The sequence below is a fragment of the Anolis carolinensis genome, chromosome 6, assembly GCF_035594765.1.
Source record: "Anolis carolinensis isolate JA03-04 chromosome 6, rAnoCar3.1.pri, whole genome shotgun sequence".
In the NCBI taxonomy this organism is placed as follows: Eukaryota; Metazoa; Chordata; class Lepidosauria; order Squamata; family Dactyloidae; genus Anolis; species Anolis carolinensis.
The window spans coordinates 85,334,293-85,471,012 of NC_085846.1; the positions used below are offsets into that span (position 1 = coordinate 85,334,293).

The 136,720-nt window shown below is 40.3% G+C and overlaps 1 protein-coding gene across 4 annotated transcripts; it reads right to left on the reverse strand.

Moving 5' to 3' along the window:
• Positions 1-23,178: 23,178 nt before the first annotated feature.
• itgb8 (integrin subunit beta 8) lies at positions 23,179-79,783 on the reverse strand. Of its 4 annotated transcripts, none has more exons than XM_008112632.3 (14): positions 79,306-79,781; positions 54,374-54,456; positions 49,955-50,126; positions 42,564-42,810; positions 40,806-40,971; positions 39,661-39,819; positions 37,529-37,624; positions 37,357-37,446; positions 34,568-34,702; positions 30,736-31,126; positions 29,463-29,688; positions 28,127-28,224; positions 26,668-26,834; positions 23,179-26,568 (listed from the first exon to the last, which is right to left on the reverse strand). In XM_008112632.3, the coding sequence occupies exons 1-14, from the start codon at positions 79,367-79,369 to the stop codon at positions 26,446-26,448; spliced, it is 2,217 nt and encodes a 738-aa protein (XP_008110839.1). In that variant the 5' UTR covers positions 79,370-79,781; the 3' UTR covers positions 23,179-26,445. The 4 variants fall into 4 exon arrangements, with proteins under 4 accessions (XP_008110839.1, XP_003222192.1, XP_062840011.1 ...); XM_003222144.4 differs by having other exon boundaries at positions 54,374-54,459; positions 79,306-79,780; XM_008112633.3 differs by lacking the exons at positions 23,179-26,568; positions 26,668-26,834 and adding an exon at positions 26,944-27,255 and having other exon boundaries at positions 54,374-54,459; positions 79,306-79,783.
• Between the last annotated feature and the right edge of the window lie 56,937 nt (positions 79,784-136,720).

Consider the following 136,720-nt stretch of genomic DNA (forward strand, 5'->3'; position numbering starts at 1 on the left):
TTTTATCAGTGAAAAACTTCTGGAATGCCTCTGCTGTAAGAGCCGTGGTTGCTGGGTTTTGGATTAAGGGAGCCGGACTAGTCAAAGCACAAATGATTTTGAATACTTGAGCTGGGCGCGATCTAGCAGAGGCTATTAAGGAGGAATTGTAAGATTTTTTAGCATCCTTGACGGCTGATTCGTAGGACCTGCGAAAAGCCTTGAATGCGGACAGTGACACCTCGTTGGGCTTCTGTCGCCACCGATGTTCCAGCCGCTTTCGTGCTTGCTTCATCGTCCGTAGCTCATTAGTGTACCAGGGGGAGCGATTCCGGTGAGGGCGAAGGAGGCGTCTGGGGGCAATCTCATCCAAGGCAGCCAACAAACTGACATTCCAGGTGTTGACTAGCTCATTGAGAGTGACGCACGCAGTTCCCAGGCCCTTAAGGGCATTCAAGAACCTAGCAGGTTCCATGAGTCTCCTGGGCCGAGCAAAGATTGGTGTGGCAAGATGGGGAGGAGGAGATGGAATCTCAATCCGGGCCTTCAGGACAGCGTGATCAGACCAGGGAACATCAATTACCGCAGATAGAGATGTTTGTACTCCGATATTAAAAATCAGGTCCAAGGTGTGGCCGGCCCGATGAGTAGGGCGAGTCTTGAGTAGTGAGAGCCCCAGAGCTTCAAAGGTTGGTACTAGGTCCTTAGTCACAGATGAAGATGGCAGTGCCTCGACATGTACATTAAAGTCACCCAGAACAATAAGTCTGGGGAACTTCAGGACCCAGTGTGATGACCCATGGGCCTTGTAGTCCTGCTCAGGACATTGTAATTCCTGATGAAGATGAAAACTTGGGTTTTTTACCTTCCCAGTCTGAACTGGATTCCTCTCAGCCAGATCTTTCCCAGGCAGATCTGGGAACCTTGCACCTGCAAGAAAGTTGTCTCCCAGAAGTATGTCAAACAAGCCCAGAGCCTACTTCTCCCGTGTTCTTGCGCCGGGAGTTTTGTAAACAACAGAGAAGTTTGGAATCAGCTTCGCGCAGGAGTGCGAGGATTGCAGCTAAGAATGTAACCAATTAAGACTGCTTCTCGTGAGAATCTTTAAGGAGTTTAACATCTGGTCTCAGAGTTTAGCTTTCGTTTCTGATTCCCAGAGAACTGCTTCGGTGGGAAAGTTAGACTCTATATAGGTGTTTTACCCGCGTAGTAACTTCGCGGAGTCAATTCGTCAGCCTACGGAGCGAGTTGTGTCTGGACAGCGCGCTCCGATTCAAGCCTCGCTCCTGCTCAAGCCTTGCCTTGCTATCCAGCCTTCGCCTTGCTTCCCAGCCTTTGTTTATCTACGGACTTTGCCTTGTTTCCCAGGACCAATCCTTGCCTTGTTCCACGGATTTTACCAAGTTATTCCACGGACCTTGTTCTTGTTCCTAGTTACCTTGTTCCACGTTTTAAGCCTTGTTTCAAGTATCAAGTTATTTCCTAGCCTTGCTCAAGTTTATGGACTAAAGGACCTTGTCATCTCCCCTCACTTTGCCTGGCAAAGTGAGTGTTTCGGTTATTGGATTACAACTTTGGACCATAATATTTCTTATTGGACATTGCTTTTTTGGACTAATTTTGACCTTTCCTGAAAGGTCCGCTTCTGAACTAACTTTTACATTTGTTTTTATTAACCTTATATATTTCCTTAATAAAGATATTAGTTAGAATCTGGCCTCTGCGTATGGTTATTGGTGCTCTGTAGCTGGGGTCGTGACAGTTTGACTCCGCCACCCTAAGCACCAATTAACCTCGGCCAGAATGTCTACCGGAACCGTGCCCGGTGGGCAGCCACTGAGCTACACCATCAGCAAGGACGAAGTGGATCGCATCCGCGACAGACTCAACGCCCAGGATGGAGAAATAAAGGGCTTGCGGGAGCGCGGAATCCGCCTCCCGGCCATGGCGTTGCCTACCAAGTTTACTGGAGAAGCTTCTAAGGTTCATGTTTTCCGTCGCCAATGTCAAGCTTATCTAGAGGCCCGTGATGCCGAGTTTCCCCAAGAAGACATCAAAGTGGCGTGGGTTTACAGTCTTCTAGACGGGCCAGCGGCCAATTGGGCGACGGCACTGTTCGACCAAGCCTCTCCACACCTAAGATCAGCGCAACACTTCTTGGACCACCTCAAGGAGACTTGGGGAATCGAGGACAATTTGGAGGCAGCCGGTCACAAACTCCGTCGCCTTTTCCAAGGAGACAGACCTATGTCTCAGTATATAGCCGAGTTCCGAGTGCTGGCCCACAACACCGGCTGGAACGATGTAGCCCTCAGAGGACAATTCCGGGAGGGTCTCAACATTGAAATGCTGGAAGAAATCTCCAAGGTGGATCCTCCCCAGACCCTCGAGGCACTCATTGATCAATGTTTACGGGCTGAAGTCATGATTGCCAACAGGAAACAGTGGGTTCGAGGCCAGGGCAGTAGAGCCGGGGCAAAACCCCCCGCTCCCGCCAGCGTTCAGCCACGTCCAGTGTGGAGACCCCCACCGCCAACCCCATACCCCAGAGGAGGCGAGGAGGTGCCGATGCAGTTGGGCAATGTGCGTCCCAGACTAGATGCCGCCGAGAAGGCCCGTCGTCAACGCTTAAACCTCTGTTGGTACTGCGGGAACGGGGGCCACTTCGCCAGAGAGTGCCCAGCCAAAGGGAAGCCTGCCGCCCGTCTTGCGGCGGCGTCCTCCACGGAGACGAAGGCGTCTGAGCCGACTGGCACACAGCCGGCGGGGGAAGCCAACGACCGGGTGTAGAGAGGCTCGCCAACCCGGTCAAAAAATCCATTCAAGAGCCGCCAACCGGGGTCCTGTTCCTTCTCGTGGTCACATTATGGTCAGCAAAAAGGGGACCCGTCATGATCCACGCCATGATAGACTCTGGAGCTACCAACAATTTCATTGATAGAGAGTATGCCGACTCTCTGGGATTACAATATCATGATTTCAAGAATGCCCGTGTGGTGCAAGCCATAGACGGCCGCCCCCTCAAGACGGGCCCCGTAAGTCAGTGGTCGGAACCCACCAGGATGTGGATAAGGGAACATATGGAAGAGATTTCCTTCTTTGTTACCGAGGTTCCCCATTTCCCTGTGATTTTGGGAATTCCATGGCTGACTCTCCACGACCCTAACATCTCCTGGTCCAACAGAGAACTGCAGTTTGCTTCACCGTACTGCCAAAACCATTGCCTCGTAGCCAAGGTCTGCCATGCCACAGACACCGAGCCCATCATCACCTTGCCAAAGAAGTACTCCGAGTATTGGGATGTATTCAATGAGAAAGAAGCCGAAAAATTACCCCCACATAGACCTTATGACTGTGCCATTGACTTGGTGGAGGGGGCCCCGATCCCGCGAGGGCATCTCTACTCCCTGACTGAACCAGAGCAAGAAGCTCTCAGGGAATTCATAGAGACAAACCTTCGCAAGGGATTCATCAGACCCTCTCAATCCCCAGCCGCCTCCCCAGTGATGTTTGTGAAGAAGAAGTCAGGGGAACTACGCTTGGTGGTGGACTACAGAGCATTGAACAATATCACCAAGCGGAACAGCTATCCCCTGCCCTTAATCTCGGATCTACTGGATCGGCTTCGAGGAGCCAAGGTTTACACCAAGCTGGATCTTCGGGGGGCTTACAACTTAGTTCGCATCAGGGAAGGGGACGAGTGGAAGACCGCCTTCCAGACCAAATTCGGATTATTCGAGTCCCGAGTTATGAATTTCGGTTTATGCGGAGCTCCCGCAACGTTCCAGCATTTTGTCAATGACATTTTTCAGGACTATCTAGACAGGTTCTTGATAATCTACCTGGACGATTTTTTGGTGTTTTCTAGATCACAATCAGAACATGAGAACCACGTCAAAATGGTGTTACAACGATTGCGGGATCATGGACTTTATGCCAAGCTGGAAAAATGCGCCTTTGATCTACAAGAGGTAGATTTCCTTGGTTACCGCATCTCGCCTCTAGGGCTTTCCATGGATCCAGCCAAGGTTTCAGCAGTATTGGAATGGCGGGCGCCAACTAACAAGAAAGAGGTGCAGCGTTTCTTGGGGTTCGCGAACTATTACCGCAAGTTCATTCCAGATTTTGCCCGCTGGTCCGACCCCATCACTAGCTGCATCCGTGGAAAGCAGCCTTTCCGCTGGACTGATCAAGCAGAGAAAGGGTTCCAGCAACTAAAGAAACTATTCACCTCCCAGCCAATTCTACAGCACCCAAATCCTGGAACCCCTTTTGTTGTGCAAGCGGACGCCTCTGATGTGGCAATTGGGGCTGTACTCTTACAACCGGTGGGAGATCACCTCCATCCCTGTGCCTTTTACTCTCGTCAACTAACCACACCAGAGAGGAATTACACCATTTGGGAAAAAGAACTACTGGCCATAAAGGCAGCCTTTGAAACTTGGAGACATTGGCTAGAAGGGGCCAAATTTCCCATTGAAGTCCACACTGATCATCGTAATCTAGAACATCTAAGAACTGCCCGCAAACTAAATCAGAGGCAGCAACGTTGGGCTTTATTCTTCGAACGTTTCGACTTCCAGATTCATTATGTGACCCCAGCCCAGACCAAGCAAGCAGACGCCCTGTCACGTAAACCGGAATACGCTGCAGGACGCAAGGAGACCTTTGAATCCCAACTATTACAACCCGGGAACTTTGCCACGCTCACAGTGGGGAACACCAAATCCATTCCCATTGGTTCAACTTCCTCTACTCCAGGACCCCTCTGTGCTCAAGAAATCAGGGCTAGTCAGCAAGCAGATGCCTGGGCGCAGGACCAACTTCGCCAAGGTCTGCATTTTCCCTTTTCGCTTAAGGATGGGCTGCTTTGCTATAGAAATCATGTTTATATTCCACCCGGACCGGGCAGGGAAAAAGCGCTTCGTCTGTGTCATGATTGCAAACCAGCAGGACACTTCGGACTATTTAAAACCATGCATCTGATCCTAAGGGATTTTTGGTGGCCCAAGATCCGCAAGGATGTGGAAAAATATGTCAACACCTGCCCAGTATGCCAGCGCTCCAAGATAAGAAGGGAGAAGCCCTCAGGGCTTTTACACCCCCTTCCTACCCCATCTCGCCCATGGGAAATAATTTCTGCGGATTTCATCACTGACCTACCACCTTCCTGTGGATTCACCACGATCTTAGTGGTGGTGGACCTTTTCACCAAGTTAGCCCATTTCATTCCCTGCGAAGGCCTCCCCACGGCCAAAGAGACTGCGGATCTATTCCTTCAACATGTTTTCAGACTACATGGATTGCCCAAGAGTTTAGTCACAGACCGTTGATCTCAATTCACCTCTCGTTTTTGGAAGGCGCTACAAAAACTATTGGGCATAGACTCTCGCTTATCTTCAGCTCATCATCCCCAAACAGATGGGCAAACGGAGCGCACCAATGCCACTTTGGAGCAGTATCTTCGCTGTTATGTAAACTACCAACAGGACAATTGGGCTTCTCTGTTACCACTGTCTGAGTTTGCCTACAACAATGGAGTTCAAGCTTCTACAAAAGAAACGCCGTTCTTTGCAAACTACGGCTTCCATCCACGTTTCTTTCCCCCTGTCATTGAAACTTCAGAAGTTCCCGCAGCAGAGGATTGGCTGCAGGAACTCACAGCGGTGCAACAACTTTTGCTCCAGCAACTGGACCAAGCCAAGGAGGACTATAAACACCACGCTGACAAACACCGCCAGCCGGGCCCCGAAATCAAGGTAGGAGATCGGGTTTTTCTGTCCACTCGCTTTCTGCCCTCCCACCGCCCTTGCCGGAAGTTAGATGCCCGTTTCATTGGCCCCTATCCAGTGGTGGCGCAATTAAACCCCGTGACTTTCAAACTCCAACTTCCGCGTTCAATGCGCATTCACCCAGTGTTTCACCGTTCCCTGCTCCTTCCGGCGGATGGTGTGCGTCCTGATACAGACCAACCGGCCCCCCCTCCTGTTTTGATGAATGGGGAGGAGGAGTTCGAGGTTGAGGACATTTTGGATTCTCGCTTTCACCGCCGCCGCCTACAATATCTCATTGACTGGGTGGGTTTTGGCCCTGAGGAACGCTCTTGGGAAGACGCCTCCACAGTCCATGCTCCTGAGCTAACCCGTCGCTTTCATCAGACCTATCCCGCCAAGCCGCGACCTCGCGCCTCGGGGAGAGGGCCCCAGTTTGGGAGGGGCCTTGAGGAGGGGGATAGTGTGATGACCCATGGGCCTTGTAGTCCTGCTCAGGACATTGTAATTCCTGATGAAGATGAAAACTTGGGTTTTTTACCTTCCCAGTCTGAACTGGATTCCTCTCAGCCAGATCTTTCCCAGGCAGATCTGGGAACCTTGCACCTGCAAGAAAGTTGTCTCCCAGAAGTATGTCAAACAAGCCCAGAGCCTACTTCTCCCGTGTTCTTGCGCCGGGAGTTTTGTAAACAACAGAGAAGTTTGGAATCAGCTTCGCGCAGGAGTGCGAGGATTGCAGCTAAGAATGTAACCAATTAAGACTGCTTCTCGTGAGAATCTTTAAGGAGTTTAACATCTGGTCTCAGAGTTTAGCTTTCGTTTCTGATTCCCAGAGAACTGCTTCGGTGGGAAAGTTAGACTCTATATAGGTGTTTTACCCGCGTAGTAACTTTGCGGAGTCAATTCGTCAGCCTACGGAGCGAGTTGTGTCTGGACAGCGCGCTCCGATTCAAGCCTCGCTCCTGCTCAAGCCTTGCCTTGCTATCCAGCCTTCGCCTTGCTTCCCAGCCTTTGTTTATCTACGGACTTTGCCTTGTTTCCCAGGACCAATCCTTGCCTTGTTCCACGGATTTTACCAAGTTATTCCACGGACCTTGTTCTTGTTCCTAGTTACCTTGTTCCACGTTTTAAGCCTTGTTTCAAGTATCAAGTTATTTCCTAGCCTTGCTCAAGTTTATGGACTAAAGGACCTTGTCATCTCCCCTCACTTTGCCTGGCAAAGTGAGTGTTTCGGTTATTGGATTACAACTTTGGACCATAATATTTCTTATTGGACATTGCTTTTTTGGACTAATTTTGACCTTTCCTGAAAGGTCCGCTTCTGAACTAACTTTTACATTTGTTTTTATTAACCTTATATATTTCCTTAATAAAGATATTAGTTAGAATCTGGCCTCTGCGTATGGTTATTGGTGCTCTGTAGCCGGGGTCGTGACACCCAGTCTGCCACAAGATCTAATAAATTTAGCAGACTCTCTCCTGGAGACCCAGGCGTGCGGTAAACTACAAGAATGGCTAGGGATTCCCTGCTAGCCAGGACCACACCAACACACTCAATACCAGCTATCTTTGGAGTTGGAATAGCTTTGATGGTAAAATAATCACGGGAGAGTATTGCTACCCCTCCACCCCGACCCCCACTCCGTGGCTGTTGAAATATCTGGAAGCCTGGAGGTGTCAGTTCATGTGAGGGAATGTTATCACCCTCACGGATCCAGGTCTCTGTAATACAAACCAGGTCCGCTGCTTGATCGAGAATAAAGTCTGAGAGGGTAGCAGTTTTGTTGACAATAGACCTAGCATTGAATAATAGCAGGGACAGGAGGGGCGTTGGTAGCACCTTCTCGGCCGTATGCCTAGGGATGGAATGCAAGTTGGAAAGAGAACGAGTTTCCAATCGACTCGATCTCACTCTGGCACTTGACCTAGGACCACTGTTATCATACTTGGGAATATCACGTAGGACAGATGAAGGCCGAATCTGTCGCTGACTTTGTCTCTTTTTAGAGACCAGCATGCTATCATTCTCATATATCCCTCTCCCGATGATTACTGGGATCGTCCTCCCAGTTCTGGGTTCGTCTGTAGTGTCAGTTAGGTACCCGATGTTCGAACCACCTCCAGAAAAGGGAATGACGCAAGGCCCGAGGGTGTATGATTTTGAGCACCAACCTGTGGGCACAGAGGAGTTGGAGTAAATGCGAAGTCTCCTAAACATCGTTTAGGACGTGCAGGTGTTCTGTTGCACCGAGGGAATGAGCCCCCAGCCGCTGGGTTTTTGGAATGACCCTCTTCTGTGGCTCTATCTTCCCCGTTTGTATTAATAGTGGCCCTAACTGGAGAGGTATTCATCCTTTGTGTTGAAAGTGCCTTCGGCATTCTTGTCCTGGCCCTAAAACCAGCCCGCCAAAAAGTTCTAGTTTTGTAGCCTTTCTGCTGGGTTCTGCATTTTGATGAACTAGGGCTTGTGGCTCTGACCGACACGTGTTCAGAACGTTGACTTCCGGGCAATTCTCTGTTCTGTATGTCGGCGGAAATGTTCTCTGCCCTCGCAAAAGCCCCTCTGGATGCGATCTTATTCACTGGGGCATCCTGAGTTAGAGCTTCTTCAGTATTTTTTTCAGCATCGGCCCCCTTAGAGTTTCTTCGGCCGGAGACATCTCCTCCGGAGGAGCTCCCACCAGAAACCGCTTCATGTGGATTCCCCTCAAGAGCAGTTACTTTGGGAATGTCCTCACCGGAAGTAGGGCCTTTCCCTAGATGGTGCTTCCATCTCTTTCTCGTACGGCGTTTGCACATGTGTTGTTTCTCTTTGGGACTTGGCCATAGGGAGGTCAATTCCCTTTTAACAATCCCCACACCGGGCGCCATTTCCAAGGCCTTGATCTGAGCTTGTCTTTCAGACAAGGGAAGACAACGACGTCTGCAGTGATCTTCCGGCTTTTGGGCCTCGGTGATCGTCCTTGGATTCTTTTGCAGGATTGCAGAAATGTCCAATGGCTCTGCTTCCATCCACTGAGGCGGATCTGCCCCCATGGCCCCCATGGCCTTCCTAGATTTTTGGTTTGACCAGGGACAGGTGTCATCAGGATTTGCCCCAAAAGGGCAATTTCCCCCAAATGAGCATTCCAGGACTGTCGCCTCCTGGAAAACTCCCCCCGAGGGTATCAGGGGCCATGATGGTGGACTCGGAGGCTGCGATAGTCTTGGCGAGGAACTTACCCCCCCAAAGAACACCTCAGCTGGACTATCGTTTAGTAAGTACTTATTTGCCTGCAATATGTCCATGGAGGCTCTTTCTGGTGATTTTGTGTCACTTAATTGATTTAGTAACACTCCAAGGCGGCTTAAACTTTCAGTAAGGCACTCGTACTCTAAGAACAAAAGGTCCAACAAGTCCTGGTTTAGTTTGTTGGATCCCATCTCAAAAATAAAATCAGAAGTTTTGAAAGTCTTCCTCCCTCCTTATGTCCACTCACCAACGCTGGGAGAAAGGGAGGGGGCAGAAGGCCTACAGCAGAAGACAAATGGAATCCTCAGGCCTCTTGTGGAAAAGCTGCAGCAGACTGAAGCCTTCCCAGGCCTGGTGCAACTCAGCCTTTATAGCTTCTCCCTGCTTGGAGGTTGCTGAGTCACACCCAGTTGGAATGGGCCTAGGGCTTCTGCCTACTCACAAGTAGTCCAGAGGCAGCAGAGCTGGATGGAATCCTCAGGCCTCTTGTAGAAAAGCTGCAGCAGACTGAAGCCTGAAGGAATGGAACATTATGGGACTAAGGCTCTTCCAGACAGGCCCAAAATGCAGGGCCTGTCTTGCTTTTACCAGAGGCGTCCAAATTACTCCTCAGGTAAAAGTGAATAAATCCAGAGAAAACTGGGGTTTCCCAAGTTTGCTCTGGATTAATTAATCACCTGGAAAGATCTGGGCCTTAAGCTAAGGTCAGGATCTTTCCAGCTGCTAGGCCTGTAGGAATTGACTTCCAGGACTGCTTCTGGAGTCCCAGGGGTCTGTCCCCACAGCCATCCTGGTTCTTCGGGATCCTGGGTCCAAGAGAGTGGAAGGATGTCCACCCCCCTCCAACCCTCAATTCCTCCCAAAAAACTAACTGAAGGGGGCCTGCTGGCAGCACAGACCCCTCTGCAGAGTACTCCTGATGCATAAAAACGGCACATCAGGAAGTAGGGGAGAGGAGAAATTTCCCCCTCCACCTACTGACATTATTTTCATGTGTTAGGAATACTGTGCTGAGGAGTTTGCACTTCCAACACACTCCTCTGGTAAGTTTTTTGGGGAAATGAGGGGGTGGGTGCCATCTAGCCATCCTTCAAGGGAAAGCCTGGGGAAGTCTTTTTGGAGGATGGGGGGGGGAGGGGGGCTGGAGGGGTTGGCCTGGGATGACACCCTCTCAAGGGAAAGCCTGGGGCTTGAGTTGGGGGTGGGGACAGAAACCCAAGAGGAAGCGGGTTATTTTATGATCATATGAGTCTACACTGCCATATAATCTAGTTCAAAGAAGAAAATTTAAAGTCAAATTTAGAATTATTATTTTAAAAAAGAGAAGAGTTAGTATACTAATCGGAAGTAACATTTCACTGTTTATTTAACTCAGTGTTATAAGTTTAGTGTTTCAATCTCTTTAATGTTTTGTCTTCTGTTAGTTGAACAAACATGTATACCTGTTTCTCTGTTTCTGTACAGTCTGATTGTTGCTTGATGTTGTCTAAAATGTATATGTTAAATAATGATAAAATAATAAAATGAAAAAAAATCTGGATTTTATATGACAATGTAGAAGGGGCCCTAGTTGCTTAGAATTACTAACTCCAGCATGCTGGTATATGGTATTCCTTCTGTTTAGTTGGAACAACTGCTATGATCAGAAACCTTTTTGTAGACCAAAACCATTGAGCTCTGATGCCACTTCTGGAGATGGGTTCCTTTTCCCAGTTACTCTTCGGAATTATCCAGAAACAGTTATTTTCAAACAAGTAGGATTTTTTGTCTCATATTTACCATACCAATACAGTAGAATCTCGCTTATCCAAGCTAAACGGGCCAGCAGAAGCTTGGATAAGCGAATATGTTGGATAATAAGGAGGGATTAAGGAAAAGCCTATTAAACATCAAATTAGGTTATGATTTTACAAATTAAGCACCAAAACATCATGTTATATAACAAATTTGACAGAAAAAGTAGTTCAATATGCAGTAATGTTATGTTGTAATTACTGTATTTACGAATTTAGCACCAAAATATCATGATACATTGAAAACATTGACTACAAAAATGTCTTGGATAATCCAGAGGCTTGGATAAGCGAGGCTTGGATAAGTGAGATTCTACTGTACTTAGAATATAAAAATAACATCTCTCCTCACCACACTCAAACAATATATTTATCTGGGATCCATTAAGTTCTGTCAGTGTCCTTTTTCAGGGTTGCAATTTTATTTTATTTTATTTTATTTACTTTGTTTTATATCTTGCCCTCTCTCCCTCATTGAGGGACTCAAGAGTGGCTAATATATGGCACAATTCGATGCTGTTCAACAATCCACCTCACATTCAAATACATAAAATCAATACATATAAAATCTATAATATTATGTAATAACAGCAATACATGGTAAAACATTATTAAAACCAACTATAATTAAAATTCAAAATAGCTTCTCATTCCCATTTTCCACATACATCACACATAGCTTGGTTAACTGTTGTCATTCCCAAACCCTTCCCTCCACAGAACAGTTTTTATCTTCTAAGGAGCCCCCAGGGGGGAAGTCATAGGGAGGAGGGAGCAAGCTTATTTTCTGCTGCCCTGCAGACTAGGACACGGAACAATGGCTTCAAACTACAGGAAAGGAGATTCCACCTGAACATCAGGAAGAACTTCCTCACTGTGAGGGCTGTTCGGCAGTGGAACTCTCTCCCCCGGGCCGTGGTGGAGGCTCCTTCTTTGGAGGCTTTTAAGCAGAGGCTGGATGGCCATCTGTCGGGGGTGCTTTGAATGCGATTTCCTGCTTCTTAGCGGGGGGTTGGACTAGATGGCCCTTGAGGTCTCTTCCAACTCTACTATTCTATGATTCTATGATTCTATGATTCTATGATGTTAAAACATCAAACATTCAGGCGTTTCCTGGGCAACGTTCTAGCAGACAGCCAATTTTCTCACATCAGAAGCGACTTGCAGTTCCTCAAGTCACTCCTGACACGAAAAAACCCTGCTTTCTAAAGGATAACAGAGAGGGAGCCATTCTGATACAGTGTTGAGGGGAAGGTAGAGAAAAGGTAGTTCAAAATAGTTATCATGTCACATCTCATTTAGCAAATCATTCATTGTAAGAATTAGTTTTGATTACTTTTATCACCTTGCTTGACTTTTTTCAATCAAGTTCTAACTTGTCAACATCTCTCTTGACTTGTATAGCCTGGAACTGAACAAAGTATTCTAGATCTAGGTCTGCTCAAAGAAATACTACCATGTAATCCCTTGAACTTGACACTGTATTCCTGTTGATGTAGACTAGAATTCCATTGACTTTTTTGACTTCTGTATCACTTCTGTATTGTTTTAGTTTGCGGTCTACTAAGATCCCCTAAATTCTTTTTGTATGTACTGTTTTCAAACCAGAAGTCACTAATCATATACTGGTACATTTCATTTTTTCCTATGTTGGCTTACTTTCTCTTTTCTGCTGTTTAACATGGACCTATGACTTCATCAGAGTGGCCACTGGAATAGCCATGCATCGTGGTGACTCTGGCAGTATTTGACGGGGCAGGGGAACCCATCGCCCCATGCCCTACATTGCCTGGCTTCCCCCCTACCTCCTCCCATGGGGGGGGGGGGGGAAGCATCGGCCAACTTCCTCTTATTGAGGTCTATGGGAAGTTTCACGTGCTGCTGCCACGACAGTATACATTGGTTCACCTTCCCTTTTGAGATGGAGCCACGCCGGAAGTGACTCTACGTTGTGGATTGGAACCAGCAGTTTCCATTACAACAGGGAGGGTGAACCGGCATTTGCTGCCAAAAAGTACCCCATCTGATGAGGTCGCTAGTTGCTCTCATTTAAGGATCACATTATTTCTATCCCATTGGCCATTTCTATTAGTTAGAATCAAAACTAATGCAGGCCGTCCCTGAGTTACAAACATCTGACTTTCATTTTAATTTTTGGTCAAAAATGCCCTACTTACTGGTAAGCAAATTGGAGAGGGCTTTAGTTCTTAATGCATCTACAGTTTTGTAATTTTACATTCACTGAGAAAGAAAGACAGAGAAAAAGAGAGACTAATTTGCATGTAACACCAATGGAAGCAAATTGTTTAACTGCTTTTTTGAAATGCCATTATGCTAACTTTTCTTTCACAAGTGTAAAAAAATAGTACTCAGAGAATTACGTATGTAGGAGAAGGGTGGATTGCAGCTCACGCTGGATCATTTCCTAACACAAAATGATCATCTGTGGTCCAGGAAAGTTACTCCACACAGAGCAACTAGCAACTAAGGGGGCAATTCTGCAGTATCATTTCTTCCTCCTTCCGCCAATGGCTTTCACAGTCAAATTCTTTAAAATGTAGAAAACTGCAATATGAATTACCAAACATGCCATATACTTTAGCCCATGAGATACCTCAGCTGTATTGCAAATTGTTACCCCATTTAGCTGGAAATGCGAAGAACCTGTTAACCCACTTTAGGGCAGTCACGCACGCACGCTCGCTCGCACACACACACACACACACACACACACACACACACACACACATGCATGCTTTGGAAAGAAGAATAAAGGGCTGACACCCCTGAGGTGTTTGTTCTGCTATCAGCTCAAGAGATTTTACTTTCTGTTCCTGTGATAATTGGATTTTGAAAAATTTGGCTTGATGTGGAACCAAGGATTGATGAGAAAGCTACAGTGGAGACCTCTTTCCCCAGAGGAGTGAATTTCCCTTCCTAGGGATAGATTTCTCTCACTTCCTGTTGTCTCACCCTTGTTCTTAACTATGAGTCATTTGTAAGTCAGATATTTGTAACTCGGGAATTGCCGTCGTTGTTGTTGTTGTTGTTGTTGTTGTTGTTGTTGTTGTTGATGATGATGATGATATAATAATTATATTAGGAAAAAGTGGGCTACAAATATCACAATCTGCATCACGTGATTTGTAGTTTGGTATGATACAACTCTCTTTAGGCTGTGACTACACTAAACTGATTAATCCATGATACTGTACACTATTCTGGAGCTGCCCCAATGCAGCCCAAGAGTGTCCCAGAAACCTTTTGCCTGTCTTCATTGTTGGCTGATTTGAGGCGCATTGGGGACACAGGCCACAAGCACACCCTGCCAGAGGCCACATGGCTGGGTGTCCTAATATGACCTCACCAGAAATGATGTCACGAGCAAGCTTCTGGCAGGGATCTCTTGCAGCACAGCAATTGTTCCATCGGAGGTTTGGGCAGTAGATTGGGTTGAATCCATTCCAATCCAACTGCCCACACCTCCAAAACTTGGGCATCGCCCTGGAGTTTCCCGTGTCCTCTTGAGCCATATTGATAGCTGGAAACAGTACTTCTATAACAAGACCAGCCATGCATTATCTGGAGTTACACAGCATCTGAGAAGTGAGTCCACATCATTTTATGTCAAGTAAACATCGCCATAAAGAGCTCAAGTGCTGGAGTTAGGGAACAGTTCTCTAGAAGGGAATGGGTTTCTATAGTATCATTTTAAAAGGATTGCCATAGAGTTTATACTACATTTAAGGAAAGAAAATGGAAAAATCATATATGTTTCTTTAAAAATAGGTATAAGTGGCCATCAGCTATAGCACCTAGAGTGCTTTCAGGTGAAGCACGGTTTGTGCAAGTAACAACCTCTTCACAGAATTTTACACGACAACCTTCAGATTTCCAGATCTAATCATGTTTGATTTGTAAGCTTTCCATAATAAACCCCATCTTTCCTGCCTTTTTTTTTTTTTTGCTATTGCATAAAAGAGGAAACAATAGAAGTTCTGCATAGCCATGCCTCCCATTTCATCTACAGTGCTATGGAGCCCCTGGTGGCACAGTGGGATAAACCAATGTGTTGGCAGGACTGATGACTTGAAGCTTGTGTTGCTGACCTGAAGGTTGCTGGTTCGAATCCAATCTGGGGAAAGTGTGGATGAGCTCCCTCTATCAGCTCCAGCTCCATGTGGGGACATGAGAGAAGCCTCCCACAAGGATGGTAAAAACATCAAAACATCCCGGCATCCCCTGGGCAACATCCTTGCAGATGGCCAATTCTCTCACACCAGAAGCGACTTGCAGTTTCTCAAGTCGCTCCTGACACACACACACACACACACACACACACACACAAAATCTACAGTGCTCTGCCTCAAGTTTTGAAACTCCATCTTTGTCTATTTAGTCATAGCAGCACACTTTGGAGCATCTTTCTTTGTTTAGTGCTATAACCCCTTCCTCCACTAGATAGCAGTATTGCCACATTTTTATATCAAGTGCATTGTAGGCTAATAATGGCTACTGAATTACTAACATTTTATTCATAGATGTAGGGGCAAATTAATTTCCTATTTCTTTTTCTTGTCTGCAGGCCTTGACTGCCAAAAATGGGGAATCATCCCAGAGAAGTAAACTGTCTGTTCTTTCCTATAATAGTACTAATATGGAGGTAATCAGGACTGGAGAAATTGCCTTCAAGAGCTACCTGTAGCCACAATCTAAGCTTTAGTAAGGCTAAAATAACAGTTGCCAGTTACTATTTTGGAACAGAACTGGTACTGATCTGACAAATTGCTACAGTTACCAAAATAATAAAAAGAGTCAACACAGAGATGAAAGCAATGAGCAAACTCCAAGATGCTGTATCACAAGAACAGCATTAGACCAGATTAGAAGAGGCAACTGCTAGAAATCAGTTTCCAAAAGTTGTAGCCATCAGAACCAATGGCCTGAGATTCTGGGAACTGAAATCCAATCACATCTGGGGACTCAAGGTTGAAAACCACTATATAGACCAGTGGTTCTCAACCTGTAGGTCCCCAGATGCCTTGGCCTTCAGCTCCCAGAAATCCTAACAGCTGGTAAACTGGCTGGGAGTTCTGGGAGTTATAGGCCAAAACACCTAGGAATTGAGAACCACCGATATAGACCAAAGGAAACTTTTCCTCCTGTTTATGAGGTCTACTTAAGTGTTGACTAAGATCTATGCTTCCGAACACATCCATGTTCAGTGGTGGACTGGCCAGAGTGCTTACAAATGGCAAGTGGGCCTTAATCATAATAATAAAAATAGAGTAAAATAAATGTAATAGTAGCAACAATAGAGAAAAATAATAAATGTATCATATATTCTCGAGTATAAGCTGACCCAAATATAAGCCAACCAGGACCCTCACCCGAGTATAAGTCGAGGGGGGCTTTTTTAGTCCTAAAAAAAGGGCTGAAAAACTAGGCTTATACTCGAATATATACAATGAAAATATGATTTTAAGAAGGCCCACTTGCCATTTGTAAGCACTCTGGCCAGTCCACCACTGAACATGGATGTGTTCGGAAGCATAGATCTTAGTCAACACCTAAGTAGACCTCATATTATTAATACATTTATTATTTCACTCTGATATTATTATATTTATTATTTTACTCTATTTATTACTACATGTATTATTTTCCATTATTATTATTATTATTATTATTATTATTATTATTATTATTATTACATGTATTATTTTACTCCATTATTATTAAAAGGATACATAAGCACATTTACAATGAAGAAGATGAGAATAATGATTTAATCAGATTTGGACAATCTTAACTTAAATTAGAGCTTTATATAAATATTCAAAAACATTTAACCTACTGATGCCTCAATTAATGTAATTTTATTGGTATCTGTTTTTATTTCTGAAATTTACCAGTCTTGGCTTATACTGGAGTCAATGTTTTCCCAGTTTTTTTGTGGTAAAATTAGGTGCCTCGGCTTATATTCGGGTCGGCTTACACTCAAGTATATACGGTACATTTAGTATCTATTGTATACAACCAGTAATATGTACAATAAAATGTACATTATACAGTAGAGTCTCACTTATCCAACACTCGCTTATCCAACGTTCTGGATTATCCAACGCATTTTTGTAGTCAATGTTTTCAATACATCGTGATATTTTGGTGCTAAATTCGTAAATACAGTAATTACTACATAGCATTACTGCGTATTGAACTACTTTTTCTGTCAAATTTGTTGTATAACATGATGTTTTGGTGTTTAATTTGTAAAATCATAACCTAATTTGATTTTTAATAGGCTTTTCCTTAGTGCCTCCTTATTATCCAACATATTTGCTTATCCAACATTCTGCCGGCCCGTTTACGTTGGATAAGCGAGACTCTACTGTAATTGTTGAAATCACATTTATTTTGCAATAATCTTAACTGTACCTTTTCCATTTATGTATTCCTTTTTTAAAAAAAAAAATCATGTATTTCTTTATAGTTGTGAGTGGGCCCCCTCTGTACCAAAATTTTAGACCAGTCCATCACTCTCCATGCCGATCAAATAATGCATAGTCAAAAATAGTCCCACCAATTCTGCTGAATCTGCCATATCTGGCAAATTCACCATGGCAATGATACGAGATTAACTCGTGCATTATTCGACTTATCAGCCTTTGGTTAACCTTCAAACATAAGAATGAATGGAAAACATTTTGCAGGGAGCAATGGGGAGGACAAAGCAGCTACGGAAATCTACAGGATCATTGACAATGGGTCTGTGTGGAAACAAGGGCATAGAGCCAACCCAGAATTGCCGGGGCTGCAGAAATAAAGCAGATTTCCAACAGACATAACCCAGCTACAGATGAATAAACAACACTTGAATGAAAAACTGACTAGTTCAAGAGAGGAGGCAGAGGGGGAGATCTCATTATGAGATTCCCCAGAGAGATGACTGTGGAAAAGAACTCTGTGAAGAACTCTGCAAAATAGAAGCAAATACTCCCACATAGAGCTACAGGAAAATCAAATAATTTAACAGCTTGGATCTGAAGAACATCTATATTAATACAAGAGAATGGGTAACCATCTGTCTGAGGCAAATCGACTCAAGACCATGACACCTTGACACATGAAACTTGGCATGCATATTATAAGACCCAAGGGTGTGTGTCTTGGGATTATTTTATTTTTAAAATATATTAATTTTAATCAGTATAAGGGTACTTGCATGTCTGAAGAATGCAGCACCATTTTTGGTCACCAGGTTGAGTGATGTTCCTTAACCTGGAAGGTTGGAATCAATATACAGTAGTTTGAAGACTTCCCAAGGGAGAGACACTAAAGTAGTCCAAGTTCTGCATCTGTGCATTTGGCAAAGGTTATACAGTAGAGTTCCGGTTAACCGACTTCCGGTTAACCGACACTCCGTATTATCCGACATCCCAGGCCCCTTGGTAGGTGCTCATGCACGTTGCTAGGTAGCTTGCTATCTACCTAGCAACGCACACAGGCACCACCCAAGAGGCAGGGCGGCGAGCATTGAAGCGCCCGTGCGCGTTGCTAAGTAGATAGCAAGCTACCTAGCAACACGCACGGGCGCTTCCCAAGGGGTGGAGCGGTGAGCACTCGGCTTAAGAAGCACCACTGAGCGTTGTTAGGTAGCTTGTTATCTACCTAGCAACGTGCACAGGTGCCTCCCAAGAGGCAGGGCTTGCTGGATAATAGGGCCTCCCTATTATCCGTCAGATCCAGTTATTCGACATTCGGCCCGCCCGTTTACGTCGAATAACCGGAACTCTACTGTACTATCACAATAAGGCAGGAATCCAACTTCGACCGAAAGGTGTTGAGCTCTGATAAGTATGTGTTTTTCAAGTTTTTGAGAGTATCAAACAAAGAGGTACAGTACGATCCCCAGATCACATCAGTATGTGTGCAGTGTCTTTTTCCATGGTTTCACAGATTCACTTAAGAGCCTTTTGCACAAGCAACACCTTCTTCTCGATACTTCCATGGTTCATTCCATTAAAAATAACAGGGTTTGCTATTATCCATAGTTTCATGTATCCATGCAGTCTGGGAATGTATTCCCCACGGATAAGGGACTCATACTGTATTACAACAACAACAAAGGATTTGAATAAAAATTGCTGGAATTCAGTATGGGACGTACATCTATGTAACTGGACTTATATTTATGGACAATAGAACTGAACAATAATCAGCAACATTATTTTGCTATAACCGGCAAAGGGTGCAATGATAATACTATGTATGAGAGCCAGTGCATCAGAAGCAACACACATCAAGTACCAATATGTATCAGGCATTGAGATGCCTTGGGTACTTCCAAAAAACATCAGGATAACAACTAGTACTGATGCACATTGGTAGAATCTAGTATGTCTCTGCTGTTGCCGATATGCATTGCTGCATACAGCACCTCTGCTATGTAACAAACTATGTAAGAATTACCCAATTTATATTGCAACACAGAATTGTGTCCACTAGTATTAAGTGAAATTAATCTCCACAAAAAGAAGGCTGATAGTAGCACAGTAGGTGACCAATGATAAATGAAAAAATAAAAATGAGTGGTGCTTAAGACTAACATTTCTAGGGATCAAAGAGGCCAAGAAGGCTGTAGTTATGAAGGGTTGTGGCACGTGTGGCTGCATTTTTTAAAGCTTGTTGTGGAGCAATCTGTAAAACCCATCAGTTCCCAATCCCTCAATGTTCTTGTCACCTACCTTGGTGAAATAGGTCCTTCCACTTCCATACTGGCATTTCAGCACTCAAGTGATGTTATGGAGATGAGATTCTCCTCCTCTCCCCTTTTCTCCTCACTATTTCCAAGTTTTCCTTTTTTTTCCTTTGATAATTATTTTTTGTTTTAAATGCTGGAATTATGCAGTTACAGTGAAAAAATATAGTAGTCTCTAATTTAACTAATACCCATGAGGATTGGTAGCTTCTGGATAAAAGTAGTTTCTGGTTCCTTGAAATTTATTATTAAAAATAGACCTAATACTACACCCTTCACTACTCCATACTATCAATTCTGTATTGACCTGATATTAATATTGAAATACACCAATTAAAAGCAAATAAAGACAATGACAAATTTAACTTAATGTAACACAGTTTTACTGTATTATAAAAACAACTTTAGGAGCCTGCAGTGGTGCAGTGGATTAAACCACTGAGCTGCTGAACTTGGTCAGTGGTTCAAATCTGGGGAGTGGGGTAAGCTCCCGTTGTTGGCCCCAGCTTCTGCTAACCTAGTAGTTCGAAAACATGCAAATGTGAGTAGATCAATAGGTACTGCTCCGGCGAGAAGGTAACGGTGCTCCATGCAGTCATGCTGGCCACATGATCTTGGAGGTGTCTATGGACAGTGCCGGCTCTTTGGCTTAGAAATAGAGATGAGCACCAAGGGGAACACTTTTACCTTTACTGAAAAACAATTTTATGAATACAGTATTATTTATTTGATTTTTTTGGAAGTTGCTCTAGAGTTACAGTTCCTTGAGTACTAATTAACTGAGAGTCTACTATAATAATAATAATGGAAAATGAACATGCAAAGATACTGTGGGACTTCCGAATCAGACTGACAAAGTTCTGGAACACAACACACCAGACATCACAGTTGTGGAAAAGAAAAAGGTTTGGATCATTGATGTTGCCATCCCAGGTGACAGTCGAATTGCTGAAAAACAACAGGAAAAACTCAGCCGCTATCAGGACCTCAAGATTGAACTTCAATGACTCTGGCAGAAACCAGTGCAGGTGGTCCCAGTGGTGATCGGCACATTGGGTGCCGTGACAAAAGATCTCAGCCGGCATTTGGAAACAATAGACATTGACAAAATTATGATCTGCCAACTGCAAAAGGCCACCCTACTGGGATCTGCGCGCATCCAAAAATACATCACACAGTCCTAAACACTTGGGAAGTGTTCGACTTGTGATTTTGTGATATGAAATCCAGCATATCTATCTTGTTTGCTGTGTCATAAGTCGTTGTGTCAATAATAATAATAATAATAATAATAATAATAATAATAATAATAATAATAATAATTAGTAGTAGTAGTAGTAGTAATGCAGGAAAGTGAGATTATGAGGGAGTGCGGAAATAATATCTCAGAATGGTGAACCAATGCAATAGTGTTGCTAAAATGAAGTGCAATATTGAAGGTGCTCAATGAGGTATATCATATATCTATCTACTATCTACATCAGTGGTTCTCAACCTGTGGGTCCCCAGGTGTTTTGGCCTGGTTCTACAAATCAGGTGAAACTTCCTCAGTGTGTATTTGCAACAGCATTTCATTGAGTTTATAAGCAGAAGGGATTGTTCTCTTGCTGTCTCTCAAGGCGCTTCCAGACAGGTCCTTTATCCCAGGATCTGATTCTAGATTTTCTGCTTTAAACTGGATTATATGAGTCTGCACTGCCTGATAATCTGGGATAAACAGAAAACATGGGATCAGATCCAGAGATGAAGGGCTGTCTGGAAGGGCCCTCACACACAAACTCCCAAGACAACTATTTTTGACTGCATCGTCCTAGTTCTCAATCTATATCCAAGCAATTTCAATAAAATGTAAAGTTCTTGGGAGTATGGGGAGATTATGCTGAGCAAACAATTGGAACCACGAAATGAAAAAAGTAAGAACCAATAACAGATAGCAATGAAATTGCAAGCTTTACAAAGATTTAGCTGTTCCTGCTACAATCTCACTGTTCATTTGCAATAAAATCAAAAAGCAACAGAATAAAGACCTAAGGATTTGTTTGCATTCTCCTGAACAATGGAAGCTGAAATTAGCTTTTTGCATTGACGTTTTTAAGAAGGAAACTGCATAAGTGAAATTCTCCTGAAGATCCAAGTCTAAGAAGCAGAAGAGCAATGGGAGTGGCATTCAGGAAAATAAAGATCTGTGTAAATATGGCCATGCTGTCTCAGAAAAGGACCAAGGTTGTGAAGCATACAGCACCATACTTGGACAAGTTTTGCACAAAGTTTACTGACTCCACGTCCAAAATTAGAGTTCTATTTTTTAACCTTTAAATCATTAATGATTTTGCATTTGGATTTCTAAAAAGCTGTACCATCAAATACAGATGAATACAAGTTGAATATGAGTTGAATCGCATGCCTATATTTTTAGCTAGGGCTTTGCTTTGCCTAGCACAGATAGGTGGAAACATGAAAAAGGACAGTGATGCAAACACTGTCCCTGCAGGTGTTTTGGGTATCCAATTCCCAAAACCCCTAGCCAGCTACAGTTGAAAACACCATGAAGGCCAATGTTTCTCTACAGTTTAAAAACCAGTTTTGTTTGAACTGTTCAATTCCAACAACTATAGACAACCAGGACATGATGGAAAGTGACATCCAACCTTTGGAGAACCACAAGTTCTTCATAATTCAAAAACTGGGAAGAAGCTATTACTACATTAACATGGAGCCCCCGATGGCACAGCGGGTTAAACCACTGAGTTGCTGAACTTGCTGACTAAAAGGTCGGTGGTTTGAATTCGAGGGGTGGGGTGAGCTCCTGCTGTTAGCCCCAGCTTCTGCCAACCTAACAGTTTGAAAGCATGCCAATGTGAGTAGATCAATAGGTACTGCTCCAGCAGGAAGGTAATGGCACTCCATGCAGTCATGCCAGCCACATGACATAGGAGGTGTCTACAGACAACGCCGGCTCTTCAGCTTAGAAATGGAGATGAGCACCAACCCCCAGAGTCGGACACGACTAGACTTAATGTCAGGTGAAAAATCTTTACCTACTATATTAATACTTGCATCTATTTCCATATTCAACTCTCACTGCTATACAAGGAGAGGGAAAAGTAAAGCTGGTGAACTACATGCGTTTCTAGGGCCAATGTTGAAAAAGGAGTTACTTCTGCCAATGTTTTGTTGTTTAAAAGAGGTCTTTCTGTGACCTCAAATGGGCCAGGAAGGTCCCAAGACATGGTAAGAATACCTCCCATGTCTTCTCTAAGATGTTTTGAGATATTCAAAGGCATCAGTTGCATTTTTGGGAGTAGAAGATGCACTGTGGGTGGTAAAGTCCTCCAAGGTCTCCTGGGGGGCTAATGGACCTTTCCTGCCTTCCATAGTTGCCCACATCTCCTCTATACCCACATACATTTGAGAAGAGTTCAATCCTTCATTTTCTGGAGTTTGGAAAAGTTTCAGACCAAAGGCAACCACATTTTCACATGGCCACTTCTCCATACAGACCAACATGATTCCTTAATGTAGATACTTCAAGCTATAAAACAGCTGGAAGATAACCATGAGGATCGTAAAGGATATCTTGCCCACTCTTACTCTCTTTGCACACACGTGGATGAACTGATACCAATGAACCACACAAAAGAATTATCATTAGCAGATATGCAGCCATGGGGATGGCACTCTTCATGGTGAAGGCTGTTTTATTGTAAAAAAACCTCTTTTTAAAAGGTAAATCAAAAAAGGAGGAAATTTGTATTACTATAAGAATATCCCAACAATGGATTAGAGATCCATGTTTTTACTGTTTGAGAACAAGTACAATAATTTTGCATTAAAATAATGCTAAGTCATAGTTATTGAAACTCTCATAGAAAAATAAACTATCTCACAATATAGTAAAGTGACAAATTAATAAATAAACTTACATTTAAAAGTTAGTCATGTACACTACAAAACACATTTTAAATAAATGGAGGTTACGGCAGTGATTTTAAAGTGTTTAAGAAACCAAAATTAAATTACATTTCTAGTTTTTAAAACTCAATCTTTAAAAAACAGTTCTCACACATTGTTTACAAAAGAGATTGAACACACAAAACATGACAACGGCAAACTACAAAATACACATTTCAAATTAGTTCTTTTTTTTCTGTTGAACATCCAAATTGGGAAAAGGTGATGGCAAGACAAAGAGAAAGAAAATCTGTTCCATTTGTATAAAGAAGTTATAGCTAACATGGCGTTGCTATTGGCATTTAACTTAAAATTATTTCAACACAAATTTGGTACCTTCAATCAGCAGTGTGTAAAGACAGTCCGGGGAGAGAAAGAAAGAAATTTAATAGAAACACATAATTTGGTTGTTTCAGCAAGTCAGGTTGTGAATTATCCAAAGAACAATATACATTCTAATCCTAAAAGTGCTACGATTGTGCAGTTTGTGCACTGTAGCCTCAGTGGAGCGCATTTTCCATACATAGAAAAATAAATAATTTTTTTATCATAATTCAAAGATCCACAGAATTGCAATGCACGGTTCCAGAGACCCAAGGTGTCCCATTCACCTCAATGCTACAGATGTCTCGATGCCTGCAACAGAGGTGTACACAGAACACGCAACAGCACTGCTGAATGAGCATTTAAGACCTGTGCACTCATCTACTAGGGCAAAGTCTCCAAACAAGAGTGCATTCTTGTATATGTCCACTCGGGTTAATGCCCTACTGAGTTCAATGGAACAATTTTACATTTAGGTTGACAGAGAATACTTCATTTGATGACAGCTCTGTTAATGTCACCTTCCTGATCTCCTCTCTGATCACCATCTTCTCATGTACTTGACACCATAGAGGTTTCCCCACTTATAGGGCTATAGCAGATTTCAAACTCAAGGCCTCTGGCTCACCATGCCATTTTATGTGGCCCTCCCTATGCTGGACTTCAGTTCCTGTATTCCTCATCATTAGACACCATGACTAGAGCTGATGGGAATTGTGATACAGTAACATCTGGAAGTTACAGTTTGTTTTGTTTAATCAGAATAGTGGAGTTTGAGTTAAGATACAAGGCTTGTGAATATGTCTGACTTTAAAATGTCTTTTAATCTTTCCCCAACCTCAGAACCATAAGTGCTGTTGGGTTGCAATTCCCATTATACCCAGTCTGCATGGCAGATAATCAAAAGGGATGGGAGTTATCATTCAATAACATTGGGGGGACTCAAACTGGGTAAAAATGAAAGAGCACTGACTGCTAAGTAAAAAATTATAGTTGGCCCTCTGTATCCACAGATTCTTCATCCATGGATTCAACAGCCCACTGAAGGCAACAATAGGGGCTGATGTGGCCCTTGATGAAAATGAGTGTGATACCATAGGCTATAAGATAGTGGAAATCCAATAAGGAGCTCCAACACAGAAGGGAACCAATCAGGGATCTATCTTTTGTCCACCAAAAAAATCTCCACCCTACTTCTCCAACAATAAAGGGTGCAGAAAGGCATGGGTCAAAGGAGATGTGTAGGTGGAGCAGGAGAGACTTGGGATTTAAGGAATCCAAATAAATCTTAGTCCTTTATCATACTCCACAACATGGGAGCACAGTGATGTTCCTCCTACTGCTCTTTGTTGAGGAAGAGTAGCAAATAACACCCCTGCCTGCTATCTGCCTCATCAATATGGGCCTTGTAGGGCATTGGTTTGTTTTTCTTTTAATCATAGACCTAACCTTTTAATACATTATCTGTATGAAGTAGAAATTCTTTTTAAATAACTATAAACTATTACAGATCTTTAATTAAAATAGTCAGAGTTGAACTTCTATTTATTCCAGTCTTCTACAAAAAGAGAACTATATCAAATATTTGGGAGACTACAAAACAATAAATAGAAAAAGAGATTAATTAGAATGTGCTTTGCATGCCACCATGCTTGCCATTCTGTCTAGTGTTCTCTGAAATACACGACAGCTAATGTGATCACGATTTGTGCTTCTGCACAGAGCAACAGTTTTTTGGGATGCCAGTTTCCGAACCAAGGAGTGAGTACACAGTTGCCTGGAGAAACAGCCTCTCTTGTCCTAGCTTCTGAACATTTGCAATCCAGGTTTCCGTAGAGGCCAATTCCACAGCTAGCAATAAGAATTGCTTCAGGCAAAACATGTATTGGATTGTGACCTTAGTGTTGTTTGTGTAGGCTGCTTCCAAGCCTACTTATTCACAGCCTCTTCCAAAATTAGTGCAATATAGAATATCTAGGTTTGCAACATCAGTGCTGTGGTTGGATGGCAGGTAATAGACTTATAACTTGTTGGCAGACTTTTTGATTCCTAAAGCTGTCTTGCTTTGCACATTCATTTCCGCTGCCAGCATTCAGAACAGGTCTGAGCAGTGACTTGTCACCCATTTGTACCAGCTACATTTTTAAAAACACAATTTGGGAAGCCCTGCCATAGACCAAATCTGTGTTAGCTACCTCTAAAGTGAGATCAGTGCTTTTTTGTCAAACCAGTTTAGATTAACATTCTACGCCACAGCTAAATAAGTTATATTATTTTAAAGTGCTACAATGCAGAGTGGTGTCATGAACCGGAATAAAGCCTGCTTGTGCCAGAATGTAATCAGATTTAAGCCAATTTTATCCTATTGATCTCAAAAGGGACTGAACAGGCTCCCAATCTAAATATCTCAGTATTGGTCTAATTGGTCTAATTATGTTAATCAGTAGTTAATGCACATTTGTTTTTCAAGGCAGAGCAGCTCAACTTGAAACCCAGCCAAGTTGCGTAACCAGGTTTCCAGGTCAGTTTTTCATTACAGTATTCAAAACTATAAACCTTCCAAGTATCAGGCAGGCAAGAACTTTCAAATGAAGTTCTGTAGAAACAAAAGCTCTGGAGAAAGCGGTCTTGCTTTCAGGAGTTGCAACAGAAAGTTTCATTTACTTGTAACTTGCTGAGGTGGATGCTTATTTCTTCAGGGTTGTCGCGTCTGTAGGTTACTGTTTTTGTACAAACAGTAGGTAGGAACATTTTCTCCTTGAAAGAAAAGATAGGGCAGGTGAGAAAGGCTCATGCAGCGAGTATTTTATGTACAAGGAAAACATTGATCCTGGTTCCATTTGGTTCTTCAGTTACCTTTTTTGCTGCAGCCACTCTGTAATCAGCAGAAGACTTAATTTTATTATTGTTCCACTGCAGAAAGATCTGACGAATTATAAGCACATTCAGCAAGCCAATCAGAAAGGTCACAATGAAGATTATGAAAAAGATTCTGAAGTGGCTTGGATCATCAGAGATGCAGCCTGCAAATGAGAAATAATATGCAAAATTTACCCTGTCTCCAAAAGGTTCAATGCAGGAAATCTAACACAAAAACAACGTTCTAATGCAATATAATAACTCAGAAATGGGTACTGTAATAATATTTTAATGGATTTCTTATTTAGATCATACAAAATGATGTTTTTCTTAAAAGTAGTATCTAAAGCAGGAATTGGCAAAGTGTGGTCCTCAGGTTCGATATGTTCCTCCAGACTTCCTGAGTTGCCCTTTGACTGCTCTCCACTGACACCCGATGAATTGAATCTCCTGAAGGATCGGTAGCGCCATACCACATTGTTTAATTTTTTTAAACAATGTCCATTTTGAAGAACCAGAACCACTTCAAGCCATTTCAAGGGTTTTTTTTTAAAGGCGGTGGGTGGGTTAGTGGTATAGCCATGCCTATATAAAAAACCAGACAACATGGAACACATGCAGTACAGGCTGCAAAACACATTTTCCCCAACATATACATCAATTTTCTTAACCAATCTTTAGCTTGTCAACTTGTTGAACATCTTTATAGTTTATTTAAATTGTTAGGAGCCGTGGTGGCTCAGTGGGCTAAACTCTTGTGTCGGCTGAACTGCTGACCTGAAGGTTGGGTTTCTGACCTGAAATTTGCCAGTTTGAATCCGCGAGATGGGGTGAGTTCCCATCTGTCAGCTCTAGCTTGCAGGGACATGAGAGAAGCCACCCAGCTAACACATCCGGGTGTCCACTGAGCAACATCTCTGTAGATGGCCAATTCTCTCACACCAGAAGTGACTTGCAGCATGTTCTTAAGTCACTTCTGACATGATAAAAAAAACTTAAATTGTTTTATTGCCTTAACCTGTTAATACTAATTTTTCAGGTATGCTACTCAGAGATCCCATGATTTCGAGTGGGATGTAATTGCTGCAAAAACATGCCCTGCTAACCCACGTATTATTCACAATATTCCCCCCGACTCCAAGTTACCCTTCTCCACCTTTTTAAATATGTTGTGGTTCAATTGAGCAATACTTTCCAGGCATCCATCATTTTTATTTTCTAAGAATGTCTCTGAGATCACATGGAGCCTAAAGGTTCTTAGAAAAGAAAATACTGTGTCCAGTGTCTCCTTTTTATTTTATTTTTAAGATCAGGAGGAACAGGGAAAGTGATATCAATATATATATTTCATTTATGAGATCCGATGCTAGGAATTACACATCACTTCAATATCGCACATATAAACAATGTATCAGGCCTATCAATAATGGACATGAACTCAATTTTTTTTACATACCTAAAGATTGTTCTGTATGATGCACCCTGTAAGCACATGAGGTTTTGCACTGGTCAAGTGTAATTTGAGATGAGTTGGAATGACATGGCACACAAGTCCTGTAAAGCAAAATTAAACTGAATACAATATCAGCATATACCACAGCTTTCGGGACTATAAAACTTTCTGGATTATAACACTCCACAAAGTCAGCTGTGGATGTTACAAACACATCACTTTGTTTTATATCACATTAGTAACACAGATGGTAAAAAGTACATTTCATTGATCAAGGTTGATTCAGATAAGAGATGACACTGAACCAAAAGTGAGTCATGGATTGTAATCTTATTACTATTACTACTTCTTGCAGAGAATGATGGGAGTAGATCCTTCATCTATTGACATAACTTAAAAACTTCAGTCAACAGTAAGCTGAGGATCCACAGAGAAAGTTTTAACACATCTTTAACCTATCAAAAGAGCTAAACTATACAGTGTGGCTTGTCAACAATAAGCACAATAACCCTCCTACTTAGGCCAAGAAGCCTGGTGGGGGGACAGACATGTCATTTTCTATGATTTTATATCCTAATGCATTTCTGGCATTTAGTGAAGTGTATGAGTGGTTGCCTGAGAATGGCTTTGAAAAAAAAACACAAGAGGAAGGTATGAAGAGCAAAAGGACACAGGGAAGATATCCAAAACTAGCATTTCTGAACCATTTCCCAGCCAGCATAACCAATAGTCAAAGATGAGGATAGCTGTAGGAGAGTTGTAGCCCAAAAGGGCAGGGGAAGAATGTCACAAATGTTTTTAAAAGGCTTCAGTTGGCTGCTGACATGACCCTTACCATTCCAGGCACCACCAACTGTCTTGAAAGTTACAACTGTCGTTGTTAAGACAGCAACAGAGGAGTAAGTGGGAACGAGCAAAAGTTTATGGAATGTGGGGTGTCTGCTGGTGATATTTGTTCATATGCGTATGATGTGTATCCTGCTACATAGATTTCAGAATAGTGGATTTTGGGTGACAATGAAAGCCTTAAATGATTTTGGACTCCAATTCTTGAAAGGGGGGGGGGGTTCTTTCTATGTATGTCTGTCTGAAAATTCAGGTTGTCTGTCCCCTGCAAGAGGGAACAAGGCAGAAGGCCTTCTCTGTTGTAGTGTGTGTTTTTGTAGAATGCTTTCCCCTTGCATGACTACATCAAGTTAAGTGTGGGTTTTTTTTAGTGTTTTGGGAACCTAGTTGATGCGTGCCAAGGTGCACATATTTATGTTATTTGAACCCTTTCAATTCTTTTAATTTGTTTAATTTGTTCTATTTTTTGCTTAAAATGTAACAAAAAACATACCGCCTGTCATTGCAAATTGTTCTGCAAGCAGGGCAGAATTCACATAGATGGCCAAAACTGCTGGGATCAGTGCATTTGCATCTTCCACACACACAAGTTCCTCTTCCGCTGCAGATCTGACCATCTGAATTCATGCAGTTTTTTTTCAATGATAATGAACATTGGCAGCGATCACCTTCCCAGGGACCAATGCATTTGCATTTTCCAGCTTCACATTCACCATTGCCTATAAGAACAGAGAATGAAGGGTTATAATAATTACTGAGGTCTTTTAAGTCCTTCTGCACTCCTTATATTAAAGGCAGCTTCTGAAATATTGCTACACCTTTAGACACAACCTATGCTGGGGATTAATTTTTTTTTAAAGCTATCTCCTCTTTCTCAGTGAAGGATGGAAAACTCTGTCAAGGAAAACATGCATAAAATCTGAAAGCATATTTGATGAAATTTCACTAAGATATCAACTTAAGATGTATGTCTCATATCACATACATCTTACGTTGATATCTCAGTGAAGGTAGGTTGTGGGTCACAATGGAAAGCATTTCAGAAAAAAAAAGACTTTTTAAAAAAACAAGCACTTTAGGGCTCTTCCAGACAGGCCTAAAATGCAGGACCTGTCTCGGGTTTACCTGAGGCATCCAAATGATGCCCCAGCTAAACCTGAATTAATCTGGAGTAAACTGAGGTTTCCTCTGGTTGACCCATTTAGCCACTCCCCCCCAGTCCGGAAAACCTAGGGTTTTGGGTAGGTGTGGGAACTAAATCTCAGGAGGAACTGGGATTAAGTCCCAGTTCCTCCCAGGGTTTAGACATGTCTGGAAGGGCCCTTAGAAGCACCCCCCACTCATTTTTTTCGTGGCAATATGCTATTGTCTGTTGTTACTTCATCTATACGGTAGTTTTGTTCAAGACAATCTCTCTCCTTTCATCATCCTCATGTGAACTCCTATCTGTTTTAACCAGATGTCAACCCTGTTCCTATTTACCAGGGTTTAGCACATATTACAATGCAGAAAAGGAATTGAGATAGATACCCATAGTCATAGGGAGAGCGAGCTCTTGTACTTGCTGTATTTTAACTTTTTCATTTTGTGTGTTTTCAGATAGATAGATACTCATACAGAAAGACATATACAGATAAAAAAGAAAAGGAAAACATGAGCTTTGGGCACCTAGCCAAATAGGAGTTGCCCTTTCTGGACCTCTGTATTTAAGTGGACTATATACATAATTAGAGATGGAATCTATCTGGGAAGATCCCAGCACTTACCAGCACACAGGTTTCCAAGGTAATATGGGCAGGAAAAATCATCCTTTTCACAATATTCACCATATACTGTGCCGAGTTTGGTTTTGTAGCAAATGCATTTCCCACCTACACACTCTCCTTGGCCACTACAGATTAGATGGTCCCCTTTCATTTTGCATTGCTCTGAAGAGAATTCATCACTGGAATCACAGATACCATCCTTGCAGTGGGAAGTTTGGGAATCCGGAGACATTTCATCCACACATATTCTTTTACCCTCACACTGACAAGCACATCTTTTATGTATATTAACCCTGGTAGATTCATTGAAACCAAGGGGTTTTATCATTATGTATTTTCTTCCTTCAGTGGTTCCACATTTCTTCATTGTAATGGTGACATTAAAGGATACCTGTAACAGTCACACACACACATATATATTAAAAACATGAACTTATAATGTAGAAAATCCAGCTATGTTTTACTGAGATTTTTTTGGAAATAATTATTTATTTATTATATTTTATTTATGATAATATTTATATTTATATATGACTCTACTTAAAGATCTCAGGGCAGTGTACAATAAATTTAATCGAACATTACAATGAAAATATTAAAAATAATGTACAAAATTTAAAACATAAAATTTAAATCAACAAACTAAAAAAGGCAAATTAAAATAATTATAACAATTTAAAATTATAGGCATGCATTGGTTAAACCATTGTCTGAAGGCAACAAATCCTAGCCAATTCTGAGTTCTCTTAAAAGCAATTTCCAAGTTGTATTTTTCATTTACTTTTAAATAGCAAAAAATATGTACAAAGTTTGCTTACTGTTGTAAGAATAATTCTGTAATTCTGAAAACATTACAAAGTCCGCACTAACATATATTTTTTTTTTTAAAAAAATTGCAATAAAAGAGGCATGTTAGAATAGCATGCCACAGTTTAGATTGCCAGAAAATGGGAATGTACATGCAGGACTATGTTTAATGAATGCCTTTTAAATAGCAGTTCCCCTGTAGCAATTACTGTTCAGTTTTGAAAGCAGCTTGCCTCTGTGGGGTCCAGATACACTATGGAATTAAAGCCCTATTATTCCACTTTAAGGGGCAGTGTTCCTCCAACGGAATCCTGGGCTTTGCATTGTCTTGTGGCACTAGAGCTCACTGGCTGAGAAGTCTAAATGCTCATGATGAAATCATGGCCATTAAAACGAATCATAATGCTATAATTGTGTAGTGAGACTGGACCCTGAGAATTAAGCTGCAAGTACGTAAATGGCTATTTTTGCTTATGATGATCCCAGCTTTATTTTGGAAATGCTTTCTCATGCTTATTTCTCAACTTCAGACACACAATTAGGATTAGTGAGCACATGAGCTCACTAATTAGCAAGACTTTTCTTGCCTGCTTTTGAAGAGAAGTATCACATGCACAAAGAAACAAAGGATTGTTGAAGCCTATATGTAGGAATTCAACATACAACCTCCATAAATTCCACAACTGTTAAGTGTATGAAAATAAAATACAGTGCTCTATAATAACAATGATGGCTAGGAAAGTAATCATTCACACAATTGAAGTGCTAGTCATGACCTATAAAGTCCTTATGTTGAGGTCCAAGCTGTTTGGCAGATAGTGTGTTCCAGCCTTAACCTGACCCATCCACACAGCCACCTACATTTCAGGCTCCAGGAGCCAACAAAACCTGAGGGTACCCCTCCCCCCAAACCCCAAAATAATCCCCAAAAAGTTTTTGAAAAGTTAAATAGTAATTGGGATGGCAAACAGTCACCCCCCCAAGGGAAAGCCTGTTTTTTTGGGGGGAGAAGTGGGGACTTAAACCTGCATCGAAGCAGGTTGATAAAACCCGCTTCAGCACACGTTTAAGTGATGTGTGGAAGCGCCCTTAGGAAGATTAGAACGGCCCCCTGCTATTTTCCTTGAGCAGCAAGCTGAATCCATTTTATTCAGAAAGGCGTTTAAACCACAAAGTTCTAAAGAATGGAACAAGGGGTGTTGCATTGGGTTAGGGATTTGTTAACAGTTTTTTTGTTTTGATAATTGTTTTAATAATGCTGATATTTAATTCCCTTCTGATATTTGTATGTTGTAGGTTTTAAAATTTTAAGGGATTTTTTTGAGGCTGTGAACCACTTTGGGAGAAAAGCAGCATAGAAACAAATACCATTGTCATCATCAATCGTGGACTGTTTTTCAAATGCCTTACAAAGTGTTCAGCTGGGATTACTTCCTAATGGAATGAGCTGATACCATTTTGCTGCCTGAGATAGAAGGACAAATGATGCCATCACCTTGGGTTGGATTCAAGGCAGGTCTCCTGAGCATTAAACCAGAACAGGATGAGGTACTGTAACACTCACTCAAGCAGAGCAAGGATCTCTATCCTCCCTCATCTTCCAAACCTTGACTTTCACCTAGGCTTATCTTCTCTCAACATGGCTATTGCCTTGCTGGTGGGACCAGGGAATAGGGATAGGGACCAGTTCTCACCTATGTTCTTGTCATTGGCTCCTCCATGTTTCCCACCTCCACAAGTGTTGAGAATAAACAGCTGCAAGTTGAGTTTAGACATTTTTTATAATAATAATAATGATGATGATGATGATGATGATATATATTCTGTTTCTCTCTCTCTAAAAAGTCTAAAAAGTGGCTTGGGAGAGGACAAGTTCCTTCATCACAGTTGTAGATCTTTTTTCAATACAGTAGAGTCTTGCTTATCCAACGTAAACGGGCCGGCAGAACGTTGGATAAGCGAATATTTTGGATAATAAGGAGAGATTAAGGAAAAGCCTATTAAACATCAAATTAGGTTATGATTTTACAAATTAAGCGCCAAAACATCATGTCATACAACAAATTTGACAGAAAAAGTAGTTCAATACGCAGTAATGCTATGTAGTAATTACTGTATTTATGAATTTAGCACCAAAATATCATGATATATTGAAAACATTGACTACAAAAATGTGTTGGATAATTCAGAATGTTGGATAAGTGAGTGTTGGATAAGTGAGACTCTACTGTACTTTGACCTACTCTGAGATCTCTTATGAGTTAAAGTTACAAGAACCTCATCCTGGCAACCAATCTGGAAATGACACCCTCATCTTACGTTAAGGTGCAGATAATTACAGTTACTAATTGACTTCGGCATCTGAGGCTCCTTCCACACAGCCAAATAAAATCCCATATTATCTGCTTTAAACTGGAATATATGGCAGTGTGGATGCAGATAACTCAGTTCAAAGCAGATATTGTGGGATTTTCTGCCTTGATATTCTTGGTTATTTGGCTGTGTGGAATGGCCCTGAGGAAGAAAATCCCTCTAGGACTTTTCCCCAGGTGGTGTTTGCAGCCTGAGACAGTTTTCCTTAGGCAGCAGCTTTTGGTTATCCAGAATCATCTGCCCAAGGCAGCTGTTTTACAACCTAATGAAAAGCCTAGCCCTGCCTTCTGAAAAGAGCTACATGTTTTTTGCAAACCACTCATTTATAAGGCTATAGTTGATGAGGACTGAGATAAGAAAGTTTTTAGCAGGCAGAACATCGTAAAGTATGAGGCATGAGGAAATGCTTAGAAAGCAGCTGCTAGCTTGGCTTGAGCTTATTGATAACAATGAACAAAATGTTTATTCTTGGATTCAATTTAAAATAAAGCTGGGAAGGAATAAAATGAAGAAATGATGCGGAGGGCCTAGGACTGTGACCTACAGAAATCTACTTTCGAATCTGTACAAAGAACCTCTATTCCACTGAAAAGCTATTAGAGAAACAACAACATATTTCATCTCCTTTGTGAATAAAAGGAATTTTTCATACTTCAGTTGTGGATTTCACATTTCTGCATCCTTCTAAGCCTGTTTTTCTACTCCCATCAGGACAGATTGCAGTAACTTTGACATTTATGTCTTGGTCTGTGTTATCCACCTGAATTTTCACTTCAGAAAGCAGATTCTGAAACAAAAATAATACAAAAGGATTCCATTCCATTGCACAGCAATGTGTATGACACATTTGCATACAGTAAGTATTCGCATGCCTGACTCAGTGGATTTAACTGCAACAAAAAAGCTTGTCTGTCTCTGAATAAAAGAATGGCTTTCTAAATGAAGACTTCATTATACATCCTTCTATTGTTTCCAGTGAACTTCTAATCCTGAAGGAGGAGCAAGATAATAATATCTGTGATTCCAAGTAATGTTACAGTTGTGTGATTCACTATTAGCAATAATTGAATATTGTGCTTTTAGAGAATAGGGCACATTCAGACATTCACCTCTTAATTTGGCAGGAATCTCTGAAGTATCCCAGCGCTTTGTGGCAGTCTGGATAGCTGGATCGGGTCCATTTTGGCCGGATCCCCTAGCTGGATAGACACTGCTGCCATCACCTATTCCCTTCATTGATCAGTGCCGAGAAAGGGGATGACTCATCCTGTATTGCTGCCAGTGCCTCCTGTCTACCACAGAGCTCTTTCCAAGTGCCTGGACATTGTGGTCATATCTGCTGATGTCAGCACAACCAGCAAGAAAGATCTACCTCATCCTTTCTGGCCACATAGGTGCCCTTTCTGATATCAACAGAAGCAATGGGCAATGACCGGGTGCTCACCAAAAGCTCTGTGGCCAGTGAGGAATGGTGGCGGCAACATAGAAAACAAAATGATGGTCCAGTGGGGCCGATACGATCCCAATCCATCAGGACATTGGCCCTGAATTCGGCATATACATGATGGTTCTACAGCAGCTCAGGCCCAAACACATACCAAATAATTTGCCTGAGGTAGACCCAGCTTCTTGGACACTGTTTCAAATCATTGTTGCTATCAGCACCTATATTACCTCCTTCCAAGTGTTCTAGGTGCATCTCCCCTTGAAGAATACCTTCTACTTACTGTGTTGATTATCTCATACCACAAAATACCCTGAATGCTCAATGGAAAGGTTAGAATACGAAGGACAATGGAATTTCCTCATTTGTTCATGGTACTGCATCACTGTACATGAATGAAATTTTAACTACCATATATACTCGAGTATAAGCCGACCCGAATATAAGCCGAGGCACCTAATTTTACCACAAAAAAACCTAGGGAAACATTGACTTCAGTATAAGCCGAGGGTGGTAAATTTCAGAAATAAAAATAGATATCAATAAAATTACATTAATTGAGGCATCAGTAGATTAAACGTTTTTGAATATTTACATAAAGCTCAAATTTAAGATAAGACTGTTCAATTCTGATCAAATCATTATTCTCATCTTCTTCAATGTAAATGTGCTTATGTATCCTTTTAATAATAATAGAGTAAAATAATACATGTAATAATAATAATAATAATAATAATAATAAAAAATACAGGAAAATAATACATGTAATAATAAATAGAGTAAAATAATACATGTAATAATAAATAGAGTAAAATAATAAATGCAATAATAATAATAATACGATCAGAGTGAAATAATAAACGTATTATTATTAATAATAATAAAAATAGAGTAAAATAAATGTAATAGTAGCAACAATAATAGAGAAAAAATAAATGTAATAATACCAATAATAATAGAGAAAAATAATAAATCTGCCATATATTCTCGAGTATAAGCTGACCCAAATATAAGCCAACCAGGACCCTCACCCGAGTATAAGCCGAGGGGGGCTTTTTCAGTCTTAAAAAGAGGGCTGAAAAACTAGGCTTATACTCAAGTATATACAGTATATACTTTGTGTGTCTCAACTATGGCATATTCTCTGCAAGCCAGCCCCCCACTCCCCCCAACATTCATGAATTTTTCTCCAGGAAAAAAAGAAACCAGAAAGGAAGGAGATAGAGTAGGGCACTGCCATCAAGGGTTGGAAAGGAATACATTCCTGGATACAGCATAATACTTAAAGAAAAATAATAAAATGAAGTCCCAAGAAACTGAACATGAAAACAAATACATCACATTAAAGATAAAAACTATATAAGATGCAAAAAAACCCAACCCTCTGCATTTTGCGCAAACAGTGCACTGAAAAAATGGGCTGTGATGCATAACTTTGTCAAGAAGATCTATGTCATTGACATGGTATGCAGCCATGTCAGAGAATTGCAACAATGTATGCCAGATAACCCATTGTGCAATCGGGGCTCTCACATAAGATATTTTGGAGGAAAGATCCAATCTAAACGCAAAATTCATTAACGTTTCATATATACCTTAAACATATAGCCTGAGGGTAGTTTAATACAATAATTGTAATACTTTTACGCATGAAGTGTGTGGACACTGAATCACCAGAAAGCATGGTTATCACTATCTCAGCCATACATATGGACAATTTTGTATATTTGAGTATTTTGGATTTAAAAATTCCAGATAAGGAATTCTCAACCTGCATTCTTTATACACCTCCAAAAAGGAAATCTGAGTAGAAACATTATGTCATTAATTTAAAGGGGGTGTTATTTAATAAATATTTGTGGTGGTTTTAGGATTCCCTGATCTGGCTATACAGTGATTGTACGTATTTAGAACGTTTTGATCAGTTGCCTCCCCAAAACCAGTTTGACAGGAAAAAATATACAAGAGCACATAAACTTCAAAAGCATATATTGTACCTTGTAAGCATCTACCACCAGATCTCCCAGATTTGCTGCTTGTGATTCTATCTGTCTTGCAACAGTGCCAGGCAGCAGAGACAAAAGGTCCTATGGAAGAACACCATTACCGTTATAATGACTTTATCAGTGTCATCCTTGAAGAAGACAATATTCTGATGCTTAAAAATACCTTATACCAATGATATTGGCTTCCTTGGACTGCAAAGATTACACTAATATTGTTGTCTATGAGCTTTTCAGCAAGTTGACCGAGTGATGGATGCTCCTACAAATCAAAAAAAGAAAACAAATTATATGACTTTCACAGATTCATATGATAAAAAAGAATGCTCTGAATATGACATTTACCATGACACCTTTGATAAGTGGAGTTGTAATTTTTTACCACAAATCTCTGAATGCTTGAAACAGAACATAATGTGAGGTACTTGTACAGATTATGTTTGAATCACAGCTGTTTTACTGTCTTCATATATTGCGATAATCTAGAACTCAAAGAGAATTCTTCCTAATGTCTAGATTAGAGCTCTCTAGATACTACATCTGTATTGGGGAACATGTCTGAAATAAACTGTTTTTGGATTATTTCACCAACTGTACTTTGTGCTCTTAATTTATTTTATATTTTGTATTTCAGTTGTCTCTAGAATCTAATTTTTATATTTAAAAATATACTCAACATGCTCAAAAGAGTATTGTTTATTGGCAGAAAAGCCTGACATTTTTCAGCTCACTATAAAAAACAAATAATACTTGTTAAAATAGAAGGCAATAGAAAAAGAGGAAAACCACAGATGGCTAGACACAATTAAGGAAGCCATGGAGTCTGCAAGACCTGATCAGGGCTGTCAATGATAGGGTGACTTGGATGTCTCTCATTCATGGGGCCAACATAAGTCAAAGTCAATTTGATGACAATTAACAACAACAAAAACTTCAAGAGTGGCAGGAAAGGACAAAGAAGCACCTGACATACGGCCTGTGCAATTTTCTATTTACTACAAATCATGAGTGGATAGAAACACGGTTTCCTAAAACACGCTGGCTACAACCAACACACAAGTCCTTGCACTCAATTGTATTAAAAGGCTAGCTTATCACTGTGTTTGTTTTAAAACAGACAAGCACAGCATTTTGTAACAATGTGTGGCAGTTAATACTGTGCTGCTATTTCTGCTATTGCTGTGTCAGTTTTTACAGAAATGTCCCTGATTTCTCAATGATGACTAATTTACTACACAAACACAGATTTAGGATATAACGCAAAGCTGCCTTCTCTGTGTTGCCTAGTGCAGGATATACAAAGGCTTTCCACCCCCATATGCATTTGACACAGTCATCCAGAGTTAGTATCTCATTTTCTATAGAATTCTGCTGAACTCTAGAAGAACGTGCTTTTTTTTTTTACTCCCGTTGACCTTATCTAAAAATCTACTGGGTTGGATACAATATTTGATCAGATAAGACAAAAGCTCTCAAATTCAGTGGAATTTAAAGCAAGTCATAACATGCCCTGGGGAACCCACTGGCTTCAGCAGAAACATCAAGTCTAATTCTAGTGTTCAGAACCTTTGTGTGTGCATTTGAATTGTATATGCATATACTTATCACGATACATTATGTTTTGAAAGACAGTTTTAAATCTATACTATTTTAATTAACTATAAACCACCTTCACTCCCATTATTGAGGAAAAAATTGGATATAAATGAATATAAAACCACAATAGCAGGAATAATAATACATGCTACTTGGACATCTCCTGACAGAGCAGAATTTAGGAGAAACCATACTTTCACTGTGCAATATTTCTAACATATGCTCTGTTTCCAAGTTGCAATTCGATTGATTTTTTATATATATTATATTCAGGATGTAAGTATAAGATACAAAGAAACAGAAAAATGGGTGGCTAGTTAACAGTTCTGACTCTCATTCTGTTGCAGTCTAGTACATTTAGCAGGGAAAAATAGAAAAATAGAAAGGGAAAAAATAAGGCCAGGAAAGGTTTACATTTTTTCTTATAGTAGGCTCTATTGAGCAAGACTACACGAAACATTTGAAGAGGATGCTATCTCATCCAAATCCCTTCTCATTCCCAATGAACTGCTAGGTTGAAAACTGACTCAACCCAAAAGATGCTCACATTGCTCTGGCCCAATTAAGGCCTCAGACAACTTCAGTGATGCTTTTAGCAGACATTCATAGCTTCCACTAGGAGCATCTCATTGTGGAGACTCTTCTCATACTTTGGAATACCAATCCAAACTGAGTATGATAGATACATGACAAATACCTTACCATACTGGTTGCTTTGGTGTACACGTTATCTTTTAAATGGCAATTTCCATCATTAGGAATTACTATTCCTCCTAATTTACTGTCAAGAGCCAGATGAGAGGTCTGATCTGTCATCATGAGGAGTAGACGTTTTGCTTCTTTGCGCCAACCAATCTGGCTCTAAAAAAAGTAGAAGAAGGGAGAGCTAAGAGATGTACAATGGGAAATATGCAAGACAATGAACTGGATTCCATCAACTCTCTTTAGAGAGGATACGATTGTTCACTACTTATCTTCTTCTATAGGCAAATAAAAACATTCTTATTTGGTCAGGCTTATTTGGGACTATAAATGGACTTAGTGATGGCTTTTTAATGGTATACTGGGCTAATTTGTCATTTATTATATCACCTTTTAATGAATTTTAATGGTTTTAACTTTACAGATTATTTAATTGCTTTTAATTAACTATTATCTTTATACCTTTAATGCTTATTTTAGGTTGTCCTAAATTGCAAGCTGGCTTGAGTTTCATTATTGGGGAAAAGGTGAGATAAAAAGTGTACCAAAATCGAAGAAATAAATAATAAAATAGAAAGAGGGAGCAGGCTTCTTTTCTGTTGTCCTGGAGATTAGGACTTGGAGCAATGGGTTCAAATTACAGGAAAGGAGACTCCACCTGAACATTAGGAAGAATCTCCTCACTGTAAGAGCTGTTTAGCAGTGGAACTCTCTGCCTCAGAGTGTGGTGGAAGCTCCTTCCTTCGAGGCTTTTAAACAGAGGCTGGATGGCCATCTGTTGGGGGTGCATTGATTGTGCTTTTCCTGCATGGCAGGGGGTTGGACTAGATGGTCCATGTAGTTTCTTCCAGCTCCATTATTGTAGGATTCTAGGCTTAAAGTGTTTGAAACACATTGAGCTCAACCCAAGACAGTTCCATGCTTATGATAGAAATAATACCTCTCCTAAAAATACTTTCAAAACCATCTGACCAATAATAATGAGGGAAATAGGGGAAGCGATGTGAACACTGACTTTAGCAAAACTGACTTTAGCTTTATGAAGAACTATCAACAGCACACATTACAGCATCACAATTTTATATCAACCAGCAAGCAAAGCAATCAAAGACTTTCCTTCCCATGAATTATTAGTTACTTCTTACCTGGCACACAGCAGCCTGAAGCATAGCATCAAATCCTCCTTCAGGTGTGTCAATATTTCCAGAGATCTTTTGCTTATTGATTGCACGCCCAAATTCTGCTATTTGGTCTGTCAGTGATAAGACATGGATATAACCATGTGGAGGCATGCAATCTAGATCATAATCACTTTTGGGAAAAAGAAGAGATCCAGCATTATGAAATAATTTTTTAAAAAAATCTAAGTTTGTTCCGTACACTTTGTAATACAAATGCTATTAATGTACACTAGCTTAGGTACCTCGCAATGTCCAGGTTTGGGATTTTGTAAGGATAAACATTAGAAATAGCCACTATTTGTTTTGAGATTTATGAAAGATCCCATTAGAAAATGTATAAGGATGTGGATAAACTACAACTCCCATCATAATCTGTCACTGCTCCCCAACTGCACCAGTACTTAAAGTTGGTGATGATGGGTCTGTGTGCCAGGTTTGGTTCAGATTAATCATTGGTGGGAGCCAAAGGGCTCTCTAGCTTTCAGTGAACTTTAACTCCCATCATGCTGAGGCAAACACTCCCAAAAAAGGTGAAGGTTTCCCCTTGATAATGTCTAGTCATGTCCAACAATAGATCTGGACCAAACTTGCCACAGATAATGGGACTTGCAGTACCTCCACTGATACTGTGACCCCCACCAATAATGGACTGGGACCAAACTTGGCACAAAGAAGCTCTATGACAACTGAACATACTGCACTGGTTGGTGGTAATGCACCTTGATTTTGGGAGTTGCAGTTCACCTGCATCCAGAGAGCCCTTGCCCCAGTTGATGTCAGATCTGGACCAAACTTGGCACACAGACCCAACATGTCCAACTGCGCATACAGGCCTGGTTTGCGGGTGATTGACCTCGGATCTGGGAGTTGTAGTTCACCCTTGTCCTGAGAGGCCTGGACCCAGCCGACGAGAGATCTGGACTAAACTTGACACACAGACCCAACATGGCCAATTGCAAATACTGGCAGGGTTTGGGGGTGATTGCCCTGCGAATCTGGGAGTTGTAGTTCACCCTTCTCCAGACAGCACTGAATCCAGCCAATGATGGATCTGGATCAAACTTCAGTGATATTACCTAACATCCAAAACAAACAATACCTTCTAATAACCCTGGCACTGCTAGGTCCTCAAGCTAGTTTGTTTAAATAAAATAAAGGATGGAAGAACCTCATCTGCAATTCACAACCTGACTTTTAATCTTTAGGAGGAAGTGCATACATTTACAGTAGAGTCTCACTTATCCAACATTCGCTTATCCAACGTTCTGGATTATCCAACGCATTTTTGCAGTCAATGTTTTCGATACATCGTGATATTTTGGTGCTAAATTCGTAAATACAGTAATTACTACATAGCATTACTGCACATTGAACTACTTTTTCTGTCAAATTTGTTGTATAACAGGATGTTTTGGTGCTGAATTTATAAAATCATAACCTAATTTGAGGCTTAATAGACTTCTCCTTAATCTCTCCTTATTATCCAACATATTCACTTATCCAACGTTCTGCCGGCCCGTCTATGTTGGATAAGTGAGACTCTACTGTATTATATATGAAGATGTTAGAAGACAGTTTAGGCATTGAGGGCAGAATGAAATGTTTGCTTATATTTTCCCCAAAGACTCTGATTAAAACAGGCTTAATCTGGTTTAGAACTAGTTCACATATATCTTGTCCTTCATTTTGGATTTACACAGATATGCAGTTAATATTACTTACCTGCACTGATTGTGGATTCTGCCTGGATGAATACTAATATAAGGTGACACTGTCTTATCCACATAGGATCCAAATCCAAGCCGTAAATCAACAGAAATATTTTTCATCTTTTGAGATAAATCAAATCCAACAGAGTTTAATTTTTCTATGTTTTTGTGCATTGATGCAGACACATCAACTAAATAATAGAGGTCCACGGGGTACTTTTCCAGTGGGTGGACTTTCAACATAAAACTTGCTTCAGATCCTGATAAAAAACAGAATTATAATGAGGGATTTTGGATAATCATATTACTTTAAAATCAGTAAAATGTAAGCTTATCTTCCCTTTAGAACTAGATCCAGAGAACACAGCTTCCTCTCGGGGCCATTAATTAATTAATCAACAACCCGCCTTTCTCCAGGCATGGCAGCCATTCCATCTATAAAAGGAGAAAGGCAGGTTGTTGATCTATTATAAATGTGACATTTCATTGGATATTTTAAATGTTTTAGGCTGCTTAGTCAATCTTTATCTTATATCTCACTGGCCTAAACTTTTTAATGACTTATTTTTTGTTTTAAAATATAAAATGTAAATTAAGTAATTAAATCAATAGCCCAGATAATGTTGGGTTGCTGCAAGTTTTCCAGGCTGTATGACTTATGTTCCAAAAGCATTCTTTCCTGATGTTTTGCCCACATCTATGGCAGGCAGACTTAGAGGTTGTGAGGTATATTGGAAACTAGACAAGGGAGGTTTATATATCTGTGGAAAGTCCAGGGTGGGAGAATGAACTCTTGTCTATTGGAGGCAGATGTGAATGTTGCAATTAATCACTTGGATTAGCTTTGAAAAGCCTTGCAGCTTTAAGGCCTGGCTGATTCCTACCTGGGGGAATCCTCCCTTATCTAGTTTCCAGAATACCTCACAACCTCTGAGAATGCCTGCCATAGATGTGGGTGAAACGTCAGGAGAGAATGCTTCTGGGAAATGGCCATACAGCCCGGAAAACTCAAAGCAACCCAATTATTCTGGCCATGAAAACCTTCGACAACACCAGACAATATTGTTGGTCAATGTTTTTTTATCTTTTAATTTAAAAAGGAAAGGAAAAAGAAAAAACTAAGGATGAAAAGATGATTACAGCAATGCAAACTTCAAACATAGGGAAGCAATACATAAATAAAGAACACTAAAATAGGTGTTATATTATCCTCTGTTGAACTGGCTACATAAAGAAAGCACATCCTCGTTAAAAGACATCAATTTCCTACTTTGCAACTTCACTGTTTTTCACAGAGTAAGAAAAATAATCTTTGTCAATATTCCTTTCAGATTTCTGAGAGTGTCAAGCTAGTCTGATTTTATGAGAAATAATAGAAACTATGCCACAAAATGTAATGGGATTTGCATATGAATGACAGCCTTTGGCTCAGGACTGGCAGCTTCTGAATGGGCCTATTTGTTTTCTTTACAAATGGAACATCCTTGATCAGGAAGTTGCACTACAACATTAGGTTCCGTTCCAGTTTAGGTTCATCTGTATTTCCCAACTTTCCAGTTCTCTGCTTCCAGGACACTCGTTGCTGGATGGGAGCCACATTTCCAGGAGTAGTGACCTGCTTGGACAGCCACATGGCAGGCAAGAAAATTACTATTCCCAGAAAGTTTTTTTTTCTCTCTCTCTCCTTCTTTTCACAATGATGTCCACTCATAGACCCCACTCAGATACAAGGTTAAACAGTTTAGAGCTCAAGAAGGGTGGGCGATTTTGGTAGGAACAAGAGAAATCCTCCTTCACAAAGACCTACTATATGTTTCATACTCTGAAATGGCATTTTGACAGTGAAGTGTTGAAATGAGTAAACAGAGAGGGAGGGAGGGAGAATATAAGCATCACCAGCTACTCCAGGAACCCCTGGTGGTGCAATGCGTTAAACCCTTGTGCCAGCAGGTCTACTGACTGACAGGTTGGTGGTTCGAATCCAGGGAGTGGGGTGAGCTCCCACCTGTCAGCTCTAGCTTTCCATACGGGGACATGGGAGAAGCCTCCCACGGGCCGGTAAAACACGAAACATCCTGGCATCCCCTGGGCAACATCCCTGCAGACGGCCAATTCTTTCACACCAGAAGCAACTTGCAGTTTCTCAAGTCACTCCTGACATGGAAAAAAACCCAGCTACTCCCAGTATGTTTAAAAAGCATGGATCTACCTGTGTATGGTCACCAGAATGAAAATTATTAGAAAAGTGGAAAGTGGTGAAAGGAAAAAAATATATATCTTTGGATGTGCTTGGAAGAAGTCTTGCAGATGTCTCTAGAAGATGCCAAATATTTTGTTTATTAATGTAAGGCAGTGGTTCCCAACCTTTTTTTGACCAGGGCCCACTTGAACAGGGCCCACTTGAACAGGGACTACTTTGACCAGGGACCACTCTCCAACATTAGTACCAAAAAGGTTATGAACCAGTTTTGGTCAACTTTAGATTCTGTTTGGTTATTTGGGGTGCTGATTCAGAAAACTTCATTGGTTAAACCACATCAGCTCTAGTTTCTGATACAGAACATATGCCATCCAGTAGTTGCCATCTGCTTTCCCACACAAAACCATATTAAATATGTGGTCTATTCAATGAAATGGTCAACTTTGCAAAAAGGAGCAGAAATAAAATAACAGGGACCTCTGGCGTGGACTGGTCCATGAGGTCATGAAGAGTCGGAAATGACTGACCGAGTAAAGAAGAAGAATTAAATAAAGAGGAAGGAGGTTTGTGGACTGGACTTTCATACTTGTGGCCCACTGCTGGGCCACGGCCCACACGTTAAGAACTACAGAGCTAAGGCTTATCTGACCTAGCTGTTTAATTTTGCATGTGTATAGTTTTTCCATTTGAATAAAAACTTTGCTGGATCAGTTTTTGTGGTGCAGAAACTGATCAAAGTTTCTGTTAGAGAATGCTCTTCTTTGTTAAATGAGGTATGTCTGTACTTAAATGCAACCACCACCAATTTATACAGCAAATTTGGCAAGGGTTGTTCCAAATAATTCATTTTTTAAAAAAATGATGCACTTTCCCCAAAGTTCTTCCAAGAGACCATAATATAAAGTCTGTCAAAGGCTGGAAAAGTATACCAGCTTTACATTTCATTTTAAGATGGAAAAAGCTGAATGCCAAATCCATGGGTATGGGTAAAGTGCCATGCTGAAGCTGGTTTTGAAATTAACTTCAAAATTGAACTCTGTATGTGTTTTCTTATATCCCAGAGGTAGCATCTCTATACATTCACTGATCCCCCCCCCCCAGAGTACTATACATACTAATAGAGATTATATCCATGTTTCAAACAAAGGAACACGGATGCTGTGAAAATACTATTAGAGAGACATCATATCAAACCAGAAATATTCATGTACACACGACTCCTTTTTAATTTATTATACAACGAACAAGTGACTCTTTGCTTAACTTGGCAAAGAAACACAAAGCTGCATTGTATTTCTCCAGTAACTAAAAAAAGCTACACGTAAGAAGCCATCCTTGTCTTTTTTGTTAAATACACCCTCTTCAAAAGGAGATGACGAAACACAAATAAGATTTCAGAATATCTTTTTCTTTTCCCTAACACTTCTCCTTTGGACTTATTCAGCATGAAATAATTTCTATTAGTAGAATTACTCATTGTCTTTTCTTGCAATACAATTCCATGGAAGAGATAATCATGTTTTTCCATGACAATTGCCAATACAAACAAACGAATTACAGTGATTTATAGAAATACGCAGATCCATGAAGGATTATGTAGCTGTGGGAAAGTCATTATCTTTTGGTCTAATCGTCCTCAAAGGGCCGGTGCGAGGTGGGTGGAATGGGACAGCTCTGGGCAACCTATCCCAAATTCCTTTTTAAAAATCCCTTGGAGGGACACAAATGTGAAATAATGGTTAAATGCCTTTCAATAACTAATTCTCAAAAGGCTTGGCCTATTTGTATGGAATGGCAGATAATCAAGCATAAGTTCATCACCAGACTTGCAGGTGTCTGTTACAACAGGGATAGCTCATGACAATGCAGTATTGCTAGGGAAATCAGTACTAATGGCAAGTTGAAAATACACTCAGAAGGAAAAGGATAATCCAAGGGGGTTGGCAAATAATATGCTTTCCCCATCCCTACTCTACATGTATCAAAATAGCCCCAAAAACTACTTTATTTATCCAGCTAATGTTGACAGAATCTCCCCAATTTTCTTTAACTATGTTTTTACAAATGAAGTTCGCACAAAGGTTCTAAACTTCCAAGCAACACCCACAATGTGAAAAACTTTTTGTCATGAATGAAGTCTTTGTTTTCTCTCATTTAAATCATCAATTTAAAATGCTGAGAGTCTGGAGCACCAACTTTATGAATAAACAATGACTTCTACTCTGCTCTGTAGTAAAATACTGTTTGCTGGGGGATGAAGCCGATACCTGTGTAACTCTTAACATGATTGAGACCAGGACATGCTCAACAATTACACCCGCTCTAATGTTGAGAATTAACAGATGACCCAGTTCCATCTTTGTTAATGTGTAAACTTCCTGTGAACTTTTGCAATACAGGAGGAAGCCCATACAGTATCTCTACATTAATCTTTTGAAAATATTAGATATACTGTATACGTTAAGTAAACAATGTTGAATGCTTGAATACAAGATGCAGAAGCAAGTAGCAGATTTCCAACCTATCATCCCTCTTTCAAGCAAGTTTGATAAAATGTCTGTGTAGATAATTTTTTTATTGGTGATGTGCTGCAATGGTAATTCAAGACTGAGCTACATTTTTTCCAGGATAATGATTTACTTTTGTCCCATGCCAGTATTCTATTTCTTTTATTCTAACACACACACACTCCCTCCCCCATATAAACATCTCTGAAAACAGGATGCATTTTATAATCATGGGTGCTCATATTAATTATGTGTTTGTTTGTGTGTGTGTGTGTGCGCGCACACACACATATACACATTTTTGTTGTTCTTGGTACTGAAATTAGTGTGTGTTTTACAATTGATGGCATCTTAGAATCAAATAAATATAGCATACACAAGGATCTGCCTGAATACATTTGTCAGAAAGAAAGCTTCAATAGTGCTCACCCATCTTTTAGGACAGGATGGTCCACAGACCAAGAAGGCCAAATGTTGCTGAACTGACTTCTGTGGCAACGACAAAGGCTCCTCCCCCTCATCATTGAGGACATATTTTAAAAGTAAAATCAAGAAAAATAACAAACAAATTTGCCTTTTAAAAGGCATTCATTAAAAAAACTCCCCTGGGTGCCTCAATACAGCAATGGCTAGTGACTGCTATAGCAGTGGGGTGTTTTAAGGTGCTGTCCAAATGCTGAAGGTATTTTGGGAATAGAGTTCAGCATCTTCAATGGCTCATTTAAAGTTCAGACTAAAATCAGATATAGACCTACTGCCTATTGACACAGAAACCACCAGCTGCTACTGCCTGGGGAAAAAAATATTATTTATTGATCTAAATTTATCCCGCTTTTCTCCCATTGGTGGTATTCAGAGTGGCATACAATGGTTAAATGACAAAAATACATAACATAAACAATACAACAAAAACATTATATAGGCAAAACTAGACACTACATGTGGCAAATTTGACAAATTAATAAGTTAAAACATTATAACCATTTATTTTCCGAGCCCAATTCAAGGTGCAGGTTATCACCTACAAAGCCCTAAACGGTTTGGGACCCACCTACCTTAGAGACCGCATCTCACCCTATGAACCCGCACGATCTCTTCGCTCATCGGGAGAGGCCCTCCTCTCGCTTCCACCACCTTCGCAGTCGCGGTTGGTGGGGACGAGGGAGAGGGCCTTCTCCGTCGTGGCCACCCGGCTTTGGAACTCATTCCCCAGGGAGATCAGGCAGGCCCCCACCCTCCTCTCTTTTCGGAGGAGCCTGAAAACCTGGCTCTTCCAGAAGGCCTTTGCTGATTGACCCTTGTAAGTCTGACCTATTTGCCCATTGAGCATAGATCCATAGGTATGCCTTCTCAGTATTACACTTAGCACTTTAATGACTACGCCAGCTCCCTAATGACCTCAACATATTTTGCACCTTGGCCCAGATTCGTAAATTCAATTCATGTTTTTTAATATCTATCTTGTATGCTGACTTTTTATGACTGTTTTTATCAATATTGTTGTTTATCGTTGATTGTTTGTTTTATTGCATTGTTCGCTTTTATATTGTTACGTCCGGGCTTGGCCCCATGTAAGCCGCCCTGGGTCCCTCCGGGGAGATGGGGTGGGGTATAAGAATAAAGTTGTTGTTGTTGTTGTTGTTGTTATTATTATTATTATTATTATACCATTAAAACCATTTTAAAAATTCCCTGACCCTCAGGCCATTAAGATTCGCCATTAAAAAGTTGTTCTCACATTTTAAAAGCTCAGTTTCCTTTAGACCATGTTAAAATAAGTGCTGGTCCGAAATAACGATTCCAAAGATATACAATTACTCGTATAAATCTGGCCATTGCCTATTGTTGATCTCCAGGGATGGCCTGGTACTTGAGAGCGAAAGGCCAGCAAAGAGGGGCCAATCGCACCTCTCTGAGAAGGGAGTTCCACCACAGAAAAGGCCCTCTCTCTTGTTCCCACCAAGGATGCTTGTGACAGTGACAGGACTGAGAGAAGAGCCTCTCCTGATGATCTCAGGGCTCGTGTGGGCGCATAGGAGGAGACGCAGTCCCTTAAGTTGGCTGGGTGCGAACTGTTTGGGCCCAAACCATTCAAATATTCAAAAATATTTGAAGGAAGTCAAAGTCCTGCTCAAACCATTGGTGGAAGTCTACAGAGGGACCAGAGGCAGGCTGAGCATGTTAGCAGAATTGTAAAGGTAGCGAGAATCAGAACTTATCCCATAGCAGAAAATTCCATATGGGTAAATATAATGTATCATGTTTCATTTATACTTTTTGGCAGAGGAAAAAGCTAACTAGAGAATAGAGCTATTCACTTTTAATTATCTAATTTTAGTGGAAATTAGACAATGGATAACGACAGGCAGGTTCATTACTGTTTAAATCAATGCCAAGGATATAAAATATGCGGAAGCCAAAACTGGTCCAAGGAAATTTTTTAGGAAGTAAAAAATGCTAATTAAATTGGTGTGTCCAAAGGGTTCCAGTATGAGTTACATTGTTTTCTTTCTATTCTTCTTTAGATCTCACTTCGTAAGAGCTGTCCAAAAGTACATATCTTTCTGTTTCAAAAGAAAAAAGTAGCTGAACAACAAGTGGTGAGTGAATACACCCTCTTTTTCAATCTATAAACTGTGCCCAACTTCACTATATATTTTACATACTAAAACCATATATTTCTTTTGATAAACAAACCTGGATAGAGGTGAATGGACACTTCTCCTGGTGTCACTTGTATATGAACTTCATTGCTGGATACTTTTATATCATCTTTGGGACTTTCTATAAAATCCTCCCTGCAGCCCCTTTTTATTAAATGGAGAACTTTGTCACATCGTTCCTTCCGCCTTGTTCCAGTCATAAACTCCTGTTTTGAAAGAGCCAAAATAAATAAATCAATGAAAATCAGAAATATTATGTCAAAGAAAACTTTGAATAATACCATGATGCATTGCCACACCATCCAAAAGTGAAGTTTTCTAGTACAGACAATTGAAGATGGCTCAGAAGCTGAAGCCAGGAAAGAATACAGTCATCTGGTTGATGCTGGATAATTGTTTATAGAGCATATGGCATCAATTCTACAACAGTTACACAAGTGGCCAATCCATTTCAAAGCCCAATTCAAAGAATTGATACTGAACTTTTATTGTAGTTAATAAATGATGTCTATTTACTTTATGGACTGCCTATAACTATATGAACCTGCACAGGCATAAAGATCATTAACAGACAACTCATTTATGTGTCCATCAAGATATGTAGCTCGATTTTTTTGTGTCAGGAGCGACTTGAGAAACTGCAAGTCATTTTTAGTGTCAGAGAATTGGTGTCTGCCCAGGAGACGCCCGCATGTTTGATGTTTTACCATCCTTGTGAGATGCTTCTCTCATGTCCCTGCATGGGGAGCTAGAGCTGACAGAGGGAGCTCACCACTTGTTGGTCAGCAGACCTGCTGGCACAGGGATTTAACCCATTTCGCCACCGGGGTGATATAGCTAGATTAATAAGCACAAGACATGGGGTTTTTAGGGTTGTGGACTCATATTTGGAGAAGTCCTTTCTTAGTGAGATTCCATGAAGCTCCCTCCTGCTTTTCCTTCAGGCTTTTAATTAAAAGATTATTTGCAGAGTACAGCTGCCCTGAGTGGTGTGAAAACACAAGAAAGGTAAAATAGAAACTTTTAAAAAAGATTAAATAAACAGTTTAACAACATTGTTGTGGTATATTATTTTGGATTCCATGCCAAAATGGCTTGCTTGCTAGTTCTTTTTTAAATCTGGGTTTATTATGGTTGCATGTCTTTTAGCTTATTATTGATCTTTCTTGTATGTCCCTTTTGGAAAATACTCATATTTTGAAATGCAACCTCATTTTCTATTTAAAAAAATCCACGGGGCTTATTTCCACCATTAGGAGTTGAATGGACAGACATTACTTTGGTTGCACAGATTCCAGAGTCTGAAAGATTAGGAAGAAAACATTTATTTCATCTGTCGCTGCTATCAGTACCTCCACATATATGACTGCCACCCACTCAGAAAAGGAGACTTTTTTACATTTTGACTGTGCATGGCAAAAGGTACTCAACTTATTTGTCATTAGGCATGAGTATGGCAAAAGGTACTCAACTTATTTGTCATTAGGCATACTCATGCCTAATGACAAATAATTTGAGTACCTTTTGCCATGCACAATCAAAATGTAAAAAAAGTCTCCTTTTCTGAGTGGGTGGCAGTCATATATGTGGAGGTACTGATAGCAGCAACAGATGAAATAAATGTTTTCTTCCTAATTTTTCAGACTCTGGAATCTGTTAGAGCTCTTTAAAACTTCAGGAGAGACCCATTTCCCTATCTCACTAACTTTTAATACTCATTTGATGTGAAGAACAGAGAGAGGACCTTCTTGGTGCTGCTCCTAGACTTGAGAATTACCTCTCTGGGGAGGCTAAAAGGGCATCTTTTTTGTTCTCCTTCCCCCCAGTAAAAGCTTATTCCACCAAACTTTTAGAAATTGACAGTGATGGACTTTTAGTGGTACTATGTTGTTTTGTTGATTTTTATGTTTTTAAAAAAGAAACCCGAGGGTATTGAGATAATGATCTCAGTGGCTGGTTAGACTCATATAAGAGATTGCTTAAGCATATAGGATTTTATAAGTTTTTAAGACTCCTAAAACAACTCAGGAGGCTGTGAGGTTGTAATAAGAGAGTCACATGTTTCTTAACCCATCCCAATCAAGAATTTGGCCACACGCATCCAAGTCTGGAACCAGCAATCCTTAGGTGGGTGCCAGAATTACCAACATGTGTACTATTATGCATAAAATAAAGAATTGGAGGATAGATCAAAGTTTCTGTGATCTTGACATCTGATATACAGATGGCACATGACTTTCTCTCTGCTGGGATGATCCTTAAATGCTGTAATAATGGAATGTATCTGTAAATAGATGGTAAGACTCTATCAAGAAAAAAAAATCTCACATCAGTTTTGCATACACTAAACAGGAGTTATTTGAAGCACATGGCAGGAATAGTTGTCAGTAAGAGTCTCAATAAGCAACATTTTGGTCTTTGTTTCTATCAACCGCATCACACGACTAATTTTTAGCATCCTAGGATGCTGCCGCCCCAGTTGAGTGAGGGAGCTCCACGGTGTCCATCACATGTTGTAGCCCCGCTTCCAGCAGGGCTCAACTGGGGTGGCAGCATGGTAGGACACTGCTCCACCAACAAGGGGGCCTCCCATGTTTCATTTGGAACAATAGGTCTACTGCTGGGACAATCCATGCAGCGACACTTCCCCATGTGTGATAGAGAAGCATTGGTGCCAGCTGCTCGAGGTCCCAGGATTGCCCCGCTGCCCCATTGATTCGTCATGGAGGCTGGAAAATCGGTAAGAGGGACCTCATCAATGTGATGAGGTCCTTTAGGTTTATAAACAGTAAATTTTAATAGTTCAAACTATAAAATAGGAGGTTTTAAAACTACTCAAGTTCCATTACCAAATGATAGTATCATTACATCTTTCTTCCAAATTCTAAAAGTGGAAATCAGACATACTAAAATATGCTAGGCTTTTTACAAGATGCCTTCTATTTGCCAGCTTTCTAAAATTAAGCTGGAAAGAGCAAAAAGCATTGGCTGCAATGGAAGACTACAATGGGGCCAAAAGCATTCTTCACCGAAGCTATAAAACTGGCCGAAATTGCTTGGAGCAGGAAACACACACAAGTGGGAGGATCCCTGACAGATGCCCTATTACCATGGTAATAAAACTATTATTCCGTGTTCGTAGTGATGTTTTTGCTGCCCCCTTTGCCAACCCTTGGAGCAGTTACAATTTTTAAGAGCTGCATTCATGCATGCCAAGACCTGCAGTCTCTGAGCAAAACATATTCCAGACAGATAGAAGCCATCACCTGTTAGTTGTTCTTGAAAAAAATATTTCAAAACTCTAATGTTAAGTAAGGTATTTTTTAAAATGTGGAATGTTCAGTTTCTGTGACCTGAAGACTATCCATATCAACTCTCTTATATAAGGTACTAGCTGTGCCCGGCCACGTGTTGCTGTGTCATTGTCTGGCGGTGTTGGTGAGAAATTGTTGAGGTAGTGGTGGTATTGAATGTCTGTTGTATGGTTGTCTTTATGTTTAGTATGCATTTGGTTGTTTGTGTACTGTGAAAGTGGTGAGGATAGAGGACACTGTTTATGTTGGATTAGTGAGACTCTACTGTATATTTGCAATCTTATATTATCTGCCTAGAACTGCCCCTTCTAGCTGTATAAAATGCACACTGAAGTGAATTATCTGGCAGTGTGGACTCAAGATAATCCAGTTCAAAGCAGATAATAGAAGATTCTAAATGGATAATATAGCTATGTGGAAGGGCCTTGAGTCTACACTGCCATATAATCCAGTCAAAATCAGATAATCTGTATTTTATAGGCAGTGTGGAAGAGACCTGATTCGTAACCATTCCTGTCTCCTGGACTGAGTAGGTTGCTAGGAGACCAAGTGGGCGGAGCTTAGCCCTCTAATTGGCAGCAATTGGATAAAAACAATTATTCCTTTCCCTCTAATTAGGACTTTATTTTTCTTTTCTTTTTGTTGTATCAACCTAGAGCCGTGGATGATGGGTTGTGTTGTCAAATTTCGAGGTTGGGGGGCCTGTAGTTTTGTTGTTTTGTCTGCTGCCCTGATGCCATCACTCTTTTATATATATAGATAAGCTAAAGAACCAAAACTAATAACGAATAATGCCTAATTACAGCCAAACAACCAAACAACCAACCAATCAAATAAACTCAAATACAGTGGACCAGGGATGTTAAACTCCTCCATATAAACTAGGGATAATGGGAGTTGCAATCCCAAATCATCTGGAAGGTGGATATTCCTCATGCTACTACAAATTGCCATTTCTTCCCCATCTTTCCATGGCTACCTATTCTTATATAGCTGCTTATGTAGCCTAAAAGTTACTAAGCAATTGTTTGAATTTCCTCTTTGATGCTAGAGACCTTTTGCTTCATTGGCACATGTGGGAGAGAAGTAGACAACAGATAAATAAAAACCATGAAGACTAGTACAGAGGAAGAGCTCACCTCTTGACTGCACCATCCACATTCTGGGCCCAGAGCAAGGCATGTGGCACATGTTGTTGCATGTGAAGTGGCACATCTGTTGTCTGCTGTTAAGAGTAATAATTAGACAAGGAGAAAAAAAAGCCATTCAGCAATTTGCATACGTGAATGACATGGACAAAGTACAAATTCTGATACTTAGATAAACAGTGTAATACTAGATTTCTAGTATTAGGACAGCTCTAATAATATTATGAGAACATAAATGTAAAATTTTACTGGTGCTTTGAGCACTTTCAAAATGAACATCTCTATAAGAGTTCAAGAACGAATTCAGTCAGATACAAAGAGAGAAGCAGATTCATAAACTGTGGTACAGTGGAACCAGAGTTCACGGTATTTAAGCCCTGAGATTTTTGGATTACCATGGATTATGACATCATTTTGTCCCCTGTCTTATTTATTTATTCACGATACTTTTACCCCGCCTTTCTCACCCCGGAGGGGACTCATGGTGGCTTCACAACATGGCAATACAGTATTCCCTCACTAGTTCGCGGTTCACTTTTCATGGTTTTTCAGTAAACTCTAAAAGACTATTATAAATCATAAAAAATTTCAATTTACAGCCTAAGGAAGGGAGGAAGGAGAAGCCAAAGGGAGAGAAAAGGAGCCAAAGCAGCAACAGGAGGAGAAGGAGGTGATTTATCAACACACGATTGGTTGATAAAGACTTAAAATAGTGTATAACTACTAAAATAATGTATAAATATTAAAATAAATATAGTGTCCCTACTTTGCAGATTTTTGTGGGTGGTCCTGGAACCTAACCCCTGCGATAAGTGAGGGAACACTGTAATTCAATGTCTTTAAAAAACAAAATACAAAAGCATCATTTAAATAATAAAACATTAAAATGCAATTTAAACACGATTAAAATAATTTACATTTAATTCTGACAACAGAATAAATCACGTGATCCAAGTGTATAGTCTGGGCCGTTCCATTGGTCAAATCCATATCTTTCATATCTATTACTGCACCAGTAATAGATATTGGGCTTAGTTTGGTGGCAAATTTCTGCAATCCAGAGTAACCAAAGAGGAAATTATTATATGTTTCAATTATTATGATATATCCATGTCAGAATCAAAGGTATTTGAGAGTGAACTGGACTTATGTGGGCAAGATACATTAACATTACAGGAGAATCAGTACCAGAAGGTATTAAAAGTGCTAGAATTACTACCACTACTACTGCTTTAAAAAAACTGCATTAGCACAGCTGCTTGCCTTTTTTGAGATTCTCCTGGGGAATTTTCTGTTGTCTATAGGGACCGGGTTGAGGGTTGAACTAAAATGTACATTGTTGTCCATAAGGTTTTGGTAGAAAGCCCTTGGAGTATATATGTTACTATGTCTCTTTTAGAATGATTAAATTCTTTTTTTCCTCTTTATTCCCACTCTCTACGTAGCTTCTGCCACAAACGGATTTGGAGGGATATGAGAAAGAGTTTATCTCTGAGATTAATGCTCTGCAATAACTTGGCCACAAGCAATTCACGGAGGAGGCTGCCATTATTACAAATTACAGTGTCTCTTGGATGCTTGATGCTTTGTTGTATGTTTGTATTCTTTTTTTAAGGACAGCATGCCATCTACTGTTTTCAACCTTTTGACAGAGAACATTGGAAGTCTGCCCTTGAAATGCAATCTGTCTTTCTCTATCCAGCCAGGTCTCAAGAGTTTCCAGAGTGGCAACAATGAAGTGCTGCTGTCTCCACATTTGTAAAGCCAAGAATTGAAAGCTAGAATATGAATACATCAATTCCAAGTGCTAAACTGAAAAATAAACCTTGATGATCAACAGTAGGTAGTTTTCAGCACTAAATAATGGGAATGTGTTTCTTCAACTGTGGGCTAGTATTTGTCAGTGTTGCTATGAACCATCAAGCCATATCTGATTTGTGATAACCTTAAAGGGAATTTTTCATGGTATTTCCTTGGGAGGTTTTCTTTTGCCTTCTTTATAGGGCCCTTCTACACTGTCATATAATCCAGATTATCAAAGTGGATAATCCACATTATGTGCTTTGAAATGGATTATATGACTCTACACTGTCATATAATCTAAAACAGACAATCTTGATTTTCTATGGCAGTGTAGAAGGGGCCTTAGATAGGGCCTAAGTCTAAGAGAGTATGTTTTTCCCCAAGATTACCAAGTGGCTTTCTATGGTATTTGAACCCTGGCCTCCCAGATTGCTATTTCAACAGCACTAACATTATCCTAATCTGAATCAGTAGTCCCAAGGCCCTTCTACACTGCCATAGAAAATCCAGATTATCTGCTTTGAACTGGATTATATGGCAGTGTAGACTCATATAATCCAGCTCAAAGCAGATAATGTGGATTATCTGATTTGATAATCTGGATCATATAGCAGTGTAGAAGGAGCCTTAATTACAACAAACCTGTTCAATCCATAATATTTACACAAGAGCTGAATATTCAGAAATTGATTCAATGGATGCACTCTAGATAAGACTAGTATTTGAACCTGGGCATTAGATACAAAAGTAAGCAAGATGCTAAGCGCTTCTTCTTTATTAGTACAAACACCTTAAACTTCCCTGCATCAAACCCAATTTGGATAGATTTGTTGATCAAGCCACAGACAAGCTTTCTTCCAAAGTACAGTGACCTAAATCCAATAGCTAGTCCAAACTAGAGAGTATCCAACTTAGTCTCTCCCTGCTTGACAAATCACGATTTATAAAAGCCCATTAATTAAAAACACCTGCATACTATAACTCGGACTACCAATTGGATTGAGATCACAATGGGTAACACAATAAAAACTGATACTGCAAAAGCCTGGATAAAATCTACAAACGAAATAGCTGGACTGTATAAACAGCAAAGCCTAAAAATAGTTTCTATTGGATTTTTCACTTGAGACTGTATACTGGGATTTACATGTGTGTGCTCATGTAAGTAATAGCAAAAACCAGTACAGTATTCCCTTATATAGGTAAAGGTTTTCCCCTGATGATAAATCCAATCGTGACCGACTCTGGGGGTTGGTGCTCATCTCAATTTCTAAGCCGAAGAGCTGGCGTTGTCCGTAGACACCTCCAAGGTCATGTGGCCGGCATGACTGCATGAAGCGCCGTTAAAATATGAAATCTTTCTCTTTCATATTTTACATTTCTCTATATTCCCTTATATAGAGAAATGTAAAATATGAAAGAGAAAGATTTGTCACCTAAATTTCTCCAAAATACTATAAAGACACAATAGAAACTTGTCAAAAGCCATATATCTGATATACTAACAACATATAAAAAGCCAAGGAAGCTGCCTTTTATGGAGTCTGGTAATTTAGCCCTCCAGATCCAGATCCATGAATTTAATCAACTATGGGTTGTTACACCTCAGTTTATTAAATGGCTGTCACCTTAATGCAATCCTGAAGCATTCATGTTCACATTGTCACTATTTAATAATGTAGGGCAGGGGTCCTCAAACTTTTTAAGTGGAGGGCTGATTCATGGTCCCTCAGATTGTTGAGGGGCCGAATTATCATTTGAAAAAAAAATACAAACAAATTCCTATGCACACTGCTCATGTCTTACTTGTAGTGCAAAAAAAAAATTAGCATTATATATTACTATATTGCACTATACCATTATACCATAATATTATTAGTAATATTATATTTAATATTTAATATAATAATTAATATTATTATATTATACAATATCAAGTAGGATAGTCAAGTAGGATTGTCATGTGCCTTCAAGTCATTTCAGACTTTGGGCGAGCCTCAATCTAAAACTGAGGGCAGGGGCCAGGTAAATGGCCTTGGAGGGCCGCATCCGGCCCCCGGGCCTTAGTTTGGGGACCTCTGATTTAGGGCATGATCATCCATCGTTTTTTGTATCTATGCTGGGTCTCAAACACATATGGTCTGCTTACTGAGATTGCATGGCTCAGTGATCTAATCCAGTGGTTCTCAATCTGTGGAACCCACAGATGTTTTGGTCTTCAACTCCCAGAAATCCAAACAGCTGGTATACTGGCTGGTATTTCTGAGAGTTGTAGGCCAAAACACCTGGTGACCCACAGGTTCAGAACCACTGATCTAATCCATCTGATCCAGATGTTGCCCTATTCCTTCTCTATCTACTCCCACAAAAGGAAATTGAGGTGGAGCAACAACAGGAGAAGATCTAACCCAGTGGTTCTCAACCTGGGGTCCCCAGATGGTTTTGGCCTACAACTCCCAGAAATCCCAGCCAGTTTACCAGCTGTTGGGATTTCTGGGAGTTGAAGGCCAAAACCATCTGGGGACCCCAGGGTGAGAACTACTGATCTAACCAGTGTTTCAACCATAGGATCAGGACAACAGATGGGTTAATCACATCCTCTGTCTTCAAACAACTGACAAGAATGGGAATTCATTATGGGTATTTCTAATCTGTTTTCCCAAAGCAATTTCTATCTTTACTTTATACTTGGTAATAGTAGGTCACCAAGGTTTCTAATAAGCGTCCATCTAATCCCTCCAGAGATGTTCTAGTTGAAACATTGGGCCTTCTTGAAGCAAAGCCTGTTATCTTCTACCCAATGGTGATATTTGGACTTCTTGTTACCTATGCATGTCTGAGGCCATATAATCAAGGTTATCAAAGCAGATAATCCACATTATCTGCTTTGAACTGGATTATATGAGTCTATACTGCCATATAATCCAGTTCAAAGCAGAAAATCTGGATTTTATATGACAGTGTAGATGAGGCAGTAATAGCAGGGAGGACTGCTCTGAATGAAAGAATCTAAAAATTCTGCATGATTTGTTTCAAACTTCATATATCGATAAATGTTACAAAGAAAAAATGTACCGAGTCACTGTAATTTCTTTCAAAGAGTGGAAAATGTGGGTTAAAATGCGCTTCAATAATCTCTCATAGAATAACATTTACAGACATGTATTCATTCATGAAATATTTCTCATTTAGCTGCCAGTATATTTAAAAATATATAAATAAATTAGATCATTACTAAATTTATATATATATATATATATATATATATATATATATATATATATATACACACACACACACACACACTAGAGCTTAAAATATTTTTATGAGTTGGCTTCATAGTGAACAGAGACTTTTCTTACCATTTTACCCAGAGAGCCCAGACAAAACTGAACAACTATGTTGCCAAAAATCAAAAGGCAAGCTTCTACTGGCTTTAGTTAAATAACTAATACTTGCCAAAAGGTATTTTAAAACAAGACAGGCCACATTTTGGCATTAAAAAATTACACATATTAAAATCTTATGTGTGATCATGTCCAGATGTATATCAGGTTATGCATTCTAGGAGAATGACATCCTAGTTCTCTAAATAAGGCTTAATGAGCCAGGTATTGCAAGAATGAATATTTAGGAATTGAAAGGGAGCATTTTTGAGAACATGAAATACATGCACTTGAAAAGCTGAGTAAGGTTGAATGTTTCACATAGTATGCAAGCCACAGGATACTCAAACCAAGTACCAGTACTTCATCTGAAGGACTAGTTTTATGGCATCAATTGGTCAGTTTTAGAACAAAAGGTTTACCATGCTCCAGCAATACAGAGTACTGCTTATTTCAAAAATCCTGTCACTTGTTGGAGTATGGTAAAGGTTTTGTTCCAGAATTCACCATTTTTAAACAATTCTGTTTGGGGTTCCCCTCTCTTTGTATATCTAAAGAATCCTGGGTCAAAGTTCTATACTACATGAAATATGACATAAGGAGATTTATAATCAGAATTGAACTGCTTCATTGTGGCCTCTTCTAGACTGCCAGATAATCCAGGTTATCAAAGCAGAAAATCCACATTATCTAATTTGAAATGGATTATTTTAGTCTACACTGTCATATAATCCAGTTCAAAGAAGGTAATGTGGATTTTATACAGCTGTGTAGAAGGGGCCTAAGTAAGGGCACTTCCAGACAGCACCCAAATCCACCCAACCCCGCTTTGGCATGGATTTGAGTACAAACTGCCTGCCCTGTGTGTATGTCTAGACACCCAAATGCATTTCACATCCAAGTCACTAGAGGCCTACTCACCATGTTGACTTCAGACACCATGCCTATACTGGAATTGTCACTGGGATGGCACCCAGCCACTCCAACCCCCCAAAATAACCATTAAACTACTCCGCGAGTCCTCCTGGTGCATAGAAATGACACGCCAGGAGACCATGTTGGGGGGGGGGGGAGAGCAATTTTGCTCACAGAGCAGCTTCATGGGAGCCTGGTAAGTTTTTTTAAAAAAATTTAATGCTTGTTTTGCGGGAGGGGTGGGTGCCATTGCATACCTTTGGGCTCCAGGAGCCCAAAATGTGAGAGATGGTTGTGCGGAATGACCTACGGGTACTCCCAGGACTATGCAGTAGTCAGTCCCCAAAGACCTAATGCCCCATTAGATCCAGGCCTTTCAGGAAGCCCTGGGTCTAATGGGGTATTTAATTAATTTAGAATTAATTCGCTTTTATCAGAAGCTTCATTTGGACACCTCCGGTAAAAGCACGACAGGCCTTGCACTTTTGGGCCTGTCTGGTAGGGCCCTAAATTGGCTAAAACATATTATCAAAATACAGCTCAAATTTGAAAAGATTATTGTCCTCTTCCTTGCCTCATTAGAAATGGATCCATTTCACAAACATTCATCTGCTAGGTGTCCAAAAGTATTTCATTTTAAAACTGAAGACCCAAAGGTCCATTATGCTCTTACTAGTCATCAAATTTTGACACCATCAAATTTCCAGTTTTCTGTCTCTAACCAAAGGCACAAAGATGGTGACAGGACTGCCGAGGACTTCAATCTCTCTCTCTCTTTCCTTTGTAAATTAGATAGAGACTTTCCACTTGGCAATATGGCAGAGAGCAAACTTTATTCCTCTGCCCACTTTCCGACGTGCAAGATTAGAAATCCCCTCTCTGCCGCCCAAAGTATTGCTCTGCACATCTGCCAAATAGAGAACCGGGAAGGTACTGTATTTCCCAGCATGTTCCTGCATACGATCTTAACTATGTGTGAAGCCATGCTTTGATGTCAGTTCCTGACCCCCCCCCCCCCCCGGTCTCGTAATTCTTACCAATAGGGAAGCAAAGAGGATCCTACAAACCATTCAGAGCTTTAAACTGATTCATTTCAAAGTGCGGAGCTCCTGGTGGCACAGTGAGTTAAACCGTTGTGCCGGCAGGACAGATGACTTGAAGGTTGGGTTGCTGACCTAAAGGTTGCTGCTTCGAATCCAACCTGCGGAGAGTGCGGATGAGCTCCCTCTATCAGCAATAGCTCTATGCGAGGACATGAGAAAAGCCTCCCACAAGGATGGTACAAAAAATCTGGGCGTCCCCTGGGCAACATCCTTGCAGACGGCCAATTCTCTCACACCACAAGCGACTTGCACAAAAAATAAATCTAAAATCTAAAATTGATCTGGATAAAGGTTAAAAAGATGCTATTGCCAAACAATACTATCCCATTTTTTCACAATGATTATTAATAATTTCACTCTAGAGTTGTTATGAAGGTCTATTTCAGTGAAAACTGCCAAAGAGCCTCAGCTGAACCTGCACGCTGTTTCCTTGGCTACCATAAGACAAATAATGAACATTAGCTTCTGAGTTGGTTAATTATTTGCTTAACTAAGCTTCAGAATAAACAACGAGAAGGAATTCTCAGATTCAGAAATGAAGTGTTTGTTTCACTTTTAGCTAGACAAACTAAAATCATATCCCTAAGGGTTTGTTGGGTTTAATTTTGCTGGTTGGAATGTAACACCAAATCTGCTAACACACCAAATCAAGCCAAAGATGCCTGTCTATACTGTCATATTCCAGTGTAAATATTTTTTCCAGTTTATCAAGTAGCTTTTAAAATAAAAATCCACATTTATATTTTTATAATGATGAAAATATTGAAAGACGGCCTCTTCTGTCCATCACCTATTATTATCCACTTATCATCTCATGAAGGTAAAGTAATTTTAGATCATGCTCTTCTGGGAAAATCTCTTTGTGATCTGAATTATATCAATAATGTTTGTTTGGAACAAACATTCAATTGACTTCTTGTTGTGCACCTTCAAGTCATTTCTGATTTAAGACGACTCTAAGGCAACTCTATCACAGCGTTTTCTTCCAAGACATGTTCAGAGGAAGTTTGCTTTTGCCTACCTCTGAGGTTAAGAGAGGATTTCCATGGCTTACTGGGGACTCTAACCCTTGTCTCCAAAAGTTATAGTCCAATGCTCAAACCACTACACCATGCGTCTTGTCCTGAATTGTACAGCAGAGGTGAGTATAATAGATTTTTGTTTGGAAAATTGGCTTATTTTCCTGAGTTCAAAATGTTTTAGGTCTGTTGTACAGCTTTTGCACCTGGCTTGTGCTGTTGGATACGAGAGTTCTATAAAGAAAACCAAAGTACTGTACTGGTAGATCCCGGAAACTCAAGGATTATACTTCTACAGCTTAATGTAATTTTTATGCATGAACGCGTAATTGAATAACTGAAGGTTCAAATAAGGTAGTACACTTCAGAATCCCTTAAGAGTTTGCGGCCATATGTTTATTAGGCTTGCATTTTTCTTCTTCCCTTTCTTTCCCCTTTTGATGAATTAAGTTAGTGATTATAAGATTAGAAAGTAAAAGAGTAATATTTGAGATTAATTTAACCTTTTATATTTTTGGGATTGGCATGGAACTTACTAGCTTTGCTAAGTGCATATATTGATAATGATTTCTCCTTGGATTTTGAAATATCTATGACATATTACTGCCATAGATATTTATTAATAAAGTTTTGATATTATATATTGAATGTATCCTGGGGTTGTGTGAGAAGGTGGGGACTGAAACCTGGGAGGGACCAGATTTTTTAAAACTTGCTTCCTTCTGGGTTTTAGTTAAGTGTAGAAGGGCCCTAAGTTCTTGCCTTCTGTCACTCTATTCAGAGAAGGGGTGATTCCTTTTTTTTGAGAAGAGTTAAGGTACAGTACTCACATTGTCCCATGGACAAGTCAACTCAGTTTTTTGGGGTTGATTTTTTGACTAAAATTTCTACACTTACACATGAGTATATATGGTAGTTTTAACTCTCCCGTGTCTGTACCATGTACAATACTGGTTCATTCAGACAAAGCACAATAAAAAGCTACCACAGTTTGCAAACATTTGAACATTATATGAGGGGGTCATCAAGAAGTTTTCACACTTTTATATTTTCACTGGAAATGCTGAGGGTGGGAGGAGTGGTAATTGGTTGTATCTGAGAGTGTCATGTAACCAGTCTGTCACACTGTCACTCAGTGGTAAAGGTGGCTGCAAAACCTATACATTGCATCAAAGAGGAAAGTTTTTTATCATATGCTTTTTGTTGACAGAAGGCGTGCCGGAAGCACAAATTCATCTCCGTATGTGAACTCAGTATGAGCATAAACTCTCTCATAGCGTCATATATGAGTAGATCGAAATGTTCGGATATAGCCGTACTAGTGTGGTGGATGCAGAATGCTCTGGACATCCAGCTTCGCTACAGCTATGACCATGCGGAATGAAGAAGCCTGGAACTGATTCACATCAGTGCATTAGTGCATCAGTGGCTATGTGCTCAAATAAAAACATTTTATGTTAATAGCATTAAAAAGTTGGTACAATGCTGGAAAACTTGCAAAGGAAGGTGAATGTGTAGAATGGCCAAAGATTTCCCACCTATTACATCTGTATACAATTTACAAGCATGCAGATCAATGTAATGGTCAACTAACAGCCGGGCACTTCAAATTTGTATTTATACATTTGATACAATATAATCCATTGGAAAATCTGGAATAAAATTAACATTACAGAATTGAACCCCTTCAATGAAAAAGCAGTTCCTTCCTTATGGTTAGAACTGTAACCTGTTCTTTCTTATAATATAATTAGAAGATTTGTTTGATTTATATCCTGCTTTTAACCAGCATCCTCAAAGTGGCTACAGCTGCATTTACAAAGTGGATGAATACACTAAAGGCCATACACTGAATACAGAATAAACCCAGCTCAGCACAATACTGTCTTCTTCCTCACAGTTGGTGGCAGGTGGCCCTGTATTGTGATAAAGGACAGTCTGCTCCATGCATGAAAAGAGTTGATCTTTGCCTTCCCCCATTACACGTCTTCCCAGCATCAACATTAGTCACTACAGATTGGTTTTTCAACAGTGTCATATGTGCTGCTAGAAATAATCCCCCATGCTTATATGCGTATCATTTCCTATATTTAAAACAAAAAATGCATGAACTCATCTTATGAGTTTATGTCCGATCTCATGTCTATGATATACATTTTACTGTATTCAGGTTTACTCATGACTTTAGTGAGCTTCATTGACTGGACTTATCTTTAAAGATAAGCTTTTCTAATTCTTTTTGCAAATCAGTTTAGCAGTGGTCAACAAAATATTATAATTTCTCATCTTTGAGTGGCAGTTGCAGAAAGCCTTTGTATGTTCTCACACCCTGTGTATATTCTTAGTGTGAAGAGGGCTAAGCTGACGGAGTGGGGAGAACCATACTTCTGATTTCATTTCTACAAAAATTATTATGGTAAATGTATAAATTTGTAGATGGACATCTAAGAGAGAGGCGCTCACTGACATTGGGGCTGGGGGAAGATATGATACATGTGTATAATTTGACATCATGTATAGTTAAGGGGGATCCCCCCGGTGGCACAGTGGGTTAAACCACTGAGCTGCTGAACTTGCACTTCGAATCCGGGGAGCGAGGTGAGCTCCTACTATTAGCCGCAGCTTCTGCCAACCTAGCATTTCGAAAACATGCACATGTGAGATCAATAGGTACCACTCCAGTGGGAAGGTAACGGTGCTCCATGCAGTCATACTAACCACATGACCTAGGAAGTATCTACGGACAATGCCGGCTCTTCCGCTTAGAAATGGACATGACCACCAACCCCCAGAGTCAGACATCATTAGACTTAATGTCAGGGGAAAACCTTCATCTTACAGTTCATGGTATGTTTTGGGGAAAAATCATGGAATTTGATATGACTCACGGGTTATCAAATGTCAGCACTGCCTCAGAGGGTCATCCATCCATAGTCACCATCTCAATTTCCCCACCTTGTCATTCAAAATGATATTTCGCTATGAAGCTCAGAGAAAGTAATGGTTCCTTTTCTGATAAAAATTAAGATACTCTTACCAAGTATGGAACCATTCCATTCTCGAGCAGAGTATCAAAAGGAGAAAGTTTAGTCTGTCCTGGGAAAACCTAAAAGAAGCACTGACACCCTCTACTCTTTCAATGCCCCTTTGAGGAAAAGTGCCAAAGAGGCACTGCTTCTATTTTCCTGACCAGGCATTCAAAAACGCCAGAACTGGCACTGCTGTGGCGAGAGTAGAGAGAATCAGTGCATCTTTTTTTCCTAGGAGACTTACACCCCATTTACAGAAGCAGATCGTTCTTTTTTGATAAGTCAATCCTTGGATAAGTCGACCTAGGGTCAATTTTTGACTAACATTTCTAGATCTATATATGAATATACATAGTAATTTCAATGTATGATGTACCTATTCAGTCATGCCATACTATACCATTATCACATTGGAAAGTTTTGGTGGATTTGCTGGAGTAACTTTATAAATGATTGTTGCAAAGGCCGTACCCTACTTCAAAACACTGATATCTCATATAATAGAGTCAGATGAAACCTCCATAACCGGAAATGTGAAAGTTTAGCTGCATGTTGTGCCAATAGGATTAACACATTGGGAGTGACTAGTGGAGCAGGGAAATTACCTTTTCTCCATTTATTCAACCCGCTTTTCAAAAAAAAAAAAAAAAAAGGAGACCACTTTCTACTCCATTGCCAGGATTGCAGTGGTTTAACTTTGGAAAAAGAACAGAATAGGGAAGCACAAAAGAAGAAAGAAACCAAATTGGAGGAGTTACTAAACACTTTATCTACAAGCCATTTCTCTACCTGAATCTATCCCATTTTATCCTTTTGTTTTGGAGTGACTTGGACTGAGCTTCTTTACTGGAATAGTTGCCAAGATTGCAAAACTGTTTAGTCTCCTTTTACACTTTTCCTCAAGTTTAAAAAATGACAATGAAGGGGGAGAAAAACACAGCTGTATTCAACAAAAAGTCTTCAAGTACAATTTTGCCAATATTTATCATTCTATTGAAGTCTGCTGATAAAAGAATGAGTGACTTCTTTACCTTTTTAGGGATGGTGGTGACGGGGACACCCGCACCAGTGCTGAGACTAGATGAGGATATATGAGATGGGGCTTTGCCTGCCTCTATGGCCTCAAAATGTGGCACAAACTGGCACTTTTATAGCTGTATTTTTTTCCTATGTGGAAGCACCCTATGAGCTAGATTTTGTAATTGGCTAGCTTTAGCCAATTTAGCCAATGTAAATAAATAAATACATTTTCCTTTTTTTATTCTTTTTCTATTGGTGGTACTGAAATTAATGTATGACTTATAATTAATGGTGTCCCAAAAGCAAAGAAATACAATATGTAATTTTCATGTAAAACTTCTTGCAAATACAGTAGAGTCCCACTTATCCAACGTTCTGGATTATCCAACGCATTTTTGTAGTCAATGTTTTCAATATATCGTGATATTTTGGTGCTAAATTTGTAAATACAGTAATTACTACATAGCATTACTGCGTATATAACTACTTTTTCTGTCAAATTTGTTGTATAACATGATGTTTTGGTGCTTAATTTGTAAAATCATAACCTAATTTGATGTTTAATAGACTTTTCTTTGATCCCTCCTTATTATCCAACATATTCGCTTATCCAACATGCTTCCGGCCCGTTTATGTTGGGTAAGTGAGACTCTACTGTATGTTAAAAAAACTTACTGCCTACTAAGATCATGTTTAATTTTGAAGACCAATTACTATGGACAAAAATGCACTCCCTGTACTTCCCATTTAAAGAACCTCATAATTCCTAGCAGGGCTTTTGATAGCTTTGGGCCCTTCGACACAGGCCCAAAACCTGTGATGGGTTGCGGGTTAACCTAAGGTGTCCAAATGATGCCTCAAAGTTAATCCAGATGGCACTCGCCTTTTCCAGTCCCCTTCCCCTCTCCAAAGCTTGATGCATCATTTTGACGTGTTTGAAGCTTTCTCTGAGGGGCTTCAAGATGCAGCCTGGCTTCTCCGGTAGGTTTTTTTTGGGAGAAAACAGGGGGGTGGCTAGATGCTGACCCAGGTCGACTGCTAGTCAACCCAGGATGCCATATAGCCACCACCTTAGGGCTGGTGTGGAGCCTAAAATCCCAGTTCCTCTTGGGATTTAGACCTGTGTAGAATGGCCTCTAGAGAAGTACTGAAGTAGCACTAGTAATAGAATCAGAAGATTTTCTCTTGAGACTTGAAGGCAATAGAATCAGCTGTGACACTCCTGGCAAAAATTATCAATTTGATATAATAGTTCATGATGGAACAAGACTTTTCCAAGTTCAAGGCCCTGCTGAGACACCAAACAACGGGACAGTCTCTCTCAATCGCATAGGGCTGTTGTGAGGATAAAGAAGGGGAGGAGAACAGTAAAACATAATACAGTAAACTCACTGGAAGTAAGGTGAGTGGTAATCTTTAGAATATAATTTAGAATACAATAAAGATTTAAAGCCACTTCAGCAAAAACAATGATTGAGCACCACATTTGTGGCGCTTAACATTTTCCAGATGTCCCATATATGTCCTTAGAAGTGTTTCGCCTTCCTTTAAAAAGCCCATTCTGAATGCCACACAAAACAGAAAAAGCCCTTGTTGAGTCAAAGAAAGGGCAGGTAGCTGCAGCAATAGCATGGTTACAGATGACATACTGTTCACACTGGGAACAATAACCAGGCAAAATGCCTATTTGAATGCATTCTTCGGAAGCCACGTTAAGATCTTACTGCTTTGAACAGTTAAGTTCTACAGTTCCCCCCCCCCCCCCAAAAAACAAACTTGACCTATTTAGCTCCCAATTCTCAACCAGTGCTTAACAATAGACACTTGTTTCCTCAACCTTTTCAACTTAAATGATCTTGGCTGTGCCTGCACAGATGACATTAATCCTGAGAATGGCATGGTGTAATAGATCTGGCCCATTTGTCTGGCATAGAATGCCACAATAACATGGGTGAAGGTATTTCTGTGCCTTTGTTGTTCCTCTAACACTGGGATACCACACAAGAAATCTTTCTGCCAAACAGCAGAATTTAAACTATTGGATTTATTAAACGATAGGACTACAAGTCTATGTAAAGTTCAGTGAAATTTAGCCTAAGATAAAGATTAAATGGTGCATCAAAGCAGCCATTTGCTAATGGTAAAATTACCAGAAATGCCCCAAAGAGACCTCTCCCATTTTCCTGGGTTCAGGACTCTAAAAAGGAGTGCCTGGTTTTTACATTACCCCATCCCCCCCCCCCCCATGACACTGTCTCAAAGAGCACTCTCATGTTTTCCAAGTACATTGTATCATGTAGGTGACACCCAATACCCATTTTCCATCTGTCTTTTTTGGGGCCCACAGTGTTGAAGATAACAGGCATGAAAACCAAGTGACAATATACATTGAAGAATTGTAGGAGTTTGATACTAGAGTAGGGGCCAAATCCTTTTTCACCTGTTCCTTTTGTGGTTTTGTACCATTCCATCCAGAGATGTAGATGTTAAAAAGCATGGGGGACAAAATAGAACCTTGCGGGACCCCACAGGTCAATGGCCAGGGGTCTGAACAGGTGTCCCCCAGCTTCACCAACTGGGAACAGCCCTCCAGAAAGGACTGGAGCCACTTCAGTGCAGTGCCCCCAAGGCCCATCCCAGAGAGCCGCCCCAGAAGGATACAATGGTCGATGGTATCGAAAACCGCTGAGATGTCCAAGAGAACCAGCAGGGTCACACTCCCCCTGTCCAGCTCCCTGCGGAGGTCATCCACCAAGGCGACCAAAGCCATCTCAGTACTGAACCCAGGCCTGAAGCCAGACTTCGATTCGTCCAGAAAATCCGTATCTTCCAAGAATCCCTGGAGCTGAGAGGCAACCACCCGCTCCAAGACCTTGCCCAAGAATGGTAGGTTAGAGATTGGCCTGTAGTTACAAGGATTGGTTGGGTCCAATGAGGCCTTCTTCAAAATAGGCCTTACCACTGCTTGTTTTAGGCTGGATGGAAATTTGCCCTGCCCCAAAGAGGCATTAATTATTGCCACAAACCAATCAACTAACCCACCACTGGCCTGTTTTAAAAGCCAAGATGGGCAGGGATCAAGGGCACAGGTAGTCACCTTCACCGCTCCAAGAATCTTGTCCACATCATCAGGTTGCACAAACTGAAACGAATCCCACAAGATCGAACAGTTGCATCTATCAAGTAGAAAATAAGGTACCAGTTAGAAAGTGGGGGGGAAAATTTAACTAATTTACGACGTTGGAATGAGGAAGTGCTGTCAGAGTGGATGATGAAGCAGCTGCTCCCCCCTGTGGCCAGAATCGAACATTCCCTCAGGAGAAGGTTAAATTGCCTCTGCGTCTGTCTCTGTCTCAGTTCTATGTGTATATGGGCATTGAATGTTTGCCCTATATTTATATAATGTGATCCACCCTGAGTCCCCTTCAGGGTGAGAAGGACGGAATATACATACTGTAAATAAATAAATAAATAAATAAATAATACTTGTAGGCCCTGCATGCCGGGTCTACCGTTGAGCAGCAGGCAGGGCCTACGAGCATTGACCACTCAGCACTTGACTGTAGGCCCTGCGAGCCAGGCCTACGAGCCATCAAGAGCTTGGTGGCTCATAGGCCTGGCTTGCAGGTTCTGGCACTTTGCCGAAATCTTTGGGTTTTTTCAGACCTTGAACGGGAAAGCCCATTTGTATAGGGACCTGTTTCCATAAGCGGCAGACAGAAACAGAGACAGGGCCATACAAATGGTAAAAATAGGAATGGTAAGTAATTCCATACAAATGCACAAGACTATTTGATATCATTTTGACTATCATGGCTCCATCCTACAAAATCATGGGATTTGAAGTTTTTTTGCAGCATCAGTGCTCTGACAGAGATGGGTAATGTTCTCACAAAACTACAAATTCCAGAATACCATAGCACTAAGCCATGACAGTTAATGTGGTGCCAAACTGCTATAATTCTGTAACATGCTTGGTTTGAGATTTTGATTTGAAATTGCAACTTCGATGACTACCAAACCAAAAACAACCTGTCAAAGTTTAACATATTTGGCACCATGTAATGAATCATTAGCTGTCAAAGGCAAACAAACACACTCTTGTTATTATAGATGGAAACCCTCATTTCTCACATAGTCACTAACCTCCTCTTACAGACCCAAACAATGCAGTCTTTTTATGTTTGCCTATTAAAATGTATTTCATTCTATAAATCCTTTTTAAAACATAAAGTCTAAATCATTGTGTAAAGTAGTTTTTGGCCAATTTTTCTACCCAGTCCTCTCATTTTAACATCAAGTATTTGTTGCAGTTGGCTTAACTGAAATACAATGATCCTTTGGTCAAAGTCACAGAACAAGGGATCCTTTGTCACTAGGCGGGAAAGCTGGTCTGTTTTATCAGCATTCAGCAGAGTCTCAGTGTTAAGATTTGCGCCTTTAGAATACTTCTATAATATTGTTTTGCAATGTCATCCCAATTACGGTGAGGAGCCTGGTCTGGCTTAAATGTGTGGATAAGAAAAATAGACATACATCCATGCAGGGCCTGTTAATTTGCTTTCACAACTTTTAATGAAGTGAAGCAGGCCTTGACTCTGATGTTCATTTACATGGGGGGGGGGGGGAGAAATATTAGCAACTGATAAGGAACAATCCATTTACATTTAGTCTGTTAACTACATGTTATACAATTACTTACACAAATAAAAAAGTTTTGGAATTTGCTTTCTTTTCCTTCATTTATCATTATATTAGTGAAGAATATACAGTATGATACTTGTACCTGTAGCTGATATGTTCCCAGACTTTGAACTGGTATATGAAACTGAGTAGATAACAGAAAACCTTAATGAAACGAAATACCTACTTCTGCCTCAAGAGTATCATAGAGCCATGCTGGATAACTGACAAAATGCCTAGAAGTGACATATTTTGTCAGATGTGGATAAATGAAACCACTGGAATCAGTCCTGTGGATACAGGTTTTCTGTACATCTTTCTATAATTAAAGATCTTATGAACAGATGAAGTGATATAGGGAAAGGGATAGGAAATTCCATTTCATTAGCCCTTGAACAGTAAGCCATTGTGATAAACACTGGTTTTATTTTCATTTCCAAACATTTTGCATCAGACTATTTCTGCGAAGTAATTACTGGTTGCTCATCAAGACCTTCGCTAATTAGGTCATCTCCAGAAAGGGGGATCTGGAGTACTTACATTACTAATTCCAAGTGTTCTGCTTATGTGTCACCCACACAAAATCATGACCATGAGCATGCAAACTGTGTCATTTATTAAATGGATTTCTGTTTTCTGAAGGCCATTTTAGTATTAATTAACCACATAAAGTAAAACAATCTGCAGAAAGGTCCCTTTCTTGCCCAATACCATCTGTTTTCCTGCAGTTTGCCATGAACCACCCCAATTCAAACTCTATATACTGATATAGTATATACACCTTAATACTCTGTATGCCTATTAAGCTGAATCAATGAGCATCTAAAGGCAACAAGAGGTGTTTAGCTCTGCACTCACCAACCTGCAACCAACTTCTCACTCAAAGGTTGGAGAAGGACATGTCATTCTATGTAGCAAATATGGTAAATCAATTTTGAAATCCCATGAAGAGCATCTCCAAAGATTCTGGACATTGTGATGAGGAAAAAAAAAACACCTTTCCCATGCTCCTTGGAGATGTTCCACACAGAATCCACCAACTTGCTAATGAAAGACAAGAAAGGCAGGCCTTTCTATATAGACTAATTCAGATCAGAGCCTGGGAAAATTCCTTTGCTGGGTTACAGCTCCCAGCATCCTCTAGGCAGTAGCCATGCTGGCTGGAAGACCATGACTTTAGGATGTCCCTAGAATTATTAATCATATTCTAATTCCCATCTGCTCCAGTGATAAGCCATTATGGGTATTATGAGGGGCACTTGTTTTCAGTTAACTATTGTGACAGCTAGTTAAGGGTTCAATTACAGGATCTCTAAAGATGCAGTAGCATCTCTGCTTCTTTCCAATGTATTCAAACATGTCTTTCTTTTGTCCTAGTCCCTGTTACCCTACCTGTCATTGTCTTTTTGAGTGAGTGAAGTCTTCTCATGATATGACCAAAGTATGACAGTCTTGGTTTAGTCATCTTGACTTCAAAAGATAAATATAGAACTCCAATATGCCAATGATAATGTAGTCTGTGCACATTCAGAAGACCTACAAGCCACTTTAAACACCTTTGCAGAAGCATACGAGAAGCTCGTCCTCTCATTGAACATTGAGAAAACCAAAGTCCTCTTCCAGCAGTCACCAGTGAATCCCTCTGCAATGCCAGAAATACAGCTTAATGGTGTAACATTAAAAAAATGTTGTCGATTTCTGCTACCTTGGCAGCCACCTCTCCATAAACGTCAACATTGACACTGAAATACAACACCGCCTGAGCTCTGCGAGTGCAGCATTTTCCTGAATGAAGCAGAGAGTGTTTGAGGATCAAGACATCCGTAGGGATACCAAGGTGCTTGTTTATAACGCTATTGTCCTCCCAACCCTGTTATAAGCCTGCAAAACATGGACTGTCTACAAATGTCATACTCAATTCCTGGAATGATTCCATCAGTATTGCCTCTGAAAAATCTTGCAAATCTCTCGGGAAGACAGGCGGACAAATGTCAACATGCTGGAAGAAGCAAAGACCACTAACTTTGTAGCGATGCTCCTACGCCACCAACTCTGCTGGACTGGCCACGTTATTTGCCCGATCACCATCTCCTGAAGCAGTTACTATACTCTCTACTCAAGAATGGAAAACGGAATGTTGGTGGACAGGAAAAGAGATTTAAAGATGGGCTTAAAGCTAACCTTAAATACTGTAACGTAGACGCCAAGAACTGGGAAGCCCTGACCCTTGAGCGCTCTAACTGGGGGGTCAGCTGTGACTAGCAGTGCTGTGGAATATTCAAAGATGCACAAATGGAGGGCGAAAGGGAGAAATGTGCCAAAAGGAAGACGAGTCAAGCCAACCCTGACTGGGACCACCTTCCACTTGGAAAACAATATCTTCACTGTGGAAGAACATGCAGATCGGGAATAGGGCTCTACGTATCCACGCCAGGACACTACACTTGGAAGGCCATCATACTCGGACAATGAAGTATCGCCTATGTAAGTAAGTAAAAGATAATTCAAGATTAATTTGTTCTAGGACCCCATTTATTTGTCTTTTTTTCAAAAATAGAAGCAGCATTTTTGACAGATTGTGCAGTTCCAGATAGGGCCTTTAAACATGTGTTCTCTTATATCTAAACCACACTTTGTTTCCACACTATACCAGCATATCGTATAAAACATAGATATGCAACATTTCAAAGTACAATTCAGGATGATCATGACTTTTAGGAAACAGAACACCTAAAATACAGTTTAAGTTAATCAGCTGTCTAAGCCACTACTGGTTTTATGTAAATGCTGGCAATTTTCGCTCTCCAAAAGTAACTTTTTGAGTACTAAAAGTGACTAAAATGTTTCTATGAGCTACTAATCGTGCTGTGTGCATTGCCAAGATTTAACTTGCCTTTCTATTCTGCTCCATGACAAACACTGTGTAATGTGAAAGCGTGTATATTCTTGTTAGCAAAGGCTGATCCAATCCAAATATCACCTACATATTTTCTGTCTCTGGAACTGAACGAGCAACAACTATTTCGACAGCACTCCACCCAGGCTTTTATTGCAATTCTTCCTTTATTATTATTATTTCAGGGATGAGTAGAGAGAGAGAGAGAGAGAGAGAAAGGTGAAACAACTGCTCATTAACTCTCAGATTTTGGCTCAGCAATGGGCTCAATAAATCTAATGGAAAAATCTAACAGTCTCGTCCTGTTTATAGCTGCTCTGCTAAGCTTCACTCCATCTAATGTGAGAATAACTTTCAACTGAAAGAACTCATTACACTTGTCTGTGTTGGCACAGACTGTGTTCCCCATTGTTCTTACTAGACTGTCACAAGAATCCACTAATGTCAACTGACACCTTAAAACCTTCCATTTATTTTTGTAGCTAAAGGCAATTTCACTGGAATCAGTGAAAGGATATTCATAGGAAGTTTATCATAGAATCACAGACGAGCTGGAAGAGACCATAAGAGTCATCTAGTCCAACCCTTTGTCGTGCAAGAATACACATTCAAAGCACTCCCAAATGATGGTCACACAGCCTCTGTTTATATGGCACTACAGCTACATACAGAAAACACAATGCTGCACATAATCATAGGAAAGGTCATAGCAAAGCTCATGGTGAACCTGCAAAAGTTCCCAGTTTAACATCTCTGGGAAAGAAAGCTGTTGAAAACCCTGAAAAGTGGCTGCCACTCACTAGAGAAACTATGATGACTTCAGGGTTGTTGTGTGTTTTCTGTGCTGTATGGCCATGTTCCAGAAGCACTCTCTCCTGACGTTTTGTCCACATCTATGGCAGGCATCCTCAGAGGTTGTGAGGTACCTCACAACCTCTGAGGATGCTTGCCACAGATGTGGGTGAAATGTCAGGAGAGAATGCTTCTGGAACATGGCCATACAGCACGGAAAACACACAACAACCCTGTGATTCCGACCATGAAAGCCTTCGACAACACATATGATGTCTTCAATGGACCAATGTTCTGACTCAGCTTCTCTCAGATTGAGGCCATAAACTAGAAAGTTACTTTGTTGGGCCGCACTTCTAGAATCCTCCAGCAAACCCTTGGGGGATTCTGGGAGTTGTGATCCAAAATAACTTTCCCAAGCTCTAAACCAGATAAAAACACTTGCAAAAGATCCCAATTTTGATCTCTGAAATCTCTGGGAAAGAAACTTGCGTGATTATGGAGCTATTCAACCCAAAAGCAAAGGATTACAAAATTGTTTAATGCCTGTCATAAGGATGCTTAGGATTCTCGCCATTTAAGAATGACTTTGATAAAAGATGCATACAATAAGAAAATGCATATGATAAGTGTCACTTCCTCCCATCTCCCACTTCATATACAAATTCCTGGTTAAGCAAAATCTCTGTCTTAACTCTAATAGCTCATTACAGCAGGTAGAAATGTTCTACCTGGAAAGATTCCTTGATCTGGTTTCTAAAACTCACCTTATTATGTGGGAAAAGTTCATTTCTAGTGACTTCAAATGGAATTGCCACCCACATTGTATCCTGAGCACCCCGATGCTATACATAAAAGTTATGCTTACCTTTGGAATTTACTTCCCCACTAAGGATGAAGCTCTGCTATGTTGCAACATCATCTGCTCCCAGGTAACAGCTACCCCATAGATGCTAGATCCAGTCTGCACAACCTGTGGCTCTCCAAGTGTTTTGGACTCCAACTCCTAGAAGCCTGAGCCAGTTTGGCCAATGGTCTGGAATTCTGAGAGCTAAAGTCTAAAACACCTGGAGGGCCAGAGATGGTGCGGGCCTGCACTAGATCTTTTCATCTTGGCAGCGAAGCAGGTTCAGCCCTGGTTAGTACTTGGATGAGAGATAGCCTATGAAAACCAGGTGCCACAGGCTGTATTTCAGAAGGAGGAACTGGCAAAACCAATTTTGAGTACTGTATTGTTGAAAGTTTTCATGGCCCGAATCACTAGGGTGTTGTATGTTTCCGGGCTGTATGGCCGTGCTCTAGCAACATTTTCTCCTGACATTTCACCTGCATCTCTGTCTGGCATCTTCAAGGCATAAGTTAAACAAGTAAAAAGGGTGCAATTGGCAAGTTAGACATTTAAAAATCTAGCTTGTTAATGTGTTGCCGAAGGCTTTCATGGCCAGAATCACTGGGTTGCTGTGAGTTATCTGGGCTGTATGGCCATGTTCCAGAAGCATTCTCTCCTGACCTTTCACCCACATCTATGTCAGGCATCGTTAGAGGTTGTGAGGTATATTGGAAACTAGACAAGGGAAGTTTATATATCTGTAAAAGGCCCAGGGTGGGAAAAAGAACTCTTGTCTGTTGGAAGCAAATGTGAATGTTGCGATTAATCACCTTGATTAGCATTGCAAAGCCTCGCAGCTTCAAGGCCTGGCTGATCCTTTGTTGGGAGGTGTTAGCTGGCTCTGATTGCTTCATGTCTGGAATTCCCATTTTCAGAGAGCACAGAAATGCTGGACCACTCTAACCACCACTATGTCAGACTGCACAGAGAAGCCACTGAAATCCACAATTTCAACAGGAAACCATGAAAATGAACAAAATCTGGCTACCAGTATTAAAAAAACTCTAGAATCAGGATAGTAAATAAGACTCTGAAATCGGGGAAATTCCAGACTTGACACAGTCAGGGCCAGCTAACACATCCCAACAAAGGATTCTTCCAGGTAATAAGCAGCCAGACTTTGAAGCTGAAAGGCTATTCAATGCTAGTCAAGGTGGCCAATTCACACTTGCCTCCAACAGACAGGAGTTCTTTCTCCCACCCTGGACATTCCAGATATATAAACCTCCCTTGACTAGTTTCCAATATTCTGATTTCAGAGGTTTTTTTAATACTGGTAGCCAGATTTTGTTCATTTTCATGATTTCCTCCTTTCTGTTGAAATTGTCCACATGCTTGTGGATTTCAATGGCTTCTCTGCGTAGTCTGACATGATAGTTGTTAGGGTGGTCCAGCATTTCTGTGTTCTCAAATAATATGCTGTCTCCAGGTTGGTCCATCAAGTGTTCTGCTATGGCTGACTTCTGTGATTGAGTTAGTCTGCAGTGCCTTTCATGTTCCTTGATTCATGACCTTCCACAGATATGTACACCTCCCTTGCTTAGTTTCAATATGCCTCACAACCTCTGAGGGTGCTTGCAATAGATGTGGGTGAAAGGTCAGGAGAGAATGCTTCTGGAACATGGCCATACAGCCCGGAAAACTCACAGCAATCTAACTTGTTAGTTGTCCTCTTTAGAACTGCACTCTTTATGCTTGTTTAATAGACAATGGCTCCTGCTTGACACTCTGGAGATTTCACATACACACAGGTGTGTGTGTGTGTGTATGTAGTATGTGGTTTCTGGGCTGTATGGCCCTGTTCTAGCAGCATGTCCTTTTCAGAGGATCTGATGGTAGTAGTGTGTGTGTGTGTGTGTGTATGTATATGGTAAGTAGGTTAGGTAAAGGTTTTCCCCTGACATTAAGTCCAGTCGTGTCCGACTCTGGGGGTTGGTGCTCATCCCCATTTCTAAGCCGAAGAGCCGGCGTTGTCCGTAGACACCTCCAAGGTCATGTGGCCGGCATGACCACATAGAGCACTATTACCTTTCCGCTGGAGTGGTACCTATTGATCTCATATTTGCATGTTTTTGAACTGCTACATTGGCAGAAGCTGGGCCTAACAGCGGGTGCTCACCCCACTCCCCGAATTCGAACCTGCGACCTTTCGATCCGCAAGTTCAGCAGCTCAGTGCTTTAACACACTGCGCGACCAGGGGCCTCATGTTTGGTAAGTAAAGGTAAAGGTTTCCCCTGAAGTTAAGACCAGTCATGTCTGACTCTGGGGGTTGGTGCTCATCTCCATTTCTAAGCCAAAGAGCCGGCATTGTCCATAGACACCTCCAAGGTCATGTGGCCGGGCTGGTAAACAGCTGCTGCAATAAATCACTCTGACATGAGGTCATGAGTTCGAGGCCAGCACCTGTCAATTAAAAATGAAATATAGCCCCTGCTCGTTGGTAACCTAGCAACCCAAAAGATAGTTGCATCTATCAAGTAGGAAATAAGGTACCACTTATAAAAAAAGTGGGGAGACAAGTTTAACTAATTTACAACATTGGAATGAGGAAGTGCGGAAGTGCCATCAGAGTGGATGATGAAGCAGCTGCTCCCCCCTGTGGCCAGAATCGAACATCCCCTCAAGAGAAGGTTAAATTGCCTCTGCGTCTGTCTGTCTGTTGTCTCTGTCTTGGTTCGATGTTTTTATGGGCATTGAATGTTTGCCCTATATGTACATAATGTGATCCGCCCTGAGTCCCCTTCGGGGTGAGAAGGGTGGAATATAAATACTGTAAATAAATAAATGACTGCATGGAGCACCGTTACCTTTCCGCCGGAGCGGTACCTATTGATCTACTCACACTGGCATGTTTTCGAACTGCTAGGTTGGCAGAAGCTGGAGCAACAGCGGGTGCTCACGCTGCTCCCGGGGTTTGAACCTGCGACCTTTCGGTCTGCAAGTTCAGCAGCTCAGTGCTTTAACACACTTCGCCACCGGGGCTCCTCATATATGGTAATAGAGTATATATATACACACACATACTATACTAACCATCAGGTCCTATGAAAAGGCCATGCAGCTAGAACAGGGCCATACAGCCTGGAACCCACACAACATCCCTCCTGAGGTGACTTACCTGGACAGGTGAATATAAGGCACACAGGAGCCAAAGGGAGCACCTACACTAGAGAAGGGATGCAGTTTGAAAGAACTTGAACTACCAAAGTTGGGCAGTATAGAATCCTGGGTGCTGTAGCTTCCCAAGCTCTCGCCCTTTCTCGGGATCCCACAGCCTTGAGCCCTGGCAGTTTCAAGTGGCGTTCAGCCCGCGCCTGTTCTCAGAGTCAGGTGCATCCTCCGGCTTCCCGAGAGAACAAGGAGGCAGGGCTGGTGAGACAGACTTACGCGCTTGTGCCCATCCCGGCGAGACCAGTCCCAGCGACAAGGCGGACAGGAGCGGGAGCCACATGGCGCCGAAGGGGCGGGAGGGCAGCCCGGTCCGCGCCGTCGGGAACAACAGGAGGCGGCGTCGGCGAAGGAGCCTCCGAGGCGCAGGTAGCACACGGAGGAGGGAGAGGAGCGAGGGCGCCTCCGCATGTCAGGGCCAGCCTGGGCAGCCCTCCGGGGAGCCGCCAGCCCCGAGGCCAAGGTGGGCTTCTCTCCCAGCGAGGCGCGCCATCCGCCGGAGAGGAGCCCCGCGCTTGACAATCAAGGCAGGCAAACAGGCGGAGTGTGCAGGGAGGCCTCCTCCTCTTCTCCTTCTTCCCCTGGGAAGGCGGGCTCTTCTGTTGTTGTGGCCCGGGTTGCGCGGCGGCGTGGGCTCCGGAGTTTCGCCTTCTCCCTCCGAAGGGGATGCTCGCTCGCTCGCTCGCCTGGAGCAGGTTCCCGAGCAGAAGAGAAAGAGAGACGGAGAGAGAGAGAGAGAAAGGAAGGGGAGGGGGAGAAGGGGAGAGGCGGGGCGCAAGTCCCTGGCCGCCCAGTCCTCTGGCTTTGTTTTGCGGGCTCCGGAGCAGCGCCGCCGGCTCTCGCTGTTGCTGGGCGGCTGGCGCGATTGTTCCCGAAGGGAATGCGGCTCCGGGGGCGGAGGGGTGGCCCCGTCTGCCTGCGTGTCTGCTTGGGCGAGGGAGGGGGGGAGGGAGTGCGGGGGTGGCCTGCCAGAGAGACAGACCCTGGGCTCTCCCCGCCGCCTCGCCGGCCAGCCACGCTGCCTCCTGTCCTGTCCCAGTCCGGCGGGACCCCGAGGACCTCCGCCTCCCGCTTCTCCGCAAGGGCCACGAGAAAGGACTCCCTTCGTTGGGCTGGGGGCATCTTGCACTTGGAAGGCTAGAGAAGGCACTGTATTAATAACTCACCCTCCCAATCTCCTCTCGAATCAACATCTCCTCATGTACTTAACGCCCATAATAATAATAATAATAATAATAATAATAATAATAATAATAATAATAATAATAATAATAACAACAACTACTACTACTACTACTACTACTACTTTGAAAAAGGAGACAGAGGGTCTGATTCTGGCAGCCCAAGAACAAGCCATTAGAACCAATGCCATCAAAGCCAAAATTGAAAAGTCGAGGACAGATCCCAAATGTAGGCTCTGCAAGGAAGCAGATGACGCAATAAATTACATCCTCAGTTCCTGCAGAAAGATCCCACAGACAGACTACAAGCAGAGGCATAACACCGTTGCTCAGATGATTCATTGGAATTTGTGCCACAAATACCATCTGCCTGCGACAAAGAACTGGTGGGTTCACAAGCCAGAAAAAGTTACAGAGAATGAACATGTCAAGCTACTCTGGGACTTCCGAATTCAGACAGACAGAGTGTTGGAGCACAATACTCCTGACCTCATGATCGTGTTAAAAAACAAAGTATGGATTGTTGATGTTGCAATGCCAGGTGAAGCAGGATTGAAGAGAAACAACTGGAAAAGCTGGCACGATATGAGGATTTTGCAAAGACTGGCACAAGCCAGTCAAGGTGATCCCAGTGGTGATCGGCACACTGGGTGAAGTGCCTAAAGGCCTTGGCCTGCACTTAAACACAATCGGCGCTGACAAAATTACTATCTGCCAGCTGCAGAAGGCCACCTTACTGGGATCTGCACGTATTATCCACCGATACATCACACAGTCCTAGACACTTGGGAAGTGTCTGGCGTGTGATCCAGTACAACAGCCAGCAGAATGTCTGCTGTTGACACGTCTTGTGTTTCAAATAATAATAATAATAATAATTGTAAGAGGACTCTTACAAGTAAAAGAATCTGTCAAAGAAGAAGAACCTGCCCTGGCAGAATATGTAAAGCAAAGTGAAGAACCTGCTTTGATTGAAGTCAAAAATCAGAAACTCCTCAAAGCACAGCAGACAAAAAACCAGTACAAGAAAACTGCACTACAAACTAGAGCCAACAGCTGGCACAACAAAACATTGCATGGAAAGTTCCTTGACAAAATTGAAGGAAAAGTTGACAAGGAGAAGACCAGGGTCACGAATGGGACCCTGAAGAAGGAGACAGAAGGCCTGATCCTTGCAGCCCAGGAGCAAGCAATCAGAATAAATGCAATTAAGGCCAAGATCGAAAAATCAGCTGATGACCCAAAATGCAGACTGTGCAAGGAAACCGACAAAACCATTGATCACATCCTCAGCTGCTGTAAGAAAATCGCACAGACAGACTACAAACAGAGGCACAACTATGTGGCCCAAATGATTCATTGGAACTTATGCCTCAAGTACCACCTCCCAGCAGTAAAGAACTGGTATCACAAACCTGCAAAAGTATTGGAAAATGAACATGCAAAGATACTGTGGGACTTCCGAATCCAGACTGACAAAGTTCTGGAACACAACACACAAGACATCACAGTTGTGGAAAAGAAAAAGGTCTGGATCATTGATGTTGCCATCCCAGGTGACAGTCACATTGACAAAAAAACAACAGGAAAAACTCAGCCGCTACCAGGACCTCAAGATTGAACTTCAAAGACTCTGGCAGAAATCAGTACAGGTGATCCCGGTGGTGATCGGCACACTGGGTGCCGTGCCAAAAGATCTCAGCTGGCATTTGGAAACAATAGACATTGACAAAATTATGATCTGCCAACTGCAAAAGGGATCTGCGCGCATCATCCGAAAATACATCACACAGTCCTAGACGCTTGGGAAGTGTTCAAATTGTGATTTTGTGATACAAAATCCAGCATATCTATCTTCTTTTCTGTGTCATAATAAAATAATTTATATCATCTATACACATAATAAAAGTGAAAAATGTGTATGTATGTATGTGGAAAAAGTATCCAGTCACACAGACAGCCTCCTGCCTCTACAAACAGCTATAGTTCCCACTGAGCAGGAGACACTAATGGTCTTCCCTCCACTGACATGCAGGTTATAGTGAGCGCCATGAATATGTAGCCCAAGAAAAGTCATTTTTTCACTTGTACAAAATGCATAAGGTTGTGGATTAACTACAATTGACATCATGCCAGGTTAACCCAGAGAAACTCCATCACTACTTAAAGTTTGTTATGATTTGTTCTTGAATGCATCATTCAGTGTGCTCTCTGGCTGTAGGGTAAACTGCAACTCCCACTATGGTGAGTCCGTCTCCTCAAACCCCTCCAGTAGGTTGAGTTAGTCATGGGGATTCTGTGTGCCAAGTTTGGTCCAGATCTATCATAGGTGGAGGTCACAGTTTCTCTGGTTATGGGTGAACTACAACTCCCAGAAAGGATGGTCAGTTCCCCCCAAACCCCTCCAGTCAGGCATGTAGCCCCCCCCCCCCCCCCCGAAATTCTCAGGGTGGTCTGCGAGAAGGCGTTGCATTTATTATTTAAACTGTTGTGTTTATTCATATTATGATGTGATCACCATGCTCAATATATCCCATATGCATGGGGGTATTGGGATAACGATACAAAAGGTTTGCTAGGGTAGATCCTCTCTCATTCAGACTCAGCCCCCCCCCCCCCCAAATCAAAACCCTGGCTACGGGCCTACATTTGGGTGTATCAGGTATGCGTGCCAAGTTTGGTCCAGATCCATCAGTGCCATAGCTTTGTTGAATTGAATTTTTGCAGAATTCCTGGTGGCAAAGTGTGCTAAAGCACTGAGCTGCTGAACTTGCAGACCAAAAGGTGCCAGGTTCAGATCATGGGAGCGGAATAAGCGCCCTCTGTTAGCCCCAGCTCCTGCCAACCTAGCAGTTTGAAAACATGCAAATGTGAGTAGATCAATAGGTACCACTCCAGCGGGAAGGTAACGGCGCTCCATGTAGTCATGCCGGCCACATGACATTGGAGGTGTCTACGGACAATGCTGGCTCTTGGGCTTAGAAATGGAGATGAGCACCAACCCCCAGAGTCGGTCACAACTGGACTTAACGTCAGGGGAAAACCTTTAACCTAACCTTTACAGAATTCCCGGTTCATTTTTACATGTAACTCCAGCCATTTTTCAAAGTTTGGGATTACATAAGGAAGGATTAACACCCCTGCAACATTTGTTTTGCTGTCTTTGCCCCTGTACAGAAGATTGCACCTCACTTTCCATCTCTGTGACAATTGGATTTTGAAATATTTCGCTAATTGTGGAAACAAAGACTGGTAAAAAAAAAGCTCTAGAAGAGATACATTTTTCCCATGATAACTCTTAGAGAAGTATATTTCCCTTTCTAGTTGTGTGTAAATTGGATGTTTGTGACTCAGGAATTGCCTGTAGTGCAGTTCAAAGCCAACTCCAAGCTGCAGCAGCCACAAAACCCACACCGCCAATGTGCACTGCAGCATGGATTAAACAGGAAGTGGTGCATTTAAAAGTCAAATGGAAGCCATACAATGTTCTGCTGCTGACCCCAGTATATCCCGGATCCATAGTAAAATTGACTGCAAAATCTGGAGTGTGTTGTAGATGCACAGTGAAGAATCCCAAATGAAGGCTGCCAAAAAAATGATCCAAGATAATGGCTGGGTAGCAAGGGGGTTAATGGCCACCCTGGAAGGGGGTCTGTCACATTGCTGCTGTCACATTTCCTTGTTGTTAATTCCACATACCTCCAGAGCACTGGTGCACCTCTGTCCAGTAAATAAGAAAAAGAACCTGCACAGCTGTTTGACGCCAGGTTCCATGGTTAAAGTAATCACATTCTTGAAGTCAAACAGGTTCCAAACTTGTCAACCTAATCACCCACACAGTGAAAACAGTTCATCTCAAACTGGTTCCAAGCTGCCATGTAGAAGTGCCCTTAGTTTTAACCACACTTGAGTCTCTCCAAAACTTGGAGACAGTACAAAGGGATTGAAAGGGTCAGTTGAGGGTTTTTTCACATTCCTCTTTGCTCTCTCCTTTTGTGCTTTGGGTCTCAACACAACAGATAAGTAACCGAGAAAATGTTTGAGAGTAGCTGGCCAATGTGAATTCCTGCTGCCTCTTCTCAAACACTTTTTCTCAGGCCAATAATGGATGAAACGAATGTAGGTGTTTTAAACTACAACTCCCAGCATACTCTTGCCAGCATCCCCACCTTTGGTGTGGGATTTGGAAGTTGCAATCCAAAGCACTGGTTTTTTTCTGAAATAAAGAAGATAGGGGTTTGGCTGGAAGGCTGCAAATAGTGTAACTACAATGGGTTCTTGGTATTTGTTGGGGTTTGGTTCCTACATTTCTTGTGGATACTAAAATCCATTGATATTCAAGTCCCATTACATGATGTAATAAAGCGATATCCTGTTTATAAAATGCCAAAATCAAGATGAGCTTTTTGGATTTTATTTTAAAGTGTTTCAAACAGTGAGTAACTGAAACCAGGGATGCAGACTCTGTGGATATGGAAGGTACAGTAGAGTCTCACTTACCCAACACTTGCTTATCCAACATTCTGGATTATCCAACACATTTTTGTAGTCAATGTTTTCAATACATCGTGATATTTTGGTGCTAAACTCGTAAATGCAGTAATTACTATGTAGCATTACTGTGTATTGAACTACTTTTTCTGTCAAATTTGTTGTATAACATGATGTTTTGGTGCTTAATTTGTAAAATCATAACCTAATTTGATGCTCGATAGGCTTCTCCTTAATCTCTCCTTATTATTCAACATATTCGCTTATCCAACGTTCTGCCAGCCCGTTTATGTTGGATAAGTGAGACTCTACTGTAGATTGTTTTGCCTAATAGGAGGCAATCCTTGTTGTAAAGTTATAATGCCAAGAGGAACTTTGCCTTTTCCTGGTACTGAAAACAGGTTTCGAAGTGCAGAGCTGAACACACTCTCAGTCCTCCCTCTCCTTTGTGTCCTGTAGGTCTCGATTTTGATGCCTGCCTACTGCTCTGGATGATTTTTTCCCCAAGGAGTTAAGGCTGCAAGTCTCACATACTTAACTTGAAAACAAAATATTCTCTGTGCTAGGCTGGCCAAAATTACAGGACACCCATCCTGCATAGATTATTTTATGGCAGGCGGAGAAGGGAGGTAGGAGGCATGAAAATTACACTCTTGGAAATCTATTTGAAGTGATTGCTTCATTTTGCTTCAGGCAGAGTAAAGCTGAGCATTCTTACATCAGCAAAAGGAAATCTTAACTGTGTTCCTTTAAAAAAATCACAACACAGGATTGGACTCAAATGATGCCAGCATTTCATCTGGGAGGATAAATTATCCATGCTAATCTGTTGCAAAGGTTTAAGATACGTCTGGTTTCTGGGAGAAAGAAGTAGAGAACAATGAATGACCGAGAAGGAGGGGGGATAGCATCCACACACTTTTGCTTTGTGTATCACTCTTGCAGCTGCTTTCGACAAGTCATTCTATCAAGCCTGCCATTGTTTGCTCTGACTGCCAATGTCTTTCCCAGGAGGCCAGTTCCTCCTGGTTTCCATTGCTATTTCCCACTCAGGCATTCAAAAAGGCCAGAAATGGTGCCATGGTGGAGATAGGAGAGGGATCGTTGCATCTTCTAGGTTCTCCCAGGATAAACTTAGCTTTCAGCTTTCACCACTCTACCCAGAAAAGTGGCTATTTGGTAACATTTAAGGTACATTACTCACATTGGCCTGTGGATAAGTTCACCCAGATTTTTTTCTGTAAATTTTGATTAAATTATATGGACTTATACAGTAGAGTCTTGCTTATCCAACGTAAACGGGCCGGCAGAATGTTGGATAAGCAAATATGTTGGATAATAAGGAGGGATTAAGGAAAAGCCTATTAAACATCAAATTAGGTTATGATTTTACAAATCAAGCTCCAAAACATCATGTTATACAACAAATTTGACAGAAAAAGTAGTTCATTACACATTAATGATATGTAGCAATTACTGTATTTATAAATTTAGCACCAAAATATCACAATGCATTGAAAACATTGACTACAAAAATGCGTTGGATAATCCAGAACGTTGGATAAGTGAGACTCTACTGTACTGAATATATGTTATAACATGCAAAGCAGAGCAGGAAACTAAAATATGATGTCAGAAGGTACCGTATATACTCGAGTATAAGCTGACACGAATATAAGCTGAGGCACCTAATTTTACCACAAAAAACTGGGAAAACATTGACTCCAGTATAAGCTGAGGGTGGTAAATTTCAGAAATAAAAATAGATACCAATAAAATTAAATTAATAGAGGCATCAGTAGGTTAAATGTTTTTGAATATTTACATAAAGCTCAAATTTAAGATAAGACTGTCCAACTCAGATCAAATCATTATTCTCATCTTCTTCAATGTAAATGTGCTTATGTATCCTTTTAATAATAATAGAGTAAAATAATACATGTAATAATAATAATAAATAATACAGGAAAATAATACATGTAATAATAAATAGAGTAAAATAATAAATGCAATGATGATAATAATAATAAGATCAGAGTGAAATAATAAATGTATTATTTATTATTTGCAACATTTATATCATAGAATTCTATTATTATTATTAATACATTTACTAGAGTATATACAATATGTTATATGGCAGCAAAAGGAAAAGTAAAGACCCTCATACTCATATCTGACAAATATGCCCTCTCTAGACATATTTTAAGTCTCTCAGGGGATTCTATGGTGTACTTTCACCAGAAGTCACCATAGAGACACCCTGGAAGATCTAATAATTCACAGAGAGGATATCCTCTAGGGCTCTACTAGGACAATGGTTCTCAACCTGGAGTCCTCAGATGTTTTTGGCCTACAACTCCCAGAAATCCCAGCCAGTTTACCTGCTGGTAGGATTTCTGGGAGTTGAAGGCCAAAAACATCTGGGGACCCCAGGTTGAGAACCACTGTACTAGGGCCTCTGGAGTGGCTCTATGATTATTTTGGGTAAAAAAAAAGTCATTCATTTCATTGGGGTTTTATATTGTCCACAATTTCCTGTTTCCACGATATGTTCAGGAATGCATATGAGGATCATACTACATTTGATCTGTACTTACAACATCGGTTGTGAAGGGTTGACTTTGTTTCTTCTTTTCCTTTTCAATGCTTGTTAATGGGAGATGGAGCTACTCAAGAAAATAAAGCCTCCGTATTTGTGATCAATTGAAAATACAAATTAATGAATGGTATAAAGAAGTTTGGAGAATGGCACTGAATGACAAGCTAACATCAAATTTAAAAGTGAAGAAGGGATTATGGACAGAAATGACTTTGAAGGTATTTGGAGAAAATTTCTAGAAAATTTATTGGAAAAAGAAGACAGAAATTTACCTCCAAATGAAGAATTGAACTTTTGGTGGGACTATAGAAGAGATGGCTCTGGAAAAGGGGAGCACAGGGGTGAATGTAAATAAAAGAGGCAGAAATGTATAGAATATGTGTATTTAACTGTAACTTTTTCTCAAATACAGTAGAGTCTCACTTATCCAAGACTTGCTTATCCAAGGTTCTGGATTATCTAATGCATTTTTGTAGTCAATGTTTTCAATATATCGTGATATTTTGGTGCTAAATTTGTAAATACAGTACTTACAACATAACATTACTGCGTATTGAACTACGTTTTCTGTCAAATTTGTTGTATAACATGATGTTTTGGTGCTGAATTTGTAAAATCATAACCTAATTTGATGTTTATTAGGCTTTTCCTTAATCTCTCCTTATTATCCAAGATGTTCACTTATCCAAGATTCTGCCAACCTGTTTAGCTTGGACAAGTGAGACTCTACTGTAATAATGACAATAAAAAATAAATTTTAAAAAAAGTATTTGTGATCAATGATTGTGATAGGAATTCCTGCATGGTAATAGAGGCGCAGTCCATGTCTACTCATAAATAGCTCAGTGAGTTCAGTGGATGTTTCTTCCAAGTCATTATGCATAGTTTTGCACCCATAATCCTAAACAGATTTTAGTTTATCTTTTTTTTTAACCTTTGTAAAAAAAATCAAAAACAAAAAAAACCTTGGGTTCCATGCTTGGAAAAAAGTGAATAGAAATTAAATAAAATTTTGGCTTAGATCCAGACAGAGTTGTCTTTGAATCAGTAAAGTTACCATAGCAATCAGTAGGAGACATCAGTTATAATTAACTTAAATGTCATTGTTTTAAGAGAGACCTAACCAGTGGTGTAAGCCACCTTGGGTTCTACGGCACCATCAGGTGCTGGTGAAACCAGCATGATTGCCTATTAAATTTTTGTGCCATGTTTCAGCAGAAATTTATTATTTTAATAAAAGCATCCGTTATTAGATGTAATCACAAAAACATTCTTCCTAAGATCAGTTTTCATGTATTGCATCAAAGTATCTGCAAGGCTAAAACTCAATGCTACTATGTTTTTGAACCTTCTAAAGCTCCTGTATTCCTGCTATTCTTATCAAATTCGAATAATAGTGTTTTGTCTACATGGGCTACAAGCATGTCCTGTAATTTCTGTTGCTGCTGATTTTTCTTAAGCCCCAATGCAGTTCAGCGTTAGCTTCAAACTGTGGCCATCAGACAACAAACTCCCACAAAAGAACATGAAAGAAAGCCCTTAATGCACAATTGCAATCTGAGCTTCAAACTGGTTCCAGAATTTCCTGTGTAATAATCTGACAGTGAAACCACTTTACTGGTTTGATACTGACTGTTATTTTAGCTGGTATTTACATTGTGGTCTGGTCTGGTACAGGAAGAGGTCCATGGGGATGGTGCCAAGTGTTACTACACTGGACAATGCCAGCCATAGTGCCATTGGACAAGACATAGAATCATAGAGTTGGAAGAGACCACATAGACCATCTAATCCAACCCACTGCCATGCAGGAAAAGCACAGTCAAGGCACTCCCAGCCTCCGTTTAAATGCCTCCAAGAAAAGGAGCCTCCACCCCACTTCGAGGCAGACAGTTCCCCTGTTGAATAAGTAAAGGTAAAGGCTTCCCTTGACATTAAGTCTAATAGGGTCCGACTCTGGGGGTTGGTGCTCATCTCCATTTCTAAGCTGAAGAGCCGGCGTTGTCTGTGGACACCTCCAAGATCATGTGGCCGGCATGACTGCATGGAGTGCCGTTATCTTCCCGCCAGAGTGGTACCTATTGATCTACTCACATTTGCATGTTTTTGAACTGCTAGGTTAGCAGAAGCTGGGGCTAACAGTGGGAGCTCACTCTGCTCCCCAGATTCAAACTGTCGACCTTTCGGTCAGCAAGTTCATCAGCTCAGCAGTTTAACCCTCTGTGCTACCAGGGGCTTATACAGCAGCTCTGGGGTGACTTTACTGCCTGATTTCATCCCATTGTGGAATCCTGGCCAACCAGAGGGGCCACCATTAAATTAGTGGTCTTGTTGCCATTGTCACTGTGGCCACAGAGCTCAAAAGACTATGTTGGATGATGTTGGACTTGGACAATGAGGGATCGCCTAAGTAATGTCCTTTGGTCTGATCGTTCAAGGCTCTTCTTCTGGCCTTAGATCTTTCCTTAGCTTTCCTGCCCTCTTGAGAATTTTGTGTTCAAATCCCTGATCTGTTATCATTAAGGTATAAATTTGTATTTTGGTGTATAGTTTGTGGAATGCACTGTAACACTTTGCTTTTCAGCTTAGGTTTGCTTGGCAGAGATTTGTGTTTTATAGTTAAAGTGAAAAAAAAAAAACTATGTAGAAGCTTGCTCATCCCTGACGTAGATGAAATACATGCTGCTTAGTTCTTACCAGATCCTCCACACTCCCTGGTATGAAGCCAAAGAACGGGTCTTTTCATAAAATTTGGTAAATGTCCATGTGCTCTTTTCCACCCACTCCTACTGAGTAATAAATCTATCTTTTCATTCTGGTTTCCCACACTTCTATTCATTTCTATTAATTTTTTGTCCATGGATGCCCTGCTACTAGTGATGATGCATTTGGTGCCATAGCACTTTTGCCTCCATCTCTTGTATACTATTTTAAATATCCAATTAAGCTTTACTGGGACTATCCCAGATTAAAGTTAGAAAAGAAAGCAAAACCTAAGGATTTATATGTCTGCTGCCCTTCTATGTATAATGCTCTCTGTTCTCCCAGTGCCTAATGAGTAAATAGACATGCTACAAGGTTACTTCTAATGAACTAACGGAAAGTACCTTCATTTCAAGCCAAGACAGGGAAACTCCCTCTCTTTAAATTCAGGTATGTTCTCTGACTAATGAAATACTGACATTACAGTTTAGGACTCTGCACCAATTTTGCTCAAGGGCAATGCTTTCATGCAAAACATCTTATCTAGCCACAGATAAATGGCAGAATAATCAGCACTTGAAACCAAAACTGAACATGCTTTGCATCCATTCAAAATGTTGAGATGTATGCCATAGATTATTTTCTCCCTTTTCATCCATTGAAATGGCAGTGTGAACAAGCAGAAATAAAAGTCTAGGAGGTGTAAGAATTTAAGTGACAAGATTATTAATCTATCTTAGCTATGATGAGCTTCCCAAGAGACCAAAAAATGTAATCATTGTTTGACTTTTTTATCACTAGCTACAAAAATAAACTTTTGATTGTTACAGTGATCATAAATTTTTCGTTGTTTCTTTTAGTAGTGAATACTACTTTTCTGACCTCTGACACAGATATGACTGCTTACACCTTAGTCAATTATGTTTATTTTTATTGTAAGTACTCTGTAGGCCTGTTGAAAGGTGGAAGAGAAAATCTATAAAATAAGTAAGAGTGTTTTGAGGACAGTTGTATGCTCTTTTTCTTGGCACATGATGATATAGCATGCCCAGAGAAAATTGCTTGCTCTCTTTTCAATTTCAGCTGGGATAGCTGCCATCTGGCTTGTCTTTTAAAATACGCGCTGGCCTTGACCCAAAGAAAGTTAGCCATGCTTGAATCTTACTGAAATCTCTTGCAGAGGTTGTATTTGCAACTTACTAAAATCCCACTGATCCCAATGAGATATGTTGACATTTAAAGACTTGTGTGAATGTATCTAGAAGTAGACTTCTTTGAATCAAGCTAAAGTTCTGTTGAAAAACATTGTCCACCCGTGGGTTCATACTTGATTACTTCAAGAAATGTTTTTCAATGGGCAATTATTTACATTTTGCAATAAACTACGTGTATTGCATCCTCAGCTATGGGTCAGTCTGCAATACATTGCTATACCAGATTGATACCACTTTGTTCTCATGTCTCCATTCTACAGAACTCTGTGGTTGGTAGTTTGAGAAAACAAATAACATTTTTATTTTCAAGAGCTTAATGATGTAGTTCAAGATAATAGACAAATTGTCTAGCACAAAAATCTAAATACATCACCAAATTACAAATCTCAGTAGGATAGGATACACCCATTGCAATTAAAGTCAAACACCAAGGAGAAGAAAAGCAGAAGTGATGGGAAAATATGACAGGGCAATAAATGGAAGACTGTTTCATGTCCCATAAAATACTATGCATGAAGCAGAGCAAAAACCCATAGACTTTGAAGCATTTGGGGTATTTTTCCTACATTATTCATTCATCCTTTAAATCAGTAGTTAACAACCTGTGGGTCCCCAGGTGTTTTGGACAACAACTCCCAGAAATCCCAGCCAGTTTACCAGCTGTTAGGATTTCTGGGAATTGAAGGACAAAACATCTGGGGACCCACGGGTTGAGAACCACTGCTTTAAATAATAATGATAAGTTGCTATCTAGTGTCATGTATTCATTCTAGAAAGGCAAGGAGTAAAAAAATGGTGTTCATTCTTCTATAATAAGAATTAATATACTGATAAGATATATTTGGGCAATGCTGTTGTGTAATTGACATTTGTGTTCTTTGCACTCCATACACATCCCATAGGATGATTAATGTACATGGCTTCCATATGGTACAGAATCCTAATTGTTCTGCATCAGGTTCAAACACTGGGCATGCTCTTGATCTCAGATCCAAGCCTGTGTGCCCAGGTTTCAGCAATGACCAGAAATGTTTTTGCACAGTGAAAACTGGTGTGCCAGTTATGCTGTTCCTTGAAACATTAGTGGCACATACCTTGACCGCATTCCATTTGGATTCCTGTAATACATTCCATATGGGGCTGCCTTTGGATACTATTGGGAAACTCCAGCAGGTTCAAAATGCCGCAGCCAGGTCACTGACTGGGGCAGGTTATAGGGATCAGGTCCACTGACTGCCAATCTGTTTCTGGGCAGAATTCAAAATGCTGGTACAAGTATTGCACAGTATTTCGCCCACAGATGTTTAACATCAGTAGGCCATGGCAGCAACTAAATCTTTGAACTATGCAGGATATCCTTACTGGGGCAGTAAAAACGCTGCATTTTCCCTTTTATGAGTGGTGTGCCTTTTAAACTGAAAGTACACAACAAGCCTGTGTAAGTTACATATTCAGATTTCTGTCTGAAGTTGGTTTGGCACATGTGGTAATCTGGTCACAGAATAATGAGCCACTGCAGTTCATTAAGATCCTACATTTTATAAACTAAATAGCAAATTATTGTCAGCATTATATGGCTGTATTGGCAAGCTGTGTATTTTATGAAAATATTTATATTTCTGAATACAAACATGGAAACTGAAACATCTGCATAGATTTAATATGACCTGTACAGATGTTTCCATGCACATTTTAGACTTCTTTCATTCTCTTCCTTCAATGCTTTTTATTCCATGTGTTATCATGATGAGGTATCATAGTTGTTTTCAGTTACTGTACTGTTCTGAGCTTAGCAAAAGCAAGAGAGCCATCTGGTCCTGCCCTCTTCTAAGAAAAACCAATTATTTACTATACGTTCTGCAGAATAACATATTATTGTTGAGCAAAAAAAAGCCCCCAAATCTCAACCACTAGGTTTCTCATTTTCCCTGCTATATCTGTTGACTTAAAAATCCCCCAAAATTTAACAACTTACCTATTTATGCAAACTATATATTTATTCAATCAGCAAGGTTTCCTTGTTGACTGCCTCAGAACAGAAAGAAGTCTCCTTCAGAATGTCTTCTATGTTCTGTAATTATTTATTCTGTAGAATCAACAAAATTCAAACTCTAATACGATTGTAAAAGATCCACCTCTTGATCCAGGTTTTCCTGAGCTTGATAGTATTTCCAGTCCGAGCTGTATTTTGATCCTGTAATTTTAAATGTTTTGAATGATTATTGCATGCTTGATGTTTTGTGTGATTTCACATTGTGTTTTTAAAGGTTTGCATTATTAGTGTGTACAGTAGAGTCTCACTTATCCAAGCTAAACGGGCCAGCAGAACGTTGAATAAGCGAATATCTTGGATTAAGGAAAAGCCTATTACACATCAAATTAGGTTATGATTTTACAAATTAAACACCAAAACATCATGTTATACAACAAATTTGACATAAAAATTAGTTCAGTAATGTTATGTTGTGATTATTGTATTTAGGAATTTAGCACCAAAATATCACGATATATTGAAAACATTGACTACAAAAATGCCTTGGATAATCCAGAAACTTGGATAAGCGAGGCTTGGATAAGTGAGACTTTACTGTATTTCACTTTTTAAAAAATAAGACACTGCTTTAAAGTATCTTTAGATGAAAGAAATGGCAAAAATCCCCGTTAAACAGTGATAATACAATCAAGACAGGGTTCATCAAGGTTCATCAAGGTTCATTATAGACTTAGTTATGCCAGAATAGAGTCTGGCAGCAAGCATAGTGTGAACCATGTATAGGTAGCTCTTTTTGGTAACCTTCAGCATCCTACTGCTGCTAAAAGTCACCTATGCAGCCACAAAACAAAATATGGTTTTGTTTAATAACATAATGAATGTAGAAAATGTACTTTGTTTCAATTTTGGAAGCATTCCAGAAAAACAATTCTGTTGCAGACCTTATTTTAAAAAGAAGTAATATTTGAGTAGTGATGCTGTGTTGCATGTCGTTTCTTCCTTTACTGTGGGTATGCATAGGTAATTCTGCATGGCTCCTTCCCTCTGCTTGTTTCCTTCCCATTATCAAATGCATACTTGTTGCCTTTTGGTTTCTCTCATGGTGTGCTTAGCTCATGTCTTGGAAGTCCATTGGTAGGAAGTCCCAAAATATTATTTTTTCAGCTTTTTGTCAACTTTAATATGAGGCAAGGGCCTCGTGAACCAGCATGGTACAGTGTTGGACTCCAGGAGATCAAGATTCGAATCCCCACTCAGCCATGGAAACCACTGAGTGAACTTGGGCATGTCCGATTCTCTTAGCTTCTCAAAGAAAGGCAATGATAAATGTCCTCTGAATAAATCTTATCAAGAAAACTTTAGGATAGAGTTGCCATAAGGGTGAATCTCCTTAAAGTCACGTAGTAACAATACAAAAGGATTCATACAGTCATACAGATCAAGTTCTAGTAGATACTCTGAGATCATTGTAGTCCTTCTGAAAATAGTTACGTTTATGTTTTCTTTAATGAATGTTAATATTGTTCATCATTTTAATGATTCCACTATTGCTTCTTCCAAGTGTGTCCACAGGGAGATTCATCCCAGACTCTTCGATTACATTTTCCCAACTTGGGATAACAAGTGTGGTATTTATGGGGGCGGAAGAAAGTGAAATGTCCTTCATCCCTTACTAACTAATGTCTGACTAAACGCATTCATGCTCACATCTCCACCATACAAGTCATTGCAAAGAACCATTTTTCAGCATGGGAAAAAACAAAATGTTCTGATAGCCAGAAGAAGAAAGATAAGGACTTCTCTGCTAACTCCTCTGTATCAGTTGAGCTTTGAAGTATCTTATCTCTCTGGATACACAGGAGAATAATTTTAAAATCCAAGCTTTCCAGACATTTTCTACACAGTATACATTTCACACATAGGTATTTCTTTAAGATGGAAAATTGGTACCTTAGTCAGGCACACAGCCATATGTGATGAATGAACATGTATCTGTCCAGGTTCTGAGGTGTTCTTCTTCTGGATGTATCTATTTCATGGATTGTGTCTCTATGAGTGTAATTTCAAGTTGCTTTTCAACTTATGGTGATTCTGAATATCTCATAGGTATTCTTAGGCAAGAAATGCTGAGGTAGTTTTGGCAGTTCCTTCCACTGAAATGTAGCCTACCGCACCTCATATTCCATGGCAATCTCCCAACCAAGTACTAAACAGAGCTTACTGTGCTTAGCTTCCAAGATCAGATTGAGTCTCATGCCTTTGAGATATTTAAGCCTTTCATGGGTACTAAAACACCATTAAGGCCTAAATACCTCGAAAACACCAGATTCTGATCTTGGAAGCTAAACAAGATCAGGCCTGGTTAGGATTTGGATGAGAGAACCCCTAAGGAATATGAGGTGGTGTAGAAAATATTTCAGAGTAAATCAAAGCACTTATGTGCATCCATTGCCTAAAAAAAATCTTTTGGAATGTATGATGTTCCCTGCCCCCACCCCAAAACAGCATAAACAATACTATTCTTTGTTTAATTGTCTCATGGATCAATAACAGTAACATACATGTACTTTTATCCAAATAAGCAATATCACATGGTATAGCCCTTAGAACAGGGATGGGCATGCTCCAGGGTCTTGAGAATGGAACACAATTTTCAGGTCCTCTTAAACTCCACAGGATTGCAGTGCATGCGATGATAGGAGGGATCACTGTGTGATTCTAAATTACTGTATATACTCGAGTATAAGCCGACCCGACTATAAGCTGAAGCACCTAATTTTACCACAAAAACTGAGAAAACTTATTGACTCAAGTATAAGCCGAGGGTGGGAAATGCAGCCGCTATGGGTCAATTTCAAAAATAAAAATAGATATTAATAAAATTGCATTATTTGAGGCATCAGTGGGTTAAATGTTTTTGAATATTTATATAAAACTTTAATTTAAGATAATAATAAGACTTTAATACGGTAAGACAGTCCAAATCTGAATACCTATATCCTCAAGTATAAGCTGACCTGAATAGAAGCCAGCCAGGACCCTCACTTGAGTATAAGCTGAGGGGAGCTTTTTCAGTTCTAAAAAAGGGCTGAAAAACTAGTATATACGAGTATATACGGTACCTTTTTGACTTTTCAGGTTTGGGGGAGGAAGGGTGGCTGTCTCAGGGTTGTTTTCTGAAAGATTTATTTCAAAGGCCTGTAATAAGTTTCTGGAACATTTAAAGTATTGTTGGTTTCGGCCCGAAATTGGGAGGTAGTTTTAGAAGCCCATAGGGTTTCAAAACACAACACTGAACACCCCACAAAGAATATAGTCCATGAGCTTCATGATTCCCAGCCTGCTTTAGGAAAAGTGGCCTTTTAAGGCTCACCAGAGCCCATGCTGTCTGTGAAGTTCTGAAAGTTGTCGTTGAAAAAGTAACTTTTCTAGTTTGTTCATTAGGGAACTAGAATTCAAGGACTGTAACAATCTGTATTAACTTAGTAAAGGTAAAGGTTTCCCCTGATGTTAAGTCCAGCCGTGATCGAATCTAGGGGTTGGTGCTCATCTCCATTTCTTAGCCGAAGAGCCGGCGTTGTCCATAGACATCTCCAGGTCATGTGGCCAGCATGACTGCATGGAGCGCCGTTACCTTCCCGCCGCTCACCCGCTTCCCGTTACTCACATTTGCATGTTTACGAACTGCTAGGTTGGCAGGAGCTGGGGCTGACAATGGGCGCTCATTCCGCTCCCGGGATTTGAACCTGGCACCTTTCGGTCCGCAAGTTCAGCAGCTCAGCGCTTTAACACACTGTGCCACCAGGGGCACAATTAACTTAATAAATAACAAAAAATTCTTTTTGTCTTGCTGTTTATATTTTTCATCTGCTCAGATTTTAAAATGTTTGCCTCTGAAGGCTCTGGAAAGCTGAAGAATGTCCCATCCCGTTCCCCAACCTTTTTATGGCTCTACAGAAGTTCAACTTTTGTGACAAATGTTTAGATTTGAATAGGAAATCCCCAAAGTTTAAGAATTCCAATTATTGAAATTATGCATTGCCACTAGTTGGGCTGCTTCGAACTGATAGGAATTGGAGTTCAACAATACTTGAAAGACTACAAGTTCCCCAGCCCTGGTTTGGTGACTTCTTATAGTGATAAGAGGTGAAATATTTTTTACTAAAATGTGCTTTTGAACTTGGGATGGCATCTTGTTATAGTGACATATGAAACCTTTAGGTGGCAGCCAAGGGCTATCGTTTTAATGTGCTTGTGTAGATTTAGACATGGTTCATTATTTCAGATCCAGCCTTCAAAATATCCAGGTTCTGTTACCAAATAATGGTCACATTTGTAATGTTTAGTACTTTCTACCACAATGTCATGATGCAATTTATAGTTGTTTGTGCAAATTATCAGACAAAGTTGCTGAAGTCAGCGAGGCTGATGAGAACTAAGGCAAAATGTATAAACATGTTCTGCTGTGCTGAGGCAACCCTGCCATTGCACTCTCTCTACATCAGCACAGAAAGCCAAGTGTTGACAAATCCCAGATATGCATCTTGAAAATCACAAGGAACAGCTACCATACAACAATCATTGGCACTGCTCTCATTGGCTAGAACAACTGAAACAGTCTGTACACTTTTCATGAACTTGCAGTTGCTCACATTACTCACCACTACACCGATACAGCCAGAGATGACTACACTTCACTGTGGTTCAGTGGCTTTGGTGGCTTAAGGGAAGAAACCACTTACACTTGTTTACTCCATTTTTATTTCTCCATTCCTTCAAAGAAGACCCAAACACTCTACGTGCTCTCTTTTATTCTCAAATGGGCAGGCTAAGCTTAGATGTGCTCAAAATGTGACCCACAGGCTTGATGTGCTCAAAATGTGACCCACAGGCTGCATGTGGTTCACAATACTTTTTGCACCCACAATCCATGCTAGATATTTGTAAAATGACACTGTGGTTCAGCAGCAAACCACTGAAATCAGTGTCACTGTAGTCAGTGGAGAAGGGAACAATACAGTATCAATCAATCATTGACTAAAGTGCATATGTTTGTCAATGAGATAATCCATATCATAGTCAAAAGTCAATATCAGTAATTCAAGTCAACGTAAGTACAGTTAAGTTCTAATTATATTAGACTCCTAAATCTATTAAAGTACAATTTTAATCATAATTAAACAAGTATAACTGCTGTGGGGAACTTTGCCCAGGATCCTGCTCAGTATGTAAAAATATAGTTAATGCAGTCCCATAAATACATATTGGAACCCCGGTGGCGAAGTGTGTTAAAGCACTGAGCTGCTGAACTTGCAGACCAAAAGGTCCCAGGTTCAAATCCTGGGAGCGGAGTAAGCGCCCGCTGTTGCTCCAGCTTCTGCCAATCTAGCAGTTTGCAAACATGCCAATGTGAGTAGATCAATAGGTACTGCTCCGGCGGGAAGGTAAGGGCGCTCCATGCAGTCATGCCGGCCACATGACCTTGGAGGTGTCTACGGACAATGCCGGCTCTTCAGCTTAGAAATGGAGATGAGCACCAACCCCTAGAGTCAGACATAACTGGACTTAATGTCAGGGGAAACCTTTTACTTATAAAAACACTAGCTGTGCCCAGCCACGCGTTGCTGTGGCTTAGTCTGGTGGTGTTGGTCAGTCTGCATTAGGTTGTATTTATGCTGTGACCTCCACCTTCTTTATACTCACATTAGTAGTAGTATTTGAAGTCTGTTACCTTCTTCAGTTTTTGTGTTGATTGATAATTGCTTGAGATCCCTGTTGTCTTTGGTTTGTTGTTAGTTGTAATGTCTGATTCTGCTGAGTGCGGTTTATATTTTTATTGTGGTACAATAGTCTTTTTTTTTGTTTTGCCTGTGTAGCTGTTTATTATTATTGTTGTTGTAGTGGTCATGAAGGTTGGATAAGTTAGATGCTACTGTATTGTTTTTTGGAGGCCCAGTGTAGCACTGACTGGCCTCTCAGCCTCAGTGCCTGGCTGTTTCTTGCCTGTGATGGTGTTGATTCTTATTGTTGTTGTCGTTGTTATTATTGTAATTGTTTTTTTGGAGGCCAAGTGTGAATGTAGGGATTGGGGAGGTGGATGAGTTGTGTTGTCAAATTTTGTATTTGTTATCGTCACAATGCGTTGTTGTGAGTTTTGTGGGTCCGGATTGTGGTTTTGTGGTGTGGTTGTGTTGTTACAACTGAGAGGCAAGGCTTTTGTGTTGTGTTGCCAAGTTTTGTATTTCTGGGGCATTTAGTTGTGTGCTAAGTTTTGTATTTCTGGGGCGTTTAGTTGTATTGTTATAGTCATGATGCGTTGTTGTAAGTTTTGTGGGTCCAGTGTGGTTTTGTGGTGTGGTTGTGTTGTTACAACTGGGAGGCAAGGCTTTTGCATTGTGTTGCCAAGTTTTGTATTTCTGGGGCGTTTAGTTGTGTTGTTATCGCATGATGCATTGTTGTGAGTTTTGTGGGTCTGGATTGTGGTTTTGTGGTGTGGTTGTGTTGTTGTAACCTGGAGGCAAGCCTTTTGCATTGTGTTGCCAAATTTCGTATTTCTGGGATGTTTAGTTTTGTTGTTATAGTCACTGCGCAAACAACTTTATCATTTTATATATATAGATATTATACACACACAGTTGCACTATGTCCTACCACCGGACAAGTGAGTGTACAAGAGGAAACTCAAGCCAGTGACCACTGTTGTACAACTGCTTAGAGTTATTTCATAGGTAGGGTTTGCATATAATCAGAAAAAACTTAACTGCTTGCTAACTCATGTGTAAGTGATGCACCCACTTGTACAAATGTGTTCTGAATATTAGCCTTTCATCAGACCTGAGGAGGTACAACTGCTGAAGCTATAGAAAAACAACCTACAGGATTCTAGGCATTATACCTTGAGTGCCATTTCTGAGAGAAAGATGAGACATACATCAAATAAATAAGTGCTATTTCTTAGGGATGAGTATAGGTGGAAATTTCATTTTAATGTTAAAATTAATAATTGCAAACAGCAAATAAAAGTATGATTATATTTATTACTTTTTGGGAAATGTTCTCCACTTCTTTAATGAAAGCAAGATAACAATGGAGGGACACTGACCATCCAATGCCAATTCACATTTGATTAAAATACCTGTTATAATTGCAAAGGGAATGGTATGCAACTACTCAGGAATTCGGAGCCCACTCAGTTACACAAAGCTTCTTGCTCTTCTGCCATAAGCAGTAATTCTGCCTCTGTTTACATTAGGAATTGGCAAAATACAGCTCCACTATGAGTTGTTTTATCCAGTAATCCCTTGTTACAAAAACCCCCCTCTTCTGTCCCAAAAATAGTTGTTGTATGGCAATATATTGGGGGCATAGTTCAACCTTCCCTAAATAAAAAATAGAAGTGGTTTCATGGTCTGGGATTTATTGGTTCCATTTATGCTTGGTTTCAAGCAATCATGGACCTAATGCAGCTTGTGGAACTTCTTGAGGCCCAAAATTTGACCTTAAAGTTTGTCAGGCAGCCCATAAATTGTTTGTTGCCCATAAATTGCATCCATCTTTAAACCTTTCTCTTTATCTGAGACTGTTTTAGAGCACTTTACCATGTTAGTTAAAAAGAGAGAGGGACAGCTAAGCATAGGACAGTGCTTTGTGTTGGACATTGTATGTATTTTATTACATTCATGGATAAAACAACCTCAGTAATCTTATTGTACATTGTTTTCTTATGCAAATGGTACTGTAGTCCAGTTTGTACCTTTAGTTTCACTGCTAACATTGGATATCTAAAAATCTATAGTTGTTCCTTCAATCTGTCTCATCCATACACAACATTTCACAGGAGTTTTACTGTTTCTGTTATATTTTACTGTAACAAATCACTGGAGGAAAATTGAAGGGAGATAGGGCAGCTAAAACGATCAAGGGTCTGGAGGAAAATCCCTATGGGAAGTGGTTTAAAGAGCTGGGCATGTTTAACCTGCAGAAAAGAAGGCTGAGAGGAGACATGATAGCCATGTATAAATATGTGAGGGGAAGTCATAGGGAGGAGGGAGCAGACTTGTTTTCTGCTGCCCTGCAGACTAGGATACGGAACAATGGCTTCAAACTACAGGAAAGGAGATTCCACCTCAACATTAGGAAGAACTTCCTCACTGTGAGAGCTGTTTGGCAGTGGAACTCTCTCTCTGTCCCGGAGTGTAGTGTGGAGGCTCCTTCTTTGGAGGCTTTTAACCAGAGGCTAATGGCTATCTGTCGGAGGTGCTTTGAATATGATTTTCCTGTTTCTTGGCAGGGGGTTGGACTGGATGGGCCACGAGGTCTCTTCCAACTTTATGATTCTATGAACAATTTCACCTTGGTTTACATTTTTTTGGATGTTTTGTCTGTCTCCTTTTAAGTAAGTTTAAATTTTTATGAAATATTAAAACGAACAAAAAGTTTTTCCCAAGTGTAGGAAAAATTTAATTTTACTGCCAGCCTCATGACCTTGGAGGTGTCTATGGACAATGCTGGCTCTTTGGCTTAGAAATGGAGATGTGCACCAACCCCCAGAGTTGGACACGACTGGACTTAATGTCAGGGGAAAACCTTTACGTTATCCATAGTTTTTCTTCTTTATATCTTGTGGATTAGAATATCCCACTAACAGCCTCTCTTGACTTCCACTAATTAGTAGTATTTGAAAATGAAACAAAATTTTGGCTTATAGCAAAGGGATCTTTCAATAGATTGTGTACTATGTATACTGACCAAAATTTCAGATAAAAAATTTATGTGTGGCCAACCAATGTTAGATTAGGATGACAAAAGTTTTTCACAAGGGAGTACACATAATGCAGCAGTTTGCTTTTTCCTGAGTCTACTTTGAAGGATAAGATTCCAGCTCTTCCACTACTTCTTTACCTAATAGATTGGCATGGACAATTGTTAGGGTTAGAAGTAGTACATTTGCTCCAGAGGGCCATATTCTACCGCTGCATCCCTTCAAAATAGATTTTTGTTTCCACTTCCCCTCAATGCATCCTAGCTTAGTACAGAAGGTGTTTTATATTGTGATTTGTCCCTCTCTGAGTTTTAGACCCAAGAGAAGCTGTTTTCCAACAGAAGGTGACACATAAAACTACAGTAGAGTCTCACTTATCCAAGCTAAACGGGTCGGCAGAAGCTTGGATAAGCTAATATCTTGGATAATAAGGAGGGATTAAGGAAAAGCCTTTTAAACATCAAATTAGATTATGATTTTACAAATTAAGCACCAAAACATCATGTTTTACAACAAATTTGACAGGAAAAGTAGTTCAATATGCAGTAATGTTATGTTGTAATTGCTGTATTTACAAATTTAGCACCAGAGGCTTGGATAAGTGAGACTCTACTGTACTTCCAAAGTCACAACCTGTTTGGAAAATGCTTTCTCTTGTGCTTAAAATGGCTCCAAGGGGTCAAATACATTAGGACATTTGAAAACATCAGGGGACTATTTTTTAAGATTTTTTTTTAGAAAAACAATTTTGGGATTCTTGGAAGCCAGATGTAGTCAATGGGCTATACTTTCTTAAAAACTGGACTGTATGGAAAAAAGAATATAGTTGACAGGATTTTAATAGGGTGCTTAACATACATTCAGACATCTGGAGATTGGAACTGGATGCCCTTGCTGATGTTTTCAAAGAAATGTTTGGATGCTGGGAAAGCAAAATTGTAGTTTCTTCTCTCTTTTTTGGTAAGGTCGTCCTGGGAAAGGCCTAATGCTATGATTGATATTGAAAATACATTATCTCTGATGTTGGCTGTTTTTATAAGCCAAAGCATTACTGAATGGGTTTTCAGAAAATCTTCCCAAAATAATTTAATTCAAAAGATAAACACACAAATAGTTATGCAAAGATTTTAATTAGACAGTTTAATTATTTAATTAGACAAAGTTTCTTCAGGTGGCAGCGTAAATAGGGCAATAGGTACATAAGAGTTAGAAGTTTTAGTCCTGAGATATGAAAATTATAAAGGAAGACTACAGAGAGAAACAGCTGGATTGAATTATATTCACAAATTCCAATCTATTAGTGGAGGTATGAAGACAGATAATGGCTTCAAAGTACACTTCGTATATTAATACATGAATCCCCACTATTGCATGTATGAGAAGAGGATGATTTCTCAAGAAGCTTTTGACCCCAAGGAAATCGACTTTTAGATTTATTGCTGTCACACATCAATACTAACTGACCGCTGTAAAGATCTGGAAGATTTAGGATGAGGATTATGATTTGTATCTTTCTGAATTCTGTTAAAATCTATTCCACTCCTACAGTTGTATAAATATACTTAATCTCCTGAGGCTTTAATATCACTATGTACTGCATCTGAAGAATGAAATCTCATGCAAAAAAAAAAATCAGTCTTAAAGATACTGCTAGATACCCCTTTCCCTTTCCTCATTTATGGGTACATTTGAGCTCCTGTGATGAAAATAAATGTCTGAAATGTATGTCTGTATAGTAGTTTGAGTATTGGATCATGAGTCTGAAGACCAGAGTTTGATTCTCCACTTTGCCATGGAAACTGAATCAACTTGGGTGAGTCTTTCTTAGCCTCTGAAAACCTGGTGATGGTTGGTAATGAATTGAAGGCACACAACAGCAGTCTTTCAAAATATACTTTCTGAATTTTGCCAGCCATAAACTGGGCAGTAATATGGTATACAGTATTCAACTTTCTCTACAAATACCATACTAAAAGGGGAATGGAATTTCTCTGTCAGCATATGAGCACACAGTATTTATTTAGATAAAGATCACTCTGAGATTGAAGGATTGGGGGAAATCCAACCCCAAATAGGGAAACAAGTTGTCCAGGAACACCTGGCCACTCTAAACGAATTCAAGTCCCCAGGGCCAGATCAGCTACATCCAAGAGTATTGAAGGAACTAGCGGAAGTTATTTCAGAACCACTGGCAATCATCTTCGAGAGTTCTTGGAGAACAGGAGAAGTCCCAGCAGATTGGAGGAGGGCGAATGTGGTCCCTATCTTCAAGAAGGGAAAAAAGAACGACCCAAACAATTACCGTCCGGTCAGCCTCACATCAATACCAGGCAAGATTCTGGAAAAGATCATTAAGGAAGTGGTCTGCAAACACTTAGAAACAAATGCGGTCATTGCTAATAGTCAACACGGATTTACCAAAAACAAGTCATGCCAGACTAATCTGATCTCTTTTTTCGATAGAGTTACGAGTTGGGTCGATACAGGGAATGCCGTGGATGTAGCATATCTAGATTTCAGTAAGGCCTTCGACAAAGTCCCCCACGACCTTCTGGCAAACAAACTAGTAAAATGTGGGCTAGACAAAACTACGGTTAGGTGGATCTGTAATTGGCTAAGCGAACGAACCCAAAGGGTGCTCACCAATGCGTCGTCTTCATCATGGAAAGAAGTGACAAGTGGAGTGCCGCAGGGCTCCGTCCTGGGCCCGGTTCTGTTCAACATCTTTATTAACGACTTAGACGAAGGGTTAGAAGGCACGATCATCAAGTTTGCAGATGACACCAAACTCGGAGGGATAGCTAACACTCCAGAAGACAGGAGCAGAATTCAAAACGATCTTGACAGACTAGAGAGATGGGCCGAAACTAACAAAATGAAGTTCAACAGGGACAAATGCAAGATACTTCACTTCGGCAGAAAAAATGGAAATCAAAGATACAGAATGGGGGACGCCTGGCTTGACAGCAGTGTGTGCGAAAAAGATCTTGGAGTCCTCGTGGACAACAAGTTAAACATGAGCCTACAATGTGATGCGGCAGCTAAAAAAGCCAATGGGATTTTGGCCTGCATCAATAGGGGAATAACGTCTAGATCCAGGGAAGTCATGCTCCCCCTCTATTCTGCCTTGGTCAGACCACACCTGGAATACTGTGTCCAGTTTTGGGCACCGCAGATGAAGGGAGATGCTGACAAGCTGGAAAGCGTCCAGAGGAGGGCAACTAAAATGATTAAGGGTCTGGAGAACAAGCCCTATGAGGAGAGGCTTAAAGAGCTGGGCATGTTTAGCCTGCAGAAGAGAAGGCTGAGAGGAGACATGATAGCCATGTACAAATATGTGAGGGGAAGTCATAGGGAGGAGGGAGCAAGCTTATTTTCTGCTTCCCTGCAGACTAGGACACGGAACAATGGCTTCAAACTACAGGAAAGGAGATTCCACCTGAACATCAGGAAGAACTTCCTCACTGTGAGGGCTGTTCGGCAGTGGAACTCTCTCCCCCGGGCCGTGGTGGAGGCTCCTTCTTTGGAGGCTTTTAAGCAGAGGCTGGATGGCCATCTGTCGGGGGTGCTTTGAATGCGATTTCCTGCTTCTTAGCGGGGGGTTGGACTAGATGGCCCTTGAGGTCTCTTCCAACTCTACTATTCTATGATTCTATGATTCTATGAGATTATGATTAACTTTATTCTCTTAGTATTGAAACATAATGCAATACAAAGCAAGATGAATTAGCCAACAAGGCCTAGGTATAAAATAGCACAATCAATTTTATTTTCAGACAGGGAAAAAGACAACATAGGAATTTAAAGTCATGCTGAATGCTTTTTTTTCTTCTGTTGGAAAATGTTATTCTTGTGTCTTCTTATATGATTTTGATTAGCTTTTTAAAAAAGAAAAACAAGTCTAGTCCAGTCCAGTCCATCTCTTACAGACAGATTTTTGAAATTATGAACTACTTAGTGAAATAAAAACAATTATTTTGACATTCAAGATATGATTCTAAAATATATATATTTCAAGACTTTAATATATTGGTTTTTACATAGCATTTCTGTGTACAGTTTGAGCACCGCTTATCCAGAATTCAGAAATACTGATATGAAATGCTCCAAAATTATCCACATGGGTGACTGAGATATATTGTGACAACTTTACTATCTAATGGGTCAATGTACACAAACTTTATATCATGCACAAAATTATTTAAAATAGTTATGAAAGTATCTTCAGTGCTATGTGTATAAGATGTATATGCAGCTTAAATAAATGTTGTGTTTAGGCTTGGGTCTCATCTTCAAGGTATTTCATTATGTAAATACATATATGCAAATATACATTATGTACGTATATGCAACATTATTCCAAAATCCAGAACACTTCTGCTCCCAAACTTTTCAGACAGAGGATACTGACCCTTTCCTTGCAGCCCAGAAATCATTATTACACCATGTACGTAATACCATGTTTTATGGCTTCAGTGGTACTATAGATATTCTAGTTTATTGCCTCCTCTAATGGTATGTTCTTATCAGACTGAGATGGCTGCTAGTGCCTGCTAACTGCTTGCACTGTTTTATGGCCATACCCCTGGTGATGCTGTGCCCACATTAGAAGGACAGGGTTAATTCTCCAAGGTAGAGAAGATCTTTACAATCCGATGGACATTTGATTCTTTATTTAAATGCATTATTTTATTCTTAATTTTCATGGAGACACCTTGGGCAAGTCACTTTATGTCAGCCTCAGAGGAATGCAAAAGCAAAGTCCCTCTGAACAAATCTTAATCAGGAAACCTCCAATAGGGCCACCGTAAGTCAGAAATCACTTAATGTCACTCAATAACAACCTTATTATTAGATTCCTCATCTCTTTAGCTGATTCAGTTAGTGGTGATTGGTGGCTTCCATGTCATTGAGTCGATTAATTTTCTCTAAGTTTTAATCCAAACTTTAAAGCAGCAATCAAAGATTTTCCATATTTTCTCCCAAATAAGGTCAGTGCCCCTGGTGGCACAGAGTGTTAAAGCGCTGAACTGCTGAATTTGCGGACCAAAAGGTCCTAGGTTCAAATCCCAGGAGCGGAATGAGCACCCACTGTTAGCCCCAGCTCCTGCCAACCTAGCAGTTCGAAAACATGCAAATGTGAGTAGCTCAATAGGTACCGCTCTGGCAGGAAGGTAACGGCGCTCCATGCAGTCATGCCGGCCACATGACCTGGAGATGACTATGGACAACGCTGGCTCTTTGGCTTAGAAATGGAGATGAGTACCAACCCCCAGAGTCGGTCATGACTGGACTTAACATCAGGGGAAACCTTTACCTTTACCTAAGGTCAATGCCTTGGACAGCTAACCTGTAAGTATATTTTACCTGAGTTCATGAACCATAACTGGAACCTATTCAGCCTGTTTATCATCACTGGGGATGGAAATGGATGTTTGTGCTTGACATTTCTCTAAAGAAGGGACTACCTTTTCTGCTCATGTATAAGTTTGCAATTTTATTCAAAAAATTAACCCCCAAAATCTCAGTCAACTTATCCAGAGGTCTGTGTAAATACTGTAATATAACTCTTATAAAAAAGGAATCACCCCCTTCCCTGAGTAGAATGGAAAAATGCAACTACTTAGTCAATTCTGGGAGAAGCTAAAAGAAGCAGCAAGCTCTCTGTTCTCTCTGCCATGATGCCACTTCTGGCCTTTTTGAATGCTTGAGTGGGAAAAGGAGGTCCCCCTGAGACGACATTGGTGCTTTCCCCTCTCCACAGAATAACTTATCTATATGTCATGTAAAAATCCATAATTTTGACTCACAAACCTGCCCTTGATTTATACATGAAGTCAACTGATAAAGTGCAAAAAAATTCTGGCCAAAATCCAATAATATCTAAATGATGATGTTGCTCAGAATACCAGAAACCAAGACTCATGACAGGAAAAAGAAAGTACAGTAGAGTCTCACTTATCCAATGTAAACGGGCCGGCAGAACGTTGGATAAGCGAATATGTTGGATAATAAGGAGAGATTAAGGAAAAGCCTATTAAACATCAAATTAGGTTATGATTTTACAAATTAAGCACCAAAACATCATGTTATACAACAAATTTGACAGAAAAAGTAGTTCAATACACAGTAATGCTATGTAGTAATTACTGTATTTACGAATTTAGCACCAAAATATCATGGTATATTGAAAACATTGACTACAAAAATGCGTTGGATAATCCAGAACGTTGGATAAGCGAGTGTTGGATAAATGAGACTCTACTGTACTAATTCACACAAAGCATAGTCAGTACTGTGGAATTTACTACCATGGTAGTCATCAACTTGGTTGGCTTTAAAATGAGTATTAGATAAATTCATGGAGGGGACATTTATGGATACTAGGCAGGCTAGCTAATATCCAGTATGCCTGTGAATGACAGCCAGCACAGTGTAGTGTTTTGAGTATTGGGCTACGACTATGGAGACTAGGCCATGAAAACCCACTGAGCAACCCTGGGCAACTCTAATTCTCTCAGCCCCAGAGAGTCCTGTACGCTATAAGTCAGAAATGACTTGAAGACATACAACCACCACAACAAAAACAATAGTCCCTGAACATGAGAAGGAAGAATCCTGTTGGAGCCACAATATTTTTCTGGGCTTCTGGCTATCCTCAATGGGACAAGACCAGCCTTTGTTCTTATTGTTGAATACCCTTGAAGATCAAGACTTTTAAAAATATATTTTCAAGTTTCATTTCACAGATTTCTGTTTGTGGTTATAAATGCCTGACTATTCTACTATTCTTTGCTTTGCAGTGTACTGTGAGCTATCTCATAGAGTCACCTCCATCTGGAAGTAATTTTTTCCAGCTCCTTACCTCACGTTCAGTATCTTGGTTTTGAGGCAATTTGAAATATGGTCAGCACTGGCTCATGGTCTAATACCCAGCACAGAAATTATGTTCGCCTTTAGAGACAAAATAGTATCTTGTCAAAGGCATTGTCTGGAGCTGTCAGCTTTGACTCCAATACTTGTTTTATCCCTTTTTGTTCTATAATTTGCCTTCAAAAACACAACAGTGTGGCTCAGTGTTATGTAAGACAGGTCCTTGTTTTCTTTGCCTCTTGTCAAAGAATGTGCATGCCAGTAGAAATGTGGGTAGTATATTCATCACAAAAGAACTTTCAGCCAACTTTTATCCGGCTCACAAAAATATTCTGCCTATTTAAAGCTCTTCAAGAATGCAATTTGGAAAATGGAAAGGGAGGTGAATGCAACTTGCCTCCCTGCTCCAAAAAGAAGTTGTGACAGACCATCTGTGCAAACTTTTTTTTATATCAGATGTTGGACTTGAATAGTTGGCACTGAGAATGAAAGCTTCATTACCTCCAGATGAAGCAGATGCTGAGTCTGTCTCCAACTATTATAAGAGTGCTTTGACTATGAGGCAGTAACAAATTAATACTGAGAGAAAATTGCTGAGGTATCAGCATTTCAACTGCACTTAATAACACTTTAAAAACTCAAAGAAAGGCATTTATTGATCTTCAGTTCGCAAACAGTTTTTTAAAATAAGGTAAATTGTGTAATACAGGAAGGATCGCTGTGTTCAGGCAGCTTTGGCAATTTCATGAGGTTCTTGGAATGGTTTATAGAATACTGAAGTGGTTCATTTTTTATACTAAGCATCTAAAAATAAGGATTCCAGTTTTATTTTAGTATTTATGAACCTAGTTCTATCAATTAATTTAAAAATTCTGTTTCTCTAAAGGCTCCTCCTGAGAGGTCCAAGAAGAATGGAGCTTTCTTGGGTTTTGCCAGATTTTGCCAGCTTTGTCAACTTGCACCCGTGCCTTATATATCAGTCTTTTTGTGGAAGTTTGTTGTGTAGTAACATCTTTCAAGCTGCACAAGGACTATACCGGGCTTTAGCACAGCAGGTTAACCACCAGCTGCAATAAATCTTGCCAATCAAAAGATTGGCAGTTCAAAGCCCAGGTCAGAGGGAGCACCCGATTTTCAGCCCAGCTCACTGCCCACCTAGCAGATCGAAAACAGCTCTGAGTAGATAAATAGGTACTGCTTAAGCGGGGAGGCATTTTAATGGCACCATAAGGAAATACCAGAAAAATGTCGTTGATCACAAAAGCAGGAAGTCTGTGAACAGGGCTCTTTGACATGGCGGATGGAGCGACAGCACCCCCCTGTGGCTGGAATCAAGCACACCTTCCAGGACACCGAAGATGGGAAATGCCTATATACCTCTATCTGTACTGTTGTCTGTACGGTCTGTATATAATGGTATTGAATGTCTGTCATATATGTGTTCCGTGATCCACCTTGAATCCCCTTCAGGGTGAGAAAGACGGAATATAAATACAAATAATAAATATTCCAAAGAGGCTTTTTAAAGAACAAACCAACAAACCAGGAGTATAGTGAAGATATCCTTTGGTTTTAAATTTATTGATTTTTTCCCCTTAGAGTTAGAAAGACTGTGGTATGACTTGCCATAAGAGATTCAATGGCTAGTAGTGCCATCTGATTTTTTATTTAAAAAGTAAAGTCTTCCAGCAGGCCTACTCAGTTTATTTTGAACAATGAATTTTAAATTGATATTTTATAGATATGGATTATTTTAATGTACTGTATGTTTTAATCATATGCTTATGTGTTTTTAATCTATGTGTTTTAAATGGTATTTTTATTTTTTATTATTATTATTATTATTATTATTATTATTATTATTATTATTATCATCATCATCTCATGTCTATCCCACTTTTCTCCCATGGGTGGAATTCAAAGTGGCGTATAACGTATAAAATTCATACAAATACATGAGACCGCAATACATAATCAGTTAAAACATCATATCCCAATATAAAACCCAATTAACATCAAATAAAAACAATTTTAAAAACTTACAGCAAACACCATTTAAGATATCGGTCAAGTTATTTTTTATGTTTTGAGTTATCTACTGTATTTTAACTCTATTTTGTATCCTACCTCGAGCCTTGTGGAGTGCTGGGGAAGAAATAATGTGTATATTATGGTTGTTATAGTTGTTATTTTAACAATAGGCATTTGAGGGTTGAATGTTCAAGCTCTGGTTTAATAACTTTTTTAAACTTCTGTATTTTGTGAATCTTTGATTTTCAAAATCTGTTTTAAGCCAACCTCAGTCCCAAATTTGAGGAAAGATAGGATATAAATTAATGTTATATCTCTTTATTCATTTATTTCATTTATATACTGCTTTTCTCAATCCACGGTGAGACTCAAAGTGGTTCTGCGAAGGCAATGGGACCAAGAGCAGGACCTCCTCAGCCAATCTTAATGCTCTAAATGGCTCGTAAAGGGAGATACATATGGCTAGGCAAGTTGGACCAGAAATATTTAGGGATTTATAGGCTAAAACCAGTTTGCTCAATAGCAAACTGGCAGCCAGTGGAGCTGGCTCAATAGGGAGATTATATGCTCCTTGTGTGTTGCTCCTGTTTAAACTTGAAGCAATCACTTTGCCAACAACATCTCTGCAGTATAGAACTCATTGGATTTATCATTTCACAGTTAATATGTATGGAAAGTAGTAGAGAAATCTATTGGGTATGATTATGGCTCCCACGGATATTTTGGGAATGCCTATTTTAAGTATGAATGTGTGTGTGTGTGTGTGTATATATATATATATATATATATTAATGTCAAGAAGGAGATAAGTCAAAGAGGCATTAAAAAAAACAAACTGAAGTATATACACACACAATTTTCCAAATTTAAGCCTTGGCCCACTTTTTTTGGGGAAAAAATCATCATCTTCCATGGGAGCAAACAGGTTGCTATGGCGACTGAGCAGTGCAAGGCAAAATATATGAAGAAAATCTCCCCAGAGTAATGAAGGGAGCACATAGCAAATGTCGACCATTCACACAGTGCAGAAAGGAATTTTTTAATGACTTCTTTTAGATCGTTCTTGCTTCAACAGTGTAAGATGAATAGCCATTATAAGACCGTTACTTTGCTTCTATACACCTGGTGAATGCAGATCAATGATACAGTAAGCAACACACACTGAATATTGGATTGTGGTATTCTGCTGTGTTATAATTTGATGTTGGTCTGTTTTTATTGCTGGTGTTTGATTTTTATCAATTGTATTCCATCCTCAAAGCTGGTGATCTAGGGCAGGCAATAAACATATAATCCAGAAAATAATAAATAATATAATATAATAAAAAATAATAACAGTGGATCTTTTTTATTTGTCAATTATTGTATGAACATTTGCAGTATACTTACTATTTTTATTACGTTGATGCTATTGTTACTGTCACTATGGGCCTTCAAGACATTTTTGATTTGTGGTGACCTTAAGGCAGGGGTCCTCAAACTTTTCAAGTAGAGGACCAGTTCTCGGTTTCTCAGTCTGTTGGGCGGGGCGGGGGGGGGGGGGACAGGACTATAGTTTGCAAAAACAGTTGTGTGAATCTATGCGCATTGCACATAATTTATTTGTAGTGCAAAACAAAAACTATGAAAGGAGAATACAATATTGAAAATGAAGAACAATTTTAACCAACATAAATGTACCACTATTTCAATGGAAAGTGTGGGCCTGCTTTTTGGCTGATGGGATAGTCAAGTTAATTAGGATTGCTGTTGTTGTGTACCTTCAAGTAGTTCCAGAATTAGTGCGAATAAGTCTAAAGTTTTTGTAAAGTCAAAGTCCCGGTTGATATGGTAGACTTTATGCAATATTTTTCTATGTTGCACCATGTCACAAGGGATAAAGAGGAGTCCTTAGCCAAGTCCAAAAAATCCAAAGTCAAGAGGAGATATAATCCAATGTTGCTGCTTTCGCAGACGAAAGGAACTAAGGCCTCAAGCCCTGCAGCCTGGCTTTATTACCGGGGAGGGCAGGGCTGGAGTCCTCAATTAGGCAAAAGCTTTGCAAGAGATCATCCGAAACAGCTGCGTGGATGCTGGAGATACCACAGGTGTGGATTCCAGAGTGACCACGCAGAAGAAGGTTGATATACAATGATTATCTTGATGAAACAAGAACACTTCACTTCTCAGATAGTGATCAAGAGTTCTCATGGAAATCCACATTTTGCACCTGAATTTCCCATCTCAGGCCCATCTATGCTGCCAGATAACACAGTTTGAACTGCATTATATGGCCATGTAAATGCAGGCTCAGCGTTGTAATAATTCTGTAAAAAATAAGGTCGAATTATCACTACAACCAAACATGTTTTTAACAAAATGCTAAGCCTACGCTATTTCATTGCACTTTCATGTTAAACTCTTAGCAAGTCAGTGATAAGAAAAATAAATCTATGTGTATAAGTAAAAATGTGTATTTCAATATAATTTCAAATCTAATTCCTTAAAAATGATTTTTAAATATGGAATGGCATACATTTTAAAAAAATGGACTGCAAGATAATAATTCGGTTGTTAAAATGCCATGTGTTGTTAAGAAGGTAACTCCCACAGAAATGAAGATTAAAAGAATATTAATTCTGTTAGCACTAATTAAGTGCTTGAACAAAATGCATGCATAAAACATTCCGCAACAGAAAAAATAAGAAAGACACTTCTAGAAGGATGGGAAAGGCCAAAATAGTGATTAAGAACATTTTATTGCACCTAGATTGTTGTGGATGAGTCTTTGAGTAGTAGTAACAACAGGGAGTTGGAGGTTAGGCAGGCAAAAAGGTCTCCTTGGGACTCTATTGAAGAGCAACAGCAGAAGAGAATGCGGCAAATACTTACTGAACCCACTGAGGAAGGGTTTGATGTGGATGATGGGTTTGGCAATGAAGCAGTTTCTATGAGAAGTGATGGGAGTGACACTGATGGGAATGGGATGAGATGGATTGGACAAAAGTAGCAGAAGTGAGAGAAGTGTGCGAGGAGCCTACAAGTAGTGACACATTCAGAGGGTTTGTTGGGGATGGAACTTGGAGGGAGGATGATCTGTCTGCTATTTAGGAAGATGTAAGTAGACACAGGAGAAGGGCTGCTTGGCAGACAAGGCAAAGAGAAGCTCTGGCAGCTGAGCGTGGGGTGTTGTCTGATTCTAGTATGGAGGAGAATGCAGGAACAGCTGAGGGTGGGGCTTTGTCTGATTGCAGCTCAGAGGAAGGTTTGTAATATAAGGTGGGTTGGTTGCAATGGGGACTTTTCGACTAGCAAAGTGTATGCTGAGTTGCCTGCTATGCTGGGTGGTGACTTTGGTGAGTCCTGGGATACCTGAACTTCGTGGATCCTTTTGGGATGTTGCTACTGTTTTGGCTGGGACCTTGGATCACTTCTGAACATTGCTTTCACTCACTGGCCCTGACCTTGGACTGGACATTTGACGCTGTTGCTGTAATCTGTTTGCTGTGGATGACTCCTGGACCGGCTTGACTACGACCTTGTTATATCCTGGAAGAGGTTTGCTGAAACAACGGCGAGTGTTTTTCCTTGCTGTGTATTTTGATTAGTGGGTTGGGATTTCTTAGGATTCTGGGACTCTTTGTTTTGCCTCCATTTGGATCAGTTGGCTGTGTTTTGTTTTTGGAATACTATTTTGCTGCTGTTAGGCATTTTTGATTCTTTGGAGCTGTACCTACAATAAACTGTGGCTACTTTACACTTGGGACTGATTCGTGGCATCTGTACCTTGACATAGATTGTGAGAACTATGAACACTATTACTGTAATTTTAAAGAAAAATATATCCACACACACATAGATATACATCTACATAACATCCTGAAGCAATCTGGCAGTGGGTACAACACCGAATCCAAGTTCTAAACCTGTCTACTTAACTGAGCATTTTCATATTCCCAATGGCACCGTACAAACTGAAAAATCAGTTTTGGTGTCTCAACTCTGTCTTGAAAGGGATTAACCAGAGTTGATCAGTAATCTAAACATGTATCAAGCCACTTCACATGAGAAGAATGCATTTATCATGATAATAAACCCAAGCAGAGATATATACATATTTCATAGTCTCAAGGGTCCCATTGCCTTAAGTGGCTGAATCCAGATGGTCTTCTGAAGTTGCTATAGGCATTACGTATGTCAACATTATTTATATAGATGCATGCATAGATCTACAAGGCTGATATACATACACTACTCTACATATAATGCTAACTTACAAAACACAGTCTCTACCATCTGTTAGACATCTATCGCAGATCCATACAACTGAGTCAGATGAAGCAAATGTATTGCAGAGAATTCTGGCACAGTAACTTCCAGAGAAATGAGGCTCTTTGGTAGAGTATAAAGAATCATAAATGTATCTAATTCAGTCATTTGCACTGTGAGACCCTAAAAGGTCACTTCCAGGGTTTGGCCTTCCTGTGAAAACTGTGACATATCCACCCAGCAGTACTTAGGTAGCGCCACTATTTGAGAAAAAAGAGTTAATGCATATACTGGTCCTCAGCACACAGGGATATATGTAAGATGTTAGGATGTGGCTGATGCAGTTAGATGGACCACTGCTATACTTTGTGGAAGCCCTATTGCATGTCCCAACACTTTGCAACATTTGGTTGGTATGTGCCCAAAAAGGGCTTTCTTTATAGCAACACCTACTATGGAATCCCTGTCAAAAGAAGTTAGGTTGCTTCCATGTTCTCTGACCATCTAGCTGGCAGATAAAACAATGCTATTTCACATAGGCTTCATTTTAAATGTTTTAAAGCATATTTTAGGATTTTATTTTAGACTTTAAAAAGTGTTTAAGAGTATTTAATCTGTTTTTAAATGCTTAATATTTATACTGTTTTAAGCTGGGAGTTGGTACAGAAATATTTTTTTTAAATATATGTAAAAAAATTGATTGATTGATTGAGCCTCCCTCCTTTCCAGACACATATTGCAAAATCACTTATGGTGGGGTGGATGGAGACCTTGGGTATATCTACACTGTTGAATTAAAGCAGTTTAATACCACTTTAACTGCCCGTGTTTAATGCTATTGAACTATGACAATTGTAGGTTTAAAAGGTCTTTAGCCTTCCCTGCCAAGTTAAGCTGATTCCTCACCAAACTGCAAATCCCAGGATTCCATAACATTGAGCCATGGCGATTAAAGTGATGTCAAACTGCATTAATTTGACAGTGTAATTGCACCCCCAAATGTGTTTCTGAGTGGATCAATTGATTTATGGGGGGGGGGGCTTATTATGTTAAGGAACCCCCGTGGCGAAGTGTGTTAAAGCACTGAGCTGCTGAACTTGCAGACCGAAAAGTCGCAGGTTCAAATCCCAGGAGTGGAGTGAGCGCCCGCTATTAGCTCCAGCTTCTGCCAACCTAGCAGTTCGAAAACATGCCAATGTGAGTAGATCAAGGTACTGCTCCAGCGGGAAGGTAATGGTGCTCCATGCAGTCATGCCGGCCACATGACCTTGGAGGTGTCTACGGACAACGCCGGCTCTTCAGCTTAGAAATGGAGATGAGCACCAACCCCCAGAGTCAGACATGACTGGACTTAATGTCAGTGGAAACATTTACCTATCATTATGTTAGTGCTGATTGGTTTCAGTGGCTCTGCTCTCACCAAATCTAGATCCAGTCTATTCTGTCTTTCTAAAACCATTCTTCCATCTTTCAGTTGGCAGCTATCTTTTTCTGCAAGATAGCTGTTCATTAAATTACAAGGTGTATTTTTAAAGTTAAAGGTATATGGATTCCTTTACAGGAAAATTAGAGTAACAGCTAATGGAGCTAGGAAAGACAGAGGAGACAAGTCTCCATTTTTAAGAACCAATCTGTAAAGTAGCTTTAAGGTAAATTCTAAAAGGTGTGTGAGAGAAATGGAGAAAAAATGAGGGAGGTATTCATCAGCATAGCCTTAATGTAGAAAGAAAAACCTGCATAATTTGTACAGGTTGCATTTAAAAAAATGCAAATCCAATACTTTGCTAGAGGGCTAATATATACAATGTATAATACATTGACTGTACTTCAAACCTGGTAAAATAGGATTACACTGAAAGAAATTTTAAATTATTTACTTTGGAGTGACCATTATGCTCCCTGTTGGACCAGTTGTTACCTGTTGGACTACATTTCCAAGAATCTCTGACTTGATGTGCCTGTGTCCATAGAACTAATTCTTTTCAAGATCAGGATAAAATGATGTTTTAGCCCTGACCTTGGACAATACCAACAAGACATCTGGAGTCATTTCATACTACACAATGATAGCAGTATGATTCCATTTCAGCTGCCATAACTACATCCTGTGGAATCCCAAAATTTTAGTTTGGTAAGATACTAGAGACTTCATTCCATGGGCTTCGGGCTCTGTTTCCATGTGCTTAAAGTCCCATGGAAGCCATCACATGACATGGGGGCACTTCTGGTGGGAATCCGTGAGGCTCCGTTTCTGCAGCACATAGAAATGGAGCCTGGTGCCCATCTTCAGGAATCAGGTGCTACCTGACTCCAAACAGATTCCAAATGGGAGAAAGACGGGGAAAGATGAGTATTTATTTATTGTATCAGAAGTGAATTGAGGTTACAGTTGTAATGTATTTAAGAAACAAAGTTAAAACTTGGCATTATACTAAATGTCCTTTGACCAATAGCTACTTGGACTTCCTCTGGTGTTGCTATAAGAAGGTCCTCCATTGTGCATGTGACAGGGCTCTGACTACATTGTAATTGGTGGTCTGTGGTTTGCTCTTCTCCACACTCGCATGCCATGGACTCCATTCAGTTTGTGGCCCCATTTCTTAAAGTTGGCTCTGCGTCTCATGGTGCCAGAGCACAGTCTGTTCAGCGCCTTCCAAATCGCACTGTGTGTGCCCAGAGGGGAGTCTCTCATTTAGTATCAGCCATGGCTTAAGGTTCCAGGTTTTAGCCTGCCACTTTTGGACTCTCACTTGCTGAGGTGTTTCTGCAAGTATCTCTGCAGATCTTAGAAAATTGTTTCTTGATTTAAGGCATTGATGTGCTGGCTGATATCCGTACAGGGGATGGGGCGGAGATGTCATTTCCTCGGACCTTTCATTACTGGCTGGCAAGACGGGTAAGGAAGGACATTCCCATGTCCTTACTCACCTTACAAGCCAGTAATGAAAGGTCCAAGGCAAATGACATCTCCGGCCCTTCCCCTGTATGGATATCAGCCAGCACACCAACACCTTTCAGCTGGCCATGCTGAAAGATGGGGAAAGACTTCACTTTCCCCTTGCTAATGAAAAACTCTCTGGATGTGAATTGTAAATGTTTCTTCCTTAACTGCCCTGGTAGTAATTTTTCCAGTTAAGGGGAAAGTGTTATAATTTGATGATTTGAAAGGACTGCTGAACTTTTCTGGTAAAGTCTTAGTTCGGAATGGCAAAGCACATTTTGAAGGATGGGTAGAAGTACCCTGAAAGGCAAATTCAAAGAAACTGATCAACAATCTGGAATGACTTCAGTCTGCATTTTCCTGGTGAGGCTGAATTTGGCTGGAATATGTAGAAAAATAAACAGCATAGTTGCCAGTAGTTTGACATACCTGGGCACATTCTTGTCCTTCTAATAAAGGAAAAGGAGAAGGGAAGTTTGTTATGTAAGGGAGACCAGCTTTTCAAAGAGAAAAATGCTGGAAGAACATATTTCTGTGCAGTAACAGCTCCTCTCTCTCCTCTTAACAGCTAATCTAATTTAATGTCTACAGCATATGGTTTGAAATGTGGACTTCCAATCAATTTGAAGTATTTTAAACTCATTTAAATAATTTCAGATTCGCACTGGATTGGCAGAAATACTCTGATAGCCCAAGAATCAAATCAATTTTGCCTGTAGCCATAACAAGACTTAGAATAACCTTTATAGAAAATAAGATTTAATACTCATAACATATGCTATTCATAATGGCACTTGAACATATTTATTTGAAAGTCAAATTCAAGTAGTTAAATATTTACTTGGAAGTAAATTCCACTGTGTTCAGTGAAGTTCACAGTTAGGAAGGCTAAAGTTGTAATTCTATACCCACTTCCTTGGAAGCATAGCCTAGCCACACTAAACTTAGCTCTGAAAGAAATATTACCTAGGAATATATTGAAATGGTACTTTAAATTCCTGTGGATCCTAACATACAACTGGATCTATACATAGTGCATTTTTAAAGTACATGACTCCCACCAAGATATCATTTCTGGTATGTTCATTTCCACAAATGAAGCTGTGGTATAACTGCTACTTAAGAAACAGCCATGTGTATGTACAGCTACAAGGAAATCTAAAGTTTTTAAGGATTTGGATAGGATTTGAAACTAGCCAGGGGGGCTAGTTGAAATTGATGAATCAGTTGGTTCCTTTAATGGAATAGGTACTGGTAAGTTCACCCTCCCAACTGATAACCATCATGACTCCATCCATCCAGAGATTTGTATTTTGCTACAGTGCTTAGCATCCTCACCTATAAAGCTTCAATGAACTTCCATGAATGACACTACTAGAGCTTTCTAGCTAAAATCTTTTGGGATTACACCAAATTACAAATCCTAGGATTTTATAGGGTATTCTGAGGCAAGGATTATTCAAATGTGTTTTTCATGAAATCATAGGATTGGAAGAGACCAGAAGGGCCATCTAGTCCAACCCCCTACCATGCAAGAACACACAGTCAAAGTACCCCTGACAGATGGCCATCCAGCCTCTCCTTAAAAACCTCCTGGGAAGGTTTTTGTCATTTCCTTCCTCTGAAATATAGCACACAGCACCAGTTATTCATTGGCAGTCTCCCATCCAAGTACTAAACAGAGCTGTATTTCTTCCAAGATCAGGTGAAATTTGGAACCTTTCGAGTATTTTACAACAGGAAAAGAACACCTCTTCCAGTCCCACTGCCTATTAAATGGACCTCCATCATTGAAGGTATTCTCAGGAGGGTCTTTCTTTAATATTTTAATATTTAATATTTTAAATTTTGAATGAATTCATACCAGTTATTTCTAGAGGATTATTTCATAGAACACATCATGTTTTCACAGGGTATGGATGCAAGCACTTTTCTCTGCTGCTATTCCAATCTCACCTTACTTTATGCAAGTTATACATAAGACTTGGATGACTTTGTTAGCTGTTCCTTACATGTGTGAAAAGACTGAGGCATTATACAAGATCGTTGAACTTGAAACCAAGATGGAGTGTTTGGGCCAGAATCCCAAACTCAATGCAATAATGGTTCACACTGTAGGAGCCAGGTACTTTAAAAGCACCAGAAGATTCATTCTATGCCCATTAAGAAAAAGGGTAAGAAGCTACGTACTATGGGCATAAAATTTTACTCTTCTATGGCCTTGATGTGCAAGATCTCCAATTATGCAGCACATGCATGAGAGCGTATTAGCCACTATTGTGAGAGGAAATAACTTCATACCTGCATGAACATCCAGGGTTACAGTTGTCCTGCAAACAGACGCTCATTTGTTGGCTACTTCCATGCAACAGACTGTAGCATCAAGGCTTTGATTAGTGTATTGATACTTTGCAGGCACCCAGTTGTGCTCTTCGACTGTTCTCACCTAGACTCATTCTACTATTGAAGACCTCCCTTTAGATAAGGAGGTTCTTTTCAATGCTGATACAAATAACTGTCCTGGAACAGATATGATCCACTACTTAAAATTTCTTTTGAGTAGATCATATCTAAGAGGTATTAAATCTCTCTGACTGGATACCAGTTGAGACCTTCCATACTGTCTCCTCCTTCCACTTCTAGGAAATTCTAATCCTCCTTGAAGTATCATCAGCAACAATCTAAAAGGACCAGCTTGAGTCATCAAAGCAGGTGCTTTGACCTCCTTAAGACAACATCCTTTCTGTCACCTTGCTTCTACCACATATTCTATCTATTCACAACAGGCTCCACTTTCATCATGTCTGGTCCTCCAATCACATCACATATGTCAGTCCTAAACATTGTGGCCAGATGATATGCGATAGAATTTGTGTACATCCATGCACACATAGGAGATGCTAGAACAGGAGGTGGGGTCGCTGTTGGTCAAGGGGCTGTAGTGTCTGTTCCTATCTCTCATTTACATCATGAATTTTTCATCATGTTGAAGAATGGAGGTCTGCATCCCATCTGGGATCTATGCGCAACGTAAACTAGTCGGGATGGTTATACTCACTTCTTCCATTCATCTTATGCAGAAGGTTGACTGCTCTGTCACAATGGACCTAAAAGATGTGTATTTTCACATCACTATCTGACATTTCCTCACAGACATTTCCTCTGTTTTACAGTGGGGATATGTATGTATCATTTTCATTTCATTTCCTTTGCCATGTGCACTGACTCTTATTTGTTCACCAAATACATAGCCTTGGTTCTTGCACGGCTTCAACACAAAGGCTTCATTCTCTTTCCTTACAAATTGGTTGTTAGTAGTATGCAACCAAGAACATCGTATTGCTGACATTCCAGATTTTTTCGTGTCAGGAGTGACTTGAGAAACTGCAAGTCGCTTCTGGTGTGAGAGAATTGGCCATCTGCAAGAACGTTGCCCAGGGGATGCTCAGATTTTTCTGATGTTTTACCATACTTGTGGGAGGTTTCTCTCATGTCCCCGCATGGAGATGGAGCTGACAGAGGGAGCTCATCCATGCTCTCCCTGGGTTGGATTCGAACCGGCAACCTTCAGGTCAGCAACACAACCTTTAAGTCAGCAGTCCTGTCGGCACAAGGCTTTAAACCATTGTGCCACCAGGGCTCCTGACATTCCAGGTGACTACTCAAAGAACTATAGTTACAGGTAAGCAACCTCTCTTTCTCATGTATGAACTTATTCACATATGTAAAGTTTCATTTTGTCTATTTTTTTATTGTGTATTGTATCATCGACACATGAATATTATTATATCTGCACAATCTGTAACATACACTCAAACATCATTTTGGGAGGCATGTTTTTTCCTTTAAAAGCCTTGACATTTGGCTGTTACACAAGCCTGTTTCTAGAAAATTCGTGTTTTCCAAAAATAGAATTCTCAATAGTTTTTCTAAGTAAATAACTCACAACAGTTCCAAATGCAATTGGAATGATGACATCTTGAGATTATTTTTCCAATGGCAGATTTAATTCACTTTTATAAAATCCAACAAATATACTCTTGGTCAGACTCTGAAGGAAATTAACTAATACTGGCAAGTCTGGTTTAAAAATGGATTTCTGTTCAGTGACGTCACAGCTACTTTGGCCTCTAGCTCTTCTGTCAAAACAAATATATCTTCCTTTCTTATTTTTTTCTGCAGGGTTTGCACTTTCTACTTGAACAACCATTTTTAAAAAGTGCCACAGATAATTTTGCTCTACCTGTCAAGATATTAATTTTAAAGGCAAAGCAAAACATAGCTTACACTCAATTTCCTGAAACTATTCAAATTTATTGAAGAAAATACAATGAATCCAATAAATTTTACTTTGCCTTGCTTACAGATATACCAAATAAAGTATCTCCCCCTTATCCATGGGTTCACTATCCAAGGTTTCACTTCCCCATCCATTCACTTACCCAAGGTTTCACTTACTTATCCAAAATATATTCACCTCTGAAGTGTTTCTCTAAGTCAGTGGTTCTCAATCTGTGGATCCCCAGATGTTTTGGCTTTCAACTCCCAAACATCCTAACAGCTGGTAAACTGGCTAGGATTTTTGGGAGATATAGGAAAAAACATCTTGGGACCCAGTTTGAGAACCACTGCCCTATGTTATTATGTGATTCTGTGGTATGCTTCTGGCCCAAGTATAATTGAAATATAGGGTTCCCTATTATTCACAATTTCAGGTACCCAAAGGGGTGGGTGGGTGAGTCTAATAAGGTATCTCCCATACAGGAGTCATGCTGTACAACTAATAACTACCTTTCTTTTATTAACATGTTAAAAGGCAGATTCAGTCTTAGCAACAATGACTATTTTTTTGCTGCCTGAAGTCTAGGATAGGATGTGACCCTCTGCTTTTCACATACAGAACCTGGATTGACTGACGTCCGGGCTGTGGCGCAGCTGGTTAGTAGCCAGCTGCAATAAATCACTACTGACCTCATGTGGAAGAGCATTCCAGAGAACAGCAGCAACCACTGAGAAGGCTCTGTGATGATGATGGGATCAGAAGAAAGCCTTCTCCAGCAGACCTTAAAGTTCTAATTGGTACATATTAATGCGTATATATCCATGGGTGGTTGAATGTTAATTCAGCAGTGGCTGTGACATAGCTTACTTCACAACACCTGAGGTCCATTGGATGGCCTAGGCAACTCAGGGAAAAATGCACGAGACACCTCTGCTTTTCGACACCTCCCAGGTGTTCTTTACCTGTTAGCATCTGCTATATGAGGCAGCTACTCCATTATGGTTAATGATAGGGCTGGTTCCATGTCCACAAATCTCAAACTTAACATGTTCACAGAATATGAGAACAAGTCACCTCCCTTCCCATACTTAATCACATCACTTTAAATGAGATTTTAAGTAGCACTGAAAATTTAGTTTAACTTTTTAAAAAATCAAGACTGTCAAGTTTAATTTTAAAAAAATGACATGAACTCCAAATGGGCAGCAAATAGGCTTTTATGAAGACCCACAGATGAATAGGGGTCCATCTGCACTGTAGAATAAATGCAATTTGACACCACTTTAACTGTCACTAGCTGTGCCCGGCCACGCGTTGCTGTGGCGAAGTATCGTGGTATGGGAAATAAAGTATTGAGGAATTGTTGGTAGTTAAGGTAAAAGGTAAAGATTTCCCCCTGACATTAAGTCCAGTCGTGTCTGACTCTGGGGGTTGGTGCTTATCTCCATTTCTAAGCCAAAGAGCCATCGTTGTCCGTAGACTCCTCCAAGGTCATATGGCATGACTGCATGGAGCGCCATTACCTTCCCGCCGAAGCAGTACTTATTGTTGCACTCACATTTGCATGTTTTTGAACTTCTGGGTTGGCAGAAGCTGGGGCTAACAATGGGGGCTCACTCTGATTCCCCAATTCAAACCTGCGATCTTTTGGTCCACAAGTTCAGCGGCTCAGCGCTTTAACATGCTGCGCCACCAGGGGATATTATTTCCTAAAGATTGTGAATATACAATATTTCTGTTGGTTCTTTTTTTTTTGTCTGTTGGAGGCAAGTATGAATGCTACAATTAGGCAAAATGATTAGCATGTAATGGCCTTGCAGCTTTAAAGCCTGGCTGCTTCCTCCCTGAGGGAATTTTTTGTTGGGAGCTGTTAGCTGGCCCTGATTGTTTCCTGTGTGGAATTCCCTTGATTTCAGAGTGGTGTTCTTTGCGATATTTTATATGCTTCTACTGTCTGTGTAGATGAAGAAGTCCCCATATGCAGGCTTGAGCGCACACATTTCAAAAAAAATAATTATGTGGCCCTCAGAAAACAGAAGATTTGCCAGACTTTGGTGATGGGAATACTTTGTTGGGAGGTGTTAGCTGGCTCTGACTGTTTCCTGTCTGGAATTCCCCTGTTTTCACAGTGCTGTTCTTTAGTGTTCTGATTTTAGAGATTGTATTGTTCTGTTTTATTATACCACAGTAATTTTTATATATTCTGATTTTAGTGTTTTTGAATACTTGGAGGCAGATTGTGTTCATTTTCTCGGTTCACAGCAACACAATAATAATAATAATAATAATAATAATGATAGTAATAATAATGACTTTGGTAATACACACTGCTTCTCTCCCTTCTCAGCTTCCTTTCTGGAAAAATGCTTTCTTGGGAGGTGTTAGTTGGCCCTGATTGTTTCCTTTCTGGAATTCCCAATTTCCCTGCTTTCAGAGTGTTGCTCTTTATTTACTCTCCTGGTTTTAGAGATTATATTGTTCTGTATTATTATACCACAGTAATGATTTCATATTACAGTAGAATCTCACTTATCCAACATTCGCTTATCCAATGTTCTGGATTATCCAACACAGCCTGCCTTTTAGTAGTCAGTGCTTTTGTAGTCAATGTTGTAAATTCATTGTGATATTTTGGTGGTAAATTTGTAAATACAGTAATTACTACATAGCATTACTGCTCTTTGAACTACCAAGTGGGCGGAGCTTAGCCTTCTAACTGGCAGCAACTGGATAAAAACAATTATTCCTCTCCTTCTAATTAGGACTTTATTTTTCTTTAATTTTTGTTGTCGGAACCTAGAGGCAAGGATGGTGGGTTGTGTTGCCAAGTTTCGTGGCTCTGGGGCATTTAGTTTAGTTGTTTAGTCCTAGGCCGTGATTCCATTACCTTTTTATATACATAGATGGCACAGTGCTATGGAATCCTGGGATTGATAGGCACCAGCACTGTTTGCAGAGAAGGATGAAGAACTTGTAAAGCATCTACCCTCATGATTCCATAGCACTGAACCAAGTGGTTTCAAGCTGCATTCATTCTACAGTGTAGGTTAGGGGCTGGTTCACAGTCCCTCAGACTGTTGGGGGGCTGGATTATAGTTTGCAAAAAACACAAACTAATTCCTATGCACACTACACATATCTTATTTGTAGTACAAAAAAATTAAGAACAATACAATATTTAGAATGAAGAACAATTTTGTCCAACATAAACTTACAATGGGAAGTGTGGGCTTGCTTTTGGCTGATGAGGTAACTAGTCAAGCAAATTAGAATTTCTGTGTGCCTTCAAGTTATTTCAGAATTAGGGTGACACTCAGTCTAAAGTTTAGGGCGGGGCCCAGGTATAACCTTGGAGGGCTGCATCTGGCCCGCTGGCCTTAGTTTAGGGGACTCCTGGTGTAGATGCACCCTAAGCCTAAAGATAGTTGTTTTACAGCATTTGGAAAAAACACAAATTCTGCACTCTAGCTCTACTGTTTCCAGGACTGAACATGTGGACCACATCTTTCTCTATTTTATAATATCTTCATTCTCAATGGCATGGCTGCTCTGCACTTCATTATTCATGCTCTTATCAAATCAAACTTTTTTCCTGCCCGATGTCATTGTAAATTGAGCACTCAATTTCCAAATGACCCAATTCAAACAGAATAAAAAGTTTTGTCTTATATAATTACTCACCCTGTTCAAAAATAACTACAGCCAAAAGAGATAAAATTCATTTTTAAAAGAATATAAGGCTATTACTGAAAGGCATTATAATTAATACAATCACTGCCATGATTAATATTAATAATTTGACACTAGGGAGAGATAATAAGAAATTTAAAGACAGGAATATATTGACTGAAGCAAACTATGTGACATCAAAGCATTCAAGCCCAGCTTTGTTCTATAATTTAACATTCGTGTTGCATTTCACCATATATTCCCTCCCTCCCCCCCCCCCCCCATATTTAAAACTTGGTTTTAAACAGAGTACGAATATATATGAAAGTAAATTTCTTAAACTACATTTTTGTTTGTGTTTGAAAAGAGCATTGCATATCCTACACATAAAATACTAGGTTTGAAAAAGATAAAATCCTTAAAAATGTAAAAACTGTATGAATTCTTATTTCAGATCAGGCTAGATTACAATGAAATTGGAGCCCCTGGTGGTGCAATGGGTTAAACCCTTGTGCCGGCAGGACTGCTGACTTGAAGGTTGTGTTGCTGACCTGAAGGTTGCTGGATTGAATCCAACCCCAGGAGAGCGCAGATTAGCTCCCTCCGTCAGCTCCAGCTCCATGTGGGGACATGAGAGAAGCCTCCCACAAGGATGGAAAAACATCAAAACATCCGGGCATCCCCTGGGCAACATCCTTACAGACAGTCAATTCTCTCACACCAGAAATGACTTGCAGTTTCTCAAGTCGCTCCTAACACGAAAAAAACAATTAAATTCATAGGGTTGTAATAAATCAAGAGGTGATTTGAAGCCACATACACATACACTGCCATCTTCACCAGGAGTCAATACTTAAATCTTTTTTAGCAATCCAAATTAGAACAGATTCTCTGAATCAAAAGGATTTATCTACCATTCAATCACCACTTGGTCATTAATTCAGATGGTACTCTACTTTAGTTGGGACTAACCAACAAGATTTAGAGCAACATTCTCTAATTTTGGAAGTTGCATATATATATATATATATATATATATATATATATATATATAAAAACCAAGAAAACAAGTGACAATTTCTGTTTTTTAAAACAATCTTCAAAATCTTCTACTTTGATTTCTTGAATTTGAGCTGCCTCTGAAATGCACAACAGGAGTTCTGAGAAGGATGAATTGAAAATTAGTCCCTTAATGAGAAAGGTCAAATTGACCAAGAACACGAATTTGTGTTGTTTTGCTCCATCTCAACTGATTTATGAGGAGGATTTTTGTTTATTATTTTGATGGTATATTCTATTTTTGTCTGTCTTATTTGGGACATACCTACTGTGTACTGCCATGGTGTCTGCAAGAATGAAATGTACTCTGAATGTTTTTCAATAGAGAAATAAATTCAGTTTACTGTCACGCACTGTAGCCTCTGCAAGACGATCATGTTACTTTACATCAGATGAAGAAAGAAGACAGTTATTTTATGTATGCCTATTCAGACATTCAACATATTGAAATCAGTAAGAAATACACCAGTGCTCAAGACCTTCAGAAGACTCAGTGATAAGAGGTGAGCTTCCTTGTTACAACAGCGCCAACTTGTGGCCACATTTAAAAACTGCAGAATTGATCCACTCTAACCAAGGAAGAAATGCGCAAATTTTGGATGTTAACCAAAGAGGTTGATTTCATTAATTTACCCCTTTAGGTCCCATATTGTATTTCCTGATTAGTCACCATCAGCACAACTCACAAGGAACGTGAAGTCAGGAATTGTGTCTCAATAGTTGTTGACAATGAATTCTGTTATTTCATTTACGATACTACAAGTTTGGGAACTTTCTGGGGGTCTTTGTAATATTTGTAATTTTGTCTTCATTATCTATAACTAGATGATTTAGCAAATCTGACCACCTTATCATTTATCCTAACTCCAGAGCATTTATGAACAAATTTTAAAAGCACTAGTCCCAATTCATATTTTTAAGAAACCTCAAGATTTATATCCAAGCTTCCATTGGGAGAACTGTTCAGATGTATTGTCGAAGGCTTTCATGGCCAGAACCACTGGGTTGCTGTGAATTTTTCAGGCAGTATGGCCATGTTCCAGCAGCATTCTCTCCTAACATTTCGCCTGCATCTGTGGCTGGCATCTTCAGAGGTTCTGTTGGAAGTGAGGCAAGTGGAGTGATACAGATTATTATATGAGAATTCTGGACCACTCTGACAACCATTATATCAGATTGCACATAGAAGACACTGAAATCCACAAGGACATGGACAATTTCAACAAAAAGGAGGAAACCGTGAAAATGAAAAAATCCGACTACCAGTATTAAAAAAAACCACACCAGCATCAAAACAGTAAATAATGAACAGCACTCAGAAACAGGAGAATTCCAGACAACAAGCAATCAAGGGCCAGTTAACGCCTCCCAAACAGAGGAAACCTCCAGGCAACAAAGACCAGGCTACCTCTATGCAGAAACCCTCGCTGATTTACTTTGAAAACTTCATGACTACTCCAATGCTAATTCAAACTTGCTAACTGAAACATTCACACTTGCTTTAAACTGTAAAGGGTTCTTGCTCTCACTCTGGACATTCCACATATATATCTATACTTTCCTCACTGCCAACAGAACCTCTGAAGATGACAGCCACAGATGCAGGTGAAACGTTAGAGGATAATGCTGCTAGAACAAGGCCATACAGCCCAAAAACTCACAGCAAACCATTGTCCAGATATTTCCACCATCTACTCATAGAATCATAGAGTTGGAAGAGACCTCATTCCCAGTTCTTCACTCTCAATACAGATGAAAACTCATTCTGTTATTCCAAGATAGTCAAATGTAGCCAGGAATCTTTCATGAAAGATTGTCAAAAGGGTTCCTTAAAGTCCTTGAATACAATCCGCACCTTTCGACATAAAGGAAGGGCAGGGATCCAGAAGAACTATGACTCAGTATGCATGAGTCAACATGTTGGCTTCATTTTCAGACTGGCACTGGCAGTGGGAGCAGCTACGCAATCCATGGATTTGATTTTTTTTATTTCTCATGAAGCTTGAGTGTAGAAGCAATTGACATTCCTTTCTCCAAAAGTCAGAGTGATGAACCTTAAAAAGAAACCCTAGACATTTGCTTTGGTTTCCTGGGAGAGAAAGGAGTCAGAGCATTGGCTACTGCTGTATTTTGAGGTCACATGGAACAAACAAACAACAGATTTGTTTAGCTTCTTCTAGTGCAAGACATAGTAATTAGAAAGTAGGAGTGTGAAGCTCCCATCTGCCACTGTCTCTACTAGATGAAAGAATCTGCCTGAAAGGTTGTTTACACACCAAAATAAACCATCAATCATTCAGATTATTCAACTCTGGAGCTACCCTGGATTCACCACATTAGGCTCAACCATATATACCACACTAAAAATGTATTGCTCGGTAATGGTTGCCAGTCGGGTTCTGGCTGGTTGGAATAGCCGCTCCCCCCCCCTCCCCGAGGATCTAAGTGTTCAGAGCGGATTGTACAGGATAAGGTGATCTGGTATGTAACCTGGACCCAAACCATGAAGGGCTTTAAAGGTCAAAACCAACACTTTATACTTTGCCCAGAAACTAATTGGCAACCAGTGGAGTGACTTTAGGATAGGTGTAATATTATGCTCACTCATGGTTCTTCCCGTGACTAATCTGACTGCTGCATTTTGAACTAATTGGAGTTTCCATACATGGTACAGAGATAGCCCAATGTAAAGTGCATTGCATTAGTCAAACTTTGCGGTTACCAGTGTATACACTACCATCTTCAGGCGTATCAGCTAAAGCTGATAGCAAGCACTCCTGATTGACATTTGGAGAGATGGCTCCAGGAACACTTCCAAGCTATAAACACAATCTTTCAGGGGGAGTGTAGCCCCTACCAGAATTGGTTGGCACACTTCCATCCCTAGGTCAGGACCCTTGATGGCAAGCACTTCTGTTTTGTCTGGATTCAGTCTCAATTTGTTTTTCCTCACACAGCCTATTACCTCCTTCAGGCATTCATTCAGACTATCTGGAGTTAAAAGGAACTGCTTTATCACTTTGCCCAAAAAGAGAAGGCTAGACACTGGTCTGTAATTATTAAGGTCCAGGGGAACTAGAGAGGGCTTTTTCAGCAATGGTCTAACTACTGCTTCTTTTAAACAGGGTGGGAAATTCCCTTTCTTAAGAGATGCATTGATAATTTTGTTGTATTTGAGATCTAATTGCACCTTCTCCCTGAACTGCATCTCCTCCCAGCCAAGAGGGATAGGGATCAAGAAAGCAGATTGTCGTCCTTACTTGCCTCAGCAGCTTGTCCACACCAACAGTACTCACTAATTGAAACTGATCCAGTGTCATCACACTCACAGAGTTGTGGGACACCTTGTTGTTGACTTCTGCTCCAATGACGTCTTCTAAGTCAGTTCATTTGCAAGAGATTTTCTTTGCGAAATGGTTATTAAAAGCATCACAGTGGACTAGTGAAGGTTCTAACAAGGGGTTCAAAGGGGAGAATACTTGAGTTAAGCCTCTCACTACTCTGAATAGCCAGCTGGACATGAATCTGCAGACACAATGCATGCAGAGAAGAAAGCTTTCTTCACTGTGCGTATTGCCACTTGACAGGAGAGAAAATGTCATCTATATCATGTCTTGTTGCATAAAATTTGAGTTATCTGTGCTCTAGTTATCATCCTTCCCATTTCATTTAAGAGCCTGAATTCTATCAGAACAGTAAAAGTGACTGGATACCATCTGGAAGGAGCAAGAAATCAGTGGCAAAAAAAAAACCAACCATCTAAACTTGCCAAGTTCTATCCCAGATTCATATACAAAATAATCCCAACTGTAAAGTGCTCTTGCCAGTTAGAATGGAATATATTGGGCTAGACTAGTGGTTCTCAACCTGTGGGTCCCCAGGTGTTTTGGTCTACAACTCCCAGAAATCCCAGCCAGTTTACCAGCTGTTAGGATTTCTGGAAGTCAAAGGCCAAAACATCTGGAGACCCACAGGTTGAGAACCACTGGGCTAGACTGATAGTTTAACTTAGCGTAACATAGCTTTATACACTCAAGCATGTGCCATTTATTCTCACTTGTGAATGCTAGCCAACCCCTCTTTTGTTTTCTTTGTAGCTGAGACGTCACAGTTTTTTTTTGTCAAAGTGTCCACTCCTTTCTCATTATTACATTTTAACCTCAAACTGTCTGATAGTGAAGTAATAGCCACAATCAGCTATATTGTCCTAACAACAAAAATGTAGAAAAAATCTTTCCAAATGAATCATCAGACTGTTGTGACTGCTTTTATCTGCCAGTTTGGCATGCGGATTCCTCTATATACAAATCCTCTGATTAATCCATTAAAGAACAAAATTGCTTATTAACCAGCTCTGATATCTTGTGGATAGTGGTGGGTAAGGGTTTCAGTTACTCTGTAATCAACTGGAATTCAAAATAAAATTTAAAAGAATCCTCTCAAAGCAATTTCTGCACATTAGCCTTGTCTTTTGACATTATATACCTGAATTTGCTGAAATGTGCATTCTCATTTCAACTTGCATTAGAGAAAAAGACTAACATAATATGTCAAGACCAAAAATCAACTGAAAAGAATACAGGAAAATGACTCATATTTAATATGCTTCTGATCAGTTCGGCACTTTTCTAAATAGTTGTTATATGGAGCAAATCGTCACACAAACACATCCAAGCTCTGCCTGAATCTTCATGCTAGCATGAGGATTTTGGGAACTATAATCCAAACCTTACTTTGACATATGACCCTTCTGCACTGCCATAGAATCCAGATGATCAAATCAGATAATCCACATTATCTGTTTTGAATTGGGTTATATGATCTACACTGCCATATAATCCAGTTCAAAGCAGATAATCTGGATTTTATATGGCAGTGTAGAAGAGGCCATATTCTGCACCTAAGTTGGAACCACACCAGCGAAAATAAATGACTATATGTACAGGAAGCAAATTCAGATGGCCAAAGAAAAAATTAAACATACTACAGTATGACATGAGACATATCCTCATATTTGGAGTCCTCAGTGTCGCAGTGGGTTAAACCACAGAGCTGCAGAACTTGGTGACCGAAAGGTTGGCGGTTCAAATCCGGGGAGCGGGTTGAGCTCCTGCTGTTAGCCCCAGCTTCTGCCAACCTAGCAGTTCGAAAACATGCAAATGTGAGTAGAGCAATAGGTGGGAAAGTAACAGCACTCCACGAGTCATGCTGACCACATGGCCTTGGAGGTGTCTATGGACAATGCCAGCTTTTTGGCTTAGAAATGGAGATGAGCACCAACCCACAGAGTCGGACACGGCTAGACTTAATGTTAGGTTAAAACCTTTACCTTACCCTCTTATTTGGGAAAGTTAATATGGTGAATTAGTAGTTTATATTTTGGATGAGCACTCAAGAGACTAGGCTCTGAATCTTTGCTAAGACATCAAAACCCAATGGGATTGGATCTACACTTGTTGGGAAAATCATTTTAGATCAGCTCTATTCTTCTTACGTGTCCACATTCCTATTGCTTCCAAAAGAATACAGGAAAATGACACATATTTAATATGCTTCTGATCAGTTCAGCACTTTTCTAAATAGTTGTTATATGGAGCAAATCGTCACAAAAACACATCCAAGCTCTGCCAGAATCTTCATGCTAGCATGAGTATTTTGGGAACTATAATCCAAACCTTACTTTGACATATGACCCTTCTGCACTGCCATAGAATCCAGATGATCATATAGGACTTGATCATCTCTGTTTTCTGAATCTGCCCTCCACCCTGCAGCGTGTGGGATTAGCTGCATCTTTTTACTCCACATTTTTCAGTGTAACTAACTCCAGTTTACTCTTTCATTTCACTGGGATGATTTTTTTTAACAAGAGGTGATTATTTTCAAAGTTTTTCAGCGTTTCCTCTTCATTTGCTAATTATTTCAAACTGTACCTTTACACTGTCTACCATTTCCTTGAGTGTGCCATTATCTGCTGATTTCATTCTTGAATCCTCTACAACTATTCCCCTGGTTCAGCCTAATGCTGATGAGAAAGAATAGCAATCCAGATGAATCAGCCTCCTTTTGTTTGAGGAAAACACGCAAAAGCTGAATTCTTTTTTTAAAATAGATCTTAGCCTGTTTCTCAGCCACAAAAATCGAAGAATGCCTTGCCTTCTTATCATACCCAAGGAAAAATGAGGGAAAGAGGGGTCTTTCATTATTAGAAATCAAACTAAAGGTGAAGTTAGAGGAACATTGTGGGTAATGGCAATAGAAGATCCAGGTATTACAAATAAGACTTTGTATCCTATTTTTGCCCTATTAAAAGAAAATAAAGCTTGCCTGTTAAATGAATTATCTCTGAAAGAGGGCAAGTGTGCTCTGATGAATCAATGCAAGTGGCAAAGTTGCTGAAAAGGCTACGCTCATTGTTAATCTATAATTAGCATGGAGAAACAGTTGGTATGGTGCCATGAAGTGGATTAAAGAATAGGGTTAATTTGATGTTGTCGTCCTGATGTGTTCTTATGGGTGATAATGCATTCTTGACAACTCAGTAATGCATTCTCTGGATTTTTTTTGCTGCTAGGTGTACTGTAGATCTGCCCCTGAGGCACCTTTGGGAAATCATACTCTTTCAGCCTTAGAGGCTGGCATTAACAAATCTTCTCTAAATAAATCTTGGCAAGAGAACCCTAGGAAATTTTAGGTCTCAGATGATTCTGAACTGGCAACTCTAGCACTTACATGTTCCAGAAGCATTCTCTCCTGACGTTTCACCCACATCTATGGCAGGCATCTTCAGACATTATGAGGTCTGTTAGAAACCAGGCAAGTGAGGTTCATATATCTGTGGAATGTCCAGGGTGGGAGAAAGAACTCTTGACTTTTGGAGGCAGGTGTGAATGTTGCAATTGGTCACCTTGATTAACATTGAATGGATTTGCAGCTTCAAATCCTGGCTGCTTCTTGCCTGGGGGAATCCTTTGTTGGAAGGTGTTAACTGGCCCTGATTGTTTTGTGTCTGGAATTCCCCTGTTTTTTTAGTGTTGCTCTTTATTTACTGTCCTGATTTTAGAGTTTTAGAGTGACTGATTTTAGAGTCTCAACAACCCAGTGATTCCGGCCATGAAAGCCACCCTACTGGGATCTGCACGCATCATCCGAAAATGCATCACACAGTCCTAGACACTTGGGAAATGTTCGACTTGTGATTTTGTGAAACGAAATCCAGCATGTCTATCTTGTTTGCTGTGTCATACAATAATAATAATAATAATAATAATAATAATAATAATAATAATAATAATAATCTTTATGTATATACCGCTCCATCTCCTCAACAAGGTTAAACATAGTAAACATAATAAACATCATAAGAACCAAAACAATTCTATTTAAAACAGATATAAAATTACAAATCCAAATCAATATACTCCATCAAGGATTCAAATACCAGTATAAGGGGGTGAATGAATAGGAAGATTACTATTGCAAGTACAGGTTATGTATCCCTTATCTGAAATGGTTGGGACCAGAAATGTTTTCAGATTTTGGGGGGATTTGGGAATATTTCGATATACATAATGAGATAACTTAGATATCCATGCTTCCTGCCATTTCACAGATCCAGGCTCACATCTTGTCCATTCTTTGCTTGTGTTATATATGAGACCTGAGGCTGAAGAGAGATTGGGGATCTCAGAGAGTGAGGATATTAGGAGTCTGATAGTGCTTGTACTGTCCAGGAGATCTCCAGGCAGCTGTATACTTCTGCCTTGCAAACAAACAAGCAGGAGCATCGCACTAACTGCCCTGAAGGTGGAAAGTTTGGAATTTTGGAGCATTTTAGTCTGGATTTTCAGATTAGAGATACTCAATCTGTAGCAGCATCACTAGTATCCCTACCACCGTTTTTTTAGAAGTCTTAGGGATATATGACTTTATCAGGCCCCTTCTACACTGCCATATAAAATCTACAGTATTTGGTTTGAACAGGATTATATGGCAGCATAGACTCATATAATCAGATAATGTGGATTATCTGCTTAGATAATCAGGATTACATGGTGGTCAAGAAAGGGCCTCAGAGCCTTCCAAATTGTGGCCCATTTACACTGCCATATAAAATTCAGATTATCTGCTTTGAAGTAGATTATATATGGCAGTGTAGACTCAGGCCCCTTCTACACTGCCATATAAAATCCTGAATATTTGCTTTGAACTGGATTATACTGAAGTGGACTCATATAATCCAGTTCAAAGCAGTTGTATCTCTGTGCATTTCGTTATTACAATGTCTATGGAAAGATAAATCATAGAGTTGGAAGAGACTTCATGGTCCATCCAGTCCAACCCCCTGCAAAGAAGCAGGAAAATTACATTCAAAGCACCCCCAACAGATGGCCATCCAGCTTCTGTTCAAAAGCCTACAGAGAAGGAACCTCCACCACACTCTGGGACAGAGAGTTCCACTGCTGAACAGCTCTCACAGTGAGGAGGTTCTCCCTAATATTCTGATGGAATTTCCTTTCCTGTAGTTTGAAGCCGTTGTACCGCGTCCTAGTCTCCAGGACAGCAGAAAACAAACTTGCTCCTTCATCTCTATGACTTCTGCTCACATATTTATACATGGCCATCAAGTCTCCTCTCAGCCTTCACTTCTGCAGGCTAAACATGCCCAGCTCCTTAAGCCGCTCCTCATAGGGCTTGTTCTCCAGACCCTTGATCATTTTAGTCGCCCTCCTCTAGACACTTTCCAGCTTGTCAACATCTCCCTTCAACTCGAGTGCCCAGAATTGGAGACAGTATTCCAGGTGTAGTCTGACCAAGGCAGAATAAAGGAGTAGCATGACTTCCCTGGATCTAAACACTAGACTCCTATTTAGGTTAAGGCAAAAGTTTTCCCCTGACATTAATCATGTCCTAGGGGTGCTTATCTCAATTTCTAAGCCAGCATTGTCCATAGATATCTCCAAGGTCATGTGGCTGGCATGACCTTCCCACAGAAGCAATACCTATTGATCTACTCACATTTGCATGTTTTCAAATTGCTACCGTAGGTTGGTAGAAGCTGGGGGTAACAGCGGGAGCTCACCCCGCTCCCGGATTCGAACCACCAACCTTTTGGTCAGCAAGTTCAGCAGTTTAACCCTCTGTGCCACCAGGGGCTCCATAAATACTCCTATTTATGCAGGCCAAAATCTCATTGGCTTTTTTAGCTGCCACATATTGTTGGCTCATGTTTAACTGGTTCCCCACGAAGATTCCAAGATACTGCTGTCGAGCCAGGCGTCCCCCATTCTGTATCTTTACATTTCATTTTTTTGGCCTAAGTGGAGTGTCTTGCATTTGTCCCTGTTGAACATTTTGTCAGTTTTGTCCCATCTCTCTAATCTGTTGAGATCGTTTTGAATTCTGCTCCTGTCTTCTGGAGTATTAGTTTATACGTCCCAATATATATGTGTCCAACTGTCCATATTTCTTATAAGGGATTTGTTATTAACATGAAATATTTGGAAAGCCCTGGACGAGATGTTTCTTTTTCCTCCCCACCCTGACAATGATATTTATATTTATCTATTTCCTCCTGAGTCAACAA

Excerpts from the sequence above, each read along its gene's own strand:
- itgb8 (XM_003222144.4), bottom strand. The coding sequence starts at position 79,369 with ATGTGGCTCCCGCTCCTGTCCGCCTTGTCGCTGGGACTGGTCTCGCCG. Across the intron at positions 31,127-34,567 it reads ATGTGAAATCCACAACTGAA|GTATCCTTTAATGTCACCAT; the intron begins GTATGAAAAATT and ends TGACTGTTACAG. Across the intron at positions 26,835-28,126 it reads TCATACAGAACAATCTTTAG|GCTGCATCTCTGATGATCCA; the intron begins GTATGTAAAAAA and ends TCTCATTTGCAG.